Source organism: Fundulus heteroclitus, chromosome 7 (genome assembly GCF_011125445.2).
Source record: "Fundulus heteroclitus isolate FHET01 chromosome 7, MU-UCD_Fhet_4.1, whole genome shotgun sequence".
NCBI classification, from domain to species: domain Eukaryota; kingdom Metazoa; phylum Chordata; class Actinopteri; order Cyprinodontiformes; family Fundulidae; genus Fundulus; species Fundulus heteroclitus.
This window is the reverse complement of record NC_046367.1, coordinates 31770133-31914311: the sequence shown is the minus strand read 5'-3', so window position 1 is coordinate 31914311 and position 144179 is coordinate 31770133. Positions and strand designations below refer to the sequence as shown.

Genomic DNA, 144179 nt, shown 5'->3' with positions numbered 1-144179 from the left:
CCCAGTTTGACAGGCATAAAATAGTGCTTTTACACCAGGATACAAGGTTCCAAGGAGCTATTAGTCAAACACCTGGCATGTCTTGGCATCGTGCACACTATGTCCTCAAAAAGGTCAGACCAGAGGGCGCAAGTAGAAAAAAACTTTAGAGAAACAGAAAAAAAAGCACTGCAGATGTGCAGTTTTTGAAATGTATAACCTTAACAAATCAAGATCAATTCATAGCACTCAATCTGACTTTTGAAATGTTTTATTTTTTTGAAGAAGAAGAAAAAAGCCTGGGACTGCAGCTATAGATTATTTTAGTAATCAATTAGTCTATAAAAATAAATAAAATTATGTTGATCTAAAACAGGATCATTATCATACCCCCCCCCCCTTTAATCAAGAGTTTTGAACTTAAAAAAAAAATCATTACACATTTTGAATGGATTGTAAATGGCAACATAAAAAAAAAATCAATTTAATACATGCAACAAGGCAGCTTGATTACTAAATTATGTATGCATGTATGCATATACACACACACACACACACACACACACTATATATATATATATATATATATATATATATATATATATATATATATATATATATATATATATAAAGCAGTTATTTTGATAATTGAATAATCTGTTGACTATTTTCTCAATTAACAGAGTAGTATTCAATTCAGTTAACTTTATATAGCACCAATTCACAACACATGTCATCTCAAGGCACTTTACATAATCAAATTCAATAAAATCAGACAGATTGGTCAAAAGGTTTCCTAAGGAAACCCAGCAGATTGCATAGAGTATTGACAAGCAGCATTCACTGCTCCTGAAAGAGTGAAGAGCTACAGTGGACAGTCGTCTGTGTTGTAGTTGTTTTTGCAGCAATCCCTCATACTGAGCATGCATGAAGCGACAGTGGAGAGGAAAACTCCCCTTTAATGGGAAAAAAAAAAACCTCCAGCAGAACCAGGCTCAGTGTGAACGGTCATCTGCCACGACCGACTGGGGGTTAGAGAAGACGATCCAGGATCAGTGAGTGCTTCGGCAGGCAATGGGTGCTTAATAGGATTTATTTTTTATTTTTTTAACAAGGTGAAACTAAATCTATGCCACTTGAGGTGTTCTGGACGGACCCTATTTAGAGACAAAGAAGGTTTTTCATAATAAATGAAAAACTAATATGTATATAATATATAGTTCTGGTTTAACGGTAGCTCTGATTGGGTTGTTTTGTCAGCAAATGGCCTGTTTTAAAGTCTGTATACTCCAGTTAAGGATTATCAGATTACTAAATTGGATTACTTCAACAATTGGTTTCAGCCTTAAAAATATATATTTTTTAAACTTTCTTTAAAAGTATGAAATTAGAAACACAGGAACTTTTGCAAAATAAAATTGTCCTGAAAGAAAGAAAGAAAGAAAGAAAGAAAGAAAGAAAGAAAGAAAGAAAGAAAGAAAGAAAGAAAGAAAGAAAGAAAGAAAGAAAGAAAGTGGGTGGACGGGTGGATGTGTGGGTGTGTGGACGACAACATCATTTAATTTGTCCGCATTTGTATTAAATGTTAAAAGTTTCATCTAAAAAAAATTCATTAAATTAACATGAAATAAACATTTTAATCTTGGTTTGCTAAGTAATTGGTGCGGAAGTTTGAACACAGTGGAGTATTGTAACAAAGGACCAAAACTCAAACTCATGGTATCAATATTTGTCTACTATAAATATCTATTTTTTTTAAATGGGGTTCACAGAAGAAGAAAAAAAAAATCTAATTAAAAATTAGTAATCTCTTTACTGTAATTCTCTTTGCAGTAGCCTACAGACTGAAGAAAATAATCAGTCAGTAAAGTTAAAAGTCATTTAACAAAATATTACCCCATGAAAATATCTGAACATGGAGATAGGCACCAGCACCCCTCCCGGCCCCCACAAGAGAAAGGCGTGTTAGAAAATGGATGGATGGATGGAATATCTGAACATGTATTTGTTGTAGAAATCTGCAGCAGATTGATGAACAAACACATGGATAGATGCACACGCCGACCGTTTCACTACAAGGCAAGACACACATTCTCATTTCCTCTCTGGACATGAACACTGACACACTAATCTTGGATTATAATGCTGGGCTTTTCAAGGGCACAACATTATTTGCCCAGATGCACTGCGGTTCACTCAAGGCTCACACACGCGGCTCCTCTGTATGAAATGCCACAAAGGGTCACACAAACGCACAGGTGGCAAAGCAGGACAAGGTTCAACTCTTTCAGTCTTTATTTTTATATATATATTTTTTTTAAATCACATGATCGCTGGCACGTTTAAAGACGGGCGTTACGCTGCATAAAACATCTGCCGAACCGTTTCAGGACCAAACTGTTCAAATAAAATCCTGAGCAACCGTTTGTCTGCATGACACCAAAACAGAACTTTTTGGCCAGAGTAGGGCTGAACGATAATCCAATAACGATATATATCGATCGATAGATGTATATCGATATTCCAAAAAAGTAAAAAACAAAACAACTGGACTTGTTTTCCGTAGTAGAAGACGTTTCGCTTCCTCTCCAGGAAGCTTTCTCAATTCAAAAAGGGTTGTTATTGGCTTGGCTTAAAGGAACAATATTGTTCCTTTTCCTCTCTGGACATGAACACTGACACACTAATCTTGGATTATAATGCTGGTCTTAAAGGAACAATATTGTTCCTTTAAACCAAGCTAATAACAACCCTAACGACTCCTTGTTAGAGAGGAGTGGACCAGTTCCGGTCCAATCTGCTGGCTTAATGACTTTAACGACCGTCCATTACTAAGGGGTAGACCTGTTTCTATTGAATTTGCATGTTATCTAAAGTTGTTTGGCAGTAGTATAAAGCTTGTTACTCCACATTACTCCAGACTTTTTGAATTGAGAAAGCTTCCTGGAGAGGAAGCAAAACGTCTTCTACTACGGAAAACAAGTCCATTTGTTTTGTTTTTTTACTTTTTTGGAATGACCATGAACTGGATGACTGAGAATCTTCACCAGCATGTATATCGATAGAAAAAAGGGTCAATAAAAAGTTCGACAGAATGAAAGTTTTCCTTCCTTATGCATTTTGGCCATGTAGGTTAATATTGTAGTCATTACATGCTTGCAACCGATCACAAACGCAGAACCAGGAACCTCCGTCTCCAAGCTCTGCTCTCTTCAAAGGGTTCAGAGAGCACACGTTCTTTTTTTTAAAAAAACTTGTAGTGTTGGTAAAAAGTTGGTTGAATAAAGGGTTGAGTTCGAATTCAGTGTTTGTGTGTACTGTGTCTAAAATAGGTCGCTAGGCAAAAGCATAAAACAGCCAGGGCTGCATTTAAAATATATGTTTTGAATTTGCTGATAATTATCGGTATAGATGGCTTTGTTTCCTGCGTCTGTAAATCCTTATTAGACGTTCGTTTGTCTTATCCACGTCCCAAAAGTCGACTCTGTTTAACCATAACATCCTGAATGTTACGGGTGCCGCCATTTTGATTTGCTTGGTCCCGCCTTCAATTCCAGAGAGCGATAGTACCGCAGATCGCCACTAGGAGGCAAGGAGCAACCAAGGAACCGGGATAGTGTGGTGTGTAAACGGTCGTCTTGGCTTGGTTAACTGATCCAAGCTCGGACTCGGCTCAGTTAAAAAAGTGTAGTGTAAACGGGCCTATAAACATACACATGAGCGGCTCAGTTTACCAACTAGAATGCAAACGTACACCGCTCTCTTCAACTTTGAGCTTTGTTGGTAAAGAAATTGTAACCTTTTTTGCTTTCATTTCACAGTTATGCCCCACTGCATTGGTGTGTGACGCAAAATCCCAATAAGAGCGCATCGGCGTTTGCGGCTGTAACGGGACAGAATTTTTAAAAAGTTCAACAGAGTCTAAATCCTTTCTCTGCGAGGCACCGTGCTGAGATTTCAGTCCTGATATCCGTCATCTATTATTTGAAAGAGCAGAGGCTGAAAACTCAAACACTCCTCCTACTCCTTACACAAGCACTATGCTAACACTCCACCTGAAATATGCATCCACTCCATTATCAGAGCGGGATCCACTTTACCATAAATATTCACACTTCATGAATTCGGTTGTGGGATTTGCAATGGAGATCCATGCGCAGTCATCAGCTGTGGCATTAGTCTATAAACACAAAGGCTTGTCTGAAGCCACAACAGACACTTGACAGACTTATTGTATGATTTATTTATTCATCTGCGCTACGCTCTTACATGAGGCAAATCTCATTATTGTAGAACTGTAATTCTAGCGAAGAGCCCTCAGACTCCGACTTTCTACTGTAGCATCTCTGCACACAACAGTGGGAGGAACTGATCTACTTCCAGTGTAAAAATGTGAAATCTCTTTGTTTGAGTGACGTTCAGAAAACAGCAAAAATACTAGAAACTGCTGCAGGGAATTCAATCTTTATTACTTGTTTGGGAAAATTAAAATTAAAGTTCACCGTCCACACACAGATTCCAGTTTCTTTTTTTTTTTTGCAGTCAGTATCTCTTTCAGATTTTTTTGTTTGAGCACTCAAAAAATATTAGGACATAAAATGAGTACTTATCTTATATAAGTGCTATTTTGATTGTTTCAACTTGTGTGGCTGTTAAGAGGTCAGCGCAACCACTTTGCACTCCAATGCTAATTTAAATGTGGACACAAATTGCCCGTAATGACCTAAATTGTAATACAGAACACAACGCAACGCCTGAGAGCTAAAAAATATAGCACATGCCACATCAAGCTCACATTACAGTACACCAACCGAAAACAGAACACTATTTAACGGACAATCTTATTCTCATCCACACACGTTTTCCTTGTGTGAAGCGAGGCTATGGGGAGCAGCCCCTGATCCCTCTTTCAGGAGCAATCTTGCTGTGAGTCACAAATTGAACTGGCTAAGGTTGGGAGGACACCTGAGGGCAGATGGGGAACGCTAAAGTAACCAAATGACAAGCCGCCAGGTGGTAGACGAGTCAAAATCACTTTCGATTTCCACTTTTGTGTAGAAGCTCGTGAAGCTCCGGGAGCGCAGTTACTTCATTCACCTGTGGTTTGTTTAAGGTTTTCAGATTTGGCAGCATTTGTGATGTTTCCTGGTTTATTTTTAATACAGAATACTTTAGAAGATCAGACCTGTGCAGTAAAGCGGCTCCTGGATAATGCGCAAAAAGCTCTCCTGGTGGAAGTAGTCTGGTGATTCAGTAATAAAACAGCATTCAGTAGGAAATGTGAAATCCAGCTTCTGAATTTGAAAAAATTAGAAAAACCACACCAAATGTTTGATTTGTCTATTTTTGTTGAACTTTTGTTTACACTGCAAACATTGCTTGCATCTTGATTGTTGAAAATTTACTGAGCGACCATTAAATCAAGCATGTGGGCAACAATTTACCCAATCCGTAGTCAGACCGTTGAAACGTAATGATTGTGTTTTGTCAGTAATCAAGGGCATTCTCAGCATCCTGTATATTTAGACAAGAGGACTAATTTATCCTCATTTCACATAATGTAAAAGATTTTATCATCTATAGAAAATGTAAAATGTTCATGTTCACTGTGCCTTTACACTTTATTCTGAGATCACACCTATATGAATTCACCAGTTTTTAACCAGTTGGTCATGCTCTGTAAAGAAAAACAATTAGCTAACATAAGACAATGACAATACACATGGAAAAATAGAACACGTTTATATTAAGAAATCCATCTTGCCTTCTAAAACATTTCTCTGTATTCTTGATCCTTCACTGTCTATAGTATTTTTTTTATTTTATTTTATCCATTTTGTTGTCATGCGGATTCCCTTAATGCTAAAATCCCTCTTTAAATGAACTGTCACTGAACCACAAAGAGGTTTAACAACTTTGAAGATAAATATCTATCAAAATTAAAAATATTTTTATTAAGATCAAAGCAATGCAATCCATACTGAGGGGAAATCTCTCTGTACATCTGTTTGAATCTTTACTTGAGTTTGCAGGTCAGTGATGAGGTGTTTGATACTGTACCTATAATAACGTGTGCTCCGAGTCTCGCCAAGTGCCGGACCACCTCATAGCCGATTCCCCTGCCTCCTCCTGTCACTATGGCAACCTTGCCATCTTGTCTGGGCATCACTAGCGGAGTCAGAAGAGGACACAGATATCAGAGAGAATTTAATTTCATTGAAGAATTCCTTGTCATTAGCCTAAGCTGTTGACAGCCTGTAAAAACCCACCAATTCACATTATGTCAAAGCAGCTTTGCACAACAAGCAGGTCAGATTTTTATCCATTTATATAGAAACATTTTCAGCCCAAATTATTCAAGATTAATCTTGTTCCATAAATTTCAGATCGTTTCATCAATGGAGGTTACTGAAGATTCATGTTTATGCATCCATAGCAGAGCAGCACAATATCTAACAAGTAACAATCCTTATTGCAATATCAGTGTGTATGATATTGCAATCACCAAGGAGTGCTTGGATGCAATATTTTGTAGAATACTTTAATTGTCCATATAGAAAACAAACTTGGCCAGGTGGATGGACTCTATGTATAAAACATTTTAATGGCTGAGTTACTAACGCTAATGTTTAGCAATAGAATCACAATTGTGCAATTCATAGATTTTTCTGACACTGAGTGGGTCTGTTTCATAGCAGAATACATTTTTAATGAAAGGAATAACAAAACAACAACACAACAAATCATTTATCCAGAATTTGAACAAACCATTACATCAGTAGTAAAGGTAAACTCTTAAAAAAACAACAACCTGTGGCTAGCATAATGTAACAAAAAATAACGGGAAGTACCGCTTTTGTTGTTGGAAAAAATTGCAATGAATCTGCTGTACATATATTATATAAAATAGTAAAGAAATAATTGGTATTGTCCCTCAGTGGGGAAATTCGGCTGTGCCAGCAGCAAAATGAAAGGTAAATAGAAGCATGCAGATACAAACAAAGGTTAAAAAAAATTATTCAAGAAAAAATGGGTTAAAAGGGACCAACATGTGGGGTAAATTAAGAATTGAGACCAAAGGATTACTATTCCACTTTAAATTGACCACAACTGAAGGATTTCAATATGAAAAAAGAAGAACTGAAAAGCATGATATTGTCCGTTTTTTAAGTCTTCTCCATCCTCCAATAGGTTTTCTTCAAGTAATGGCTTGTAATTAGCTCCATGCATGCAGAAAGAAAAATACTGAACATTTATTAACAATGGCATGCTTAAAGTAAAGAAATGTGCAGAAGAGTGATCAACAAAATGTACAAAATGTGACTATTTAGAAGAATGAAAAATAATCTAAACACTAATTAAGCGTGTTGGGAAGCAGTGATGGTTACAAAGTCTAACAGCTCCTAGGAGGAAGGATCTGCGATAATGCGCGGATGTGCAACTAGGATGCAATAGCTCTGCAACAGTTCCATGTAGGCGGCTGGACACACTGTGCAAGAGTGATGTTACTTTTGTCCGCCCATCGCCAGCACTTGGTCGAGGGGGCATCCTGGAACATGCTTCCTTCTCAGCTGCAGATTAGCTCCATAAAACATGGCCACCAAAGAATCCAAAAGGGTCTACACTCTAAAAGATGTCAGCCAGGTGGATTCTGCTCTGTGTCTGACACTTCCTGTAAAGAGCATCACTGTTGTTTTGACTCCAGCCCAGTATATGAAAATAATTCAATTAATTCAACATTAAATATTGAGATATTTGTGCAACTCAAAGATTTGAAGCTGCAATGGTAACAGAATAACACATGCAAGTATTCACAGTACACAATTGATTAAATTTCCCCAGTAAAAAAAAAAATGCGATTATGAATTTAGAGGGGGGGAAAGGGTACAAGAGCTCCCATTAAACATAAATCCTGTAAATGAGCAAAATAAATTAATCAATGCTGAATTAAGTTAATCACTTTCTTGGATAAACGCGGGCTAGTTGCAGGGCTCGTTTCTCTACACCAAACTGCATTACAAAAAGTTACTTTTTAAACGCACATCACTATGGAACAAAAATAAACGCTTCGGAACGGAAACTTTAATGTTTCCTGTGCTTAGTGGGCCACTCGGCCAAATTCGGCTACATAAAATCCAAAGAAGGCTCTTTAGAGCTGCGTTTTTTTGCACTTTTTTTCTTAACTTAGCTAGCTTAGCTACATTAGCATCAGGAGTCAGCCCGTGACGAAATGACAAAGCTACGACTCAATGAGTTTTAAAGGGTAGAGTAACTCTCGTATTCACGTACGTACTCCCGATCACTATCACTACGTTGCTGGGGAACGACGCAAGCACACAGCCTGTCTGGGTGAAACGAACAAACTGAGAGGGGAAATGAACTAACCTGGCAGCCGTAAAGGTTTGCTTAACAGCTGAGCCAGCAGGACCTTAAAGCCTAGCAGGTACAGCTTGACAGCAGGCAGGAGACGAAACCGAAGAGCAGCCCACATCCTTGCCGGAATGTGTGCCACACACACAGCAGCAGAGAAATCAATCTACAAAGGCAGAGCGAAACGAGCCAGTGGGACACATTCCAACATGAAATTGTGCATCCTCACCTCCTTCCCGTGCTGTGTGACATGTAAAATTTGAAACCCCTGGTTAACTTTGCTTTTTATTTTCATTGAAGATTCTAAAAAAAAAAAAAGATAACTTGTCTGGACAGGTCCAAAGGTATGCCACGGATGGAGAAGCCGTTGCTTCTGTTCGATGTACCTTCTCTGTAGATCCTGCATATTGCTTCCTTCAACCCACTGACTACCTCATTAAATGCTGCCAGAGAGGTCACATACTTCAGAAGCAACAGCCATTTTCACACTCCGGTCTGATCCATAATTTCCCCAGACAGGCTTGAAGAGCGTGTGTCTGGAGCTGAAGGAGCCTCTGTCCACAGTGCTGTGTTAGGCTTTTGACTGACTGATGGTCTGGCAGTTAGCTTTTCCTCTCCTGGGATCATTTGAGACTGCCAACTGTTTTTTTTTCCTGAATGCCGGGATGATAACCGTTTTTTGTTTTGTTTGTTTGTTTGTTTGTATTTAAAAAGTCTCAGCAAGCACAGTGCCTTTGCAAAAGTATTTACCCCCTTTAAGCATTTTCCCATTTTATCACATCATAGCCACAAACTTTGTTGGACCTTTATTTAGTGGTTATTAGTGGTGGCCTAGTGGTTAGAGCACAGAGCTTCGATCCCAGAAGTTCTGAGTTCAACTCCCACAAGCTGGCATTCTGGGTCCCTGAGCAAGACCCTTAACACCTAATTGCTCCCCAGGTGCCGCACAGTGGCAGCCCACTGCTCCCCAAGGGGATGGGTTAAGATGCAGAAGTGAATTTCTCCATTGTGAGATCAATAAAGTTCAATTATTATTATTTGACAAACCCTTAATAGTGTTCAGGTGTAAAGTGTGGGGAGGGGGGGAGGGAGTCTACCTCCTGATCTGTAAGTTTAGGTGGATGGATATGCCTTTTTAGGTTTGCAGTCATGCCATGCTCTTTCCCTTTTCAGACGACAGATGTTCAAAGCTTTGGATATCGTTTAATAACCAAATGCTTCTTTAACTGTATCCACAACTTTATCCCTTCTTTGGTCTTCATGATGACGTATGTTCACAAATGCTTTCTAACAAACCTCTGAGGCGAACAGCTGTATTTATTCTGGGATAAAATTGCAACCAATGGCTCTATTACTAATGACGGGACTCATGAAGGCCATTTTTTGCACTGGGTTTTTATTTTGGGCCATCAAAGGAAAGGTGGCCGAATTCACATGAGACTCAAAAAAAAAAAGGAAATTGTATTAGTAGCGGTGTCTGTATTACAATGTAGTGGTTTGCTTGGTAGGGTTTTGGCTTGTTTTCATGGATCAAGTCGATTTTTTTTCTCTCACATTGTTTGTGTGTCTGCAATAAGCCTTATAATAATTTAACTAATAATAAAATAACTTGCAACAGTCAGCCATGTTCAAAGTATATGGTGAGAGCAGCGGAGCTACAATGAACGGCTAACACCTAACTGACCGCTAAGCTAACCAGATACATAAACTGGGGCGACCAGACGTCCCCGATTTCCAGGGACAGTCCCCGTTTTGGATGACCTGTTCCCGGCAATGTCCCCGATTTTAGTGTATTATGATGGGGTAAAAAAGTTTAGCGCAACTAGAGGTATTTACACAGTCCTACCGCTGTCCCGATGTAGTAGAATAGCTGAGCTGAACTCGCCTTCCTGTGAATTTCTCCAATGTGAGATCAATAAAGCCTATCTTATCTTATCTCATCTTATCTTATCTTATCTTATCTTATCTTATCTTATCCTATCTTATGTGAGTGAATCAAAATAATTGGCATGTGGCATAGAGGGGGGTGACTGCCTTTCGGTGCGAAGAGAGAGTTTTTACAGGCCTGCAGCTCCCACACAGATACATTTTTTATACTTCCTTTAATGTATTGACTACTTTCAGAATGGAAGGACGACGTTACCCAGTATAACAAAAAGTGTTTCTGAACAGGATTACCAATTATAGCTTTAAAAGGACACGCCTTGTTCAGAGTGGAAATCCGGGTGTATTTTAAATCACTTGTGACAAATGTGGCAAGTGTAAATTAATTAATCATACTCTCTGAAACGATGTACTTACTGTTTTATAACAACAGAAGGCAACCACTTACTTTAAATTGTTTGAAAACACATTTCCTTTAGCCAGTGTGCACAAGAGAGTCAGTGTGAATCAATGACATTTGTTTGTTTTTGCTTTTGGGAAACCCTTAAATCCTGATTGTAACTTTTGCTCTCCTTATCCAGATTTATCTTGAAAAACATGGAAATATCCTAAATGCATGTCTTTAAAAAAAATCTAATTCAATCTAGCTAAAAATGCATTGTTTCTGCTTCAACTTTAATTACAAACCTTTAATTTCAATTCTGCACAAATAAAATCGACGTTTTTTAGTAATCATTCATATGTCTTGTATTGCATTATATATATATATATATATATATATATATATATATATATATATATATATATATATAGTCCAAGAGACCAATTGAATACCTTCATATAGATGCTGATGCATCTATATTACCATTTAAATATAGAAACTGTTTGCAAAAGTTAGGTGAACATTTCTTACGATGTTTTTAATAAAACAAGGAGATGTGTGATGACCTGATTTCCAAGTGAGTTTTGCTCGTCACTTTTCCTTGTTAAGTAATAGAAAAGGAAAAGAGCAGTAAGTCATCATCCTCTTCTGCAGATCTGCTCATTTGAAAAAGCTTTTTAAAGTAATGTAAGAATCTCTCAGCCCATTTGGAGGATTTATCTCTCGCTCCCTGCACAATGTTCCCACTTCTGCAAAATGTATTTGCTATCTTGCACTGCTTTTATTAAATCTCCCCACTAGTGGTGTTAAAGTCTTTTTTACCCATCCATGGATAACATTTATAATGGTTTCCCTACGAGGTTGATTATGGTTGATGATGTGAGCTAAGGATCATTACCTTAATGTGGAAGCCATCATTTGTTCACCTTTATCCTTTTTAACAGCAATAACTTTTGTATTTAAATTCCTTCATCCTTTAAAATTCCCTGTGCCACTCTCTGCAATCCTACATCAAATAAGTTTTTTTTCTCTCTTTTCTTTGGACAACTGGTGAACAATGAAACTGATTAATTTGCAAAGTTAAGACAAATAAACTTCCAGACCAAGGCGTCTGACTATCTGGAGTAACTAAACACAGAAGGCAATGTGTCGCTTGCATCTGTTTCTGCCACTTGAATATATTTGTCACTTTTTTATATTACTATCCACTGTTATGGGCTATAATTATATTACTTTTCTGAACTCCGCCTTTGCAAAAGCCGTTTAGTCTGAAAGAAAGTACAAATAATGTCTGAAACAAAGGATAATTATATTACGGCACGTAGAGTGAATGTGCATCGTAAAGCTACATGCATTTAAATGTAACTACATTATCTTTTTACTCTGAACTGAACTAAATCAAAACACCTTTATTTCTGTCATTTTAACCTGTTCTTTGAAAAAAAAAAAACAATATCACTGTCAAAGAAGTAACTCTACTAGAAATGGAGCAACATACTGAAATGTATTGAAAAATCAAACCTTGACCTTGAGCACATTTGTTTTTAGGGGAAAAACCCATATACAACGATAACATATGTGAAATACGTATTAACTCAACAGCTTTAAAATAAATCTAACATTGCATTTTGCAGTTTATATGTGGTATTTATTTTTATTTGATCTGAGTGTCTCGGATCTGGGAATTGGCAACTATCACAGGTCACAATGAGAACACAAATGTGTTGGGAAATCAGAAAACTCTAACCGATTGTGTCTGCAAAGAAAAAAAACAATGTTCGGGATTGTTCCAGAAGGGCAACGTTTTAAAATACATTTAATACAATTATTGTGAGTTTGTTTAGTGTTACAATTGCACCACTTGCTCGCCTGTAGTGTATCAAAGTAACATGTTTGATGATAAGTCAGGCTATTTTGCTATTTGAGATGTAAAGTTTGAAACCTGGTTAATTGGTCAGAGTCAGAGTAATAACCTGCAATCCTAACTGGGCCCGTGACAAGCCAGGCTGGATGAGGGCCCACATTTATCTAACCTCCATCCACAATCGAGCAGGGTTAACTTGGATTCAGGAGGACAGTAAAAGAAAGTTTTCCCAACTTGTTATAGCGTCTCATTTTAGAGAAATCTCTGTCACGGCAATCTATTGTATAGTTTTTAGACCCATCTCACCAAGGGTTTAAACAGATGTGGAGGGTGGATAGTTCGGGAAGACGTTTTACTTTATAGCAGTCTTTTGTGTGCCTCGCAGTGACCTAACAACAACTCTTAATGTGAACAAAACCGAAACTGAACAAGCAGTCTGCTGAAGTGATCGGCCACGTTTGGCTAACAAGCAGGCGGCTAAATGATCGCTGGCATTCAATGCAGGTCAACCAAGCTCTCCCTCATTTCAATTTAATTACAATCATTTCCACTAAAGACAGGCTTGGGGCTTTCGCCGTATGAAGCGGCCTTTTGTTTTTTTGTTTTTTTTTTTCTCTCCCCCTGACAGGGAAATAATCATTATTACGATGTGTCTTGCCCACAATCCAATAGTTTGGTTTGGGGCAGAACACCATCGCTGACAAGCTGTTAGCCTCAGTTATTAAAGTCTGCTCTGGAAGGCAGATAAATAAGCAGCAACATAAAGAGAGCGTGTCATCGTGACTCCGCAGATGGAGGCTATATGTGTGCATTTAAACGTCCGCGCACGGACGTTTTAGGAGAGCAAAAGCGGGCACGTCTCTCGTTTCCTTCGTGCGCCACATGCGAGTGTTTGTTCTGCAGCCTGAGAGGTTCAGAGGGGTCAGCAAAGCGAACTGGCCCGCCATTGTTTAAAGGAAATCGCATCTCACGCATGACGGCGGGATGATTATTTAGGATGATAGGACATCAGGGAGCGCACGGACACGCGCGCGCACAGACAGGATGAAGACACATGGGAGACAAGCTGGGAACAGTACGTGACAGGAGGGTGCGTGATGTAAATAACATGTGAACACCATCAAAATAGCTTTAACCCGACAGCCACCCAGTCTTATATGACAGCTACAGGCTGACTGCAAAGCACAATTTGTCTAACTTAGAGAATCCGGGCTGACAACAGCTCAGTGGGACGTCTGGATCTGCATGTGTGTTCTGACAGTTAAAATGTAATTTTTTAACCTCATGACTCACATATTCGGCTAAGAGAACGTTTGAGAACTTTTTTTTTTAGGGACTTTTGATGTGTTGTTCTTTTTAACACAACAGCTGTCACCCAGGTGAGAAGGGAGGTGAAGTGTCATATCTGGAAGAAAGGGAATTTAGTTGGTTTGTCATGGGCAATTTGATCTTTGGAGGGTAACAGCCTGAGCGAATCAATGCCGTCTTTTCTGCCAGCTTGAGCTGCATCCTGCACAGCTTTTCCTTCTGAAGCTTCCTCCGCTTGAGAGGCAGAGAATAAAGGTTAGGCTTAAAAAGCGCAGGCTTTGACAGACAAAGATGCTCATTGTTTAGCCAATAATGATACTGTGCCTGTGCATGTGTACATGCAGGGAATACACATCCCCAGGGATTTCCTGGTTTGCAACCTTAAGTACAAAGTCCGTGTGCTTTCATGTCAGAATTTCTTATACCTAAAACAGAAACAACAGGAGGAAAGCTGTTTTTGTCAGTGATTCAGTGTTTTAAAAAATACAAAACATTCCTGATTGTATTACTGATTTTATTACATTATTACAATGTTTTCTAAAATTATTCAAACCTCTGCAACTTTTCCAAATATTTTCATGTTATGGCTGAAAACCTTAACATCATTTATTGGGATTTTATGTAATATACTAACACAAAGGAATGCATTATATTGAAACGAAAGGACGACAATACACATTGTCTTTTTCTTTTTTTCTTCTTTTTTTACAAAAACGAAAATATGAAAGGCATGATGTGTAAATGTATTCAGCCCCCTTTACTTTGACACCCCAAAACCAATTGCCTTTACTAGTCACTGGTGTGTGTGCTATTTAAGTTTAATACCAACACTGTGGCCACAGAGATTGTTAGAGAACAGCTTCAATCAGGGAGAAGTCTAAGAAGAATTAAAAAACAACAATAACCCAAGTTTTGAACCTCTCAAAGCGGATTGTGCAATCCATAATCTACAAATGAAAAGAACACAGATCAATGGTAACGGCTAGGCGCAAGTAGGGCTTTAATTTAGCCAGAGAAGAACCCAAGAACCCCAGGCTAAATCAGAACAACTACTGTCCACATGCTTTGCAAATCTCTTCCCTTCTGGAGGAGTGCTAAGAGAAAAGGTTGCCATCTTAGTTTTGATGAAAGTCAAAAGAGGGCCTGTTTAGAGTTTTCTGCAAGCCATGTGGGGGGCATAGCAAAAATATTGAAGAAGGTGCTGTGGTCAGACTAGAAAGCCTACTGATGTGTTGCAGAAAACTCACAATACACATAATCCTGAATGCAGTAGCAGCCACACAGTGAAACCTGATGGTGGCAGTAGCATGCAGGTGAAAAGCTTTACTTCAGCAGGGACAAGGAAGCAAGACAGAGTTGATCGCAAGATGGATGGAACTAAATCCGGAACAATCCTTGAAGAAATATTTATGCCAGCTGTAAATACAGCAAAAGCTATGATGGAACAATTAAGATCAAAGCATATTCATGTGTTAAAATTAGCCAGTCTGTGTCCAGACTTAGAAATGTCAGTCTGCAAAGCTGGTAGAAACATATAAAAGAGACAGCATGCGGGGTTCCCCAAGTGTCCATCCATGGTCCCCTCCTATTCAGTTTTCTCCCTCTAACTCAGATCATGAAACCAACAACATCGGTTACCATAACTATGCAGACAACTTACAGCTCTACCTCACCATGACACCAGGTGACTAAGAACCCATTCAAGCACTGAGTAAATGCTTAGAAGAAGTCAATGCATGGATGTGCCAAAAATGTCTACAGTTGAATAAAAATAAAACTGAAGTAACAGTTTTTGGACCAATGGAAGGGTGATCAAAAGTTAGCACACAGCTTCAGTTGCTTCAGCTAGCAACCACCGATCAGGCCTGAGATCCGTGTGTAGGGATGGACTCAGACCTGAACCTTCAAAGGTATCTAAACCCAATTACAGAGTCGGCCTTCTATCACCTGAAGAATGTTTCCAGGATTAAAAGACTAATGTCTCAGCAGGATCTGGAAAAACTAATCCATGTACTTTCGTCCAATCAATAACTGCAAAGTTGTTTCACATGTCTGCAAAAAAGTGGATCAGACAGCTGCAGTTTATCCAGAACGCTGCTCCCCGCGTCTTCACTAAGACTAAGAAAGTAGAGCACATCACCCCAGTTCTAAAGTCCTTACACTGGCTCCCTGGATCTCAGACAATAGACTTTAAAATACTTCTGTCAGTCTATCAGTGTATCAACCCTCCCGACCACTCAGGTCTTATGGCTCAAGTCTACTCTGCATACTCAGAACCAAGCAAGGGGAAGCAGCAGTCAGTTCTCATTCTCCACTTATCTGGAACAAACTCCCAGAAGACTTTAAAGTTCCAAGGTAAAAACCTATTTGTTTAGCGTTGTCTTTGAATGTTAATGTTGACTTTCTTCTGTAATGTTTTCTATTTCTTGTTCATGTACAGCACTTTGAATTGTCTTTACAAACAAACTTGCCTTGTCTTGGCTATAGTTCCACGATCGGCAGCTTTAATTAAACCACGTCACCGCGGTTCTCAACCCCTCACCCTGAACTCAGCTCACTCTTCCCCAGCCCTCTCATCTTTTCCACCAGTAAGCTTGCCTTGATCAATACACGTCTGCTTGTTTATTACCCAGTGTCTCATCTCCACTCCTTCTCTCCAGTTTGTTCCTGTTCGCTCCCCGGGCTCGGGCCAGCCCTTGTGGATCCATTGAATACATTGTTAAACCTTCTCCTTATCCTGAGAATTCTTCTTGCATGTGGATCAAAGGCCTTGAGATGACATGTTTCATGAATTGGCGCTATATAAATAAATTGAACACCACAAAAACAAAATGACAAATTTTGGACTTCAGGAAGGGCAGAACGGATCCGGTCCCACTCTACATCTTTGGGGATTGTATGGAAAGGCTCCACTCCATAAGATTCCTGGGCGTGCAGATATCTGATGACCTCTCCTGGACTGTAAACACCACAGCGGTGGTGAGGAAGGCTCAGCAGCGTCTCCAAATACACTAAAGTGATATTAACTGCTTCATTTCATGTTTATAATCTTTGATTTGCACCTGCACTGACTAAAAGTGCCACCGTGTACCTATCTGTAGGTACATTTTATTGTCTTTATTTTATGCTAGTGTTGCTTCTTATGCTCTTTGTATTCTGCACCAAAGGGAGTTGCACTCCAACTTCGTTGTACCCTGTACAAGGACAATAAAGGCCATTCTATTCCATCGCCGGTCTTGCACATTAACTCTTTTTCGGAAAACCAAAAACCACCTCAAGCGAACATACAAACGTTTTTCCTAAACTATGGAAGTTATTTTGAATTTTGCCGTTTCCATAAACCTTTTCTAATGCGATACTTAAAAATGTGCATAAAAAACATTGATGCAAATATCCCTATAGTACCATAATCCAAACAACAATCCATGTTGTCTTCCACTTACAGGAAGATAATGTTCTTTCATTTACATATGTTGTTACATGTGCATATTTACATGTATTTTGTGGATTATTTTATGATGAATTAAATATTGTATATAATTATAAAACTATTTTTAAACACTCTTAAAGGTGGTTTTATATAACCCATAATCAAATCTGCTTGGTTCCCTTACAATGAAAACTTTTTGTGATTATGATGGGCTGCGCTGTGGTGCAGTTGGTGGCGCTGTTGCCTTGAAGCAAGAAGGGTTTGAATTCAAACTACAGCTTGAGGTCTTTCTCCTTAGAGTTTGCATATTCTCCCTGTACATGAGTCAGTTTTCTCTGGGTACTTCCTTAGGACCAATTAACCTAACATTGCCCAAATTGCCCTTAGGTGTGTGTGTGTGTGTGTGTGTGTGTGTGTGTGTGTGTGTGTGTGTGTGTGTGTGTGTGTGTGTGTGTGTGTGTGTGTGTGTGTGTGTGTGTGTGTGTGTGTCCCATACAGATAAGAGCGTATATACAATAGATAGATGTTTGTATGATTTGATATAATTGACTTTGTCAAGTGCCTTGAGATGACGTGTGGGGAATTGGCACCATATAAATTAACTAAATTAAATCAAATAGTGTCTCAAGGGTTAAATCGACCCAAAGCAGTTCTGGTTTTATTTAGTATCTTGGCTAACACAAGGGAAGTCTATCAGAAAAGAAAAAAAAAAGTCAGAAAAGCTTAGTAAATGGAGAGATGGGTAGGAATCCCAGGAGAGGGAATCCAGGTCGAGATATCTCTGCTCCTCAGATGTCTGAGTGCTCACTGGAACACGTGGGTTGGAAAAGGCAGTGGACTCCCAGAGAGCCGATTTGGAAGGTTTTGCATCATCTGAAGCTGCTGCCTTCATAGCTTTTTCAGAGGGAGACAAGCCAAAGGCCAACTTGTAAACTCTGAAAGTGAAACGGAAATTCTCGCATGTGGGAGTCTATCAACATTTTGCTCAAATGCAGCCTTGGAACCTCCATTATACATTATACAGCACATTGTTTATAGATCAGGCTCTTTTCCCCACTCTGCTCTTTGCATTATACATGTCATAAGGTTTGTGTTGTGATTTTTCTCTTAATTTTCTCTTAGTTTTTTTTTCTTTGAAGGTACCCCTGGCCCACTGATATAGTGCCTGGTTATGTCTCTTTACTTTCACAAAGCCATTGCTGCCATAAACTGCATACTATTTATCTTTCCTTCTAAACGAAAATTCTCCATGCTTAGTGTTTCTGTGTTTAGTTGTGTCTCATTCCTTGGCAAAGGCATTGGGAGAGTTGCTGTCATTTATGATTTTCTTACCTATATAAAGTACTCCTCGGTCAATGTTTCAATATTTAGAAGTTTCTTTGCTAAAGGAAGGCATTGACAGAGATAACAGTATGACATCTTTCTATTATAGGCAAGGGAACTATTAGCTACTGATAACATCACCATTTAAACGTGTGTACTTTCCTTACCTTACTGTCCTACAGAAAGTATCCCTTGGCTAGTGCTTGAGTTTTGCAGAATTGAGGAAGTTATTTTTAATTTTGCTGACTACAGTGATGAGGTCAACAGACATCTTGCCATTAAGAAACTATTGCTAGAGCTTTAGTTGTCATTTTGTCTCTTTGTTGTTTTTGCTGTGCTTATGTGTTTAGCTGTGTCCTTCTTTGACAAAGTCATTGGTGGATCTGATGCTGCCATTAACTCTGTGTACTGTGTGCTTTTCTTTACCAGAAATAGTTATTTTGGAACAGTACTGTAGTGTTTTGCAGCATATACTTTTTTTTTCACCAGATGGAAGATGATCACTCACACTGAGCCTGCTTGTGCTAGAGCATTCTTCCTGTTAAATGGCGAGTACTTGTATAGCGCTTTATCAAGTCTGATGAGTTAGTCATTCACCCATTCATTCACACACAGCTATATTAGTAGCCACCGCTGCCTTCGGGTTGACAGAGGCCAGGCTGCCATCCAGCCGACCTCCGCCAGCAGTAAATGCGGGTAAAGTGTCTTGCCAAAGGACACAACAGCTTAGACGGTTGGAGCGGGAGATTGAACCAGCAACCTGTCAATAAAAGGACAACCTCCCCAACTTTTGCACAACTCTGGTGGCACAACAGTGAGTCTTTCTTTTCCACTGTTACCGCATGCTTGCCCAAGAGGAGGGATTGCTGCAAAGTTGATTTAATGCAGAAGACCTCCTTTTATAGAAAGGCTTTGACTGATCTGCATTAAACAATCGATTGAATTTGATTGTGCAGGAACAAAATTTGTATTGAACTAGATTCTCTGTAAATTAATCTGATGTGGGAATGAATTAATTGATCAGAATCTGATTTGGAAATAATCATAACTGGATAGGTAATGGAGCTGTTTGTCTTTTAAAGTGCCTGGAGATCTAATTTGTTGTATTTTGGCATCATATTAAAAATTTAATTGAATTTGTTTGAAACTTTCACAGATGTCAGTTGGTAGGAAGGCATTAAGACCTTTTATGCCTTTCTCTTGATAAAAAAACAAACAGGGTTGGCCTTTTTCTGTGACAATTTGTTCACTAGAATAATAATATAATATTTCTACTACTTACTAACTGGATGTTCTGAACAACTATTTTTGACATGTTTGTTTAGAAATGTTCATACCGGTATGTAACTGATAAAGATTAAATACGTTCCACCTGCCTTCAGCGGGCGTACGCTCTCTTTAAACTGTATGTTTTTCATTTCGGGTTTCAGGCTGAAAAAAAAAAAATGCTTCGGAAATGTCGGATGTATCCAAGACCTTTCCACAGTTTCTTGAAATGCGCCTGGGGCAAGGCGATTATCCATCTTCAAAGATGTCCTCAATTCATGACATATGGCTTATAAATAAAACAAAAAGCAAGATAGACACAAAAAAGAAACAAAAAACCAGGCAACACTTGTTTTAGGAGGATGGTATGTAATCTTCAGATCATCCTATGATTCTATTTTGCGTCCAAGTTGTGTATTTTCCCGTTGTTTTTGACTCTGGACATCAAAAATCTACGGGGTACTTCATTAAGCACATCCCAACACATTTCTTTTTTCTAAATGTCATCAGGGAGCGGATGTCTTTCTATTAGTAGATGTAGAATGAGGAGTAGTGGGAGGAATATTTTCTTGCACCAATTAAGTCTGTCATTAACTCAACGACACACTCGAACACACACACACATACACACATTGAAAAAGTGACGCAAAAGTGCACACACAGTATTTAACACATTTAATTTAACACTCTGTTAGTCTCTGTTTGTGTGTATGTGCGCTCCTCTTTCTGTCTGAAACCTGTTGTCATTGAGACAGGACTGTAAGAAAAATCCTTTCATCTTCTGCTCTCGTCCCTCCCGTCTCTCACTCTAGGATTAGGTGAACACTGGGAATTTATATGGCAGTGTGTTTATGGGTGAGCCTTCAGCTTCAAGGCCTTCATCTTTTTCCGTGTTTCACCCAGAAAAAACAGCTTCAGCCCAGTTGTGCAGCTTCACACACAAACACATTTTGTCAGAGTAACATTCAATCTGATTTCAAACTGCCTCGTCTGATTATTTGTAAAGTATATTAGTGCCAAACAGCTGGCTAAACTAAGATCTTTCAAAACAGTATAATTTGACTCAAACAATGACCGTTGTGCACATTTCATAGACCCCAAACACACTACTTAATGACTTTGTGGCCATTAATGTGCTTAGGCATTTTTAGCAACAAAGATGTTCCCAATAATCAGCTTTTTAACTTAGCATTAGCTTCCTTGGTTGGCCTGGCCCACAGTGTGTGTTAAAATATTTTTTGACCGATGTGGCCGAGTGCACAACCTTTATCACTACTTTCACTGTTTCACATTAAATATTTTAAGTATACTAAATAATACACATGAATTTATCTCTCTTTCTATCAGAATACAGCTGTTTTTTTATGGGTTTACACATTTTTTTTTACTTGTTGATAACAAAGGTTTTTAATTTGGTTACAGGACAAATTTTCTTAAAGTTCTGCGGTTGGCATGGAAAAAGAGCCATTTAAAGGAGCAATGAGCGATATTTCACCACTACATGGTGCTTGAGCACTGTCTGTAGACCAAAACAAAAACCCAGCCTATCCTTACCCTTCTCATGCGTCACCTCCTATGGGCATATTTGTAAAGGACAAAAACACAGTAAAACAGCATCACCTTTCAGAGGAACATTTCAAGTGAAGAAGTAAGTAACTCATAACTTTATAATGCTGTTAGCAAGAAAACATTTTGAACTGCTGGGGGTGCTCTCCACCATGTTGCTCAAACGCTCCGCTGCTCTGACTGTGGCATTTTAGGGCAGGGAGGGGCTAAGCCCTGAGTGGCAGCTGTTCATGTGCACGTACATGCACACACGCGCATGTACACGAGATGGCCCGGCTATGTAAACAACAGACTGGAGAACAACTCAGTGAGCTGCGGTGTGACATCATACCATACTCCATCTGAAATATTACCTTTAGTTCTTCACATCAGTATTTTTTATTGTTTTTTATCTAAAATATTGAAATTTAGTTTATTGCTCCTTTAAGTTATGAGGCCTGGGGAATTTCTCTAAACTTTGGGTATTCTTTAAAAAAAAAAAATTATAATAAAGGAAAAATTATTGGTGGTAACGTTTGTGTTACCACTCTGGGTCAGCTCAGTCCTATTAAAGTTTGTTTTAACCAGTGTACACCATCCTAAATTCATGCATTATATTCATTCATAGATGAAAAACTACAGGTTTGAACGGCACAACAAAATAGCTTACTCATCATTAGGGCTATATAAACTTAGCACAGTATATTTGTGTGTGTGTGATTGATTCTTTCTTGTTGTAGCAATTCATCTTTTAATACATCTTATGTTGTCATTTTTGCCTTTGTGAGTTGAGCTACAAAGTTGAATGTGTTGGTTGAGCCTTAAAAGAAATCTCGCCAGATCCTCCCGGCCAATGCCAAACAGCTTATTCTGCTATATACTCTTATTTTGGATTGGATACTTGGTTTAAAGAAGAAAGAGATGTTGGTAATTAACAGAGGTGAGTAAGAGCTAGGTTACATGAACACAGGAAATGTTTTGAACAAAATGTACTTTTAGGAGCAGTTTTACTGCACTGTACTTTTTATTTTTACTTTAGCAAAAATATGTTAAAGTAGTGCAACTCTTACTTGAGTACAATGTTTGGCTACTCCACCCACCTCTGGCAATTAAACTAATTATTCACTTAACAAACAGGGGCATCAATAGCATATGGGAGACCAACCATGGTTGTGCTGGTCGCTCTGGCATGAAAAGCAGCCTTAAGTTGATTCTACAAATGTTCAGTGAGGTTTAGATCAGGACCGCAGGGAGAACAATTCATCTTTTCCGCAGCCAACATCTGGAGTTAGACTATGATAAGCTGTGAGGTCAACAATTTAGGGGACAGAGTTCGGTTCCCTAGGGTGGAGATATGGATTTTCCACTGGTCGCAGGAACTCATGATAATTCAGATTACAAGGCTTGTTTTTCCAGTAAGGTAGATGCTGACCCACAACATAACACTGCCTCCACCAAATGCTGTGTGGTCTTGGCTGACAGGAATTGACAAGTTTTTCCTGTGCACAACCCACAAATACATAATCCGTATAAATCAAGAAGCATTTATTGGGGGAAGAAATGGTTTTCTAATACCATAACACATATTACTAAGAAGCATTGTTACTCTAAAGGAAAGAATTAACAAATACACATTTCTTTAGTTTTATTTACATTTCTAGATTAAAGTAATAAACCTAGTCTTTCTTTTTACTTCTAATGGATGCATAAGCACTTTGTCTTATTGAAAACTAGAGAATCAGATCATTCAAATACAGCACCAAATTATGTGTGGCTTCCCTATGAACTATGAATGTTCATGGGCACCTTTTCTGATGTGTATATATATATATATATATATATATATATATATATATATATATATATATATATATATATATAAAGGTGCCAATATTTTGTACCAACTATATGTCAAGTGATATCTAACAGAGGCCATTTTGTACCACCTTTAACTCGATAGCTGTTTTGGTTTGATTAGGGGTCCATAGATGTTTCACTACTTAAGAGTAAACTGGCACAAGAGAATGGTGACTTTGGTAAATTAATTTAGTTCATGTAACGCTTTTTCTGGTAATACCGACTACTAAAAATGCTTTATACAGTCGCACTCACAAACATGAGTGCACGATAAAGAGATCAAGTCAACTTGGGATTGAGTGCCTTGCCCAGGGGAACAACAACATGTGACAGGAGGAAGCTGAAATCTAACCCACGACTTTTAGATCGCAAGACAACTACTCTACCTACTGGGCCACAGCTGCCCCACAAGCAGGGATCAGAACTAAAACAAACAGAGACAGGGTATAATGCATGTTTTTAAAAAGGTTTCAGCAATTAATAGAAAATTAAATGATGAGATTTTGATGAGTATTTTTCCTCATAATTATTCAGAAAAATTGACCAAGTGTGAAAAATACAATGATACATGATGGTTTAACCATACAGGAACAAACTTGTCTGGTTACTGGGTAAACAATAGAAATGACAAAGTGTAGGTACAAAGGGCATGAACTTGAGAAGAGGCACAGTGACCTGGAGCATGGAGCTGAGAACGCGGTACAAGACATTTAAATTGAAAAAAAAAAAATGTTGAAACCGAATGTCAAATGTTGATCTTCGGACCTAATATCTATCTATCTATCTATCTATCTATCTATCTATCTATCTATCTATCTGTCTGTCTATCTATCTATCTATCTATCTATCTATCTATCTATCTATCTATCTATCTATCTATCTATCTATCTATCTATCTCTCTCTATATATATCTATATATATATATATATATATAGATATATATATCTATCTATATATATATATATATATATATATATATATATATATATATATATATATATATATATATATATATATATATATCCTAATAAGTTAAACTGAAATGCACATTTTAATCCACAATTTCATCCGCACAACCTTACAAAGGTGAGTATACCCCTACCATTTTTGTGAATATGTCATTATATATTTTTCTGGCCCAACACTGAAGGTGTGAAACTTTCACTTGGGGAGTGTATGGAGTTGTCATGTTGAAATGCAGCCGAGTTTCTAAAGGGATTGGATCGTGCTCTGATTCAACCCTAGCTAGCAGTCTGTCAAAGGTCCTAGAAAGGATTTTACTAAATAGGTTGGAGGAGTTTGTCCTGATCTCTGACACCCAATTTGTTTTATACTTAAACACGGCATAGACAGATGTTCTGCTTCAGAATGCTGGTTCCCTCAGTGAACTGTAGCTCCCCACAGCTGGCAGCACTCATGAAGGGTTAGGGTTAGGTCATAACTTTTTGTTTTTGTTTAGTTTTTTTTTTTCAGTTTCCACTTGTTTTTTTTTTCTTCTTTTTTTAATATACAGTAATTATGCCACTTTCTTGGTTCCATACTGCAGTCCTTTTAGACCCCTGAAACTCTTACAGGTTTCCACAGACACTTCAAAACTTCAAAACGTCCACTTTGAAAACCATTTCCAATAATCCCGCCGAAAAATGCTGGTTCTAGAAAGTGTGTTGACATTCGCAGAAGTCCTTGGGAAAATGTCTAAACACCCATAGGACATATTACACGCTTATATTCAAAGCTCGATACCTTAAATGTCTCTTAATCTTCGGCACATTTTATTTTTTTACCAGATGATAAAACTTTAATCGAGCAATCGTGATCATCTGCGTTTGGTGAGTAATGACAAAACGAAACTGTGCGTACAGCAGAGATAGGTTTTAGATAAAAATATCCATCACGTTGTGGTTGCAAGTCCTATGTTCCCTTTAAGTTTCCTATTGGGCTAGCTACCTGGCCAAAGGGGCTGTGGATATGATTCATGTCTAACTCAAAGTCTCCATCCCAGTCCTCCCTAATGCTTATTATGTGCAGTGTTTGGGCTGGAGGGAGTCCATTACGCTGACTGTATCACATCTTTGTCCATCGGGGGGGCCCAAACAGACACTCAGAGAGGAAGGAAGAGCAAAGACTTGAGTTGTGGCTCCCAGGCATATTCCAGGGAAGAGTGCGTGTATGGATGCGTGAGTGAGTGTGTAGCGAAACTCGGACACAGCAGACATGTGTCACCTCAGTTCTCGCGCCATCAAGCTAAACTGACATAAACAGCCCCGGGCGGCCCTATCAGAGATGGACTTTACATAACGGCTGAGTCACTCACAATCTATTTTTATGGCTTTGAGGTGTGTGTGCAGTTGTGAGTGTTGAAGAGCTTTATCTTCTTGAGCGCGTGTTTAAAGGCCCTGCGCGTGAGGACAAAACATATGTGATGCCGGGTCATCTTGACCCCGTTTCACTGCTTTCAGGGATGATACGAGCGGGGCTGCGATTCAGCGTCGGCTGCTGGTTGGAAAGAAGTGCGAGGAAGCCGCTTGTCCGCATAAGGGATATGACGGTGGGGAGGGTAAAAGACAAAGAGGTGATGCGGAACAGCGTGACCTAGCTGCGAACGCAGCCAAACACAAGAGTTTTCCAGAAATAGGAAAGGATAACAAATAAAGTGGGATTCTTCCATTTTGGAAATATAATTTCTATTTTCTTGATTCCTTGATGTTTGGGATGTTTAAGTATTTGTACCATTCAACAGTGATTCATAGAAATGAATGGCTGTAATGCAGACCTGATGCATGAATATTTGTGATCCTGAACCCTGACAATGTAGTTTTTTTGTGCGTTCATCCAAACTGTAAATATTAAAAGTCCATCATATTCCTAAATCAGTGTGCATGTTTGGGTAAAATTGTGATAAACTGGACTCATCAGTTTTTCGGTTTGTTAACATTTTAATGAAAAGAATTCCAATATATTATGTTAACTATATTCAAAAATCGCCAAGACCCATTATACAAATGTACAGTGCTGTGTAAAGGTACTATATAATAATCAAAAACTACAACGTATGTTGGCGGCTCAGATAAACAAACTCAGTTATCCATGGTTTAGAAGTGACGTAGCTAAAGTAAGGAAGCATTTAACTCAATGAATAATAAACCACAACCTTGTAGGTTTTCCAAAGATCTTTAGTGGTGTGGGGCTTTCTTTTATTGAATGACGACAAATAACCAAAAACAAACAGTCAGTGTCAAAAAAGTGAAAAATATCATAAAACTGTTTGTGTTTTTTTTCCCGTGTAGCATGTGAGCTCTGACGCGAGAGCAAAAGCAACAGCTCATCACCCCGAGAAGAAAATCCTGATCTTTGCGATCGAAATCTTAATATGTTTATATGAAACCTCTGATAATTGCCTGAAGCTGAAGCTTTAAAGTCTGCTTACATAACTTGAATGTTATTTTGGCACTAAGCTTTGTTGTTTTGCTAATGCATAAACCTACATTTAAAGACACATTCTTTTAAGAAGAATGTGTCTTACAAAAACCAACATTACTTCGATTCTCACCCATTTCTCATTACCTGTCCATAATCTCAGCAGCATGACGCAGCCACTTCCGTGCTTCACTATCAGGGTGCACCGTGGGGCATTTTATTCCAGAGTACTTCTCATTTATTGGTCTCAGGCATGGGCGTAGGTTTGTATAGGGACCATAGGGACATGTCCCTACCAATAATTCGATGTGAATAACATGTTTATAATTTACAATACATCGTTGTTACAGCAGTCGCTTATTTTCCTCTCGCAGCTCCGTCTGCCAGCCTGCGTGTCCAGTCGGTCTTTCCTGTCGCTTTAACTCAGCAGCGCACGTAACTGTGCTGTGTGCTGTTTAACTCCACTCTCATTGGTTGTTTTGCCTTAAGTCCCGCCTTCTCTCCCCCTGGTTGGTTGTTTTCTAGTGCGTGCATGTGCGTGCATGCTTGCAGCGCGAAATTTAAATTTAATTCACACTAGAATACTGCGGTTACTACAACGATTAAAAAAAATATATTATCTACGCTATAACAGGCGATAGAAGAAGCAGGAGAGAGTAGTTTTCATTTGTGGAACTTAAGAAATGTAAGTAACCAACGTAAGCATCTTAAAATAATATTTAATTCTGAAGTATAATACATTTTATCAACAAAAATATTCAGTGTCAGGCAGGAGTTCTGAAGACTGCTGGAAAAATCGACAAGCAAAGAATGTAAGCTTTCAAAAAATCCCTTTAAGGCGGTTCAGATATAAATAGCAGGTGTTATTCGTTTTATAGAGTATAACAATACGAGATGGTGCCTAAACATTGCTATTTTTTGTTTAGAAAGCATAATTAGGGTTCAACATAATAATAGTGCTATTTAATTATTTCTACTTTTGGAAATAGGATAAAGTACAAACATAGGAACACATTGGTTTGATTTTACATAGATTTCCACACAGTCCATAAGTAAATTAGTACAAATATTAGTGTCCGGTAAAAATGCTTGAATCTGGCTGTTTATTTTGGAGATTATTACATTACGGATAAGATAGTGTTATATTTTATTTTAATAATTGTTAAAAGCGATTTTATATTTGAATAAACTTAGGCTCATGCTTAGTGTTGTGATTGTAGATGATGCCACCAAAAATGAAAAGAGACATAAGGAGCTATTTTAACACTCAGACAGTAAGTATCATAGGATGATATAAAAGGTTGTGTTACATTTAATCCTTTAATACTAAAAACACACTTGTATAATAGTAACATTATATGATTATAGGAAACACAGATATCCAGTAATAATGATGCAGGGCAGCTTGGAGGTGAAGCAGCTGGCCCTTCAGTGCTTCCGGTGATGTCTAATTTATTTTAATTACAAATTAAGGAGCAGCTTTTTATTTATATACAATATATATAGTGCTTATAAAATTTGTATTAATGTAGCAAAAAAATACTGCTTTTCTCTTTAAACGAAATGTCCCCTGATGCTCATGTCAAGTATAAAAAAATAGGGGCATGCATACTGCGTAGGACCAATGACATCAAACCAATGAAACTTGAGACCAGTAGTGTCCCTACCAAAGTTGAAATCAAACCTACGCCCATGGTCTCAGGGTACTGAAATCCCAGGAAGTTTAGATTAAACTTTTAATAGCTGGTAGACCCAGATTTTAATTTTGTGCTTCGGCAACAACCGCCGGCACCATCACAGGTTTCCAGCCCCATTTCTTTTCCCAGTCAGTGGAGCTGAAATTAAAACAAAACTTTATACAGCTTTACTGTGACTTAATATGCTTTGGAATACGTTATTGGTCTATACAATTCAAATGTTTCCGTCTGGGAGTTGCGATGCAAGAAAACTGCAAATACCTTAAATTCTCTTTCCCAAGGAATGATTCCTACACGGCTGATCAATATTTTGGATAAAAGCATAAAAATGAGAATAAAACAAAATAGGATACTAGATAGAGATGTGTAAAAGTTGTAAAGTAGAATCCTGTTGCTTGCAAGGCCCTAAAAAAGTATTTAGACCTCTTGTACTTTTTCACATGTTGTCACAAATTAGTCACAAACCTAATGTTTTTGGGATTTGGATTTTTTTGTGACAGACTTGTATAAAGTAGTCCTTAGTTGTAAAGTGGAAGGAAAATATATATGGTTTTTAAAAAGTATTGTAGAGCTACTATTCACTTTAATTACAGTCACAGGTTTTAGGAGGTATGTCCCTGCCAGTTTTTTACTCCCACATATCAGTTTTAGATTGGGCCGAGAGTGCCTGGAAACAGCGACTTTCAAGTCTTGCTCCATATTCTTGTTATGATTTTTTTTGTTTACTTTGACTAGACCATTCATCCATGTGAATATACTTTGATCTAAAACCTTTCCTTTGTACGTCTGGCTGCATGTCCGAGTATTCAAGTCTTTTTTGATCTCTTGCTGATTTTTTTTTTTTCCAAATTTGCTCTACTTTAAGCACCGTCCATATTACTTTCAACCCAGCATGATGCTGCCACCACCATGTTTTCCACTGGGGATTGTGTATTTGGGGTACTGTACTGTATTAGTGTTTGGCTACATATGTATGCACATTTTCGTGTAACGCAAAAACATTTACATTTGGTCGACCAAAACACCTTCGTCCACATAGAAGTGAAAACGCACACTACACTTTTCAGATTGTGTTGTATTTTCTTTTTTACACATTGTGAACATCATGTGTCATTATCCTTCCACTATGAAGTCATGCACGGCTTTATGTCCTCATTAAATCACATATAAATTGCTGAAAACTGTCGTCGTTCAAGGTGACAATTTGTAAAATATCCGTTTTGTATAGATCACAGCGCACAAAGAGTTTAGATGCCACATATGTACTTAACGATGAATGACATTTTCAATAAACTTGATGGAATTTGATGCCGGTGTAGGTACAAATCCATGCACAATATACACACAGCTGACGCTCCTGCTGAGTCCCGCTGAGCCCTTCCTGCTCCACTTTTATCAGTAATTCTGGAGCATGTCAGTGTTTAACCTCCCTCCCACACAGTCTCACACACGCGCTGCCGTTCTTTTTTAACAAACTGAACAGCCATCTACAGTCACCCAAACAGAGCACCCCCCACCCCCACTAACCTGCCGTTTCTTAACACACTCAGACAACTGTCCAGGACACCGGATTAGACATTAACAGCTGCAGCAGTTGTCACACACCTCCCTGCTCCTGCTCCCTCATCATGTCGTTACCGAACAGGCGCACAGCGGTCACCCGTGCAGCAATGGGAATCAAGTGTGTGCCTATATATGCGTGTTGAAGGGGCGAGCCCGGCTTGTTGCATTCCCACTCAAGTGTGGCAGAAATACTGTAGTGGCCCAACCGGACTCGCTTCTCCTTGTCACCGCAGGCGAGTCCTTCTAACGTTTTACGGAGAGACTGCAGGATCTCTTTCCAGCGGCTGCAACCAGCACAGAATGGAAAGCACTCCAAAATAAGACATCTTTAAAATGTTCAAGCCAAGAACCCCCCCCCCCCCCCCCCCCCCCCCACTCCCCTGGGCACAGAAAGATGCCTGGCTGTTGCAATCCTCTCATGGGTTTGTGGCATTAACATGAAAAAAATGAAAGCAGGTTAAGTACAGTGAGCTGCAGCCAGTCATTATAACTCAGTAATTACCAGTCAAATATACGTTTCACATGGGATTGCCCCCCCCCCCCCCCCCCACAAATACCCCAAATAACCAATGTATACCCCAAGGATTCATATTCTCAGATACATTCTGACATGAATGCTTGAATTAATGTTTTTAAAAGAGAGAATGCCCTTGATTTGTCCTTGCAATCCGTACTTAGGGATGAGTAAAATTAGTTGGGTTTTCTAATGACAACAGCAGGGAAAAAAAAGAGAAACCTGCCATCCATGTCACTTTTATAAAATTTTGGGTTATGTGACACAGCTGCCGTATTTTTGGGGGTAACAGAGAAACCCTTTGATCGGTGCAGTGCGCTTGTTTGCGTGTGCAGGTGCGGGTTTCCAAAGTGAACGACTGGACACGGTGAACCGAAACCAGCTCACAGACGCCAAGTGGGAATGAATCTGCGCTATGCGTAAAAATAAAACGGGCATTAGCGGAGCATTCGCGATAAGGGCGCAAAACATGGCACAACACAGATTAGGAAGGAGACGCACATGGAACCGGGGAGGGAGATAATCCCGTTATCTCGCCGGACGTGCGATGCCAGGGTGCAGACGTCCTCAGAGACCGAGATGAGCTGAACGCGAACTAACGCTGCGGGTATGTATAAACCAAGCTGGAGGGGTGGGTGGGTGTTAGGAACACGAGGTAAACACTGTTCTTCTTGACCTTAAGGGACGTGAACGTCTTTTACCGCAATGTCACTGGCGCTCTCCGCGTACTTCTCTGAATTGTGAGCCCACACACACACAAATGCCTCCCCCTTCGTGACATTGTATCACCTTTGATTTAATTTTTTTCCTTGTCCGTTTTAACAGCGTGTCCTAACGCACAAGGCGTCGGTGATGGACGCCTGCTGTCAAGTTAAGCGGGGCGGGAATCACCGGGCGCACGCCGGTTTATCACCTTTTCACATTACGCGCGAGAGGAATGCGCGTGTGCACGTTAACACAGGCACACACACACACAAATATGTATAGACAGACAAAAATTACGCACGGTTTAAGTAATGAATACATACAAACATACACAAATAGGACAGGACAGCACTTACGGGATGAGACAGGACTCTTTGGGTTTCTCTGTGCGCCCCATTGGGGGGGTTTTCCCGTTATTTCCCCCGCTTTAACGGAATCCTCAAATTCCGTGGTCGCAGTCCACGTCCCTACAGATGTACCACAGGATCACATAGAGAATCAGCAGGATGGCGAAGATGAAGAGCGCAACTAGGATGGCTTTGGTCACCGGAGAAATGAGCGACTGCATGTCAGGAGCAGAGCCGGGCAGAGCGGCGTCCGTCCGGTCCTCAGTCTGCCGTCTCCCTCTCTCTCCCTCTTTCTGGTGGCAACTGTTGAGGACGGAGTCCGAGGGCTTTTTGAACGCACACGTGTAAGTGCACCGCGCGCGCGCGCGCGCAACCGGGTGCGAGAACGTGTATAGAAATATATATATATATATAAACCCCCGATGATCCAGGCGCGCAACGCGTGGGGGGCTTCCCTCGCTAGAGGTGGTGGAGTAGTGAGCTGTCTCTTCCCAGATCCAATCTTTCCGGCGCCTTGTCTCACATCACACCAAACGATCCAAGGAGACTGAAGTGGGAACGGCCCCACTCACGGTTCAGTCAAAAGAGAAAGGCGCCGCGGTGGTATACGGTGAAATTCCCATTTTGTTCGCGAGACGCTGGCGGGAGAGCTGTCAGTGCGTGCTGAATGGAAAAGTCCTAAGTTGCGCACCGAGCTGCCTGCTGCACTTGACGGCAAACAGGTTGATTAGTATTCCTCACAGCGCCGTCTGCGCGTGTTTTGTGTGTGAGAGAGCTGGCTGGCGTGACAGGGTATCATTTGATCACTCTACCCTCCACATCGGCTCTTTGAGTTAAGGTGTCAACCCAAGGAGAATTAGACGAGTGCTTATGAAATTCAAACACTTTACACTTGAGTGCTTTTTTTTTTCTCGAGTATTCTTATTATTGATTTGTTACGCGATTATAGCAACGCGTTTCCAGGAAACTAATTGGGAATGGCATGGATGAGGTAACCGTTAGGCTTCGAAGGCCCCCCTATTGGACCTCGAGATGTTTTGAGTCTCTATGCACACGGATTATTGAATTGCCTAAACCTGTTTTGGTCCCATAATTCAGCAAAAGTCAAGAAAATACTCAAGCTTTGGAAGAAAATAAGTCAAACAATGTCAGGTTTTATTGATAAGAGATTTAAAAGAACCTCATGTGACCAAAATCCAACTATATAATGCACTACACCGACAGCATGCCTTTCAGACATGTCAGTGTTGCTTGAATTTTTCTTACGTTAATTGTTTAATGCAGGAAAACGTTTTTAAAGGTAAAAACCTCAAAGTGTGGTATGCATTTTTATTAGGGGTGTTATTCCAACACCCCTAAATACAATCTTGTGCATCCCATTGCCCTGAGATGTCAACAATTTTCTAAATAGAATGCTCCTCTGATTTAATCGGAATGCTGCATTTCTACGGAGGCTTTGGAGTTTGTGAACAAACAGCATCGCGCTTGATGCGCACTCCCCAAATTTGGCTTTGATGGAAAAGTGCGAAGAAAACAACGCTGTTTTTGAAAGAAATGCACAAGAAGCATCATTTGCAGCTTGTAACAATCCACAGGTAACATGTGCAAGAAGGGGCTTTAAAATCAGAATTAAACCATTTTGGTTTACATGCAAAACGTATATGGAAAAAAGACAACACCATACCCAAAGCCTCCACTGTAACATGGTGATGGCAGCATCATGCTGTGGGGATGTTTTTGGGGAGGTGGTGGACTTGAATGTAGGGCAATCCTGCTTGAGGTTTAAAAAGATTTGAGAAGTGAGGCAAAAACAAAATTAAATTTACATGGAATGTTTCCAGCTTTGATTTAGGCAGAAATGTCCTGCATTCAGATGGAGAAAACATGAAAGCATTAAACTTACCTTTTAAGAACTTTACAGCCTACACACACACACGGATATTTGCTTTTAAAGGAATTTAATCATCCATCCATCTTCTAACACGCCTATCCCTCATGGGGTCGCGAGGGGTGCTGGTGCCTATCTCCAGCTGTCAATGGGTGAGAGGCGGAGTACACCATGTACAGGTCACCAGTCTATCGCAGGGCAGCAGAGACAAACAACCATTCTCACGTACACACTCACAGCAAAGGAGAATTTAGAGAGGCCAATTAACAAGTCATGTTTTTTGGACTGTGGGAGGAAGCCGGAGTACCCGGTGAGATCCCACGCATGCACAGGGAGAACATGCAAACTCCAAGACCCAGGGCAAGGGTAGGACTCAAACCCAGGACCTTCTTTCTGCATGGCAACAGCGCTGGGAATTTAATCAGCGGAACACAAATTATATTCAAACACTACACGTGTTAAGGTGTTTTATATTCCAATATTCCTACAAAGAGAGATCTGTCCTTTTGTTATTGTTTTTTCTTCTTAATTTCATGTTTGGGCTAAAACAACACTGCCACCAGAGACTCGAAATAACGGATCAGTGATCCCGTCTACGTAATTAAAACATCTGGGCAGATCAGAAAGCGGCATAATGAGTGCACCAACCATCACCCTCCACTAGATGGCGACAAACACATCCCATATCTTGTATCAAACTGGATGGCGTTAACTATTATTCCGCGCAGCCCATTGGAGTTGCGCCCTGCAGCGATGACAAATAAACGGCCTTAACGCGCACAGGTAAATAGAAACACCGCTCATCTAAAGCCGGCGTGTCGTTTAGGAGCCCTTTGGCATTTAGAGAAAGCCTGCTGGTCGTCTGTCGTAGTGGCGAGCTAAGCAGAGCGGTGGAGATGCCCAGCTCTGCTCATTAGTTTTTAGGCAGAGGATTCAACCAATGTGTCGCACACCGACAGCTGGACTCTATAAGAAATAGCACACGTGCGAGGCGAGGGCGCTATTGGCATTAGGACAATTATTTTGAAGTTAGGCTTTAAAATGTATAGACCGCTTGCGGTGCTAGAGGCTAGTTGCCTAGCCTCAGACGGGCCAGAGAGAAGATGTTGTCAAGCCGTTCAACGCAAAGGCGCGTCTTCCTGTGACGTCGTTCAGATTAAAAGACGCGTCTCGGTGCGATTTCACGTCGATCTTATCAACAGCATTTATTAAAGTGGAAATATCCGGTAGAATGCGTGCGCTGTGACAACTTTGGACTAATTAGACAAATCTTTATGTCATGTTCTCGGCTTTTACCATTCATCCATTTCTGCACATCCATCCATCCGTACAGAAACAAACAAACAAACAAACATACATAAATAAAATACATAAAACATGTGCAGGAACCTTGTGTGTTAATTATATGTATGCCATTGTATTTCTAGACTGCTGTGGTCAATGTATGTTTTTTCCCCCCCCTATTTATTTCTTAAAGCTCCGTATTAACTCAACATTTTACTATCATCGTATTCTTTTGAAAACCTCCATGGGTCACTTGTAATATATAATTGTATGCACATGTCAAAACTATCTTGTGTACCAAAAAGAAGCACTCAATAAAATAAACTCACAATTCAAACAAATCTCCACTTTGGATATTTTGCACAATAACATGAGCTTAACCAAAGATGCTATAAATAAGGACAAACACAGAAGCCAGACTCTTTTTAGCCAGCTGAATTGGTTTATTTGTAATGAAAGTGTCCTATTAATTATTTTGTTAGCATTTATGGTGTAAAGATAAGTATTTCTCCATTCAGTTCCCACTGTACACATTACCTCCTTTTAGCTGACATAGTCTGACGCTTCGGTTTTTAATATATTGTCTGTATTCTTAGAGTCCTTGTTAGTTTCTTTGCTATAAGGTAAGATATGTGAGAGAAGGTTTTTTTTAAGGCTTTACAAGTTATCTCAGGCCTGTATTAGGCTTAATTACATATTTCACATCCATTACAAACACTGCGGTATTTGGGGAGCTTTTAGGAATCTGCACTTAGCAACCAGTGATTTTATAACGATTTTAAAGAGATTTTTTGTCTAAACTTAAGCTTTCCCCCACATTACAAATGATCAGTTTCTCTTCAAAATATTTATTTTTCTTTCTCCCGACAGATCCCTAAAAGAGGTTTACAACTGATCAAACATTTATTTTTTAAACTTTTTTTTCAGATCTCATTCAGGTGTCTAAAAGCCTATAGTTTGGACCAAATCTCTCAGGTGTCCAAATGTTAAAAGCACGTCGACTTTTAAAATAAGAAACGTCTGCAACTCCCAGGAGACGGCGGTGAAGGTGCTTTTATTCTGAAGTGACCGTCGCCCTCTCTTCCTGTTTCCGCCGCAGGTCGAGACCGACGCAATGTAGCGGATTGATGAGCGCGGCGAGCTAGTCGGCTAACCGGGGGTCTCAGGCCGTTTTAGCCGAGTGACACAGTGAGTCTGTTTACATTGACGGCTGTCGGGGGCTTTCTCGTCGTCTCGGCAGAAATGTCCTCCCGGGCCCGTGTTTAATTTCCTGTGATCCAGTAACATAAAACAATTAATAAACGTTGACAAATGCTACGCTAGCTAGCTTGGCCGAGGCTGAACACAAGCCGATGCTAACGGCTAACTGTCATCCTTTACATGAGACCTTGTGTTGAAACGCAAGCTGCTCAGTCAGATGTGTCCTTGTCAGTCTTTTAGCAACGTCAACCCATTTATATATCGATCGGTATTTTGCTGCATTTGATCCGATGTATTGTAGCTAAAGTATGTTTGCTATCTTAACCAACCAGCCATCGTTGTGTTTCTGCATATCAAGTTGGTAAACTCTCTTCTTTTAAAGCTGCCTGTGGTGCTTTTCAGACGCCTGCACCGTAGATTTATCAGTTTTTAAGATGTGATTAGAGAAGGAATAGCTGACCTGGTTACAAAAGTTGACACTTTTCCTGGAAACAAGACATTGTTGACGTTAGGTATCCAACTCCGTGCGATCATAACAACTATTGGAAATATTTGAAATTAGAGCAACACGCATCATTCCCGAGCAGCTACCTGTCTGTTGTATCTCCACTACAGACAGATTATACTTTATTGCCCCCATAAGGGGAAATTGTCTTGGACTACATGTGCTAAAAATATCAAATGCAATAAAAAGGGCCTCCATAAAATACAATGAATAATCAAGTACAGGATCATGTGCCATCACTTTGCATTTAAATGTAATATAATCGTAACAATATGACTAATTGCTCATTTTTGCACACTTTAGGCGTACTCGATGTAAGATGAACACTGAGGACAAGTTGGACGGGATGCTGCTGAAGTGCAGCAGCGGAGGAATCGACGCGGGGGGCAGGATCTGCCTGGGCGCCGGAGGACTGGTGGTGATGACCCTCGGGGAGCGATCGCTGGCGAACCAGCCCCTGCTCGCCGAGGACGACGACGACGACGAAGACGACGAGGACTTGACCGGGAGCTCGCTGGTCACTCACGACCTGGTCCCTCCGCAGCAGCTGATGATGCAGGAGGAAGTGACGAAGAACGGGGCAGACGGATTAGAAGAGGAAGGAGGAGGCGGCGACGTTGGAGTGCATTTCCCCCTAAAACTCACCAATAAGTTTCCCTACTCGCTTCATATGCCCGTGAGTTCGCTTTTTCAGTGGGTCTGTGTGTGGAGATCCTCTTTTGAGATCCTGTCGGTGCAGTAATCAAAGTCCTGACAGGTCAAAGTGAAGTTGCCTGTACACTGCAGGAACCACAGCGTTACCCCAAAAGGGTGGAGTTTTAGGGATGAGGGGGGTGTTAAACATTCCTTCTTGGTTGAATATTTCCAAATTTTTCTTCAATTGCCTCCTAGTACAAACTCTTTCACAGTTCATATGCTCATAACTAAGTTATACACAAAAGGTTTTGTAGTATTTTAGTTTGCAAACTCAGTATTTAAACTAGGGCTGCACGATATTAGGAAAAGTTGAGATCTGCGATAATATTAGTTAGGGCTGGGCAATGCGGCCTATAATCAATATCGCGATATATTGAGCTGTTTACCATGGTAACGATAAATGGACGATAATACAACCAGGGACCTATTTATAGATAGACACAAACGCTGATTTCAAACTCAACCCTTTATTCAACCAACTTTTTACTAAAACTGCAAGTTTGTAAAAAAAAGAAAAAGGCACATGTGCTCTCTGAGCTCTTTGAAGGGGGCGGAGCTTGATGATGCATCGTTCCTGGGTCGGCGCTTGTGATTGGTTGGGAGGATTAATGACTGTAGTATTGACCTAAATGCCTAGAATGCAAAACGAAGAAAAACTTTTATTCTTTTGAACATTTTACTGACCCTGTTTTTTTTCTATTATCAATATACGTCTATAGATCAATATATATATTGTTATTGAATTATCGTCCAGCCCTACTACGCTATACTCTACTTGGCTTTAAAAACAAGCAGATTTCTGTACAAATTTGACACCTTTACGCCATCCATTACCTTTGCTATGTGATAATTGTGACAGAACCAACGGTTAGAGTTTTACTGCTGATTATTTCTGCAGCGGGGAGCCTTTATTTCCTCTTTAGCACCCCCCACTTGCTTGAACAACATGACGCTTCATGGAAAATCCTTCATAGCTACACTCTTCCACAACATTTAGAGTTCACTCTCTTATCTTTTAAACCACAGCTGGCTCGAAATAATCTGAGATCAATCCTGTAATGAGCGGTTTCGTACGCAGTCGTTTTTACCAACACAGGTATTGCTTCCGTTTCCACTTGTCGGAGGATTTCAGTGTCTAAGCAGCCTGGCTTTGGACTCCACAGTGGAAACGAGCACAAAAGACAGCCGGTGTAAAACAGAGGGCTCTGGGAAATGAAGTTCTTCTTTCACTTAATGTGCTTTACTCCGATGGAAGGAAACAGGAGGTCAAACCTGCTGTGGTGAATATGAACGACTTGAGAATGTCGTTTGACCTCTTAAAGCTCTCCCTTTTATCTGCTGCCCTGGAATCTCAGAAGATAACAAAAATCTAAAATATTCTGCAGAGGCTCAGAAACCGACACGAGCCCTTCGCCGACTTGTGACACGTATTCAGCCGCTCAGAGAATATGCAGATATCCTGGGAGGCCAGCCGTGGTGTCGTTTCTCAGCATGACTCCAGGTCGCCCTCTAGACCGCAGACAGGGGCCCGAGGCATCCTCATACCGAGGTGTCCTCCTCCTCGTTTTGCCCACTTCCACCTGCCAGACCTGTATAAGCCGGCAGCTCGCCCGCCATCTCATAAAGTAGGTCATCTGCCATATTAAATGTCCTGACTACCAATGGTCCCTGCTTTCACAGCTGAGCATCAAGCAGGAGCTGAAGCTGTCTGACCCCGCGGCCCATCTGAAGAAGGACAAAAAGGCAATTAAGGACCTGGCCGTGTACCCCAAGAAAAAGAAGAGGAAGCAGCGCTCGCCCGCAAAGGTACGCATTCCGTTTATGGCAGCGATCCGTTTTCTTGTCTTTTAGCTTGGACCGCATAGATGAAAAGAACGTCCCCGTCTTCTCCTCGCTGCCGTTTCAGATCCTCGGCATGAATGACGACGGCTCTGTGGCCGTACCCAACCCAAAGTGTCACGTCTGTGTCCACTGCAATGCTGCGTTCAGAACGAACTACCACCTGCAGAGACATGTCTTCATTCACACGGGTACAAATGACTGCCAATTAATCTTTCTCTGAAATGTCATGTGTTTTTGTTGTTTTTTTATATCCATCTTATTCCTGAAAATTGTTACTAACTTCTGATATGATAGCAGCAGCTGCCACGAAGCAGCTTGTTCTGGCATTTTGTTTTTTTTTGTGACTGGTTAGCAGTTTAGCTAAGTTTCTTCTTTTTTTTTTTTTGTCTTTTACGGCAGCCTCACGTTTACGACCATGTCCTTTCTAAGGTCGAACGTCTAGTCTGTCCTGCGTGTACTTTAATCAGACAGCGGAGCAGATCCTGCGTGAACTGAGGCTTCAGAAATAACGAGCGAAGTCGTTGCCTCCCTTTATGACCTGTGATAATTTATCATCGCATTACATGTCGGTCTTGTCCTCCGCTGCGGCGTTCTCTGTCTAAAACGGACAACTAAGACTGAACAGCGGTGAAACCAGTGGCACGCGGTTCAGCTACTAATGAATAAAGGCCAGGAATGCCACCAAACCTTCAGGGAAAAAATGAGTAAAATCAGTTAAACTCAAAACTAAGCAGCTCTCTGTGATTTTTAAAGCATAGAGAATGGCAAATCCACATAAAGATGGATAGATGTCACATAAAGTTTGAAGTCTGCGTCATTCATGGTGTTTCCATTGTTGTCCTTAAATCTGTAGGCGAGAAGCCCTTTCAGTGCAGCCAGTGTGACATGCGCTTCATTCAGAAGTATCTCCTGCAGAGACACGAGAAGATCCACACCGGTGAGCGGCGGGGTTATTGGAATAGACACGGATGGGGATTATTTTCTCATTTTGGTCGTCATCTTTTTTGTTTGTGTGTGTGTGTGTTTTCCCTCAGGTGAGAAGCCTTTTCGCTGCGATGAGTGCGGGATGAGGTTTATCCAGAAGTATCACATGGAGAGACATAAGAGAACTCACAGTGGAGAGAAGCCCTACCAGTGTGACTACTGTCACCAGGTACGATGCAATTAAAACAAAAGAGCAAAGTTTTATATTCAGGATCAAAACTAGATCATCAAAGCTGGAGTTTAGTTCTTATCAGGGTTCCTGTGGGTCTTTTTACATATTTTTGTTTCATAATTTTGGATGAAATAAGAAAGTCTTTTGGGTTTGCAGACTCCTTTATTCCATTATCTCAAAGATAAGTATTTGAATTTCTTATTCAATTCTTTATATATATATTGAAATAATATCCTTGATCTTTAATTTGCCCAAATTTAAACTTTTGTCCAACTTATTTATTATTTAGGCATTTGAGTTGCCGATAGAACGGCCAAATGAACACAGGGTCATTCAGAAATTAAAATCGGGTCGTTTGGTTTCGCTTCTGGCCTCTAGACCCGCTTAGATTGGTGTTTTAAAACTGGACCTGTTGCTCTTAAACTTGGTCTGGGTTAGACGCCATACAAACTATTTTATTTAATATTCTATTAAAAATTGGTATTACCTGATGATTTTATAACTGTAACTGTATTTATTGGTGAGTAATCCAGTACAGGTTTGGCAAGTCTATATATAGTAGGTTTGAAAAATCCTCAAGATTTTCAATTTAATTCAATATTATTTATATAACGCCAATTCATGATACATGTCATCTTAAGGCACTTTCAAATGGTTAAAAAGTCCCCTATCTTAAGAAAACCTAGCAGATTGCATCAAGTCTAGCATTCACTCCTCCTGAAAGAGCGTAGAGCTACAGGGAGAGTCGTCTGCATTGCTGATGGCTTTGCAGCAATCCCTCATACTGAGCAAGCATGAAGTGACAGTGGAGAGAAAAACTCCCCATTAACAGGAAGGAAAAACCTCCAGGAGAACCAGGCTCAGTATGAACGGTCATCTGCCTCGACCGACTGGGGGTTAGAGAAGACAGAGCAGAGACACAACAAGAGAGACAAACACGCACAGAAGCACACGTTGATCCAGGCATCTTTTCTACGTTATAGAAAATCTTAGCCAAAAAAAGCAGGAAATTGCTCTTGATCGGATTTTCTTCAGTCTTACCAAGTTATTGGTAAATCAGTGATGTGGTGATGTTGCACAGGTTTATCATGATATGTTTGGGGAAAATCAAATTTTAGTGACATCAACATTGTTTTCACTGCAGTGAGTTGATTTTGTGCTACAGTACAAATAGGCCAAATAATCAATTAGTTGTTTTTGAATCAACCCAACAACATACAAGGCCTGACCGACTGGCATCTGTCAGTCAAATTCACATCCAGCTGCTGTAGCTAAACTCTGCGCTATAGTTCAGTTAGCTTTCCCACTATCCTGTTTATACTCCCAGGCACTTTTCCCCCATTTTTGTCATGTTACTATGACCATCTGACCATTATCTTTGGTTGACTGTTTTTTTTTTTTTGTTTTTTGTTTTTTTTATCCACCAGTATTTCCCAGTTTTCAGCACCATCCATCTTTCCGTCCAGGTTCCCTGTCTCTGTCTTACCCAGGATAACTATCACATTAGCATGAATATCATCACCACTATGTTTCACCATGGGGTGTGGAGCATGAATTTTTCCCACCACACAACATTTTGCATGTAGAAAATAGTAAAATGTTTGCCTTTTCAGCCCAAAACACGTTCTTCCACATGTTTGCTGTGTTCCCTTCAATATGATGTTTTATGTTTTTTTTTTTGTTTTTTTTTCAACAACAGTGACTTTCTTTTGTCAGTTTTTACTGGTTTCAATATAAACAGGGCTGGATACAATGAATGCCGCACTTTTCAGATTTTTATTATGGGGGGGGGGGGAGAATAGAATCCTGCATCCTTTTCCTTCCTCTTCACAATTAACGGCTACTTTCAGTTGGTCTGTCGCATAAAAGCTAAGACAAAGTCTGTGGTAGTAATTTGATAAAATGTGGAAAAGGTGTGAGGATGTTGAGCAGTTTTGGTAAAGCTGTTTATCTGATTGGTTTTAACTCACAGGCGTTAAACTTTGGCCCCCAGGATAAATCCAAACCTCTACTAGAGGTGGCCAATCAGGATACAGCGCTTCCTTCCACTGCTGATACAACCCATAATGCACTGCTGGGGCTTACAAGCCCCTTCACTCCTATGTTGACATTCAATAGAATTTTTTATTATTATAAGGACATTAATTTGAATTATTATTTTAAAAACCTACTATTGAAATTTAGCTTAGATGTGTCTTGGATTTGACATTTGATTTCACATCTGATTATAATATGAAAAGGTTTATTGTTACGTGGATAATTAATCTTCCTGATTGAAACAACACATGCTTTTTATTAAAACATCAGTTAGTCCTCATTTTATTCTTCTCTAAAATGTTTGACTGGCACAGTTTGGCATATTTATAAAGCATTTTTTTGGACTGCAAAAAAAAGAGTTCAAATTCATGTTTTTTTTCCGTCCACAGTACTTCTCCAGAACGGACCGGGTTTTGAAGCACAGGCGAATGTGTCACGAAAACAGAGAGAGGAAGGCGAACAAGGCCGCTGGCAAAGCGGGGCCTTTGTGCGACGCCGATTCCTCGGGCTCTCCCTTCCTTCCCAAAGAGTGCTGCCTGCCCAAGAAGAAGCGGCAGAAGTGCGCGGAGAAGAGCGCCGGCTCCTGCGGCGCCGTCCTGACGGAGGCGTTCGCCGCGGACGACGGCGAAGAGAAGGAGGGCCAGAGCCGGGACAAGATGGAAACGCCGTGCTTGTTCGCCGTGTCGTCCAAGGTGAAACACGAGTACGTGATCCCCGACTACTCGGTGGAGCTTCCCGAGGAGACGGCCAGCCAGCACGAAGAAGACGGAGACGCGTCGTCGGAGGACGCGACGCCGCCAAAGATCGTCCTGAAGAAAGTCGCCAAGAGGAGCCTTAAAGAGCCCAGCGAGCAAACGCCGCCCTGCCTGTCTTCCTCCCTGTCCTCCTACGAGGAGCCCGACAAGGTCGCCCAGTACACCTTCGAGATCGTGGACAAGCAGGGCCTTCTGGACGCGGCGGCCAACGCCGACCTGGAAGCGGTCGAGACCCTTCAGGGGGCGGCGGCCAAACCGGCCGCCAGCAGCACGAACTACGACGACGCCATGCAGTTCCTGAAAAAGAAGCGCTACCTCCACGCCGCGATGGCCAACAGCGGCCGGGACTACGGCGTCGCCCCGCAGCCGTCCGTCGCGCCGACCGCGGTGTCGACGGCGATCGACGAGACCGTGCCCGCCACCATCCTGGAGCCCCAGCCCATCGGCGGCGAGATCAAGGCGACGCACGAGAAAAGCGTGCTGCCCGACGAGGTGCTCCAGACGCTGCTGGAGCACTACTCCAACAAGTCCAACGGGCAGTCCGACATCTCCTTCACCGTGGCCGACGCCGAGGTGACGTCGAGCATATCCATAAACTCCTCCGACGTCTCGGACGGCAGCCCCGTGGAGAGCGTCGGCTCCTCGGGCGCCCAGGCCCCGCCGCCGGCGGAGAAGGTCAGCCTCCTGCAGGAGTACTCTAAGTTCCTCCAGCAGGCTCTGGAGCGGACCAGCCAGAACGACAGCTACCTGACCAGCCAGAGCCTCAGCCTGGTGTCCGAAAACGCCACGCTCGCCGGACAGCCGCTGTTCTCCAACGAGAAACAGTTCTCCTCCCCCAGCAGGTTCAAATCAGGGATGAGCTCTCCGCTGAGGTCCGCTCTGGAGAAGCCTCACTTCGGGCTGCTGGTGGGAGACTCCCAGCACTCGTTTTCCTTCTCGGGCGACGAGACCACGCCGCCCTCGGCCGTGTCGCCGGCCGACGAGGACTTCCTGGGGCAGGTGTCGCCCTCCAAGAAGGCCGACTCGGCGCCGGGCATGCTGCAGACTTTCCAGATCGGCCCCTTCGATCAGAACTTCAAGTCTCATTTCCAGGCGGCGAGATCGGCGCCGTCCTCGCAGTTCGTCGCCGTCGCCGCCGCCAACGGACAGGCGGGCGTCCGGGGCCACGGCGCCGACTTCTCAGAGTTCCCTTTAGTCCGAGTCACTGAGGCCAGGGTTCAGTTGAACTCGTCCCCCGACGTTTCAACCAGCGAGTCGTTCGGCTGAAGGGAAGCGCGGGGGAGAGGAGGACTCATCTGTTCGTTTTAGCAGCACTTTATTTCATTCGTCTTTTTTTTTTTTCTTCTTTTTGCCAAAACTATTCACAACGCAATCATGTTTTCTTTTCTTTTTTGTTTAAAGTGGTTTGAAAAATCTTCCTTTCTGTTTGGGTTCTACTCGAGCCCCTCATGACGTATGAACAGTAACTCATGAGCTCGTACTGTGTAAAGCATTTCTATCCGAATCGAAGCAGTTTTCTGGAATGTACACTAGGAGGTTAAGTGACCAAAGTGTAATTATTCTCCTGTTTTTTTGTTTTTTTTCGCCGCCAGAGAGTTTACGTTTAACGTGGGTGTCGGTTTGCCTTGCTCGAACAATAATCAACTCTTGCTGCTTAATGCAATATTGCCACTTTTTTATGCATCAGTCAGCCAGTTAAGTTATGACTTTCAGAAAAGTAGATCTTTAAGCTCCATTGATTGTTGTTTTGTTTTTTTTGTTTTTTCGGTGCTTTGCTGGATGTCTGGGGGGGTTAAGAGGCTAAGCGGACGTCTTGTGCCGTTTGGGTGTTAAGTGACATACAGGAGCATCTCAGTACTTTGAAATTGCACTGAAAAGTTCACTGGTGTCAATGATTATGGCTCATTAAACCGCGTAAATTTACTGGATTATTACGTATAACTGGTTTAAAAAAAGGATTTTTAATGAAGGAATTTCAGCCTTTTTTGAAAGTACGGTACATGCACCCGACACTTGCTCACTACACTTTTTGGCCCCCCGCTCTACACCAATCAGCCAATTATATTTTACCTGAAGCAGTTCTATGATATAATATTAATAAAATAATAAATATGGTCACAACAGTGGCATTTGTAGCATTCGTGTCCTGGATATTTCAGCGTGTTAACCCCCACCCCGAGTCTTGGACAGGCTTTTCTTTACCATCTTTCCAAAGCCTCATTGTAAACCTTTTTTTGTTTTTTTAATCACATTTTTTCCTTCCACTCAACTTTCCGTTAGTATGGTTGGTTTACTCTTCTTGTGGAGGATGTCAGGTCAGCAGTCTTCCCCAGAGTTTACAACATGGCCACGACATCTCTGTATTAAAAATCCTTTGCATTGGTCTTGCATGAGATTCTGATTATAACCCATAATCACCTAAATTAAAAGAAATGAAAGCATTAAATACATTCATAAAGAGCTTCTCTTTTGGAGCTGATTAATTAAAATTAACTTTTTTTTTTTTGGTCATTTTCTAATTTACTGAGATGCACCTGTATTTTACTGTAAGGATTTATGGTTTCTCTCTCGTTTTAGCTGTCGGGGGTTCATAATATCACGGCTGATGGTTTGTACGCCTCTTTCTTTGCCTACCTCCCCTTGATGCTTATGTAAAAACAAAAAAATCATTTATTCTACGCTAGCTCTTAAAATACTCTTTATGTTGAAGTCACTTTATTCTCACCAAGCATGGATGGATGTGTGTAACTAACGACGCAGGACTGACCGTATGCAGTTGGCCATCTTCACTTCCTGTTTAACATTAAGTCCCAATTTGGCGCGTTTGACGGCCAAATGTAAAAATTCTGGTTTTTAAAATCAAAATTTTCCCCAAAAGACTTATAAGGAAGCTAGTCTGTGCTAAAAAGTTTGATTTAAAAACAAGTTTTTGTCTCACTTTATTCAACGATCTGGGCCTCGTGGAGCTGCACACGTGAAAAATGGCTGCAGGATAATTCTCATTTTGCTTTGAAACTGGGCTTTGGGTCACTTTAGGGTCGCGCTCCGTTTGCACATTCTTTCTACAGGGAGTGTAGGATGAACAGTCACAGTCGACAGCTACCTTTCTCAGACCTAATGAAAACCGGGAGTTCATTTGACACTCTTTGCCTCACCTAAGAGGTCGCAGGTATTTTTATTTTATATATATTTTTGCGTTACGTCGCCTGCAGCCGTTTTATTTGCGTTAACGCCGTCGTGTTTGTGCAGCACAAGCAGAGATGAGGAGGTTGGTGAATGGTTTAGTAAATTATTGCTTTTGTGCCTTTTCTGTTTCGTCTTTTCAGCACTTCATTTAACTCATTCCTGCTAATCTTTTTTTTTTTTTTTTTGGTGGCGTTTTTACTCAATCTGTGCTATGTTCCTCTCGCGCAATTGTCACAATAACATAAGCTATCGACTTTTTTTTTTAGTTTTTTTTTTGTTTGTTTTTTCAGCTGTATCCTGATGAACTTAGAGCTTTATTTAATTTTGCCTTTCATGTTTTGTTGTTTGTTGAAAGAAAAATGAATTCGGTGTCTCAAACTATTGAAAGGAAACGGCATTTTATTCACCGTTTCTTGGCTTTTATCGGCTCCACACATTTAGCTAAAGAAAAGAAAAGGGGGATATCTTTCGGGTCCTATCGAGAAACCATGCAATTAGAAATGGGTGACTTATGAGTTTGGTCCCCGGTGCACTCAGTCCCGCTGTTGATTGTACATAAATGTGCGTCTTTATGAGTTGCGTGCGCACCATCCTCCCTCTTGTTGCGTCTCCACCGACAATCAGGGACAGCCGGCGCCGCGTTAATCGTCCGATTCTTTTGCTTTTTCCGCGATAGTTTTGATTTTCCTCAAGAATGTATAGAAAATATCCTGCTGTAAATATGTTGTGTATATTTTTTATGTTCTATAAAGTACTGTTTTATCTTACACACACAAAAGAGAGAGAGAGAGAGAGAGGAAAAAAAGGTGCGTGCAAGCGACGCTTCTTGTCAGTGGAAGGCCTTTTCCAAGCATTTCATGGATGTCACAATGAGACGGATGCACTGCCAGACAAAGACGCGGCTTTTTGAGAGTTTTGTACATACGCCAGTTGTTTTTTTTTTAAAAGGAGATCCGAATCATCGACGAAGGTGTTTGAGTCGTGGACGACTAAAATAATTCTGACAGGAGCGGAGGATGACTTGGCCTCAGCAGCAGACTTTTTCTTTCTTAAATTAAAGTAGATTTAGGCCGGATTATGACTGAAAGTTAAGGCGGTTTCTAGTTCTTCGGAAGGCGGCCTGATGAATTGTAGGCAACCTTTTTAAAAAGCACAGTGCAGACGGGTTTTGTAATTTGAATCCTGTTCTGCTTTTGGGAAACTCCCCAAGCGTAAAACAGTCGCTCATTTCCTATATCAGCAGCTCTAAAGTTTGTTTTCCTTTCTCTTTTTTTGTCTACCTATGTCCGTCTTCTGGCCATAAGTGTCCTTGTATAAGCTAGAAAGAAGAAGAAAAGAAAAAAAAAACGTGTTTTGTGTAAAAAGATCTGTATTATAAATTTTTTTTATAAATAATATTTTTTGAAACACGTCATTTAAAGCACTGATACGTCAATCACACAGATGCATACTTGCTACCGTCGGTTATGTCTTTATTAGCTCCTGTTGAGCCCTTTTCATTTTACGCAACGGGAATCCAAACTCCGAAAAGTTTTCTACCTTTTTAAAAAAAAAAAAGAATTTGGACAAGGAAGCGTCCTGCTTCACCCTTTTTTGAGGTCAACGAGACATTAGCCTATTTTGCATGGTCCGCTGACTTGTTGGGTCGGATGAACTTTTGTTTTTCATATAATGTGCAGCTTTAATTGTAACTGATTAATCAGTCAAGTTAACCCCGTCTAATTAGAGCTTTGCTAAATATTATGATTTGTAGGCAAACTGAATTGTTTTGATCGTTGTGTGTACTGTCCTTATGAATAAATTTATTCACAGAATGGGAGCTTGAAGAGTTGCTTAATGTCGCTGCTGTTGTCAAAATGTTTGTTTTTTCACCAGGAACTCATTCATCTAATTATGTTGTTTTTTTGTGAAACCCTGACACAGAAATCCAAATTTCATAACATTAGTTTAAAAATATGCACCACTGATATCTTTAAATGAAATAAACTTAAGGGGTTTTCAGGCTTTTAATCATCAATCAACCTTGTACTGCTGGGCTTAATGCCAAGACTAACACGGGAACCTTGTACACATGCTACCAACACACCCTGCAAAGGTAAGCAGGGGCCCCTTAAGGCACTACCTGCAGTCCGGCTGACATTTTCACACACGCTGTCACACACACACACACACACACACTGGCTGGATTCATCACTCAGGATTACTAATTTGGCTTTTTATGAGCGCCATGCGAAATAGAAATGCGAAAGGTAAGATTTGGCTGGACTATATCTAGAAAAGCGGCGGTCTAGTCAGCTTAAGGTGAGTTTAAGCGCAGGTAAAACAATTAGGAACGATACATGTACGTGAGGAAATTAGGTCAGAATATGTTTTTTTTTTTAGCATGTCTTACACAATAGTTAATTATTTTAAAACCTTAACGTTTTGGTGTGTCCTTTGTTTAACTTTGACGCTAAGACGTGCAGCCAAAGTGTCGCTCTTCGCTGAATTTTCAGGTGAAGCTGTGACGTCAGAGCGCACGCCCAGACGCATCCGGGAGACCTCCTGCTGCACCTGTTGCCGTTTCACGGGGAAAGGCTGCGGCGGCACCGGTGGCCTCCTGGCAGCTCCCACGCACAGAGTCGAGTTATTTTCTCGGTTGTCCGTATGTTTGGATAAGAACAACAACAAAAAATCGGCAAAGGATTTCGTTTCATGTCGACCAGGGAGCTTTTCTGGTGGCAATGGAGACCCTGCCGGTCGGCTGGCATGTGCACACCTGGGGCCAGGAGGGAGATGGGACCAAGCTGCTGAAGGAGGGATCCGCTGACATCAACACAAACACACATGTTCACGATCTGTTCCATGAAGATGCGCAGGTATGAAATTTTATTTTTAAAATCAGCTCAAGACCTATTATTCCACAAACTGCAGTGTTTTATTGGCGTTTTATGTTGCCAGAACAATTAGTGCGTAACTGTGACGTGGAAGTTTTTTTTTTTTTTTTGGTGTCTGTGTGTTTGTCTATTCCTTTATTTATTATCTGAAGATTGTAATATGCATTTGAATCAGGGTGCCTGGCTCATTATAGTTTGCTTAATCATCTTTCTTTGGTGTTTTCTTCCAGCTTTGCACATTTTTTTTTTAATCAGGGGTAATTCTTTGCTAAATAGATTCAGTTTAATCAAGGTTGAGACCATTTGTGAAAATCTATTTTTAAGACTTGCCACAGTTGAAGGCCTGCACTTTGGCCCACTCCAACACACGAGTATGGATTGATTTAAATCATTCTGCTGGATCTCTTGCTTAATTTTTATGGTTGTTCTGCTGGAAAGGCGAACCTCCAATTCACTCCTAATTTCTTTGCAACTAATAAGAGGTTTTTCTCTCAATGTTTCTCTGTATTTAGCACAATCCATTTCCTGAGCACCTCTGACCAACTTCCCTGACCAATAAATGCATCCCCACGGCATTATGCTGCCACCACGGAAGTGGCCTAACTTGTGTTGATGTGCAGTTAAAATCTCCCACCACAAATAGCATCTTGCAAAAGTAAAACTCAAACAAAAAAAGGATTTTATTGGAACAGAGTACCTGCTTCTACAAGCTGCTGTCTTCTTGCCACTCTGTCATAAAGGCCAGATTTGTTGAGTGCATTATTATTAGTCCTCAACAACAGCCAGGTCTTGATAGATTTTTCATCCTGCTCAGTAGAAATCCATGCCACACCTTAAAGATTTTTACTATAATTCTTTTTTAAAACTGTGTTGTTTACTTCCATATTACAAGGATCGGTATTGGTCTGTCGCAAAACTGACAATAAATAAGACAATAAGACATAATTTTGGTCAGCAAAGCAAATGTTTTAGAAGATGGACGGATGTTTCCTCAATAATCGCATCTAAACTATATTTTATGTGCAGGGTTTCCACCAGCCTAGCCAGCCATGGTGGAGAATCAAGCTGTTTGTGTGGGAGCCGGTACTTTTTGGGACCTGGGACGGTGTTTTCACCACCTGCATGATCAACATCTTTGGGGTGGTTCTGTTCCTGCGCACCGGATACCTGGTGGTAAGTGCGCAAAGGTTGCAGAATCATTAGGATGAAACTTGTATGCATATAGCAGCTTTAAAAACAACAATGTTGACCATGATGATTTTTTTCCCCAAGATAATTGAAAACAATAGTAGAAAAGGTACAATAAAATAGAACATTGAAATCGACAAGAAGGATAAAATTGTCAAAACTTTTAAAAATTTAAATGGTAGAAGAATTATCTTACAGTCAATGCAAAGAAGTCAAGACAGCCAGTGTTAATCTGCTAATCTGTGACAGGATCTTACAGTTTAATACCCGTTAAAAGACACGCTGCAGTATTTTGGACTAACTATAAGTAATGTAGAGCTGGGCACATATCTCCAGCGGTCCTTGTGTGAGAGACAGGGTACAGTACATCCTGGACAGGTCCCTGTGGAGTCCCTCAAGGTTGACTTCTGGTCCCTTTCGTCTTTTCATTGTATCTTCTATCGGCTACTTTTGTGAAATCATGGCATTTCTTCTCACTGTTGTGCAGATGACAGCCATGTTTATTTCCCTTTAAAGCCCAGCAATCTATGTTTCATCCAACCTCTTCTAAAGTGCCTTGACAACATCCAATCATGAATGGCCAGGAAATGCTGATAGGTTCCAGCATTCAATTTCCTGAAGACAGAGGGGATTTTAGTCTGCCTTAACAATAATTCACAAACCACTCTTCCAAGCCCTTATACTGGGATCAGTAGGGCTTCTTTTTCATGCCTACATTTCATTCATAATGGTGCAGCTCGTCTTTTACCTGGTACACGCAAACAAGCACACATCTACCAGAGGACCAAAACCCTTCTTTTGGGTTTAAATGCTTTAATGGTCTTGCTTCTCTGTTTCACCGTGGGCCCTCAGATCAGCTGACCAGCCTGTGTTGGTTTTACCAAAAACCAGACTGAAGCTCTAAGTTGATTGGGCCTTTTCAGCCATGGCTGAAAAATCATGCAGTAAGCGGAGATAAGACAAAATTCTTCTCTTAAAAGACACCAAGTGTGTCTTTTAAAAACACACTTGGTGCCTTTTTTTGAAACGCTATGAGTTGGTTTGTTTTTATTTTAATCAACTTAGTCTTTGTAGTAGTTTCTTTTTTTTTTTCTTCTTACTGTTCTGTGTGTAGTACTGTAGAACACTTTGGTTATTTTTTTATGTGTTTTATAAACAGAATAGATTTGAATTGAATATCCCAATCTATTACATTCTGTAGACAGTTAAAAATAAGCCACTGTGAGACAGAAACAGCCCTTATACAAGTGAAATTAATTTAGGTGTTGTTGACATATTAATAAAAGGAAATAGTGCTTGTCCCCCCCAAAAAATTATGCATGAAACAAGAGTAGGACCAAAAATAGACCCTTGGGGTACACCACAACAAATAGGAACTAAAGAAGAGGAGCATTTCCCAGTGGATACAGAAAAAACACCTCCCTGACAGACTTAAGCTAAGCTAGGGCTACACCTTCTGGACCAGCAATTATGTATTCAATTGTGTCAAAAGCTGCAGTCAACAGTTAAAACAATGATGGAAAAACCTTTTAAAGTTGATTTTAAAAAACTTTTCATATCTTTGGGCACAGAAAGTTTCGATATAAGCCTCTATGTGGAAAAAATATTTGGATTAATCTTTCTCATCATGTCTAAAAGCAGCTGGTGTACAGCTGGCCCGCCAGCAAGCACTTTGTAACAATGATGTTACCACTTATGAGAGATTTTACAGCTGACAATTTCAAAGATTACTGTTTAAACATGTTTAGCGATTAGATGCAGCTACAACAACACATCGATATTAACAGCTACATGGCCGAAGATCTTCCATGACAGCTCAGACGCAGTTTCCCAACTAGAAGACAGGGTTTTTTATTCAGAGTGGCACGCGTCTTATCAATTAGAAATGACACGGCTGTTTGCGTTTTAATGGGAAACAGTGTAGCTAAGCGTGACTGATGGCTCTACACCTGCTCACCATGTCCTGTCTGCAGTTTGCTTTATATTAGAGCTGCAGATATGCGTCATAATCTGAAGCTAAGATAGGAGGAATGTGAGCATCTTTAAAAAAAAAAAAAAACTGGGGACATTAATTAACTTTTTCATTCATTCCGGCCCCAGTTACATTTCTGCTGATAAACTGCACCATGCATGTTTTTAAATAAGTTATTTGCTAAATTTGATCAACAACATTACAATATACATTGCATAAAGTGTTTATTAGTTAGGGAGCAGATGTTTTGTACATGTTTATATATGTCATCATTTCCCCATCAGGGTAACACTGGCGTGCTGTTGGGGTTGCTCCTCGTCTCCATGGTGGTTTTAGTCGCTCTAGTGACGGTGATGTCTGGGATCGGAGTGTGTGAGCACTGTGGTGTTGGGAGCGGAGGAATCTACTCCATGATCTCCACCGTCTTGGGAGGCAGGGTGGGGGGTACCGTTGGCCTCCTCTACGTGTTCGGACAGGTAAGTTGTTACCGTAGTCACGCTTGTAAGTAAAGGATTCTTTGGAAGGGGGTAACTGCTCTCCGTCCGCCTCCTTCTCCGCAGTGCGTTGCCGGGGCCATGTACATCACGGGCTTCTCCGAGTCGGTGGCCGAGCTGTTGGGCCTGCAGAGCCAGTGGGCGGTGCGCTGCATGTCGGCAGCTGTCCTGCTGGCGTTGCTTGGAATCAACCTGGCAGGTGTGAAGTGGATCGTCAGACTCCAGCTGCTGCTGCTGGCCGTGCTGGCAGTCTCCACGCTGGACTTTGTTATTGGCACCTTCACTCACCTCGACCCAAGTAAGGCCCATTAGGCGCGACTGTTTGCTCTGACTCATTCATTTAAAAAAATTTTTTTTTAAAGTGAAAGTGAAAAAAACAAAATATCCATAACCGTCCGTCCGTCTCCGTCCGTTGTCTTCCGCTTATCCGGGGTCGGGTCGCGGGGGTAGCAGCTTCAGTAGGGAGGCCCAGACATCCCTCTCCCCGGCCACTTGGGGAATCCCAAGGCGTTCCCAGGCCAGCCGGGAGACATAGTCCCTCCAGCGTGTCCTGGGTCTTCCCCTGGGCCTCCTCCCGGTGGGACGTGCCCGGAACACCTCTCCAGGGAGGCGTCCAGGAGGCATCCTGACCAGATGCCCGAGCCACCTCAACTGGCTCCTCTCGACGTGGAGGAGCAGCGGCTCTACTCTGAGTCCTCCCCGGATGACTGAGCTCCTCACCCTATCTCTAAGGGAGAGCCCAGACACACTACAGAGAAAACTCATTTCAGCCGCTTGTATCCGGGATCTCGTTCTTTCGGTCACGACCCAAAGCTCGTGACCATAGATGAGGGTAGGAACATAGATCGACCGGTAAATCGAGAGCTTCGCCATAACCGTTTTATTATACTTTGATATGTTACAACCACAAATATTATGGGAGTTTATAGCTTTTTTATGCAATAGACCAACACAAAGTAGCTGCAAGAAAAATAGTAATATGCATTTTTGTTCACCCTCCTCCACTTGTCTCTAGAAGTCACCAAAAGTATAAAGTTTGTGTATCTGTATAAATCCAGCTGGTCTGTGAGGGCCTCCGAACTTTGAAGTATTTTAGTGAACACACAGCATCTTTTGGACCAAGGGATACACCAACCACATTAGGTTTAAGAGGTTTAAAGCAGGGCTAGGTTATAAAACAAAAGCCCAAGCTTTAATTCAATTCAACTGTATTTATATAGCGCCAATTCCCAACATTTCATCTCATGGCACTTTACAAACTCCATTCAATCAAATCATACAGATTGGTTAAAAAGTTTTCTGTCTAAGGAAACCCAGCAGATTGCATCAAGTTTTTTGACAAGCAGCATTCACTCCTCCTGAAAGAGCGTAGAGCCACAGCGGACAGTCGTCTGCATTGCTGATGGCTTTGCAGCAATCCCTCATACCAAGTGTGCATGTAGCGATGGTAGAGTGGAAAACTCTCCTTTAACAGGAAGAAAAGACCTCCAGCAGAACCAGGCTCAGTGTGAACGGTCATCTGTCACGACCGACTCAGGGTTTGAGAAGACAGAGCAGAGACACAAAAATAACACACAAGTACCGATCCAGGAATATTTTAAGCATCTCAAAAAACATGGTTCAGTAACAGATAACAGAAACCCCTGAGAAGTCCCTGGTTCAGTTTGCCCTAATCCACCTAGGGGTGACTGCAAACGTGGCAAAAGCGGTTCTGGTGAGATGTTCTACGTCCAAATGCTATGTATGGTGGAAAACGAACACTACATGTGATTCTGAATCTCCGCTTTTAAACACGATGGTGGCAGGGTCACGATGCATTTGTCATTAGAAACGGGGAAGATGGGAAGATGACCATAAACACAGGGAGGAAAAACCTACTAGTGGCCTCAGAAGTCTCTAGATTGGCGTGAAGCTTCACCTTCCAGCAGAATAGCTACTAGACATTCAGCCAGAGATGCAATGAAATTATTTCGGTCAACGCATATTCATATGTTTGAATGGTTCAATCAAAGTTCACTTGTAAAACAATTCGGATGGTCTTTGGCTTTTTTATTTGTAAGGAAAATGAAAACCATTTATCCTTTTCTGTTTATACCTCATAAATATGCATTACTCTGTTTCTGTATTACATGGAACTTCCACCTAAAGAAATTACATTAATGCCAACATGGAATTGAATAGAAATAGAAAGGGCCTGAAGCAGGATTCAGAGTGACTGCAAATATTTCTACCAGTTTCTTGGCCTTTGCAAGTCAAGTGAGGATGAACAAAATGCAACACTTTCTACTATTAATGTTCACACATTGAACATATGTTTTAATTTGTGACTATGCCAATGGTAAACTTGTTTTTCGCACGTGGGAGCCACTGACTGAGCGTTTCAGTTCGCAAGTAATGCTTGAAATCACGATCTTAATCCAGAAATGGTCAAAGAAAACTTTTCCCTAACAGAAAGCGGGACCAAAGTGACGAGCAGAGAAGGGAGATTGCTGTTTTATCTCTGTTTCTGACAGTGTCGTTTATACATGACAGCATTAATTGTGAGGAATCTGGTCTCCCCAGGTTGATATTCATAAAATAAAATTAACAGAATACAAACACAAGGAACGCTTTTCGTCAAATGTGTTGCTGCATTTTCAGAGATAACAAATTTAAATTGAATTTGTCGTTTTAAAAATTAACATGATGTACAAGCAGAATCATACGAATAAATTGATGTTGTATGCAATATTTTAGCAGAATGATTACTAGTTGTTAAAACGTAAACTTATTTGCACCTTTGAGTCTGGAGGATAGGGATTTTTTTTTTTTTTTTTTTTTTTTTTTTTTTTTTTTTTTTTGCTTTCTAGGAGAAAAAAACCCAAAAGTTTGGAACCCTTTGTATCACTAGGTTCACTTTATACACGAGTCTCTGTTCTTTCCAGACCAGTAGGTGGTGCTGCAGTGTCATTTGTGCAGTTAAATTGAAATAAGCTTACTTGCACCCAAGGGTTGTTTTTCTTCTTTAGTGATAAACTTTCTTTCTGTCTTTTAGCCCCTCTGTAATAACAATGTAAAGCCTTTCTTTTTTTTTACTTTTATTAATTTTTTTAGTGCAGTTGGAGATTGTATTGTGTGGGTTAGGAGTTTTCTTTAGTTGAATAGATTGTATCCTTTTGTTGTACTGCAGGAAGTCCTTCCCTACATTTCCTGTTCTCAGTGCTTATCAACTTCCTGTGCAGTGGGAAGAGAAACGTGTTCCAGGATTCAGGCCAGTCAATGAGGAACGCTTTTCCCACACACCTAAACATAAACTTATGACTATGTGATCAGGAACGGGTCAGATCACACAAAGCCCACCTTTTATCTCAGGTGCCAATAAAACCTGGTACTTGTTTGTCACGTCTGTTGATCGCAACCTTCTAACCCTGTAGTTTGTTTTATAAAGACAGTCGGTAGAGACACACATTGCAGCTGTGAGGAACCGTGGGAGAAGCAGCCACAACAACTACTCCAGGTTTTTCCAATTAAAAAGCTGCTTTGTGTGTTGTGGGGATGATTTCATTATTGGCAGAGGACCAACAGGTCCCCCTAATAAAGTGAGACGGCCCAGATTAGACTAAACTCACTGAGCGCCGGCGCACATCCTAAAGGAAATGGGAGCCACCGCCAAAACGATGTGGTCATGGTTTGATAACATGTCCGCTTGGCGAGTGCCGCTGTTTAAGGTAGTTTGACGAATCTGCCCAAGCCGCCACCTTCCAGGAGGCAGGTCATGTCAGCAGAGTAATGTCCTAAGCAAAAGTCAAACGTTTTAAATCAGAGTGGGATTTACACTGACAAGATAAAAATAAGTTGGTAGATCGTACGCAACTATGGTGCTTTGCAAAAGTATTCGCACCCCTGAAATTGTTCTGCATTTTGTCATGTTACAGCAACCAAAACAGGCGCATAATCGAACAGTGGAAAGAAAATGACGCATGGTTTTTAAAATGTTTTATTTATTTATTTATTTTTTACAAATAAAAATCCTAAAAGTGTGGCATGCATTTGTATTTAACACTAATTCCGCTGATACTCTAAATAAACTCCATTTCAACCATTTAGTACAAGTATCTGTACAAAGGGGGTTAATGCGAATGCATGGCGCACTGTTCCGATTTTTTTTATTTGTGAAAACTTTGAAAACCATGTACCCTTTTCCTTTTGCTTTACAAGGCTATGCTATTTTGTGTTGCTGTATCGCTTAAGATCTCAATACAGTCCATTGCAGTTTGTGTTTGTAAGGTAAAGAAATGGCGTAATACCTTCATACATCATCTTTTTCTGTTTTAATGATAAACCTCTGTCTAAATAGCACAAAATGTTGAATTGTTTCAGTTGGAGTTGATTTTAAATATTTTTTTACCATTGACGTTTTTGTTTTTAAATTGTGAATATTTAATATAAACTGAATTTAATGTTGTCTATTATTGCGCTGCATCTATGGTCATTTACCAAGTCAAACCTTACAGGTAGAGTTGGACCTAGGGTTTATGCTATAATTATTCTGTCATAAAAGAGATTGTGGGAGAATCCACTTCCCTCTTTAAGTGCACTAAATGACTTGTGTTTGGTAAATAAAGCTGCCAGCGTATTGTCTCCGCGACCACTCAGTTCAACCACAAACTCCTCTGACTGCGATCCAGAGATGAATTACAGCTCAGCACGCCTCACCCTGTCCCAGTTGAAGCCTTGTTCCCCCTACAGTGCAGGAAGCTGTAATGGGCTCCTTGGGTCTGGGGTTTTGGGTGTTAACCAGACTCACCCACATTTTTGGAAGATGAGAAACGGAGATGGACGGAGCAGAGATCTAAAGCGTCTGTTCACTCAAGAGACCGCCACATCATTTTTTTTTTTTCTTTATTATTGTTTTGCGGTCCAAACCGTAATATATAGTTTTCGGTCGTCCCACTGGGACCTGCTCCACCTCGGTAAAAATCACAGCCTGCTGTGTACTCTGCGCAGTCCAGACTTGTCAGGGTGGGATGGTAGGAAGGTCAGCTCAGCAGAGGGAGAGGCCTTGGATGCTCGTGTAATCCGACTACACATTCCAGCGTGCATCCGAGGAATGCTGCACCCGGTGATGAACCCCTCACACATGCTCGACACAGAAGAAGTGCGACTATCTCATCAGATTTGACCTGAAAATATGCTTCATAATTTCACACTAAAATAAGGTATCTTTTCTCGTCTGTCTGAAATCTGTTAAACTCAGCAGAAAAACAAAACAAATCAAGACCTGTCAATAAAAGCTTGGGATTTAGTCAGTGGTAGAGAGCTGAACACACTGAAGGAAATAAGGTGGTAAACCTTTACGGTGTGAGAGAACCCCCCTTTTTTTTTTAGTTAACTGAGGCTAATGTAACCTTCAAAGCGCCACCTACAGGGTTTGGTTTTCATGGGCTGTTTTCTGAGGAAACCAATACAGGTACATTGAAATAAATAAATAATTTCTTTAGAAAAAAGTTACATTTTTTGCCACTCGCCACACAAAGTGAAACTATACATGGAGTGACAGAATTCAAGCCTTTATTTGTTTTATTTTGATGACTATGGCGCAAAGATAATGACAACCCAATGATCCGTGTCTCAGAAATCTAGAATATCGTGAAAAAGTATTGGAAACTGGTGGCGTCACATCAGCTAACCCGAAACACCTGCAAAGGTTTCCTGAGCCTCTAAATCAGGGGCCTGCAACCTTTACAGTCTAAATAGCCATTTTGCCTACAGTCCCCTTGAATTAAACTCGTTTAGAGCCACAAATGTTGCCTGGCCTTTTGAAAAAAAACAAATAATTTTTGATAAAGATCTACTGTAAGAAAAATTTGTCATTGTTAAAGAAACGCCCATTTATGTCTAGTTTGAGTTTTTTTTAAAAAAAGGATGGAAGTAATGTTGATATTTGTGGATAATGATGTAAAAAAAAATTGGAAGATTCCATTTTCCAACATAATGAAAGAATATTGATTTAAAATTAAATATTACTGGCACTTTTAGCATCATTCTGTTGTGAAGACATGCTACAAAAAGCAATTAACACACCATAATCAAAATATAATTTGCAGTGAAAGTTATTAAAAGCCACCGTGGAAGGTAGAAAGAGCCACAGGTTGCAGACCCCTGCTCTAAATGGTCCCTCAGTCTGGGTCAGTAGGCGACACCATCGTGGGGAGGACTGCTGACTGGACAGGTGTCCAGAAGACAGACATCGACACGCTTCACAAGGAGGGGAAGCCACAAAGATTGTTCACGTTTGCTTCTTGTCCTTTTTAAATGTTTCAAGAAGTTGGGCCGTTGTCTAAAAGTGTACTCAAGTTATGCCTGGGGGATCGATTTAACCTGTTTTAGTCTCTTAGTCTCACTTTTGATTACCTTGAAACAGAAACTGAGCCTTTTTTTTTGTCACCACAAATTTCCCCAGCTTGAGCAGATATGAATAGTTAAAAACACTATCCAGTGGTGTATTTTTCACCAAAAGAAAGACTTCAAAGCATATTCTGAAGCTCCATTTGCACAGAGTCCAAACGGTTGTAACCCAACGTGTTTGAGGCAGAGTTTGAATACTGATTTTGTCTTAAACTTTTCCCTCTAATTTGCCTCTCATAAAATGAGAGAAACTGGTTTTTCAGCCGTAATAAATACAAGCAAACTTCTTCAAAGGGCATTTTGGTTTTAAAAAGTGTTAATAAGGTGGCAAAATAACATGAAATATACTCCAATCAGTTACCTTGTGCCTCATGGGATGTTAGTAGCTTTGATTATTTCTTCTTCTTCTGATGCTATTGTTGTTTTTTTTCTGGCATGCTTCAGAGTTAAAGATAAAATTCGGACCAACACCTGGCCTGACGGTATATATAAGCTTTCTGTGTTTGAGGTTAGAGAGTTTGAACACGTAAACGCCCTTTCAAAGAGCCTTCGGTAGCCAGAGCAGGCGGTCGCGGACTCTCTTGGATGTTGGAGTGGGATGTTGTAATATGGGTGGGGAGCTGTTGTTGTGGACACGGACACACTGGACTTGTTAGGTCCTGGTTGTTTAGGCAGAGTGTGAACTCAGTGGGTCACAGAGTGAGCCAGAGTTTACAGCTTGTTAAAGCTCATCGAGATCATAAATCCGTAAAACAAAGACATTTTCTAAAAAAAGAAAAGAAGAAAGCATGCTCACTCCCCTCTCTCGCTAACTTTGATTCTCTCCCCAAAACCTGGAAGCTGCTAAGCTTCTGAAAAGGGTGGCGACTTCCTTTCGGATAAACATGTCATTAATCTGAGAGAACACATTCTTTCCCATCGCAAGATAACCATAGGGGGAAACGTCCGGTGTTGTAACACAGGCAGGTTCTTCAGGCTGTGTGGATTTAACGGAGCCCCCCCCCCCCCCCCCCCCCCCCTCCTCCTACGCAGAACGACCTCCAGTCACTCGTTTGATGGTCCGGTCCAGACTGAACGGGCCCGCCCTGCTTGGAAAGAGCTGCACTACCTGTTGTTGCCATTTATTTTGACCTCTCCTGGTTCACTTGTGTCGCAACAGATCGAATGGCCGAAGATGTGACGCAAACATCTGGATGTTTAAGCGGTGGTTTATCAAAATAACCTCTCTATATTTGCAATGTCAAACACGGTATCTGTCAAAAAAAAAAAACAGAATGTGATGTTTACTTCACACGTTTTTTAGATTTTTTTTTTTTTGAAAAAGGACAGAATAGTAATAGTTTATCGTGCAAAATCTTTTTACTTTAGTGTATTTTTATTTTAATCTTTTAGTTAAGATACAAACTCAGAAACGTGTCATGAAATTAAACAAACTTCTCAAGTTAAAAACATTTCTTCATCAAGATACTGTTAAATATATATATATATATATATATATATATATATATATATATAGCTAAGGGACAAATCTTTTAAAACCTGTACCACACTATGTGAGAAAATAACTGGTTTTACCATTGTTTGAGACCACAACTTGTATCAGGCCTGGGAAAATAGCCAGCAGTAACTTTTATACATTGTTGTGGGGACATTTTTGCCCACTCTTCTTTGTAGAATGGTTTCCATTCAGGCACACTGGGTTTCAAACATGAATTGCCTGTTTAAGTTCTCAATTGGATTTAAGGCTGGACTTTGACTAGGCCGTGCTAAAACCTTCATTTTGTTTTAGTTATTATTATTATTTTGTGTGTGTGTGTGATTCAGAGGTGGAAGTGCTGGTGTGGTTTGGATCAACGCTTCCCAACCATGTCCTGCATGTTTTAGATGTGTCTATGTTCCAGCTCACCTGATTCAAATGACTGCGGGACCTTCTCTGCACGCCATCTTGAAGACCAGGGTTGGGAACCACCAGTTTAGATGATTGTCCTGATTTTTAACCTAATTGTGCTTTAGGACTTTGTCCATTGCCCGAAGGAGCACCTGATCATCACACTGCCACCACCATGTTTGACTGTCTGCATAATCCTCTTTTTCTGGCATGCTGTTAGTTTTATGGCAGATTTAATAAGACTCCTACCTTCCAAATATTTCCACTTTGGTCCTGTCAGTTCATATAATTTCTTTTCTCAAAAATCTCGGGGGTCATCAGGATGTCTTCTGGCGAGTATGTGCCGGGGTTCCTTGTGTTCTTTTTGGTGAGCGGTGGTTTCTGCTCCACTATTAATGCTATTTTCATTCAGTCAAATGTTGCTCTGGGTACCTCGACTCATTTTGACAGGCCCGCCACTCCTGGGAAGATTCACCTTCTTTCCATATCTTCTCTGTTTGCCTATCATTGGCTCTTTTTGTGGTTCACTGGAGTCACAAAGCCTCAGAGATTATCATCTCTTCTTGAATTTATTTAAATGTGTTGATCTAGGAGCTATAGTGACATTTTTAATTTTGAATTAATCATTGTTTGGCAAAGCTTGACTCAGATTTCCAAAATTTGGTTTATCACAATTAATTATTGTTTTAAAAAATGGGGACTTTTTTTCCCCCCTACAAAGGGCAAGGTTTGTCAGGGACAGTTAATTTCCCTTAATAAATGGCTGTAAATGTGTTGTAAGTTTAGATGTTCACAATTTTGTTATTGGATCTTTATATCTTTATGGGATCATTGTAAAAGGTTTACAAGGAAATTAATAATTTTTTTGTAGACTCTGTGATAGAATTTAACACAGGAAATTAATTTTAAAACGAATTGCTGCAGGCTGGATTTAAGAAACACCTTTGCCGTCTACTCAGATCTTAGTTTGGATATTGGTCACTCATTCATTCTCAAACTGACTTCCCAAGGAACAGGGGAGGATTTAAGCTAATTGTGAATAAAGCGTTTGGATCTTCTGTCTCTTGTCAGAAGAATTTAAACGTTTTTTGCTAGAGCCGCTGAAGATGTGCATCTGGCACCAAGATCCTTTTGAGTCCTGTAAGCTGCAGGGTGTGGCCTCCACTAATCTGACTTGGTTCTGCAGCGTATCCCTCAGATGCTCAGTCAGAGGTGAATTTCGAGGCAAAGTCAACACCTGGAAGCCATTGTTGCGCTCCTCACACAAATTCAGCATTCATTTTTACTTTGTAGCAGGGAGCGTCGTCCTGCTGAAAGAGGCATCAGGGACAGGTTTTACGCTGCCTACAGTAATGATTACATAGGTTACGCGTGTAAAAGTAATGTCTGCACGGCTGTCATTCGGTCAGAACAAGCTTCATTTTCTTCTGAAGTCTAATCCACAGTAGGTTGTTGGGTTTTTTTGTGTTGTGTGGGTTTGTAAGGTTACTTGTTCATCATAAAATGGAATATTATTTTCCTTTTTCAAGTCAATGCAGCAGTCTCTTAGCCGGATTCACTCTTTTCTAAGTAGCCAGACAGCTGTTTGCTCTTCAGCTCAGTTTGGTCTGTGCATTAGATAAACCTTTGCTTTATTTGTGCCGTACGATGTTGAATTATTTCTGAATATTAGGATCTGTGCTGCATCCGTAGGCTGGATCTCGGCCTGACAAGCCTGATAAGCCTCTTTAGTGACACATTTTTGTTTGTTGCTTCTTTCAGAGCATGGCTTTGTCGGCTACTCAGCCGAGCTTCTCGTCAGTAACACCGTACCGGATTACAGCCCCGGAGAAAACTTCTTCACGGTGTTTGGGGTCTTCTTCCCTGCTGCTACAGGTGCGTGCTCCACCGACCCGCATTGAGTATACCCGCATTCGGTGTTGTTTATTTGGCGAACATTTATGGTGTGCGTTGTGTGTTCCTGCTCAGGGGTCATGGCAGGATTCAACATGAGCTCAGACCTGCAGCGGCCCGAGCAAAACATCCCCGTGGGAACCCTGGCAGCGGTTTGCACTTCGTACGGCAGCGACCGAATGAACCCTGCCGAAAATTTAACATGCACATAAACACAGTTCACTTATGCTTTAATTGTCCATGTGCCCAAATAGGTTAGGATATCATTAAAAAAGTGGGTGTGGTTCAGTAATGAAATCTTAAAAGTGAATCTTTTACAGATTCATGACACACAGAGTGACATATTTCAGGTGTTAATTTTGAAGATGATGGTTTACAGCTAATGGAAACCCAGAATTAGGCTTTTCAGAAAGTTACATAAGATCAGTGAAAAGTTTGATATGCAGAAATGTTATAGCCATGCTAAGTTCAGCAAAAAATGGAGAAGACGGCCAACTGAAGAGCATTAAGTACAGCTAATGGATGATGAAGTCAGAAGCATCTTATTTGGGCTGATGGGCCGTAGGTCAGTGGTCCATCGTCTTTGTTTCACTCTATTTAGCTTTTCGCTTTTAAATCAACCTGCCAGAACTTGGAGGAGTGGAAAGGCTCAGAATCCAAATTTTAACAGCTAGTGAAGACTTGGAGAGCCGTCTCTCCTGCTGGTATTGTTCCGCATTGATGGTCACAGTCAAAGCAGCCGTCTACTTGGGAGTTTTAGAGCACCCCATGCTTGATTTTTGCTGACCAGCTTCATAGAGATGCTGATTTAATTTTCTAGCGGGACCTGGCACCGGCCAACGCTGTTAAAGGTAGCAGCACCTGCTTTGATGGCAGCGGTGTCACTGTCTGGCCTGACCTAAAACCCACAGAGGATCCATGCAGTCTGGTCAAGACGAAGATCAGAGCCAACATTTGACATGATCTGAAGGCCGATATGAAAGCAACCAGGGCTTCCTAAACATTTCAGTTGTGCCACTGGTTGATCGCCTCCATGCTACTTCCTGTCGACGCTGTAATTTCTGCTAAAGACCAACAATTAGTTCTATTCTGTAATACATTTCTGAGCATTGGGATATTAGTTTTAAGCCATAACCATCAAAATGAACATGAATTATTGTTTTAAATGCATTACTCTCCGTGTGAAGAACCTTTACTGTGACTTTTTAAATTAAATTCCTGAGATAAATTGGCTTTGCAATCACATTCTAGTTTATTATGATATATATGTAGGATATACATGATGTATAATAGTGGTATATGTTGTCCACTGGGGGAATCTCCAGAAATTTCCCCAATGTGGTGTCAAACCTTTCCTGTTTCAGTGGAGAGATTCTTAGCTCTAACCTATGAGATACACGCTAGCCGCTTTGTTCAGGCTGACTTTTTGTATTAATAAAGAGAGAGAGGAGCTGTTTATGATTCGGTACGGTGTACTGTCTGTGACCTGCAGGTGGTTCCTGTATCTGGTCTTTGTCTTCCTCCTGGGGGCCATCTGCACCAGAGAAGCTCTGCGCTATGACTTCTTGATAGCAGAGAAGGTAAACCCCGCTCTGTTTCCATGCAGCCGTGCGAGCGAGGCGTTCCAGCAGAGGAGGCACGGGCTGGGGGGGGGGGGGTCACACCATGGCTCTCTTTCATTTGTTGTGGTCGGTTCAGCCCCCAACTGTGTGTACTTTCAAAACGGGTAAAGCTTTTGAAAAACTTTTTCCATTTCTCTGATTGGCAAATGTTCCTTTTTGACCATTATCTGTGTTTTCGTTTATTTAATTTTTTTTGAGTGGTTTCTCTCTAAATGGTGGCGTTGAGAGACTTATATGAGTTGTAACACCCAGCAAATTCACAAGCTACCTCTGTATTCTCTAAATGACTCCAGATGTGTTTGATTAATTCTTAGAATAAATAAAACTGTTCTGTAACGGTTTGTTAGATAACAGTAGCGAGCCAACAGCATCACAGAGACCAAGGACCACAGCAGACAGTTCAGAAATACCGCTGATATGTTTAAACCAGGGTTTAGTTAAAAAAAAAAGAAGAAAAAACATCCCTGAAGCTTTGAATATTTCAGAGGGCTCTGTTCAAGCTATCAGCTGCAAATTATGGAGGAAATTCAAAAAGAAAGCCATTGCTGATTTCAGTTTGTAACAAGTAATATAGGAAATGAGGCCAACCTGTGGAAAAAAAATGGCTGTGGTGAGATCAAAACTGAACTTTTTAGTCCACCTGCAAAATGCCTTTTGTGGTGGAAAGGTAACGGTGCTCGTCACCCTGAACACACCACCCCCACTGTGAAACGTGGGGAAGCTTTCCCACAGCTTTTGTTCAGCAGAAGCAGGAAATGTAAAAAGGAGAACCTGAGGTTCAGCCATTTGGGAAAGAAGAACGGGCAACATGTTCAGCGTCTAGACCAGGAAAGCTGCAAGTTGCATTAACAGGGTTCCCTACCACTTGTTGATTCAATGGGGTTTATTTATATGCGTGACACACTTTTCACATTTTTATTTCTAAAAGTATTTTTAAAAACTCTTAATGCTTTTCCTTCAGTTTCACGGTGCCACGCTGCCGTGTTGGTCTGTCACGTGAAATTCCAATAAAACACATATAGCATTGTGTTTGTAACATGACAAGGTTAGAACACTTGCAGAGCAAAATACGACCGATTTGAAAACAAAGACATAAACTTCTCATTTCAAAGACGGCAAAACGTCTTTGATTTGACGCGAACAAAGTGCCGAAGGCCTCGACTTCTCCATCAGTGATCGGCTCCCATTGTTTTTGCAAGAGGCCGACTGCAGCGGAACTGACTTGGGCGTAGCTTTCATGAGATCTCAACCCCACCTCATCCTTTTTCACCCTGTGTTTGTTTTCTGTCTTCCTCCAGGTCTCCTTGGTGGGTTTCCTCTTTCTGCTGGGCCTTTACATCTCCTCCCTGGCTTCCTGCATGGGCGGCTTGTACGGGGCACCCAGGATCCTCCAGTGCATCGCCCAGGAGAGGGTCATCCCCTCCCTCGCCTTCCTAGGAAGAGGGGTGGGTGGTTAGAAGGTTAAATGAAAGACATAAAAAAAAAAAGCTACAATCAGGCTGGCATCAGTTAAGATCATCTAGTGCAAATGCATGTTTTATACACAAGTGAGTTGACTGCTGTGCACAAAATGTGAATATTTTGCACACAAAACGAAGAGGAAAATCACTGGTGTGTCATCAGTGGTTAATTTGTTTACCTGAAATCTGATTGTAATTAAAGAAGCACAACCTATAAAGTATCTAGTATGTTTAGAGAGCTTAATTTGCTGATTGGAGTTTGTAAAGCAACACTTGCCTTACAGCCTATTTTTAGAAATCTTATTTTCCTTACAATATAACCCTATTAATGCTCATTTTATCAACTTGGTGTGCTGATGGAGCAGTTACTTTAATCTACAATTGACTTTTATAGTTTTATAAGAGCTTCACTGTTTATGTAAACTTTAAAGGCAGGTGGAATTCATGTTTAACATTATTATTATTATTATTATTATTATTATTATTATTATTAAATCTTTATTTTACGAGGAAGATCCCACTATGGTTAAAAACCTCTCTTCTTTTAAGGGAATCCTGGCCAAGACGGGCAGCACCAGTACAATTACCTTGCATAGTTACACACAACACCCTTAAAAATCATAGGAATATGAAACACATACACAGAAATAAGAGAAATGTACATATGGTGGAATTGAGCTGGGATTAATTTAAAAGCTCAAAGACCCTTTAATTTCCAGTCATTATACAACATGTTCCATGCAGAAGGTTGTTTCTTTAAGATTAGTAATCAGGTTGTGGCAACTTTACTTTTTTGTAATTTCTCTTTAACCTTTTTAATATTTTCAGTTAAAGCTAAAAGGTAAAAACAGTTAGAAAATGAGTTATGATCATTTTTTTTAGCATCAATCAAACCTGACAAATTGACTGTGTGTACACTTTTGAGACCCACCTATGTCTGTTTAAAGTGACGATCTTCTGTCATTTAGAACTGTTCACAAGACTTTATATGATGAGGTGGAAAAAAAGGTTAAATCTGTAATATATGAAATAAATTCAAACTTTAGTGCCTATTTTTTCTCTTTATTGAAGAAAGATCCTTTTTGCAGTCGTTTTGCCACAGAAAGGAATAATTAAAAAAAATACATTTATTTTGATGATCTTCAAATACCTCATGTTACCATGTCTGTACTATATTTATTCGTTAACAACATTAGTCCCATTGTTTATTGACCTCTAAAAGTGTGCATGCACTCTTTGGCTCTATGCCCAATTAAAGGAAACACCTTACATTAAATATTGTATGGACTCAACTTAGAAGGTGAGTTCATCTTGCCACAACATGGATTTAAATATGAAAAGCAAGTTGTTGCCAAAAGGAACTGTACAGTGACAATGAAAACTTTAATATGAGGTTATAATAGATTTATTTCTAGGTGCAGTCGTCCACCAGGGAAATAAAAACGTGCGAAATCATTAAGGCTTTAAACTAAACCTGGTTTTGCAAGTAGTCCGTATCATTACAGTTTCACACAAATGTAAATTCAACTTTCAACAACAGCCATTGACCGTGTTACCTGCAGTGAATGGCATATAGTAACTTAAGTGGGTAGCCTGGATGTATGGGAGGGGGTGTGGTACTCAGACTCAGCAGGAAACGGCTCCAGAGCTGCCTAATTATAGAGTTCGGGCTCCATAAAGTAGAAGTGAGTGGACTGACCTCAGCAGCGCAGCGTTGCAACACGCCGCCGACGCTGCCGCAGCTGCACACTCGGCGGCCGGTCACGTTGACGTCGTGACCTCTCTGACCCCGGGCTTCCCTGAATGGCAGCGCCGCTCGACCTCTCTCAGCAGGCTGGAATGAGGCCTGAGACATCTTGGCCCAAATCAAAGCCTCAGAACAAACGCAGGAAGGGCGACGGGCAGAACCCAGCTCTGCTGTGTGCTCTGGAGGCCCGCCAGGCGCATAACAGTCCTCCTGTAACTGTGCAACAAGACAAGGGGGGGGGGGGGAGTTCACGCCAGAGGTTGCTGCTTGGAGATAGATTTAGTCCTGCACAATTAAATAGTTTGAGCTGCCTGGTTGGCTTTTTCTTCAAAGTTAAAGTGGAAGTAAAACCCAAATTTAGACAACACCATAAATGTGTTGTTTATTTTTCTGACTCCGCTCTGGGCGTCCCTTTGAATACAAATCAGTCAGATTAGCCAAGGAGAAAGGCAAAACGAAGTAATTTGAGATTTATGCAATGCATTATTGTTATTTAGCAATAGTCCACAGAGTAAACAGCAGTTGGTTGTAACTGCAGCGTATTTTAACACAATTTTAACTTTAGTTTGGTTATATTTGTAGATCTGAGGAAAACGGTTAAAAAAACCCTCTAAGGACCGGCATTTAAAACGTAAATCACTACAGAATGGCATTTTTTGTATTACCTGATGATATTTTAATGCCACATTCTATTAGATCAATACTTTCTTTGGACTGGTTTCTTTACATTTATAAATGGTATAATTTTGCGTAAAGTCTTAGAAAGCATAGGCCTGTTTACTGCTTAAATTTAAAACCTAGATATCTAAAAAAAATAAAATAATCTATAGCAATTTACAAGATATTGATAAAAAGTCTCCATCTTCCCATACTGTTTTATATACTAAAACACATGTTTCTCTGGGTTATTTCAGTTTAATTCAATTAAATTTAATTCAAAGATACTTCCAAAAGCAAATTAATAAAGTAATATATTCAAATTAACAAGCCAAATTAACTGGCTTGTTTGCCAACTTGACATATCGAACTCTTGGTTTTTTTGTCTTTTTTGTTAACCAGTTCACAACAAAAAAAAAAGTTTATTTTTACCCTGGGTTTAGAGTTATGGAAGCCTATTTCCGCCACTCTGTTAAAAAAATAAATAAAAATTATCTCATTATAATGAGATAGTATCTCAAAATAATGAGATACTATCTCAAATAGTAAAAGGGTTTAGCGTTATCTGACTTACTGTTTCATTTACACTTTTCACCGTTTAGTAAACACCCCTGGGGCTAATCCAGAGGGTTTGAAGTGATCGGTTGTTGAGTATAACTAACCACACGGCCTCATTTCGTCTCGTTGGCAGAAAGGCCCAAACCGGACCCCCGTGGCGGCCATCTGTCTAACCAGCTTTCTGACCATGGCCTTCATTTTCATTGGTCAGGTCAACGTGCTGGCGCCAATCGTCACCATCAACTTCATGCTCACCTACAGCTTCATTGACTACTCCTACTTCTGCGTGGCCATGACCTTCCTGCTCCAGACGAAGCAGAAAGCGAAGACCTCGGATTCGGGGAGGAGCAGGCGCCGGTCGACCAGGCACAGCTCCAGGCCTCTGATTGAATCCCCGCTCCCCAACTACGGCAGCGGAGGCGAGAGTCCGCGGGGAAAGGGCACTCTGCTGGAGTTCAACAGGGACATGGACCAGATCTTCCCCCCTGTCTCCAACCCTGATCCCTCACCAGAGAAAATGCTCCTGAGACAAGAACTGTGCAGCAGATCTCAGGGTAGGAAGGCTACAGCTAAGCGGAGGCTGATGGACAGCTTTGGTCTGGACCTGAACAGCAACGTGTTCTCAGACGAGAACGATGGGGAGCAAAGCTCAGCTCCAGAAGGAGACGGAAACAAGGAGCAGAGCGGGGAGGAAGACTCCAGGTCCGGAGAGCAACCTGAAGTCATCCGTCACACAAGAATGGGTTGCGCACAGCAAGATTCCTCCGCAGAAAGTCACGATCACAGTGCAGGTGACTAATACAGAGAGTACGTTTGAACACTGAAGTGAGTTTTATTGTCTTTTTTTTATTGACCCTTAAAAAAATCTTTCCGGTAATGGAGAAAATCCAGAGCAGCAGCACGTTGAAATCCAACCTATGAGGGACGCCTTCTACACAAAGATGTGTAACCACTGGATTGCTCTCATTGGGGTAAATTACGCAACGCATGCAGCTAATCACGGCTTCCCTCTTCCCATGGCTTGTTTTCAGATGCCTTTATGGTTAATGAGGAATAATCTGAACATATTTGTTTTCTTTTTCAGGCAGTGAGTTCCATATTGATTATGTTTATCATCCAGTGGGTGTATGCTTTAGCCAGCATCCTGGTTGCATTTCTGATCTTCTTCTACATTGGAAGAGCTAGTCCTGGTCTACCTCTAGGTAATTTACCTCATTTACTTGTAGAAACAATTAAGATTTAAAGTCATATTTAATGAACTACAATATTATGAAAAAGTACATTTGTTTCAGAAACCCAATTAATTAACGTAAGCACATTATATAGATTAATTATTCACAGATGAATGTTTTAACGCCCTCATTTGTATTAATAATTTATATTTTTTGCTGATAAATAATGAAAACACTACTTTTAAGATTAGTAATATTACATGAAACCGATAAAAAATATTTCAATACTGAAATGTGATCTAAATAAAAAGTATGTTTAATACCTGCTTAAAGGTTGTTATTTTCAAACGGTACTTTTTTTCCTTAATTTATTGAATATGACTGTATGCGTGACTTTGTCATTTGGTAACACTGCTCTGTAGGTATGTAACGCGTCTCGTAAAAATGTGCAATCAGCTTTAAAGGTGCCATGACATCACTGTATAAACCAGCTGATGTAGTTGATATTGCTGCACATGTAAATTTCATAAACATTGCATCAGCTTGTTGTTTTATCAGGCCAACGATCCCTCCTCAGTAAAAGGGTTGGTTGTGGTAATGATAGAGGGCTCTACCTAGTTGATTTCACTCTGATTGGCTGCAACCATATCTTGATGGTTGTAGCCAATCCAGATACGGATTAGCGCCCCACACCACTTTCCCCTTTATCTACACTTCCCTTCTCGGGGCAACACTTTGTTAAAAATCATTTTTACAGCTGGTTAAGAGTTTGTGTTGCTGGATATCCGACAGGAGAGGCTAAAGCTGACAGCCAAGCTGACCAAAGGCGCAATTCAACACGGTGGAACCGAATAACTAAGCCACATAGACCACGGTGCGGCGGGGAGCTGGCTACCGCAGCACTTATTCAGCGGGGAGCCACTTCCACCGTGGTACTGTAGCGGAGAGCTCGCTGCCAGCACAGCTGAGACACATGTTAAAAAAAATTCAAACAAATGAAATGTACATGTTAATTTGAGATATAGCAATTTAACTTTAGGCACTGTGTGGCTAAAAACATTTGTTTTTCAAGGTTATTTGAACATATCGTGATATATATCGTGTATTGTGATATAGCCCGAAGATATCGTGATATTAGATTTTGTTCATATCGCCCACCCCTAGTTACAAACATACCTTCCTTACATTTGGCAGCATTTAGAAATGAAATAAGCTTACGGGCAATGACAGCGCTGTCATCGCCACCTTCTGTGTTGGTACAGAAGCACTTCAGTCACTCTTCTGTGCTTCGGGAGTGAGCGGAGCCTTCATGCATTTTGAGCACCCTCGGACATATCAGCGCTCCTGTTTAGGAACCGCGGTGAAGTTAGTTTTAGGTTGAATATTGGATATTCGCGCTCCACAGCTTCTGCAGTGACTGCCTCCTGTTTGAGCCGATACAAGGAGGCTGATCCGGGGCTTCCGGTCCTCCGCCTTCCTCCTCTCCAGTGGTGCAGTCAGACATGCTTATGCTGGTGAAGATTCTCAGTCATCAAGGTCATGGTCATTCCAAAAAAAGTAAAAAACAAAGCAACTGGACTTGTTTTTTCCGTAGTTGAAGACGTTTCGCTTCAAGTCATGTCTGACTTGAAGCAAAACGTCTGACATGACTTGTCAGACATGCTAGCGCGACTTACACCCACTGCCTCAGTTGAGGGGATGGGGGGAGGCTAGTTGCTCGATGGTGGGCTCTGATTGGACAACACGAATTACGTAGAATTCAAAACGGTTTACTGATCTGACCGATTTTGAGCAAAGCAGCAAAGCTGCCCGCCCCTGAGCAGATCCTTTTGGTATTCACTTTTGACATTCACGCTGCCTGATCAGTGCAGATCAGATCATAATAAACCCCCAAAACCTCAGAGAAAGGAAATTTGTTGTCATGGCTCTTTTAAAGTAAATAAATCTTTTATTGCTGTGGTACCCTTACACAGAAAAACCTGCACCTTTTAATTTGGTACATTTATTCCTTTTTTTTTTAACAAAAGCACCATACCCTAGTCTTCACTGTGTTTACGGTCAAGATAAATATGGGTTCTCTTTCATAACTTCTGTTTAACATTATTTTTTATTACCCAAGAAGACATAAAAGGCATGTTTTCATAATGAGGTTTCCTATAAACTGATCAGGTGGAAAATGTAAAGCATGAACATCACTAAAGTGCCTCACTTGAAGATTTTAGACAATAATTGTTTTTTTTAACATGGAATAATTTTTTTATTTTCAAAACTGTAATTGATGTTCTCAAATTAAAGGTTAGATGTTCCTAAAATGAGAGATTCCACTCTTGCTATTAAAGATTAATTAAATTTTTGTGTTTTTTACACATATTTTAGTTGGGGTGCCATTCCTTTGGTAGACTGAGAAATTTCAGATAAGCCATTTGGTTTGACTTGACCTAAAATCATTTCTCTTTCCTTTTTTTGATATGTTGCTTGAAATTAGAAATGCATGTAACGTGAATCTCTAAACACATTTTTCGCTTGAGAAAAACTGGAAGCCTTTAAATGCGGTTATTCTGTGTTCAGTGAATATTTATCTATAGTCATAGCCTCTGTTTTTAGGTTTCCCCTGCACTCTCCCCACACCAGCAGCCTTGCAGCTGTTGTGGCTTAGGATTTCTCACATATCTGCATCTGTGCAGGACGACACATGCGGGCTCACTGACTCCACACAATCCCGAGCTCCAGTGTCAAGATTTTTCCCACAGGTGGATGATGAAACCGCGCTGGCCTCCGAGCTGTACCAGCAGTCTGGAGTTCAGTAAATATTAGAACTGTGTTTCCCTGAAGCAGAAGTTGAGCCATTCTTATTTTTGATTTATTTGCAGGAATTGCAGCTCAGTTCAGCTTTTTCAGATGGCTGAAGTCAATTCTTGGTACCCTATGGAGGTATTGTATAGTTTCATTGTTTGTTTGCAAATGTTTACTCCTATATTTATGGGAAGGTAAAACTGAATTAAAGCAGATGGTATTTGTTTTGAGTTATATAGAGGATTTCAGCAATATAGTATGTTTTTAGCCAAACTTATCACTGATTTGTTTAAGGAAAGTCTCTTTTGGCTCATAAACCATTTGATATTTTAGATGTTACTACAGGTTTTATAACCAAAATAAAATGACATCTTAAATCTTTCAATGTAGTGGATACTGTTGCATATTCTTAGATTTAGCTTTTTGTTTAAATTCACATTTGATTGCAGGTTTATTAAAGTAAAGCCTTTTTTATACAGCCTTGGTTTTCAGTGAGTTAAATTTAGTTGATAAATTGCTAATAATTGTTTCATAAACAGGAGTGGGCTATTCTTTTGAACTTTTCTATCAAGCCTTACGCTGCTTCCACATTTATTGGTACCTCAAGAAAGTAGTGTAAAATAGTCCTTAGATAATTGTACCTTTTGGTGCAGTACCTCCCAGCCGTCCATCCACCCTCCCACCTCATTCTGATGGATCCCAAAGTGTTCCCAGACCAAAAGGGACATTTGATCCCTTGAACCTGTTCCGGGTCTGGCCTGGGTCTCCTGCCTTTGGGATGTGCCTGGGATGTCTTGAAGGGGAGGAGCCCAGGAGTCATCCTGTTCAGATTCCTGGCCCACATAACTAACTCCTTTCGATGGAGAGGACCACCAGCTCTACTCCAAGCTCTCAGCTCCTTGCCCTATTTCCCAACCTGCGTATTGGTAACCTACGGATGCTGATTTCAGCTGTTGATCTTTGTAGTTTGTTTTTTTTTACACTGGATCATTTTCTTTCACTTCTGATTCATAACTTATGCACAAGGGTGATGATTTTAATGTAGACCTGCCTGTGAAGTAAGATTGTTACTTTTTGGTAGGGATCTGGTCCAATCTTCCAGCACAATTGGTCCTCCTGGTATCCGAGGTTTAACAATCAATCAGAGTCTATTTTGCAAGAGAAGTGAGATTCCTTGATCCTTGAAACACAATCCCCAGTTCCCTTTCTTCTGCCAGATTGGTACCACCACTTCAATCTGCAAATGTTGTCCCGTCCATCCATTTCACATTAAAGCAAAGCATAAACTCCCCTATGTTAGGAAGTTATCTGTGCCACAAATATTCATACCCCCAAGAAAGACAAGAGAACATGCCTTTTTAAGTATAATTCAGGAAATTGTCATTTATGCCCACCTTGTCACTCCATGGTAAAACGCAGATTTTCAGCAACACTTTGAAATTTGATTATGAGATTACAGAGATTGGACTGCAAAGTCGGTTGTGCCCAAAAAGCACATCAGTACTGCTCTTGTATGGATCTGAGACATGCCAAGTGATCAACACCATAACTAAGAAGGTGACCTAAGAAGAAATCGACTTGTAGACGAGAACAAACCAAATACCAGTTTATTTGTGGGCTTTTTAAACAGATTTGCAAGAAGTGTAAAAGGAAGCTGCATATCAGATATTATATCAACGAATACTAAAGATATTAGTGGTTTTACTTATTGCTTTCTTCCAGAATCCTTTCAAGTTTGTGAATCTGTCTCGTATTTCTCCTGATCTTCCAGGAAGAGAGGCTCTCCCCGGGATGAGATGGTAGTGACTCCGTCTCTGTCAGGAATCGGGCTCAAAACCAAGCAACTGACGGAGGAAAACACCGACTTTGCCTCTCGCCACCGTTTTCACCAGTCTTCGTTCATCCAGGCCGACACGATGGTGCAGCCGCCGTGCCAGTGACACACTTGAACTCTGGCTTAGTTCCATGTCACGCCTGAAAACCTCAAGGCACGAATCGTGCCTCATGCTGCTGCGTTCTGCACGCGTTTCCTATGCAGCGAAGACTGTTCAGTGGCTCGCGTCGTTTCTGGGTTAGGCATCAAGGAGAGCTGAGCTTTTCTTAGAGTTGCACAAAAAGGTGAGCGTTTGTATGTGGGAGCAGGAGATAATTAGGGGCTCAATGTAGCATTTGTTCATTTGATTTGACATTAAGTTAATATAGAAACTTATTTTGTCAGAATTTGTGTTATTTCACCATGATAGTTTTTGTGGCATTACAAACAAATGTGTTACAAAAGTTTGATTAAATATATACACTCGCTTTTTGGATCATGACTCATTTTGTTTCTGAAAATCCACATGGTTTTTCATACTGCACCGTTTTACATACTGCAAAAATAGAACTAAAAATACGAAATTATTTCTTGAAATTAGAGTATTTTTCTTTGGTTTGAGCGGGTAAATAAGATTATTTGCCAATGGAATAAGATTTTTACACTTAAAATAGGAACAATTAATCTCCGTCATCTTATTTCAATTGCTGTATATCTAATTATCTTATTTTAGGGGTAAAAATACTCATTCCATTGGTGGATAATCTTATTTACCTGCTCAAATCAAGGAGAAATACATTAATTTTAAGAAAATTGTACTTATTTTTAGTTCTCTTTTTGCAGTGCAAGGAGCACAAAAATCTTACTGAGAGACCACTAATTACTTATAAAAATGAAAAAATCTGCACCAAAACACCTTAATTTACCCAGGGCACATGGATTAGTGTGTAACATTTACATGAATAAATTCCAAATCACAACCGGCAGCTTTTGTTTACACGTTATAAGCACACACAATGGCAGACATGCTTAGTTCTTAGATGATATTCCACTTTTCTGCTCACGATGCAGATGTGGTAAAGGTAGACGGTGAGCTGCAGAGGGATATTACATCACCTCTTCCTTCTTCCTGTCACATTCGGTCTCAACTGCAGCAGCCGCATGATGATCTGTAAGCACAATGACACCTGATGATCTGATATCTGGAGAGTAAATGTTTGCTTCCTGTACTTCTGAGCTGTACTTCTGCTTGTTGCTGCAGCTTCCTGCTAGGATCACTGCAGCACAGCGGCGTTGCAGCTGAGGCGCTGTCTCTTTCTGACACCTCGGTTCTGCACACCTTTAAACCACATCGTGTTTTGGCCTCTATGTGTCAGATAACGTCTCTGTTGCTTTTCTGCCTGAAAAGGGGTAGGAAACTAATATTCTTGACACTTTTAACCAGAAACACCTGACACACTGTCAGGACCCTGTCGCCTTTAAGTGTGGGAAACACAGGACTGTAGGGTGTCTATTTTATATTTGTTATTCTCCTTAGAGCCTATTCCTGATTACAAACCTTTTTTTTTTTTCTCATTTTGTCACAATTTAACCACAACGTTCAGTGCAGTTTGAGGATTTCATGTGACAGGGCGACACAAAGAGTGGCATAATTGTTAAGTAGAGGGAAAAATATATATATAATCTGACAAGTGCGGCATGTATTTGTATTCAGGTTAACACTTTTGCTACAATTGCAGCTGCAAGACTTTTTGTGTGTCTCTCGCCATGCTTTGCACATGTAGAAACTGACACAGAGTGGATGAATAGAGCCTCTCCAAAGACTGGTGATTAGATCTACGCCTGGATTTTGACATGTTCAAACACGTCAATATGCTTGTAAGTGGGGCTGCACAATTAATTGCATTTGCAATATAATCACAACTTAAAAAACACAATTTACAAATCGCAGAGGTCTGCAATTTTTGGCCATGTAACTATTAGTGAATCAGACACGTCCTTTAGGTGTCATTAATATGTTTAAAGTGGGTCTGCCTCCACATGGAAGGGAAGACAGTTGCAACAGTGAGATAATCTAATTTTATTACTTGTTTTAGATTTTATATAATCATACTGTTTTACCAGAAACTTTCAGGAATCTCACCACAGCATTAAGTACAGGTCAATCAGTTTAATACATAGATTGCTTGTTGGTTGCACTTTGGACTTTATGTTCAACAAGGATTGATGTCCAAATCAATTAAAAGCTGTTCTCTTGAATGATATTCTGATTAATAAAAACATGAAAAGTCCTTGTTTTAAATAGTGCTTGTTTACAAACATATTTATCTAGAGGCCATTTTAGTTGCCTGTGGTTCATGCAGAGTCTAAGTCAAAGTCTAAATCAAATTGCAATTTTGGTTAAAATTTATTGTAGGCAGAACGCAATCATTTCCATTCTGAGTTGTGACGCAGTGGCTCTTTTAGCACCTAATCTGCACAGCAATGAAACAGATTGATTTGTTGTTTGTATATGTTTAAAAAGACATGATAAATTAAACAGAGAAAAAATATTGCATTAAATCGCAATATTAAGATAAAAAAAAATTGCAATTAGATCACAATTTTCCAAAATCATTCAGCCCTACTTGTAAGCTATAACATTGCAGCTCTGGTTGTTTATTTAGAGTCGGGCTGTTCTAACATATAATAATGTTTACATTAAAATATACTGATGCTACTACTACATGTTTACGATCATTATCCTGCTTCACCCCATCTTCAAGTCCTTTGAAGCCTGCAGCATGTTTTCTTCCTAGGTTACTCTGTATTTAGCTCATCCCTCCCATCAACTCTGACCAGCCTCTCAGACCTTGGTGAAGAAACTCATGCCCACAGCATGATACTGCCAACAACATGTTTTACTGTAAGGGTGGTCCCTTTGGGGTAATTTTTAGTATTCATGTTTAATGCAGTTGTGAAAAGCTAAAACACAATAGTGTACACACAGTTTTCATTATAAACAGAGAACTAACTGCTATATTTATCAAACTAGACAGTTCTCCTAGCCCAGGGGTCTGCAACCTTTACAGTCTAAAGAGCCATTTTGCCTACAGTCCACTTGAATTAAACTCGTTTAGAGCCACATATGTTGCCTGGCCTTTTGAAAAAAGACAAATTATAATTTTTGATAAAGATCTACTGTAGGAAATATGTTGTCATTGTTAAAGAGACACCCTTTATGTCTATTTTGAGGGGTTTTTTTAAAAAAAGAGGATGGATTGGATGTTGATATTTGTGGATAGTGATGTAAGACAAAAAAGTCATAGTTTCCGACATAATGAAAAAATATTGATTTAAAATTAAATATTCCTGGCACTTTTAGCATCATTCTGTTGTGAAAATTAAAAGCAAAAAAAACCCAAAACTGCTAAAACCTGCATTCATTATTATTACATTTAAATACCATAATAAAGATATAATTTGTAGCCAAAGTTATTAAGAGCCACTGCGGAAGGTCCAAAGAGCCACTTGCAGCACCAGAGTCACAAGTTGCAGACCCCTGACCTAGAGATGGCCTAAAGAGAATGCACAGATCCAAGATTTCGCAGCATCCTGAGTGGAGTTCATTCAACCTCTAATTTCCTTGCTTAATTTCCGCTCTAAACAAGCCGTCACATTTAAGAATGAACATATATTTAGTGATCAGAGTCACGACTGATGCAAAAAGTTGAATACCTTGGCTCATTAAGCATGTGAGGTGAAGGCATTTCAGGGAACCCTCATCATCCTCCTTCCAGAAAATGTAAACATTTAAAGACTCTTGAAGGCAATTGATTTCGCTGGATTTTACTTTGTGCTATTGTGTAAAACCCTCTAAAATAAACGGATGCTTGTGGTTGTAATATGAAAAATGTCAAGGTACTTTAAAACACACTTGGATGGATGGAAATATTAAGAACATGTGCATCTAGATGACATATTTTGTCTACACTAGTCAGTTTTGCTGGGCCAAAGTTTTTCGGGCTTTAAGCCAGCATGGCAAGATATGTAAAATAGAATTTAAAAGGGTGTTGATTTTTAATTACATTTTTGTTTTTAGTTTAGCCATTACCAAGGAAGTAGCAGCCACAACACTTTTTTGTTGGGTTTTAGACGACTTCATGCAGGAAAGGCTGGAGTAATTTTAACACAGTTCTTAACTTTGGTTCGCTGTTAGCTTTAGCCACCAGGTCCAACTTAATCTGGTTTAGTGCTAAAAGATGACGCCAGGGAAAGCTGCCCTATGCAGGTAGGCAGGGGCGGATTTACCATTAGGCGAAACTAGGCAGTTCCTGGGGGCCCCCAAGTTCCTGGGGCCCCCAATTATCCAGCCAGACTTTGATAATGATGTAGTTCCACCAGACTGAGAGAGTCCAGCATCATCCACTCTGCTGGTAAGCAGTCAGCACAGTGTACAGTACTTCCTGAAGATGACCCAGCTCTGGCCAATCAGCTGTCTGATCGTGCACGCTGCTCAATAGTACTGCGAGGACCGCTCCAGGTGAAGAACGGGATCTTGCCAAGAAATGGAGACGGGCGCAGATTTACTTCCAGCTATTATTTCATTCAAATGAAAAATGGAGAACAGATAAGCAGATCATGGCTTGTCTACTAGAAAAATTAACAAAAGAAAACATAGAGGAAAACAACAAGAAAAGGGATAAGAGAGGGACACAGCGTAGAAAAAAATAATGTGTCTATTCTATTAAAATTTCTGTATCTGTATAAAGGGTATGTTTTATGTGTTGTCTTCACAATTCAGAGGGCCATGCCTTTCTTTGCCTAGGGCCCCAAATTTCCTAAATCCGTCCTTGAGGTAGGATAGTAACTGCTTATAAGGTTCTTACAGAACCCCACTATCCCTTTACAGCTTGAAAACTGGGATGCTTTAATTTAATTTAATTTTTTTTTTTTTACATTTTATCTTAAATATAACATCCAGATACAGTTTTAACTCTTAATCTTTGTCTGGAAGACACGTCCATCACTTCTAAGGAGGCATTTTGAAGGCATTACTTCTGACACCTGCAGGCAGCTCAGTCATCAGACTTCACATAAAGCTGTTGGTGTGTATGTGGAGGAGGAGGAGGAGGAGGAGGAGAAGGAGAGGAGGAGGAGGAGGAGCCCGGGCTCCTCCGCCGTGATAACAGGCTGCCGCCTCGGCTCTGTTATCTTCCGCTGCCCGCCAGCCGAGCCGCGGATCTCCTCCTCCGCACCTCCACCAGGAGTCACCCGTCTCTCCAGCCGAGCTCCACGCAGCAAGCAGGAGCGCTTTGTCTCATGGTGTCCCCGGCGGAGGACTCCCGGGCATCCACGCGCGTTTGCGGAATCGATCTGCGGCCAACTGTTGCGGGGGTCTCGAACAAGTCATGGAAACGTGCTTTCTGAATCTGCTGCTGCTGGGTCTGGGTCTGCCGGGGCCCCTCTGGGCAGGGACCCCCGGCTACAACCGCACCAACCCGGCGCCGGACGGGTTTTACTATCGTTCAGCGGGCACGGATGGACCCAGCAGCTCGGACGTCGGCGAAAGTTCAACTTCATACTCCAGCGAGAGTTTGTCCCCATCACAGAGGGACCTCCTGCTCACGCACACGGCTGAGACGCACGGCGCCACCACCGGGGCCCCCGGTAAGACCGCTGAACGAGAGGCCTGGTGGATGGGAGAAAACTTGCCCTGCAGAAAAACTGGGTGCAAAACCAAAAACAAAAAAAAAAAAAAAATTAAAAAAAATAGGGTTTTATTGTTTGGGGTTTAAATGATCCAAAGCTTGGAGATGCGGGAGCAGACCTTAATTCCAGGCTGATGCTTTAGTTGGACGTTACAATGAAGTTGTTTTACGCATTTAAACAAGTACAAAGGAAGAGTCGTGGCTTTTCACGAATGAAAGACAAACAAATGCGTTTAAAACTGCCTTTTATGCAGAAAACAGCACTAACCACGTCAAAGTTCTTCCAGATTTATTCACTGTTTTGTGAAATAAAACTAAAACAGAGGGAATGTTATTGATAGCATTTGATACTAAACTTATACTGTTTAGCCAGGAATTATTTGTAGGCTTCATTAATTTTTAGTTACAAATAGGAAAAACAAAAATAATATTCTGTTACACAGTTGATTATGACTTAGAATAGATTAAAATAAAAATGTCCTTTATTGTCCCACAGTGAGGGTATTTAGACAAAAGTAAGTATAAATGTACAGCATATGAAAAATAATCCTATGAAGTTATTAAAATAGGAAAACCTTTTATAACACAGTAAACAGCCACGTCCTTAATCTCAACTGAGGATAATCAGGATGAAGATTTGACAATTGATTCCCATTGAATCTTTTTTAGCTCTTCTGCACTGAAAAAATGGGACTTTTAGATGCTATTACATACTAGCCATCAAAGATTATTTACATTTTTACGCAAGTATATTGGGTCACCGATATATTGTTTATAAGTGGTTAAGCGAGCGGCATTATTTGAATAAATCCTACATGATCATCTTGATCAGAATTTAACTGGATTTTGTTGTTTTAGTCGCCCGTTATTGTCAATGGACGCGTGCGGCTGATACGTCTGCGTTGTTTTATGAAGCAAAACATCAAATGGGTCAAAAGGATTTGTGGCTGAGAGCATTTCTGTCTCAGTTTGGATCCAGGTTTACCCAATTTAGCAGCAGCACTGGGGTCAAAGCTGCAAGCAAGCTGGGGTTCTTCACCCTGAGGCTGCTGCTGGCACTGATCGGCACCTTTGGCTTTTGTTAGGGAGCATTTCTTGTCTTAAATATATTGGAAAAATTTCATCTTTCAGCAACTTCAAAACCAAAACTCATTCTTCTTTTATGTTTTTACTTAGTAAGGCGAGGAAAATTATCTTAAAAGAGTGGTTAGAATGCATTTCACATTACAAAAAAAAGTGTAATTTAAGCTATAAAAGTAAAATATATGCAAACTCTTAGCAATTTTATCCGTTAAAAGCTATAAGTTTGCTTTTCAGTGTACGGTAACAGAGAGCCGACAGATGACATTATGTATATTTATTAAACTAGACCCATTCAGGTAATTTAAATATCCTTAATGCAGTTTTCCCAACACATTTAAAACACAGATAGAGATTAAACTCAGTTATGACATCAGGCATCCTCAGATGACCCCACTCTGGGCAGCATCTTCTTTCTTCCTGCGGTTGATGTGCTTTGTTTGTCAGCAGAGACACGGCTCAGAACACGCTGGTGTGTAGTTTTGCTTTATAAAGGTCCATGAAGTGTAGTCGTATCACAGTTTAGATGCTTTGGAGGGAACTGGGGACACATTTCCTTCATGAAAAAAACCCAGGGACTCTTAGTCTGCTATCCTCCAGTTCACAGTAATAAAACTTTTTTTCTGGTCAGCTGGTTTTAGGAGACTCCGTGTAATCGTCACAAAACTGTTTAGGTTTATTACTTCTTTGGAGAATGAATTTATCTCATTTATTTATTTATTTATTTTTCCCCCCCAGTGTCCTGTCTGGCAATGTGGCAATAAAAATTGATTTCTTAATGCCAAATAGAGCTCGACGGATTTTGCTTTCACAAGTGGAGCTTTCGCCATAGTGCTCCGCTTGATTTATGCATGTAAATAGCTTTATTGTGATTCCTGTAGGGATAATTTCAAATTATATGGACACTACAATGGGAAAGTAGGAGAGGAAAGGAAGAACAAGAAGAGAAAAAAAGAAAGAGAAGAGGTGAAAGAAAGAAGAGATAAAAGGGAGAGAATGATAAAATGTATCTCATTTAGAGATAAAATCTGCAATTCTACTGTGAAGAAGAAAGGGGGCCTTAAATTTAAATATATGCAGGGAATCAATGTAAATATTCACAATGCTCGTCAATATGGGAGCAATAGAATATTTTCCTGCTTTAGTTCAGCTAGGAGTACCAAATTTATTTCATTTTCCTAAATGCTAGAAGAATAGCACCTTATTTTGTAACTGTCTTCGGATGCAGAGAGATTATTTTGCCGTTAAACGATTTGGGAAAGTCCGCGTAATGTCGCCACGTCTTTGTAAACGTCTGGTGGATCGATTCGAGGCATCTGAGTTAAAGGGAGGCGCACTTGTGGATGCGTTTCACGGCACGCCGCGTTCTCTGTGACATCATTTGGAAAAATCAAAGGAAACCAGTGAAAGTCCACGACTCTGAAGGAGCCACGTCCATCTGTTCAAACGAGCATAAGCAGCAAGGGGAAGGGTCCGGCCGTCATAGGGCTCTGTGTCTTAGAGATGAATTTGTTTTGGTACGGAATGTGCAAAAGACCTTGGGAAGATGCTGAAGTTGGTTAGAGAGAGTCATCCACAGTGAAAGGTCACCGCTGTTACGTTCGGAGAAAAAGAGAGTGTCTTGCAAGTTGCCAAACAAGATCGAATGTGTTAACCGCGGGGTCGGCAGCATCGTGTTGTCATGGTGCTTTGGTGCAAGAGGGACGGGGGCGCGTTACAAAACGGATGTCTTCACAAGAAAAGACAGTATGTGGATCAATGCTGAAGCAACATGTCAAGATACCAGCCAGGAAGTTACAGTTTAGGCACAAATGGATCTTACATGACTGATGAGCTAAAACATGTAGCAGTAAATTAGTTAAAAGACTCAACGTTTCAGAGTGGTCCTCCGTGTTCTCTGGTCTGTGGAGAATTTGCGGGCGCAGGAGAAAAAGACGTGCGAGGAAGGCGGCCTGCAGGCCTGAGTCAGGTTGGTACGCCTGTTCTGTCCCGGAGGAATGAGCCAGACTTCCAGCGAACTGCTGCTAGCAGCTTGTGGAGGGACGCACAAAATGTTTGACTCAAGTCTTACAGCCTTCTGCCAAATACTGCAAAAAACACCTCACTTTGAGAAAACTTTAAAAAAAACATCTCCCTCATCCCTCTGCAAATCGAAATTAGTTTGATAATTCCCAACTAAGCTAAAACAGGTAATGTTTTGTTCCATTTAAAGTTAGAGAGATTCATCTGGATCCCAAACTACATAAAAAAGTGGCTTCTCTACTGTGGATGTATTATATTTAAATATATTTTTTTTAATGGCACCAGTGGCACAATATATCTGTCCAGTCAGATAGACTTTGCAGGCCCCTTATATCCACAGCTACTGTTAAAGTTTCAGTGATGGGGACATAATGATGATGAAGGGCAGAAATATGGCTTAACCACAACCACAACTCTCATCATCATCGGCGTATTCAGCTATACTGCGATTCCATGTTATTCTGACATGTTATCCCAAGGAGCAAAACCATCTACCTGGTTGTGCAACAAAAAATCTGAATGTGTTCCAGTTTCCTGGTATTGGATTTTGGATGATGTCTCTCAATAGGATCTTTATTTTACAGCAGTTTTGGAGAATATTTGGGCTCGTGGTGGAAAAGATTATCGGGATGATGTCTTTTTGGTTTTATTTACCCAGTGTCGGTTTTGGCTCCATATTTCCGACATTCCCACCAACACCCTGTTTGATTCATGCAGTTCCACGCGGTCCAAGTGGGAGCCGTCCCAAACAGTTTCATAACACAGATGCCCTCATCCGAGCTGTGCTTGAAGGCCTAGATGCTGCAGGCAAGCTTAAGACTATGACTAACAAGTAGCTTTAAGGTCATGATCTTATTACAGAAAACCATTAGATTAAAAAAACAAAAACAAAAAAACAGCTTTCTGCTCACAACTAAACTACCTGGCAACAAAATGTCTGCTTAAGTTAGATATCCTTGTTCATTAGCAGCAGTTTTGAAGTGTGGTTGAAGAAGATGGATTTGCTAAACCCGAGTGGACCACAGTTTCTGAAACATATATCTCATGCGAAGAGACATTTACTGACAACTCTGTTAACAGCTCAGAGATAAACAGCAGAATCATCTGGGAGTGTCCATCACTTTCTGCCGGCACCTCGTTCCAGTGTGGGGGTTTGCAGCCTTGAATGGATCCAGAGAGACAAAAAAAAAGACAAAACGTCAATTACTAAGAGTGACACATGAAGAGGAATAAAAGTAGAAAAAAAAAACAGTCTTGTCGCCCCTGTGTCCTCCCCATAGACTCCCGTTAGACAGACTGTTGTGCTGCTGAAGGGTCCGTTTCTATGAGCTTTGGATGCAGACTGATTAAATGTATGTGGCAGCAGTGCTAACTGCATCAGTGCCGTCGTCCCGGTCCTGGAGAGAGGCCAGATAAAAGGCTGTTAGACCATGCAAGACCTGAGAGATAAACAGAGGAAGACTCGCACTCAGACCAGAAAACTAACCATGTTTTAAGTATGAGTTATATAAATCCTCTTTATACATTACAATTTGGTTTTAGTTCCTAAACAGTCAAGTCACCATCCTGCTCGCTGTGATTGGTGATAAGATAAACTTGTTTTCCACCACCTAATCCATCTAATCTAATCATATATTAATTGCTTTGATTGCAGATATGGACAGGTTTAGGCAAGTTTGCCAATTAATGAAGGTAAACCTGACCTACACCTGAATGCTATGTTCTCTTGTCTCTCCCATTTTAAAGAGTGGCTAATTAAAACGGGGCCCCGTGTCACATCACAAAAAAAGGAGGTGTCAGATTACTAACTAAACGTTAAACATTCCTCTGATTGACCTAAAAAAGTAAAATAGGAAATAAAAACAGGTTGTAAATGATTCAGTAACAAAACCACTAATTATAGCACCAGTAATTAGTCGGGGATCTAAGCATATTCAAATTAATGGTTTGAAATATGCAGGAGCAATAAAATGTCAATTTAATTTAAGGATTGTTACACATCTTTATCAGAGGGGGCAATCATTGAGAAACATTTGGGAGACATTTTAAAAAATGTGACATTCAACTAATTAAAAACCAGAGTACAATTAAGTAATTACATATCCATAACAAAAAATAGGTGTGCAGCTCATTTTCCAAACTTTTCCTTATGTGCGGCAAAATTGTCAATTCTAAAGTATTCAAAGGCCAAAAAATTATTAAAAAGGATAAAAACTAACCAACATAATACTGTGAATTTTTATTACCTGGTCAATGAAATATGATCCATTTTAATTAAACAAATTAGTCAGATTTTATGTAGGAAAGGGATGTCTAAATCATTGCAGATTAAAAAAGGGGTTTGCTCATTTGCTTTGTTAAAAGATAGTCATCCACGTTGCAAATTATTGTGGGCTTGATTAAAAAGACAAATTATTTTTGTTCTATAAGAACAGGGTTTGGATTCATCTTTCTTTGAAAACGCTTGCTGCATTTAGCTAATTTTATTAAATGGATTCAAAACAGGGTTTAGTTCACTAAAGTCAGCATTGAGTAAAAGTCATTGGATAGCTGTGATCCTATTTAATACGAAAATAAAGAGAATGGGAAAAGTTTGGTTATTAAAAGACGAATCCTTTTGCGTTGCAGCTAACATTTTAACCTGTCTGTAACACCATTGCCATTATTAAAAGTTAAAAAGGTTTCCATCTGCATCAGTCACAGGTGGGCAAAACATTTCCCAGTAGAAGAAAACTTCAGCAACACTTGAAGGTTCAGGGGCAGACGTTGTTGACAGACCTTGTGTCCTTCCTCAGGAATGACCCTGAAGAAGGACACAAGGCGAAACGCGTCGGTCTGTCAACAACGTCTATTCAATTCAATTCAATTCAATTTTATGTATATAGCACCAATTCATGAAACATGTCATCTCAAGGCACTTTTAAAAGTCAAATTCAATCAGATTATACAGATTGGAATATACAGATTGGTCAAAAATTTCCTATATAAGGGAACCCAGTTGATTGCAAGTCTTGGCAAGCAGCATTACTCCTGAAGAAGCGTAGAGCCACAGGGAGAGTCGTCTGCATTGTCCATGGCTTTGCAGCAATCCCTCATACTGAGCAAGCATGAAGCGACAGTGGAAAGAAAGACTCCCCATTAACGGGAAGGAAAACCCTCCAGCAGAACCAGGCTCAGTATGAACGGTCATCTGCCTCGACCGACTGGAGGTTAGAGAAGACAGAACAGAGACACAACAAGAGAGACAAACGAGCATTGCTGAAGTTTTCGTCTACCAGTTCATTTACCCTCTTCGTCCACCTTGAAAGTTGGTGAAGTTGTGCCAGAAACGTTTGGATCTCGCCAAAATATTTCTTAAAATTCAGTTGGGGAGGGCCACACAAAATCAACACGGGGGCCGAGAAATGGGCCCCCAGGCGGCACTTTGGACACGCCTGTTCTAAACAAGCAAAGTCACAATACACTGCATGCCCCTACGCTGTAAACACCATAATGTCAGGGTGTATTATGAGGGGAATGCTAGGAGCCGTGTAATTTAACAGCATGGAACAATGCTTCTAGGTGGGGACCTTGGCCGCATATCATTCCTCTTCATTCCGCCCCTGACTCTCAGCTGTCAAATGCAAAAAAAAAAAAAAAAAAAAATGCCACAAAAATGTCTGCAGATCAGCAATGCTGTCTTAACGGCCTCATTCTTTTCATTTCTGGTAGAGCTCAGGGAGTTTATGTGTGACCGAGCCATTTTCTAACCAGGCTAAAAGAGAGCGAGCTTTGGACAATGAATCCACGCCCAGATCCATGCTCTGCCGTTTTCTGCCAATCGCCCTGTGCTCACTCAGCTTTAGGAAGGAAATGGCAGATTCCCAGCAGAGACAGTCACTTCCATATTTAGGACTTCAAGCCATTGTTAGGAGCAGACAAACTGGCTGCCAGTGGCTCTCCACCCAAAAAGTCCTGCCCATACAGCCAGCTTTGTTCACCCTGACAGCATCTTCTCACTGTCTGCAGCCCCTCACAGGTTCTGGGCTGCAGGGGTTAGCGCCCTCTACTGGGCACTGCAAAGTGCTTGTCGAGTCAGTAATTTCTATCAATTAATTTCAGTGTGTTTATGTTTCTTGAAAAGTGGAGAATGTAAAAGTGGGAAATGTAGGATGGAAAAAATATAGTCTTAGTCTTCATGACAATGAGATCGTTATCTGAATCCCCCCCCCCCCCCAAAAAAAAAATGTTGCTCCAATCAAACCACTTTTAAATTTCGTATATGGGTTTATTTGTCTTACTCTACATGCATTACTGATGAAATTGTCCATTTATCTATCCATTCATTCAACATCCATGTGACCACTCCAGTCATCCGTCTATCAGTCCGTCCATTAATTCCTCCATCTTGTCAGTCTGTCCATCTCCGATCATCCCATCTTTCCACTTTGTCACCAGTCCATCTGTCATTTCATATGTGCATTAATGCATCCATGCAGCCATCCATCCATTGTCGTTTATGAGCTTTAATTTCAATTTAATCATCTCATTTCTGAAAGTGCTTACCTGACCAATGAAAAGAAAACATTTTATTTTCCGTAGGCTGCCTTCTAAATCACTCTGATCCAACCTGTGCAACTTCTCAGTTATCCAGATCGTCGCTACAGCAAACAGGCTTAAATCGGAGGCAACCGAACACGTTTTTCTGAAAACTGAGCAAAACTGACCCTCTAACGTCCTAGGACAGTGACTTGTGGGTCACTGATTTGCATCTTACTTAGAATGCACCCAGGCGGATGGGCCTCCATGTCCTTAAAAACAGCAACACAGCAGCGCACCAACTGCAGAACCGACAAAGACTCCTGGATAGGAAAAATCGAGCGGAAGTCCGCTGGCCTCCGAATTAAGCCCGTTTGCTCTTACTCTGATTATCAAACCCTTATGTGTGGATGTCCTACTGTTTCAACAGGCAGACTTTGAAACAGAAGTAATACAAGTGGAGAGTAAATTAAACTGTGGTCTTTACATTTTTTTTCCCCCCTTTGTATTTGCAGAACCGGAGCAGAGAGACATTTTCACAGAAACAAGCAGCCGGTTTCCAGAGGCCACAAATATGTCCACAGAGCCGCTTACCTCCTCCTTAATAACCACCACAGATGTCAGTAGTAGCAGCAACGACAACATCAGCAGCAGCGACTACATGAGCAGCAGCAGCATCAGGGACAACATGAGCAGCAGCAGCAGGAGAAGCGACTACATGAGCAGCAGCAGCATCAGGGACATGAGCAGCAGCAGCAGCAGCATCAGCAGCAGCAGCAGCATCAGCAGCAGCAGCAGCAGCAGAAGCGACTACATGAGCAGCAGCATCAGGGACAACATGAGCAGCAGCATCAGCAGCATCAGCAGCGACAGCAGCAGCAGCAGCAGCGACGGCAGCAGTAGCTTTACAAACACAAACCAGATGCCACTCCTGTCCTCCGCGTCCACGGAGGACAAGCCCTTGCTGTTTCCAGAGAACCAAACCCTGCCCCAGGACAGCCCAGGCACCACGCTCCGTTTCGGGGACGGCACGTCTTCGGCGTCGCGGAGCGGCACGCTCGCCGGGAGCACCTACACAACGATCGTCAGCCGCGCCGGGGAGAGGACCCTGCTCTCCGTGACCTCCTCCAACAACAGCACCTCATCGGCCTTCACCGAGGACTCCAGCTCCCCTCAGCCTCCGTCCACCTGGGGCATCCCTCCCAGGCCCGCCGAGACCGAGGCTTATACTCAAAGCGCCCCAGCGACGAGGACTAATGGGGGGAAAACCACAGAGCAGCAGGCGACCGGGGCTTTTTCAGAGACTGGAGGGCCAGCAGGGGCCAGCGGAACCCCGGGATTAACCGGACGACCCAATGCCACCAAGCCTCAGCTTTCTGTGACGTCTGAGGAGATCACAGAGTCCACACCATCTCTCCGGGTGACAGAGCCCGGCACGGGTCAGTCAGAAACACCCGTGTCCTCCACTCCTCCTCTCACTCCTCCTGCGGGGGGTCCCGTAAACGCCTCTGGGACAGAGCAGGATTCTGGCAGCAGTGTCGGATCCTCCACAGAGATGACGACCGGAACCCAAAGCCTCAGCACTCAGAACCAGGAGGGCACCAAGGGGCTCCCGTCCCAAACCAGCGAGGAGAGCGCGAGTTTAGGGCTGACCACAGTGTCCTCCACAGTCAGCAGTTCATCCCAAATGAATCGGTCCCCGACACACATGCCAGGGACGGTTACCGGAGTCTTCCTCACCACGACGGCAGGCACCGTCACAGAGAGGTAAACATGCAGCCATTGGCTATTGTAAGAGACCAGATTTAAAAAAAGGACACATTTTTTTTAAAAATTAGAAAAACTTCAAATATTGATATAAACGGGTAACAAAAGGGTCGAACTTCAACTCACAATAACTTCAATAAAAATCAGCATGGATTTGGGCCCAACTCAACTAAACAGTAACAAACGGACCTCCAGACAAAGAACAGAGGCGGCTTAAATAGGGGTGGAGTAACCTAAACTTTCCACATGAGGGAGGCACAACATAACAGAGGAACACCCATCCATCCATCCATCCATCCATTTTTTGACCCGCTTAATCCCTCATGGGGTAACAGGGGGTGCTGGTGCCGATCTCCAGCGTTCACTGGGCGAGAGTCTGGCTTCCGCCTCCAGCTGATTTGTATTTGCAGGACATCAAAAAAAAAAAAAAAAAAAAAAAAAAGAACAAGTGTAAGTAAACCATTCAGACAGATATTAACTAAAGTGTGCACCCATTAGAAAATATATTTCTAAATAAAATAATTTGAGCTTAATTTATGTATAGTGTAATCTGGAATCCTCGATAGCGCTCCACCCTTTACCTCTCACATCAATAAAATCACCCATTCTGCCTGTTCTCATCTATATTAATCACCTTCGTCCCTCCCTTTCAACCCACTCTGCAGCAGTTCTTGTCCTTAGCCCTGTCACCTCCCACATGAGCTACTTCTAACTAACTCTCTTCTCTTTGGCTTTCCTCATAATTTCCTCCACAAAAGCTACAAGTGGCGCCGAATTCAGCTTCTTCTTATTTACCTGCTAAAATCAAGGACAAATGCACCAATTTCAAGAAGATTTGACTTATTTTTAGTTTTGTTTTTGCAGTGTGAAAATTGTTTTATTGTGATTCCTGCGGGGAGAATTTCAAATTAAGTGGACACTACAATGGGAAAGTAGGAGAGTAGAGGAAGAACAAGAAGAGAAAAAAAAGAAAGAGAAGAGGTGAAAGAAAGAAGAGATAAAAGGGAGAGAATGATAAAACGTCTTCCGTCTGCTTCATCACCTGGAAAGAGAGATGTAAAAAGAACAGCACAACCAACAGACATAAAGCAACAGATACAATCGAGTAACACCTTGATACCATTGCTAAATCATATGTATTATTATTTAAGATGACAAGTGTAAAGTGATACCTGAGAAAAGAAAGTGAGAAAAAATAAATAAATAAATTACTGGAAATTACGGGATTAAGCTGGAAGAAACACACCCCTAAAGGCTTGCAGCGAAAGTTTGTTCTAACACGCATTGACTCAAGAGCTAATGACAAAACGCATGCCACAGCTTTTAGACCTTTATGTGGAAAAACGTTTGTAAACCACAAACATATATTCTTCCTTTGACTTGATAAGTATCCACTTTTCTTCTTCTGCTGAGCCGTCACGTCAAGTCCCCATAAACCATTCTGAAAGGTGTGCTTGTAATGTGGCAAAGAGTGGAAAAGTTTGCTAGACACTGTATGTATTTACAGATGTCCAATTAATCCAGAGATAAACTAGCAAATAAGCAAAAGAAATAATAACAATTTGGAGATTTAATCAATTTCCTCTTCATATTCAACAGGTCACAGACCACAGAGGAAAACACCTTTGCATCAACTGCTTCTCCAGCCTCCACCACGACCCCCGCTGGACTCCCCCTAACAGCGTCGCCGGCGACAACGGCGAGCGGCGCCTCCAGTAGCTATACGTCGGCGTCCACCACGGCGGCCCCCCTCACATCCGCTTCACCCTCCTCCACGGTCCACACCCCGCCTCCGCAGACCGCCGCTGCGCTCCCCACGGTCCACGCGTCGCCCAGCCGAACGCAGGGGCCTCCGACTAAAACGCTCGTCCCCACAGAAGCAGCGACCGTGCAGACAGAGACGAGCGCGGGGACCCAAAGGCTCGCCACCACACCGGCTCAGCACATCAAAACCACCTACAGTCACAGCACTCCGGCCAGGAGCACCGAGGCTGTGCCCCCCACCAGAAGACAGACAGAGAGAGGAGCCACGGAGATGGTCACCACAACGCCGCCCATCGAGATCCAAACCGCCAGAGCGCCAAAGAGTGAGTTGGTGACCCGTTTCACTTTTAGGTTCCCGTTTGGGACTTTTCCCCCCTGCGTGTCTGTATGTTCTTCTCCTCATAGGCTGAAGGGAAAAATCCGGCATTGTTGTCCCAGACGGGGTCACATCAAAACTGTAAATATCCCACATAAAAAAACAAAACAAAAAAAACAAAACAGTTTTTCAAAGTGCCTGGTGACGGATACGTTTATATTTTCTAGGGATGTGACAAACTAGGTAAAACTTTCCCTCAAGAATAATCGTCTTGTATCATTTAGTTTTAATAGTTTATATATTATGTAAATGCAGTGAGATAAGATATATATATATTTTTTAAGTCTTAACTTTGATAAATCCAATCAGATTTCAGATTTAATTAACTTAGTGATTCATTTTTCACCTATTGACTGGTTGATTTTGTGAGACTTTAGTGACCCCTTGTGGTGAATGCACACATTGCAGCCAATTTGGCTCAGTATTGGGAAATTGGGCAGCTGCGCCAAATATTGCATTTCTGGAGTACTTTTTTTTAGGTCATGGTATTTAAGTGTTACACAGGACACACTGTAATTCTATAACTCTGTATAACAAACCACAACTAAAGCAAGGTTTTAAAACCATACTTTTAAACACAACTGTTCTTAAATAAAATCTAGGCTTCTCATTATTTACTGAACTTTCCAACAGTTTCTGGGGGGAAAAAATAGGCAAACAAAACCTATTCACGTTGAGAGCTTAAAACTTTTACTTATCATGAGAATATTTATTTGCTTTTTATTTTTAACCGTTTTGCAAGAATGCAACCACTGCTTAATTTCGCAAAGACCCCAATATTTAGCAAGCTGCCTTCATAGATTTGATGGACATGGTCACAGACAAGTCAACAAGCAACCCAGACACAATTGTTTAAAAACTCTAATTATTTCAATCAGACGGGTGTCTGGTGGTGAAAGACAATGTTTTGAGTTGTGTGCAGAGGCGGTTGCGTTGATAAGTTGCGCTGCTGTGTATAAATGTTCTGGTTGGTTGCATTAGTGCTTTACTGAAAAGTCCACACAAAGGCCAGTCAGACAAGGCACATATCTGTAAAGCACGGGACGTGCGTGAAAGTTTACAGGAAAATAAACACATTAATTGCACAGAAAAACAAGCATCAAAAGAAAAGTTGTGAATTTGAGCATCACAATGAAAGAAAGAAACTTGAAATGCTAATTGAGAACAAATAGAAGACTTAGACTTGAAAGGAACTGATAAAACCAACTCTGACCTGTGTGGAATAGTCACAGTAAGCAATAACGTTTTCAGTCCAGATTTAGGAGCCAGCATGTCTCAGGTTTTCAACTTTTTATGGAAATCCTAAAAACAAACAAACTAAACTGTACCTCCTTTATTGCTGAGTGATGAGGACTCTACATGGTTCATCCCTGACTGACATCAACGAGACGTTCAATTCTATTCTTCTACATCATTTCTCCTTTCATGAAACATTTCTTGGTCTTGGCCGGGACCCTGGCTACAGGATTTGGGATGATCTCCGGCTGACTGACTGAATATTTTTTATTTTTTGTAATAAATTATTTTCAGTCCTTGGGACACATTTCTGGACATGGGGAATGTATATCAGAACAAACATAAAACTTTAAAATGTCCAACAAACAGCATAGGAGAAACAAACAAACAAAAAGTTAACCTGATTTAGTACCAGAATTAAAACCAACTAGGTGGGCTTGGTCTCCCAATTTTTGAGCATTGACAAACCCCCATGTGTATTTATTTCTTTTTGTCAGATGATGCAGAGTAGCTTCAATCTCCCAAATAAGATCTGAACCAGATTAACACGCTGCCAGGCAATCGTACCCAAATATTGGACTCTTGCTGTACCAGAGAAGTAGAACTGGAGAAACTGCTTGGAAGACTGCATCTGTATTAGAAATGTCCTGAAAATCAAACTGGTAGCTTTTGTGTCATCTTGCAGACAGTCTAACACAGGGCTGTCAAGCTCATTTCTATATGGGGCCACTTTGGCATCATGAAGTCATTAAAAGGGCCGGTTGCACGTGTATAGAGGATATTTTTCATTTCATAATTTCATTCCAGTTGACATAGAAGTATAAAAAAATGCACAGTAACATAAAAGTAGCAGTTTATAAAGTTTATCTGCAAAACAAAGTTGATATTGGAAGGGTTTCACTTTAAATTCATCATTCTGCGTCACCTTTTCTCCTTTTGGACATTTCTTGTTTTAATGTGTTGTGGGGAAGCTGACATCTTGTGGCAGGATACTGTTACTACACAGTTAAAAAAAATAAACATTCACCACAGGAGGTACAGTTTTAGCCACTTTATACACTTTAAAAGGATATATGCCTCTACTTTATGACATGATATGCCTTTTTTTGGCTCTTGAGGGCCGGATAATTTACCTTGACGGGCCGGATTTGGCCCACGGGCCTTGAGTTTGACACCTGTGGTCTAATAGATAACCGACCAAACATTTTTTTTTTTGATGCCAAAACACCTTACGGCCTCTCTGAATTCCAGGAAACCCCTGCGTGTCGAACCCCTGCGTGAACGGAGGGATGTGCGTGAGCTACAAGGGACCCGAGTACACCTGTCAGTGTCAGAAGGCCTGGACAGGACCGACCTGCGACCAGGGTGAGCTCGCGCTCCCGTGAAGAAAACGACCGACAGTCGGAGATCCGACGAAGTGCCTATTCATGTTGTGTTCTCTCGTAACCGCTTGCGTTCAGATCTGGATGAGTGTGAGCAGGACCCCTGCCCGACGGGCTCCACGTGCGTCAACACCAAGGGCTCCTTCAGCTGCGAGTGTCCGCTCGGCTACGACCTGGAGGACGGACGCACGTGCACAAGAGGTGACGCTGGAACCCGAGCGAGCGCTGTTCACTGTTCCCCTTAACGCCTCTTTGGTTTGCTCACTGCTGACCTTTCTTTCACAGCAAAGACATTCCTGGGGACTTTCACTCTTAACAGACACGATCGTATAAAAAGCTCGGCCATGCACGAGATTCAGAGGGAGATCGTAAAGCTGGTGAGCCTCACTCTGCAACGCCTCGTAGCGCGACAGCATCATGCGGCAAAAAGATATTTGAAGGGTTTAGATGCAGTTTTTTGCGAGGCGCTGGGCGTTAACACACAGCATCGCTGCTTATATCTTCATATGTTTGATGTTTAATGCACGTTGTGCGCGTGTCATGTTCTTCCCTGCAGCTCAATGTGTCGTTGTCGGTCCTCCAAGGTTACAGCCGCTCAACCCTGAGTAGGAAGTAAGTCTGCGGCATCCCGTAACTTTTACATTTCCATTCTTTTAAAGCTTCTTATTTAGAGTTTTAATTATCTTGTTCATTTGTCACTGATTTTAACAAATCAATAATGTTTTCCGCAGGGAGCAGGGCGGCGTTCGCATCCTGGCTGTCAACATGTTTTCCGTCTCCACCGATGTGACGACTGCTGAAGTGTACAACAGCATCCAGATGTCTCTAAGCAACTGCAGCTCCTCGCTGACCCACTGCAGGATGGTGTTGCAGCATCAGCTCTCCTACCACAGTAGGTTCATTAGCCAGCATCAACATGATCGTCAGCAGACTTCTCTTTCTCCCCTATGTCTGTGTCTGATCGGTGTATTTTGAATTTCCCTCTGGGCCGTTTAGCAAATGATGCTGTGTGTTTATGTGTAGCCACAAGGGGGCAGTTTATCCACATCTTTTGCTCTAATCCAGAGGTTTCCAAAGTGCAGTGGGTCGTTTGGAATAACTCTGTGTGGCTCCCCGACTGCATTGCAAGAATGGTTCAAGTGTGACCCTGCAGCAAATAGAGCTGATGCTGACGGACACTTTGGTCCACGGTATATTTTAGACACATCTTCAGAAATGAAATACATTTGGTACAACGGAACATATTTTTCTGATATTAGTGGTGTTTTTATTGCTCGCGTTTTCAATAGTGATTAGGGCCAAACCCATAGAGCCACTTTTTACTGAAAAGCAGACTTGGGCCGCACCCAAGCACCAACCTTGGCTAAATGCAGCACAGGCTTCTCAGAAAGTTCTCATTTATTGCTAGGAATAAACTAAAACGATTTTCTAGACCAGGGGTCCTCAATCTTTTCATGGCCAGGGACCCCTTAGCAGCGGTAAAACTTTTCTAAGGATCCCTTGATTTAGATTACTCATGCTGATAGTATTTTTAAACAGCCTTGTGTACTGTTAAGTACATTAGGAATTACATATGTTTTTAAAAATATATATAAATACACCTAATATTAGTAGTTGGTTTTCGTCCTGGCCGTGGAACACTGGACCAGCTCTATACCCTCAGCAGGATTCTGGAGGGGGCATGGGAGTTTGCCCAACCAGTCTACATGTGCTTTGTGGATCTGGAGAAGGCATTCGACCGTGTCCCCCGAGGGATCCTGTGGGGGGTACTCCGGGAGTATGGAGTACCGGACCCTTTAATAAGGGCTGTCAGGTCTCTGTACGACCGGTGTCAGAGTCTGGTCCGCATTGCCTGCAGTAAGTCGGACTCGTTTCCGGTGAGAGTTGGACTCCGCCAAGGCTGCCCTTTGTCACCGATTCTGTTCATAACTTTTATGGACAGAATTTCTAGGCGCAGCCAAGGTGTTGAGGGGATCCGTTTTGGTGGCCTTAGGATTGCGTCTCTGCTATTCGCAGACGACGTGGTCCTATTGGCTTCATCAGGACGTGATCTACAGCTCTCACTGGAGCGGTTCACAGCCGAGTGCGAAGCGGCCAGGATGAAAATCAGTGCCTCCAAATCCGAGACCATGGTCTTGAACCGGAAAAGGATAGAGTGCCTTCTCCGGGTTGGGGAGGATGTGCTGCCCCTAGTGGAGGAGTTCAAGTATCTTGGGGTCTTGTTCACGAATGAGGGGAAGATGGAGCGGGAGATCGACAGGCGGATTGGTGCAGCGTCTGCTGTGAAGCGGGCGCTGTACCGATCCGTTGTGGTGAAGACAGAGCTGAGCCAAAAGGCGAAGCTCTCGATTTACCGGTCGATCTACGTTCCTACCCTCATCTATGGTCATGAACTTTGGGTCGTGACCAAAAGAACGAGATCCCGGATACAAGCGGCTGAAATGAGTGTTCTCCGTAGTGTGTCTGGGCTCTCCCTTAGAGATAGGGTGAGGAGCTCAGTCATCCGGGGAGGACTCAGAGTAGAGCCGCTGCTCCTCCACGTTGAGAGGAGCCAGTTGAGTTGGCCCGGGCATCTGGTTAGGATGCCTCCTGGACGCCTCCCTGGTGAGGTGTTCCGGGCACGTCCCACCGGGAGGAGGCCAAGGGGAAGACCCAGGACACGCTGGAGGGACTATGTCTCCCGGCTGGCCTGGGAACGCCTTGGGATTCCTCCTGAGGAGCTGGCCCAAGTGGCTGGGGAGAGGGACGTCTGGGCCTCCCTACTGAAGCTGCTACCCCCGCGACCCGACCCCGGATAAGCGGAAGAAGACGGACGGACGGACGGACGGACGGACGGACACCTAATATTAGATCCTCATTCTCGATAAAGCCAAACTCGATGTAATTTTAGCAATTTTAGCTGATTTGGCTTTGACTTTACTTGATGTAGTGGACGGAGTTAACTGTTTGTCCATTGTGTTACTTAGCTCAACCCCGACACATCCTTAGCGGTGCCTCCTCAAGCCCGACAACATGCGTTTCATGGACCCCCAACCCGTGGTTCGCGGACCCCCAGTGGTCCGGGGGACCTCTGTTTGAGGGCCGCTGCCATCGAGGCTCAATGCTTATCACAATCTTTCCAGATACTAAACGACATTGTCACCGTCCACAGTGAAGTGAGTTTAGCATTAACCTGGACCTACAGGATGCTGACCAAGAATGAAGAACCCGCTTCAAAATCTGCATCTTAAAGCATGATTATAGTTTGCAGCTGCTATTCTGGGGCGAGCCAGATTCCTCCTGGAGAAAGGTTTTATGATCACACACAGCAGACATTAAGCTATTTGACCACAAAGGCAAGAAGAAAGCTTAACACGTTAACCACTTTAATGTAAACTTCTCACCAGCACAGCAGTCTTCGCGGTTGGTGTCGTGAGACTGCTGTAGACGCTTAAAAGAAGGAGCAACAATGGTTTTCAGGAGATATTTCATTTAATTCAAAGTTTATGCAAAGTTCTTTCAAGTGTTTTTAGCATTTTCTTTTTTTTCCAGTGTCCTGTCTAGCAATGTGGCCATAAGAATTGTTGTCTTATTGCCAAATAAAGCTTGACAGATTTTGCTTTCACAAGTGGAGCACTCAGCTTTTGACATAGTACTCCGCTTTATTCATGCATGTAAATAGTTTTATTATGATTCATGTGGGAGGTAATGACATTGTGTGGACAATGGGAAAGTAGAAGAGTAAAGGGAGAACAAGTAGAGAAAAAAAGAGAAGAGATAAAAGGGAGAGAGTCATAAAGTTTTTAGCATTTTCAACAGACGGCATTCAGAGCGCCTCCTGAAACAAATACATTCCAAAAAAGTTACTTTTAACACTAAAATATCCATTACAGGCATAAAGGATTTAGACAGACACTTTTTTAAGTTGAAATTTCCAATCACTCCTGATTGTGTTTCAGTGGAGAGCCTATGTGAAGCCCAGAAAACGCCGTGCGATGCCGAGCGCTCATCCTGCACTGACACCAGCGGCACGGCCTACTGCCAGTGTCTCCAGGGATATTACAAGCACAACCCAGAGGACTTGTCCTGCCTGGGTAAGCTCTTTTTTCTTATCGCAGAATAATGACGGATCAATGGCTTGCTCACTCGAAGAAGGAAAAACAGAAGCTCGCCGTTGGATTCTAATCCTGTTCTGTCTTATTTCAGAATGCAGGGATGGATACAAGCTGGAAAATGGCACGTGTGTCCCGTGAGTCAAACCTCTGTTTATTTGCACTGTCAAATCAGTAAAATTCAAGTTAAGAGTCGCTAATAGTCTTTGTTTGTGCTTCTCAGGTGCACGTTTGGATTTGGAGGATTCAATTGTTCCAATTGTAAGCAGTGCTAACCGATCACTATTATTCAGCCTGCACGATTTTCATGCTTATAACACAGTTATATGTGTTTATTTGTTTGGTAACTGCAATGTTTTTTTTCTCTATCTAACATCACAGTTTACAAGCTGATCGCAGTGGTGGTGTCACCTGCAGGAGGCGCTCTCCTCCTCATCCTCGTCATCGCTCTCGTTGTCACTTGCCGCAAGTAAGATGGCTCTCTTTGTCAGAGGATCTAAAGTGTTTCTAAGTTTAATTTCAGGTTTATTCCGGTTAATGTTGTTGATAAAAAAAAGTGCCCTGCCAGCTTCATATTTGCAGTATTCACCCTTTCAGGAAAAACAAAAATGACATCAACAAGATCATCTTCAAGAGTGGAGACATGCAGATGTCGCCGTACGCCGACTTCCTCAAGAGCAACCGCATATCCATGGAGTGCGGCAGGGAGACCATAGAGATGCAGGAGAACGGCAGCACCAAAAACCTGCTGCAGATGACTGACATTTACTATTCTGTAAGTAGACCTTTTCATGTTCGTTTTTGCGGCGTTAAAAGATTTTCTGCAGCTACCTGGTCTCTCCTTTGATCACCTACGAATTATGTGTTGACCTTTGTTCAAGAAGCGGGAATATAGCCTAAAACAGAGCAGTGCACACAAATGAGAAAGAATGGGGGGAAAAAATCAGGCAAAATGGGAGAAAATCTATACAGACACAATAAAGGAAGCTAGGTTTGCTAAAATAATTAACAGGTGTGTTTTTTTAATAGCATCTCTAAGAGAAGACGAATAGAGAAATCTAGTTTTGCAAAAACATTTTTTTTTCATACCTAAGGCACGAGGAACCATAATTTGAACTGCTTTGCTACCTTAAGCCTGGAATTCATTGTATTGTTTTACAGATCTACAGGGTCAACGCTTAAAGTGCCTTGCAAAAGTATTCACCCAGTTGGCGTTTTTCCATGTTTTTTGTTGCCTCACAACCTGGAAGAGTTTGCACAAATTCAGTTACAGAACATGTCTGCAACTTTGAAGATGTATTATTACTAATATTGTGAAGCAAAGAAAGTTTGGCCAGAATAACTGAAGCCTTCGGCGTCCTTAACTATTCACCCCTCTACAGTCAGTACTTTGTAGAGCCACCTTTTGCAGCAATTCTAGCTGCAAGTGGCTTCACTGCAAAAACGGATCTAAAAATAAGTAAAATGTTCTTAAAATTAGTGTATTTGTCCTTGATTTGAGCAGGTAAACAAGATTATTTGCCAATGGAATGAGTATTTTGACTCCTAAAATAAGATAATTAGACATCCTGCACTTGAAATAAGATGATGGAGATGAGTTGTTCCTATTTTAAGTGCAAAAATCCTATTCCATTGGCAAATCCTCTTATTTACCTGCTCAAATCAAGGACAAATACACTAATTTTAAGCATATTTTACTTATTTTAAGTTCCATTTTTGCAGTGATGGATCTGTCTCTACAAAACACACTTCTGGATCCCCAGGGAGTTGCCATAAGTAATCACACCCCTGGTTATCCTGACACAATGACTATTGTTGTACAGATCCTACACATAAAAAAAATAAAATTAAAAACATTTACAGTACAGGTTGAATTGTAAGAAAATAGGTAAAAAGAAAAAGCCAAGGGGGGTTGAATACTTTTGAACGCTTGCTTATTGTTTGTGTGTTTGTTTATTAATGCGGTCAGAACGTCCAAAACATGTTTTCTATTTTTTGCAGTTGATAATTGAAACCAGATCGATCATCTAAAGCATTTTCCTGTGTCGTTTCCCGCAGGCTGCTTTGCGTAACTCGGACCTGGACAGAAATGGCCTGTATCCGTTCACCGGTCTGCCCGGATCGCGCCACTCGTGCATCTACCCCGCGCAGCTGAACCCCTCTTTCATAAGCGACGATTCCCGGAGGAGAGACTACTTTTGAGCGCCTGACTCTCACTGTTGCACTGCGCCACGATGGCTTTATTGTCACCATGGGGGCGTCAACCAGTACGGTCCTCTGGCCATCTGAAATCAGGGCTGAGCCCAGAAGCCTGTAAATGACTGCGTGTGGCTGCATTTTAATTACAAAGATTTTTGCAAGGTAAATCTGTTTCCCTGTGACCATTTCGGATGTTTTTGCATGTTATGAATCATTTAGCTCAACTCCAACAGGCCTGGAGGGCTTTTTCTTTCTTTCTTTTTTTTTTTTTACTGTAAATGGAGCGTTTTGTTCTTTGTTTTAATGCAAAGGCTAATGGTCCATTGCATTTTGGGTGTCCTGGCCGCCACTTGTGTTGTCAGTTATTGCCGCCTGGCAACAAAGCGCTGCGTTGATGCACAGGGAAATATAAGACCAGAGGTAACCTATTCACTGCAAAAACGGAACTAAAAATAAGTAATATTTTCTTAAAATTAGTGTATCTATCCTTGATTTGAGCAGCTAAATAAGATGATCTGCCAATGGAATAGAATTTTTGCACTTAAAATAGGAAGAACTGGTCTCTATCATCTTATTTCAGGTACAGTTTATCTAATTATCTTATTTTAGGGGTCAAAATACTAATTCCACTGGCAGATAATCTTATGTACCTGCTCAAATCAAGGACAAAAACCCAAATTTTAAGAACATTTTACTTATTTTTAGGTCTGTTTTTGCAGTGTTGAAATTGTGCTTCCTAGGAATTTTGACAAAAACTTTGGTTGGACAGGCAGCAGCAAGATAGTCCAAAAACATCTAATACAGGAAAAGCGCTGCACCTACACACGTTAAATATAGGCTCTCACCACTGCTGTAACAGGCTGTCTGTTTTGATACGTCTTAAAGAGAAGACATTTTTGGAGCTTAACAAGTAACTACAACGTGTCCAAAGTGCGGATTTAAGCTGACAGTGACTAAATAATGACTTTGTAACCGGATGCTAGCTGTTATTTATTCCAGGGATGCCCAAGTTGTCCACATGTAGCATGCTGGATATCTCTATAGTACACACTGGCTGATTTCTAAGGGATACACCTGTGGCTTTAAGTGTGTGAAACAGGTTGTTTGTGCAAAAAAAAAAATGAAGGTGAGATGGTGTGTGTGTGTGTGTCTGTGTGTGTGTGCGCGTGCAAAATAATAATTACCAGAAATTTTATAACGCATATGTGTTTGAATGTAGAGATGTATCATAATTAACTGTTCCTGCCATGGATTATTATTTGTATGTATGTGTGTTTTTGTTTAGTTTGTCTTGTATGTTTATATGATGTGTTAATGCTGGCGTTTTAGTCAGAACTGTCTATTTAAATAAAAACAGTCAAAAATATATATATTTTTTTTGCCCGTGTTTTATTCCTAATTTTAGTTAAAACACTTGAAGTGACTTTTACACTGGAGCTAAATGTAAATGTGTTTTCTTGCGTGTTTACGAAAGGTAAACTTAAATTCCACCATCGTAATCTTTGATGCTTATCTTTCGAAAAAAGAAAACAAAAAGGAAATTGCTGTATTCTGTGATTAAAACCTCGTCGATGTGTGAAGCATAGAGGCAGTACTATCATGATTTGGGTCCATTTTGCCTCATGTGAAATAGCCAGCCTTTGTGACGATTGCAAATTCCGACGTAAAATATCAGGACATCTGTGTACACTTCTAAACATCAGCAAAAAAAAGGCTGATCTAGTGACGCCCCTGCACATTCCCCCTAAAGTACGGTGGCCCTGAGGTGCAAAGCGCTACAACAATAAGGAAAGCGCTACAACATTTAGGAAAGCGCTACAACATTAACGAAAGCACTCCAACAATAACGAAAGCGCTGCAACATTTAGGAAAGCGCTACAACATTAACAAACCGGAAGAGGTACGTCCCAGGGGGAGACCTAAGAAATCGCTGATTGGACTACAGCTCGTTTTTACTTTTGAACCGAAAGTTATTCTGGCTTTACTGTGTTTTTAAAAACCATGAATGTTCTCGGTGATCCAAACCGTAAGATGCAGTCTAAAACGCCACTTAGTCTGTTTATAAGTTTCGCTTTTATTAATTATGCTTTTTTTTTTTACTACGTGCGCTGTGTTTCTGTACCTCAACGCTCTGGTCTGCTCCTCTCCCCTCCCTCCCCTCGGACCCAGGGGCTTTTATCAGCGGCAGCCTTATCACTACGTTTAATGTCTTTCCACTCCTACCAAAATGTCCTAATTAAAATCAATAGGAGAGTCCGTAGCTGTGTTTAATGCTATTTTCTTTTTAACGACACAGAACCAGAGGCGCTTCGGTGGGCGTGCTGCCTTGGCTTGAAATCAGGTGCGCAAAATTACGTTACATATAATTTAGGTGTGCACTTTTAAGGGTCATTTCAACAAGCTTGTAACATCGGAGCTTCAGTTCAGACCCAATATTCATTCTCTTCCCTCTAAAGGAGCCCTATACAGTCTTTATTTATGCTTTTCCCCCACTGTTATCCCTCGCGCGCAGCGCACCAGGGTAAAATAGAGCAGCTGCGGATCATGCGTAAAGACGCAGCGTGAACGACGCAGCCCTGCATGCTTTAAGGGTTACAGCTGAGGGTAAAATGTTGGACCTTTTAGGCTTGATCAAACTCCGCCTCATTCACAAATGAGACCAACATGGATAGATTAATGATAAGCTGTAGTTTCATTATCAACTACGATAACATACAATCTGCTTCTGGGGGGGGGGGGGGGGGGGGGGGGGGGGGGGTTGTTGGGCGTCTTTACGCATGATTCGCAGCTGCTCTATTTTACCCTGGTGCGCTGCGCGCGAGGGATAACAGTGGGGGAAAAGCATAAATAAAGACTGTATAGGGCTCCTTTAGAGGGAAGAGAATGAATATTGGGTCTGAACTGAAGCTCCGATGTTACAAGCTTGTTGAAATGACCCTTAAAAGTGCACACCTAAATTATATGTAACGTAATTTTGCGCACCTGAATTCAAGCCAAGGCAGTACGCCCACCGAAGCGCCACTGGTTCTGTGTCGTTAAAAAGAAAATAGCATGAAACACAGCTACGGACTCTCCTATTGATTTTAATTAGGACATTTTGGTAGGAGTGGAAAGACATTAAACGTAGTGATAAGGCTGCCGCTGATAAAAGCCCCTGGGTCCGAGGGGAGGGAGGGGAGAGGAGCAGACCAGAGCGTTGAGGTACAGAAACACAGCGCAAGTAGTAAAAAAAAAAAAGCATAATTAATAAAAGCGAAACTTATAAACAGACTAAGTGGCGTTTTATACTGCATCTTACGGTTTGGATCACCGAGAACATTCATGGTTTTTAAAAACACATTAAAGCCAGAATAACTTTCGGTTCAAAAGTAAAAACGAGCTGTAGTCCAATCAGCGATTTCTTAGGTCTCCCACTGGGACGTACCTCTTCCGGTTTGTTAATGTTGTAGCGCTTTCCTAAATGTTGTAGCGCTTTCCTAAATGTTGCAGCGCTTTCCTAAATGTTGTAGCGCTTTCGTTAATGTTGAAGTGCTTTTGTTAATGTTGAAGTGATTTTGTTAATGTTGTAATATTTTTGTTAATGTTGGAGTGCTTTCCTTAAAGTTGGAGTGCTTTCCTTATTGTTGTAGCGCTTTCATTAATGTTGGAGTGCTTTCTTTAAAGTTGTAGCGGTTTGCACCTCAGGGCCACCGTACTAAAGTGCTTTCCTGCAGCATCATTCCTGATCGTTTATTGTGCAACGTGTACAATGCTTTACCTGGAAGCCTATGATGAAAGAAGTAAAGTATTTTTAAATAAATATGTGTTAAATTGGGGGAAATTAATATTATATTGGTAATTTTTTTAAATCGAAAATCTACATTTGTCGACACATGACATGCAAGGGTGAGAACAAGGACAATGCAACGAAAGTCATGGAAATGTCGAAGATGACACTCTTTTTCACAGCTAATTTCAAACTGATGTGCCTAATTTTCATAATCTGTTTGCATGATATGTAAATGTTAGAGAAAGTTTCCACTGCACAGCATGAACTGCAGTCCACAGGAGCGGGTCTCTTCACAGAGAAGACGACAGAAACCTTCCACTCGGACGCAGAAGAAACACGTACCAGAACGACGATGGACTACCTGAGCTGGGCCCTCATCAACGGGCCACTCAGTATAATCTGCTTCATCATTAACGTGTTTTACATCTTCTGCATGGTGCGGCCGCTCCACGGAGAAAGCATCAAGCAACCTCTGAAGCTTCTTCTGAGCTCCCTGATTGGCAGCACTGTCGTTTATATCTTCGCGGTTTGCGGAGTGTTTTTCAGTCAGGCATACAACGAACAGAACGGCGTCGCCGAGCTCTCTCTTTACGTCTCGCTCGGCTGTCTGTCCATCAGCGTTTCCTCCTCGGTCTGGCTGAACTTTTTCTACTACACCCAGATCGTTCCGGCACGCGGAGGCCTCTTCGTCTGGATCAAGAGGAACGTCAAACCGGTCGTCTTCGTCGTTCTGCTCGGCGAAAGCATTTGCACCTTGCTGGATTTCAGCCTGTCGGTCGTAGTTTTGAATCTTAACGACTACGAGCTCAACGCGACTTCTACTGCGGAAAATGCATCCCTTTATGACCCTCCGGGGGGAGATTTTCAGAACCAGCGTGTGGACATAACTGTCATTAAGGTCACCCTGCAGAGGTCTCGTTTTTACATCTCTTTCGTTGTGATGATGGCGTCTAGTGGCGCCACCGTGCTCTACCTGAGCAGGCACATTCGCCACATGCTTGTGAATGGCCTGTCCCTTTCCAGCGCAGGGCTCAGTAGCCAGGTGAGGGTCACCGTCACTGGCATCCTTCAGTGTCTCCTCTATTTTTCCTTTGCTGTGTGGCGGGAGTACGCGTTTGCTGCTGAGCATGACATGACGACTTTCATAAGTCCTTACGTGCGATCGACAGCCGTCAGCCTCTACATGTTAGGCACTACGCTGAACCTGGGAGCCGGTCAGTCTGTCTTCAGGCAGAGGGCAGCAGATGTGTGGGGCAGAGCGGGCCAGTGGTGCAGAAGCTTGCAGCAGGGATAAGGTGTACCTGCAGGAAAATTGCACATTTAGAGGAATTATATTTAACAATCATGGCAGTGTTTTTTAATTTTAATGTATAGCTATTTATTTTCCATCAGGTGTTTTTTATGTAATCAAATGAATTAAATTCTTACTTTGATGGTTTTCTGTTCAAATGCTCATGATTCATTTGCAATATTTAACTTCTCACAGCTTGCAATTTGTTTTTATCTTTGATGCAAGCACATGTTCAGTAATCGAAGATGTCACCTAATGTATCTAAAACTGCCTGTTTAGTGGTTGGAACTCCTTTTTCTTTACTTTCCAAACCGAAACTTGAACTCACCGTAGAGCAAAATTCTGTTGATCAAAAACAAGAGGCTAAACTTTTGGGAGTGATAATTGACAAGGCAAGGCAAGGCAAGGCAAATTTATTTATATAGCACAATTCAGTACAGGGACAATGCAAAGTGCTTTACGTGATTAAAATATAGCAAATTAAAACAGAATAAAAGCAAGTAGGAATAAAATGTAGATAGAAATTAGAACAAAGAAGTGGTGATTCAGTTAACTAGAACAGTTGAAGGCAATCCTAAACAAATATGTTTTTAAACTTGATTTAAAGGAACTCATGTCTATCCCAACACAATCTATTGACAATAGATTGTGGTGGGATAGACATGTTCAGAACTTGTGAACTAAAATAGTTTATCGGTTATTAAAAGGTGTTCAAAATATTTTACACCGCAGATTGTTACACAAGTACTTAATGCTTTGTTTTTTTCACACCTTGATTATTGCTCAGTGGTTTGGTCAAATACTTCATCAATTAATATAAACAAACTACAAGTAATTCAGAATAATGCTGCATGTGTTGCTCTTTCATGTGGGTTTAGATCAAATGTGGACAAAATGCATGATAGCCTTTTATGGTTAAAAGATTAAAAATACATTTGTGTATTCAGTAATGGTATTTCTATATAATGTTATAACAAATTAAAGCGCCTTTCATTTTATATACAAAACTATCCTTTAGTACTGATACACATTATTATCCAACGAGACATGCAGTAGGAGGTAGTTTTATTTTACCTAGAGTTAAAACAAAATCAATTCAACGTTCAGTTAGGTACAGGGCAATGTGTGAATGGAATTCACTCCCAAAGACTATCATACAACAAAACACTCTCTATGGTTTCAAAACTTCACTTAAGAAATATTACCTTCAAAGATATTTGGATAGTTAATGTTAATTTAATTAAGGAGATACTGTGTAGGGTTCTTGTTAGCTAGTTCTTTGATATAGATCTATCTGGAGTAGCAAAATTTTATGTTAATGATGTTTATTATTTATTTATTTTACTTTTTAGTGATAAATGGCGTTAAATGTAAATATGTATTAAATTTTGTGTAAATGTCTTGTATATATAGTGTGTAATGTGATGTAATACATTGTATTGTCAAATGGAAGACTATAGGACCCCAGGAAGAATAGCTTTTAGCTGATGCTGAAGCTAATGGGGATCCAAATAAAACAAACAAACAAACAAACAAACAAACCTTTAATGTCACCTGGAAATATCAGAAATTCTATCCCAAAAGGATACATGGGCAAAGCATATTCAAACTTGTCGCATTCTGTTAAACCTTGTGTAAGCAATTACTGCTGTACCAGAAATATTTCACTGTATAATTTTATTGTTTATCCACTAAGGTTCACATTATGATGCTAACGAGAAAAAAATGTCTTAAGTGTCTGTGTGAAATAAACGAAATAAAAATAAAGTTTTTTTTTCTTTTTATATCTATATCTATCTATCTATCTATCTATCTATCTATCTATCTATCTATCTATCTATCTATCTATCTATCTATCTATCTATCTATCTATCTATCTATATATATATATATATATATATATATATATATATATATATATATATATATATTTGGATTTTGTCAATGTTGCACCATAAGTAAGAACATGTCTTTTATCTCATAAACATACATGTAAAAATACATGCCATTTTAAATGTAAAATATTATAAGAAAGTGCTTCTTCTTCTTCATCATCATGATAACTTTGCTTTAATCGTTACAATTTAATAAAGGTAAATTTGTCGTTGAACACAATAAAGTAACGTTCAGGCTATTTATATGCTCTACAGATCCCTTACAGTGAACTCTGGCTGTTCCGCTTCATTCTTTACCCTTTGATGAAAAAAAAATATTAGTATTGATGGTGTCTTGTGCTTTTCTCTTCTAATTTACTGTATGTATTGGATTGGCTATTGTCTGTTTTAACATATTATCGTGTATGATTGGTGAGAACGTTTAAAAAAATCTCTCAGTGAATTTTGGCTGTTTAAACAAAAGAGGGCGCAAAATACTTTTGCTACTGCTGCTACTGTCCCAAATAGGCTAACAAAAACAAGAATATCACACTTTATAAATAAACTAGTAAATACGTCAGTAGCCTATTTGCTTGCATTTGGTGTTGATTACTGCTAACATAACACACACACACACACACACACGGATGCTGTTTATTGTAAGAAGATAAAAGTGATCCATCCACTCCTAAAATGAGTGTCCCATTTCTTGGTCCAGTATTTCAAACCTCAAATGAACAACCAGTTAACAAATTAAATTGGCATATATCAAAGTGGGACGTCTCTTTTGTTTTCGCTCCAACCTGTCCATTCAATCTTTTTTATTTATTTATTTATTTATTTATTTATTTATTTATTTATTTATTTATTTATATACATCCTACTTTTTTTGTTAACCGAAACAATACTACCAGAGAATACTACCAAGAGTCGCGGTCAGTACTGTCAGTTCCGAGCTTTAGGACAGACCGTGAAGGCAGCAGAGGTCTGACGCAGCCCCCCCTTCATCTCCCAGATCAGAATCCTGCCTCGGTCGGCAGTTGGTGAGAGGAGATCCCAGAAGCGGATGCTGAAAGGAGGGAGGAGGGAGGAGGGCGGGACAGATCTCTTCAAGGGTGGAAAAAAAAAACGTTATTTTTTTTTTATGCTATTCCAAAAAGACAGACCTTTTTAGCAGGACACGCCGGACAGACTGCCGCGTTTTGATTCACAAACGCTACGGGAATCTTCAGCTGTGTAGACCCCGAAACATGCCATGTCCGATCAGCGGTCAGGTGAGCAGCCGAACACTTTAACCGCACTTTGAGAAGTTAGAACTGTTGGCCGAGATGCGTGGGTCCGTGGATCAGATGGGACGTTCTGCGTGTGTTTATTGACTGTGGAATCTCCAGTAACGCTCGGTCTGATCGCTTCGGGGGTTGAAACGTCTTCCAACGTCTAATGTCAGCAGCAGTTAGACCGTCAGTTTGAGGGGAAGAGTCACGCAGCGTGAAGGAAAGGGAGAGATTTACTGATGTCCCAGTTAGAAATAGGAAACAAATAGCACGAACGAAACAGGGTGCAGAAAAAAAAAAAACATGTTTAATTCGTTTTTTTTCCTCAAGTTGTCTTAGGATAAATGTTCCGTAACCGTTAACCACCGTAGACGACTTTTACTGCAGTTTATCTACGTTGTTTGGTTGCCATTGGATCCTGGGCAGGGGCGTGCAGACAACTTAAAGGGACAGGTGCTATGGGGGGGACAACCTTTTAAAAGATGGTACACAAACACAGGTGCATCGTAATAACTTTGGATAACACTGAAAAGTTAAAAGGAGTCATAACCCGGTATTTTACATATACTACCCTTCTTAAAATGTCTTTAAATTTGTCTTTAGTTGCTTTTAGGAGAAAAAAGGTTTAAATTGAGCTCTTTCTGACCATTTTTCATACCCTTTTTTTATTACTCACGAGTGTAGTGCACGAGAATTTGACTTGCGTGTGCGCACGTTCATGTGCCATGGTTTGTTCACCATGGTTTCCCAATGTCGCTGCTGCCATGAGTGTCTCTCTCTCTTTCTCTTTCTCTCTCTCTCTCTCTCTCTCTCTCTCTCTCTCTCTCTCTCTCTCTCTCTCTCTCTCTCTCTCTCTCTCTCTCTCTCTCTCGCTCTATCTGACACACACAGACTCAGAGACACTGCCCACACACACAAAAAAGTCACTTTCAAACTCCTGGTTTTCTGTAACATTTTAACTGAGGACCAAAACCAACATGAAACATGAAAACGTCCGATATCCAGGTGATGACTCCTTTAATTAGTTTCTGTAACTCAATTCAAAAACTAAAACTCATATGTTGCATTGAATCATTACAATTCAATTCAATTTTATTTATATAGCGCCAATTCATGAAACATGTCATCTCAAGGCACTTTACAAAGTCAAGTTCAATCATATTATACAGATTGGTCAAAAATTTTCCTATATAAGGGAACCAGTTGATTGCATCAAAGTCCCGACAAGCAGCATTCACTGCTGGAGAAGCGTTGAGCCACAGGGAGAGTCGTCTGCATTGTACATGGCTTTGCAGCAATCCCTCATACTGAGCAAGCATGAAGCGACAGTGGGAAGGAAAACCTCTGGCAGAACCGGGCTCAGTATGAATGGTCATCTGCCTCGACCGACTGGGGGTTAAAGAAGACAGAGCAGAGACACAACAAGAGAGACAAAAAAGCACAGAAGCACACATTGATCCAGTAATCTGTTCTACATTGAACACACTGATATTTGATAGATTTCAAGGGTTTATTATGGTCAGTTTTGATTATTATGGCTCACACGTAATAAAAAAAACACAGTTTCTTAGAAAGTAAAAGCATTACAAAAGACCAAATAAAAAAGGATAATTAAAGGTATATAGCCACGTAATATGCTTATTAAAAAGACAAAAAGCCGTTTGATCATGATAAAATAGGGTTATATACACCAAGCCTCCATCTTGCTGGTGTTTTGATGGTCCTTTGTGAGCTGAAAAATAATTTGCTCTTGGGCACGATTAACAAATATAAACAGATGTGGCGACATCTAGTGACAGTATTGCAAAACTATCGTAATGCCAGTTTGCTTAATATATATATAAATTGTAAATAATGTCAGACTGAGCCTGACCCTCTGCAATGCCTCGCAGTAAAGGGGCAGCTCAGCGTAATCGAAGACCCAATCGTTATTAATTAAATACACTTATCTACAGCAACTTTAAGAGCCTCACATCAGCCTCAGATCTGAGCCTCGGCAGGTTTAGCGTCTGCTTCAGTGATCACCAACGGTCATACTGTATTCCCAGCGACATTCCAGTTTTTTTCCCTCATGAAATCATATATTTTTTTTTTTTAGCTTTTTTCATTGGATCTTGGACCTTTCTTCATTGTATCGCTGAGAGATGCTAATAGCCGTTAGCCGCTTCCTTGTTTTAGCTCCTGCCGCGCGCATGCTCAATGTTGTACTTTCATTAATATCAAAAATAAACACGGAAGGCTTTATTTACTAACAAATTGAGCAAACACAGAGCATAAAACTCCAAAGTAACAACTAATACACCAGCAGGACACGATCATCTTTAATAAAAACTTTGTATGCAACCAGAGCGAGCTACTGACATATAAATAAAATAAAAGTCAAATAACGTGGCTATGCACCTTTAATACAGGAACTTTATGTCCAAGCTATTGTTTACAAAGTTTGCTAATTTGACATTTGACCGGTAGACCCAGTAATGGAGACCAGCTGAATGTAGCTATTAAATCACCCTGATGTTCCTTCACACCTCGGCAGTATCAAAGACTGATCACCTCAATCAATGCCACGCTCTACCGATGCAGTTATTCAAGCAAAAGGAGCCTCGCCCAGATGTTGCATGCATGTAGTACATGGACATACTTGTCTGTAGATTGGCATTTCTTTCAAATGTTGGTCTTATGTAATATTCTAAATTTCTGAGAAACATAATTTGGGGATTTCTTTAGCTTTAATCCATCGTCATCATTTAACTCAAATAGCTGTGTATTGAAGTATTGAAATTATATATATAACTTATTTTCTTTGATGACATTGCAGTTTATTAACACATAGCTGGATGATTGCTTGAATAAACCGCTACAATATGTCCGTGGTAACTTGCAGGCAGATTTGGGATACAGAAGGTTGCTAAATTTGTTTAGTAACTACAATGGAAAAAAAACAAACTACTTGTAAAAGTAGTCTGTTGGTGAAGTTGCCTGTTAAAGTTGTGTCTGAGAAGGGGAATTTACTTGTGAGTAGGGCTGGACGATGTAGAGAGAAAAAAAGCATATAGATCAAATGGAAATCATATTTATCTATATCGATATTTATGAAAAGATTTTACACCTTTGTTTTTTTAAGTGCAGCTTTGGCCTTTTTATGCTGTTGCTTAATGACCTATATTTATATAACTCACAACCATTGAATTCAAGCACAAACCTTTAGTCTGCCAACGTTTTACCAAAACTGTATGTTTTTACAAAAAAAAACCAAAATAACCCGTGCTCTCTGAACTCTTTGAAGGGGGCGGAGCTCGATGATGGAGCGTTCCTGGGTCTGCGTTTCTGATTGGTTGGGAGGAGGTAACGACTGTAGTATTAACCTACATGATAGGCTGGAATGCAAAAGGAAGTAAAACTGTGATTCTGTTGAACTTCTTTTGACCTTTTTTTCCCCCCTATCGCACCGCATGTCTATCCATCGATATATTTCGTTATTGAATTATCGTCCAGCCCTATGTGTGCGTACAGAGTTTGAGAAAAACGTTCAGCAAGATGAGAAAAAAACAACATTTGATTATTTTGACTCATCAGCTCGCTTCCTAATGGTCCTAACCGCAGGCTTAGAGGTTTCCAGTTGTCGCCTGTAAGTTAGAATGAGACGAGGCGAACGGTGATCAGAGAGACCCCGAGTTTCATGGGGAGTCCTCTATTAAGACTGTGTACCAGGGGTCCAGGCTGTTTGTGTCTTCGTTGGGGCACTGTAGGTACTGTTTCTATTTTGGTAGTCAATCTGACAGGTCTGAACAGTTAAAATCCCTAAAAACAATGATTAGAGATTGTTGGGTGTTTTTATTTTCTCCATCTCTGTTATCGCCTCAGCGATCTGTTTTCCCAGCGTCTGATGTGCAGTTCTGTGGTGGGGATGTAAAACGGGTTTACAGATCAAAGACTACATGCCTTCTGTGATACTGTGACATCAGTACTGCCACCTTCACATCTGTACGTTATTTAAAAAAAAAAAAAGAAAATCCAGAAATAAAACAGTTTCATTTGAAAGTGCTTTGAATCCCTGCTTATTACCAGCGGTTTAGCTTTACTGAGTCTGCTGTAAAACTGTGACAAGATCTCCTTTTTGCCCAGAATGCTTTGTTCATTAATGTGCGACGTTAACGACGGGTGCGTTCTCCTCCGTCAGATGCCGTAGGGCGCGCCCCGTGAAGCCTGCTTGCCTACCCTCGGACAAAGGGCATGGCCCCGGCCCTGACCAGGATCCTGCGAAATGACCACGGCATCCACCTCTCCTCTCCGCCTTCCTCCGTCAGAGTGGACCCTGATGCCGGCGCAGTCACGTCCGCCGTTGAGCTCGAGCCGCCCGGGAGATCCACCGACGGCGGGGACCTGCAGAAGATCAGCTTGAATCTGTGCTCGCTCGGCTACCTGTACCCCGTGGACCGCCCCGTGCATCCTGAGCCTCTCGCACGTGGCCCTGCCCCTGGCGGTCGGGGTGAGATGCTGGCCCGGCCGGCCCCAGGCTCCCTCGTCGGCCTCCCCCGCTTCAGTAAGTGCCAGGGAGAGTCTCGTCAAGTGGCCACGGTCTTCCCAGGTGCGACAGGCATGTTTGTGATTGCTCTTCCAGAGCACAATAGCCAAGAGGCAATCCTGCTGCATGGACCGAGTGCTCGGCACCAATGCGGGCCAGATGGCGGTGACGTGCGCCCCTCCTCTCTTATCCTTCCCAGTGTGCGTCCCTCCTATTCCCAAGGCGAGACAGCATTTCCGAATCTCTCGTCCATGTATGCAACCCAGCCCACTGTGATGTACGAGGAGTGGGAGAGGACCCTCGGCCCTCCTGCATGTTCGAGGCAGCCCGGGACCGGCTTCGCGAACCCCGACCGGCTGCAGCCGGGGCGCCCGCTGGAGGACGCGGCCGGGGAGCAGCTCTCCAGGCACGAGGCGCTTCAAGGCAGAGCCTGTAGGCTGCAGAGGAGACTCCGAGCCCTGCTGGGCGAGCACGCTTTGAAGCACTGCAGCCAGCAGCTGGAGGGGCTGAGGAACCATTTTCAGCCCGAAGATGTGGCCCTCGAGTCCAGCCTGGACTCGGTTACGCCCCCGCAGACCTGCAGCGGCTCCTGTTTTTCTTGGGACGAGTCGATCACGGCCTCGCCCTTCTTCGCCGAGGTGGCGGATTTCTGCGAGTCCAGCCAGATGGTGCTCAGGGGGCTGCAGGAGGCCTTGGACTCAGAGGCCACAGGCAGCAGCAGCTCCGATGACGAGTCAGAGGAGGACACGCTTTTACCCTCGTAAGTACCAGCATGTAGAGCTCATTTATTAAGTTAGCATATATTATTGTTAATAAGGTCCTGATTTGCAATGCTGCTGGGTGGTGACGGACTACAGCTTACATGCTTTGGTCATCGACAGGAACGTCCTGGGCTTCGAATGATTCAATTGAACTGTTCTTTTTTTTTTCCAGGCGGGGATGATTGTACAACACTGCTACGGATTTTAAAAACAAGTTTGAATTTACTGTGACTTTTCTTTATTCCACACAGGATCAAAATCATAGATACAGGCTCAGCCACAGTAAGATTCGGTGAAATGTCCCGTAACAGGTCAAGCACTAGTCAAGAAATCCCAAAACTACCTTTGATGTGTGTTTGTGTTCGAGTTTCGACCATTTAGCTTAGCGGTGTGCAACCTGTGGGTCTGGAGCTGCATGGGGCTCTTAAGCCCCCCCCCCCCTCGTCAGCTTCTGTTAACGTAAATGTTACACGCCAGAACAGAACAGTGCTACTAAGCATAAGACAATAAAAGTGTGTTATGTGGATGCATAAATGTGTTTTTTTTTTTTGCAACATCTACCTCATATTTTTACAACGGAATCAATGAGATTGAATTTTTCTTTTGTCATCAGGCCGCAAACTACACGCTTTCCCCCCATGAACTTATTATGAATATGAAACTTTGTAATCAGTAATTTGTATTTGCTTTTGTTGTTGAAAACGTCTAAAATTCTTGCTTGTTCTGAAAGCTAAAGATAGAAATAGCAGCGTGATTATTCAACCATTAAGCAAGTATAGGTTTGACTCTCTTTTCCAAGGTGTCAGGTAGGTTTGACGTTTTCTTCGAGACAGATTTTGTTCGGCAGGAGCGTCAGCGGTAATGCCACTTGGGACTGTGGAGGTTGCTCAGTCCTGGACTAGCTGTGGATTTGAGGTGAACATTTCAGAGGAAGTCCTCCTTCTCCATTAATCCTTCCTGTTTTGTGCAGCAGAGCAGTGCCGGTGGCAGTGACACAGTCAGCAACCTGACTTGTCGTTGGTTATACGTAAACTTCTGACCAGCAGAGCATGTCAAAAAAAGCATGGCGTTTCAAGGGAGGAACAGACTTTCCAGGGAAAGGACGACACCCTCTGGGTAGAGCTCCGTCCTGTGGAAAAGCGCCACTGCGAGCATCTTGCTTGTGCAGCTGGTCCGTACGGCTAAACAAAACCAGCTTGAGACCCGAGACGCTGGAAACCCTTTGAGGCGTAAAATTAGATCATTTCAGTGTCAGATGTGAAGCTAACTAGTCGTGCTGAAGAAGGTTGGCGGTGCTGGGTGTGGGGGGGGTGGGGGGGGGGCTTTTAATTCCTATGCTTCCAGCTCAGACTAGTGGAAAGTACACATCGGTGGTGTCTCACTTGATTTGAGGCGGTGGACGGCAGCCAGCGAGTAAAGGATGTGAAGCGGAGTTTGTTTAGGGGAAACGCTGAAACGCGCACAGCTATGGAGGCTGACACAAATCCGGCCTTATTTTGCTGTCATAGTAAATGTTTTGGAGATGTGTGCTGCAGCCTGCATGCATGTTTAGCTTGGCCCTCGGTGACATTTACACGGTGGCTGTCATAAGTACAAGTTTTGTGCTCTCCGCTGTGGTGGGTGTTCTGACGTTTTTTTTTTTTTTTTTAGCAAGGCGTTCACACATAGTTGTTTCTTTCCACGCGGCAGTCATAACAGATCCGTCTGACGAGCCAGCTCCCTCTCTACCCACAGGGTAGGAAAAAAACAGGGGGGCTTGCCAGCGGGCCAGCCGTGGTCCGCCCAGGCTATGCCATCACGTCTAAGCTCTCCCCCTTTTCTCTGGCTGAGAATGTGCATGTCTGTGTTTGGTTTGATTTGCCAGAGGCGCTGTTATTACTTAGTCCCTGTGAAAACTTGACATCCTGTATGTCCTGTATACCACAGGTTGATTAAAAACGTGGCAGAACTGGATTTGAATTGGAGTTATGCTTACATTTTTGAGATTATTAAGATTTTTTTTTAGCTGTCTCGTGCTGGATTTGCTTTTCCTCCTCCCTGACTGGAGTTAGCCTGACAGCCTTTCCTATTAGTTTATTTATAGACAATCAGTAAAGGGTATAGTTGAAACCACTTTTACATACACTGTGTAAAAAGATAAAACCATTTCTTTCTCACAGTCTGGCATTAACTTAAATCAGACTGAAAATTTTCTTGTTTGAGGTCAGTCAATATTACCAAAATTGTTTTTTATTTATTTTTTGCTTAAGGCCAGAATAATGATGGGATTTTTTTTTTAAACTTTCCTAATATTCAGAAGTTTGTATACATTTCTTTAGTTTGCGGTAGAGTTTCTTTTCAAACTTTTCGGACTTACGGTGCGCTCCCTTTGTCCTCGGTTAGTCGGAAATTTCAACTGGAACGGCCACTTTAAGTCAGAATCACAAGTCGGTGCAACAAGATCATACCCGACCTACACATCTATGATGCCTTCTACTCGTAGCGACATTGAGTAAAACTTCGTTGACTGTTTTTGGCAGTTCTCTATTATTTATGCGACATTTAGTCAGTCGTACATGTACATACTACTTTTCAGTGCTCATAAGACAGGATGCTTCAGTGCTGTTTATTTGCACAAAAACGTGGATTAAACAGTGTTATTTCCATGCTTATTGTTTTCACAATAGTAGCTATAGAGGCTAAGCGAGCAATGAACAATCGGCACCTATTATTGTTTAACGTTTTATGTTCAATGGAACAGCCTAGCGCGGCTTAAAAAAAGCGATGAAGAGGGACCTCAAAACACATTTTGAGACTCAAGTTGGGTGTATTTATACACGTGACAATGTTTTTTTTGCGAGCATCCATGTTTTTTTCCTACTGTCAAAAAGGAGGAAGTGCGGTAATCTGCGACTGCGATTGACACTCCTAACAACCAATCAGAGCCAGGAGGAATGTGTGGTTGTGATTGGTTGTTTCTGACCAGGAGCAGTGTATTTCTGCTTGTTCTGAGGAGCCTGAATTTATTTAATTTTTTCACAGATTATCCGTTCTTATATTTTACTGCCAGGACATAGTGACAGTTTTACCAAATATGTAAAACATTCACTTTTTACAAAAGCTACCTGCTGCAGCTTTAAGCAATTGCTCATATATTTAATGTTGAACCTCAAGATGTCACTTTTTCCTAAACCATCGACTTTGTAGATTTTTAAAAATCATTTTCCTGATCATCCACCCTGCTGTGTGTTGTGGTGGTATAGTTGCCCAGCCTTCTTCGTCAGATTGCAATTGTACTCTGACCTTATATTCAGGTACATTTAGGCAAATGAGAACTTTTCTTGCAGCTAATGTCTGACCTTAATGCATATCTGTCCTTTTTGAAAGGCGTGTGTTCCTATCTTTCCCATTTTAGAGAGTTGCTCAGTGAAACTGGCCTCTGCCATGTTATATTTGTAGCCCAGGGAAAAAGAAAGCCATAGACTGAGACATGCTGACTCTCACTATTTAAAATGCTATAAACCAAATAGACCTCCGTTGCATTTATTTTGTATTAGAGATGCTCTGATGTTGGTTTTGTGGCCTATTTCCAATCTCCGCTTTTCGTAAAGTAACTTCAGAAATGAACCGCTTTCCTCATGTTTTCCCAAGTGTGTGCAGAGCTCACACCCAACGTGGAGTTTTGGTAGTGAAAACAAGTATTTTTTTTTTTTCGGTTTGTGACTTGGGCTGTGGGTGTGTGTTTCTGTTTTCTTTTGTTTTTGTCGAGCTTCAAAGCGTTAAGCCAGTCCCTTTCTTCCCACAGCTTTGTCCCGTACCGAGCAATTCCCTGTGATTCCGCAGCAAACCTCCGCTGGACAGATTTTAAAGCTTGATTCCCCCATCTAAGCGGTTTGCTTATTGCTTGTAAGGAAGTGGGTCATTACAGTCCTTTTAAAAAATGTGGAAACACTTAACTCTCTGCATTCACGGTGCAAACAGCTGAGGCAGTGAAGGGATTGAGCTTTAAAAGTGTCATTGGTCATATTCTGCACTAGTAGCTGTGGCTTAATGACTGTTTTGCAGTAGTATTTATACTTCTTGAACATTTTTTGTATATTTTGTCACCTTTCAGCCATAAATTTTGATTTTATGTGACAGACCAACACAAATTATTTAGATTCATCTATCTTCCCATCAACTCTGAACATTCTCCTGTCCTTGCTGAAGAAAAGCATCCCAGCAGCACGACGCTGCCTCCACCATGTGTCACCGTGGATAAAGTGTCTTCAGGTGGACTTGCACTTTTAGTGTTTTCACCAGACATAGCATGTCAACGCTAGCCGTTATTAGCTTGGCGAAGAGCCCTCTCAACCGACACAACACACCAGCACCAGCGTTGTTAAACTGAAACAAAAAGATTCCTGATGGCATGAGGGAAATTTCTCATATATTGCCTTAAACAATGGTTTTCTTCTTGCCCCTGATCCGTTAAGGTCGTATCTGTGGACTAAAGCTGTCCTCCGGATCTCGTACTGTACGCGCTGTAGGGTTAGAAGGCAAGGCTAATTTATTTGTATAGCACATTTCAGTACAAAGACAATGCAAAGTGCTTTACATGATTAAAATATAGGAAAATAAAACAGAATAAAAGCAAGTAGGAATAAAATGTAGAAACAAAATAGAACATGGGAGAATAGAAACTAAAAGCAGACATTAAAAACAGTTGGACTACAAAGTTGAACTAATGATGTTTCAGTAAAACAGTCAAAGGGAATTCTAAACAAATGTGTTTTTAATTTTGATTTAAAGGAATTCAGGCTTTCAGCACTTTTACAGTTTTCTGGAAGTTTGTTCCAGATAAGTGGAGCATAGGAACTAAATGCTGCTTCTCCTTGTTTAGTTCTGGTTCTAGGTATGCGGAGTAGGCTGGAGCCAGAAGACCTTAGTGGTCTGGAGGGTTTATACGCTGAAAACAAGTCTGTGATGTATTTAGGTGCTAAGCCATTCAGGGATTTATAGACTGACAGACGTATTCTAAAGTCTATTCTCTGAGATACAGGGAGCCAGTGGAAGGACTTTAGAACTGGGGTGATGTGCTCTACTTTCTTAGTCTTAGTGAGGACGCGGGCAGCAGCGTTCTGGATCAGCTGCAGCTGTCTGATCCACTTTTTAGGCAAACCTGTGAAAACACCGTTGCAGTAATCAATTCTACTAAATATAAACGCATGGATTAGTTTTTCCAGATCCTGCTGAGACATCAATCCTTTAATCCTGGAAATGTTCCTTCAGCTGATTGAAGGTTGACCTTATAATTATCTTTAGATGCTTTTGGAGGTTCAAGTCTGAGTCCATCACTAGTCCCAGATTTCAGACCTGATCAGTGGTTTCTAGCTGAAGCAGCTGAAGCTCTGTGCTAACTTTTGATCGCTCCTCTATTGGTCCGAAAATTATTACTAGAAGATTCTTTGACAATCTTTCTTTTTGAATGCAGCATGAAACCCCACATTGCAGTCGCGTGCGCCAAGACAATCAAATTACACAGAGCCTTTTTGATGCAGGTTGATGTTTACGTCACTAAACTTCAGCTGTGAGAGCCCTTAACGTTCTCTCGCTGACTATTCACAGAATGCTAACTAATATTTTACATGGTCTCGCTGTCACCGTGATAAATGCAGGCTACAGTTCTGGGAACATCCACAGCAAGAGGAGCCATGAAGTCATTCCTCCTTTGTTCGCTCCTCTCCTGCTGCAGCCAGTGCTTGGCAAAAAATTCCTGGAATTTCCTCATTACTCAGATGGAAAGAGTAAAAGGGCAAGACTGGGCATTGTCTGTGTTTGGGAAAGGGCAATTAACTGCCTAACGAACAAGACTTCACTGACACACAGCTGACAGGCCGGCTGTGACTGATATTTTCTTTTCTCTTTATGACTTAATCTCAGCGAGTGTAAATGTGTTAGGCATTTAAACAAACTGAGTTTAACTTAACTAAAAATTATCTGCCCTCTGATATCAAAGGGGACGGGGGAGTGTGCAGTCTGTAGCTTTTCACTGAGGGACCTAACCTTTCCCTGTCGGACTGTTTGAAGTGGGGGAGTCCCTGCAAGCCAAGGTCTAAGAGCACTGTCATGGCAACCGTTGAGCTGTTGTACTCAGCCACACACACACGCACACACCCACATTCTTGTTTAATGTACATAGTGAGGGCCATAGACTTCCATTCACCTTCAAGCCTTTCTATGGCCTAACCGTGACCCTAGCCCTAACCTTTACAGATTTATACCTTAACCTTAACATAATTGACATCATAATGTTAAACCTAACCCAGAATAAAAGTAAGGACTGACAACAGGTCCCCACTTTACATCAGAGTCCTCACTTTACGAGTAAAATGAACAAAGCATGTACTCGCTCCGCTGCACAAACAAGAACACACACACACTCGTGCTCCCATCGTCAGTTTTATTGCACACACTCTGTGTTGGCTGGTTGCTTTTACACGTGAAGCTGATGTTAATCCGACACACTGGGAAATGAGATTAATGTACCTGTCTATGTCTCGCCTTGTGTCAGCGGTAGCAGCAGCGGTAAGATGCAGTGGCTGGAGGAGAGGGCGGAGCTAAGCAGCAGGTGGATCTGGCTGCAGCTCCGCGTGTCCGAACTGGATGGGAGAATAGAGCAACTGGTGGAGCTCCACAAGCACATACGCTCGACCAAGGTATGACTGAAAGCAGAGATGCACAGAGCAATCGGGCGGGGAACAGAACTGGAGTAAGAACCTCAGAAATCTGACCCTTTTCCCTACAGCTAACCTATGCGTTACAGTGTTTCCCCCAGAAATGTTGTGTTGGGGGGGGGGGGCTCTATCATGTATCTTTATATAAATGGTTATATTTTGATGGCTATCTGCTTCCTTCCTACTTCTTGACTGAATGAAAATCTCTTTAAATCTAAATCTGCCAGAGTTTTGAATATTTTTGTAAGTGTAACTTTGTGCAATTGTAATTTTATCACATCTGGGGTCTGCTTCTGATCCATTCATGGGGTCTATCTAGAAACACAAATACTTTTTCCAAGAATAAAGCAGCCGTCCTATTTCATAGATGGACACAGGAAGGTGGATTTTTGTTACACGCAGACAGACGTTTGATGATGTGAGAGAATCAAAGCAAATGGTATTTTTGTAGGAACGTCTAATGACCTTAGAGTCGTTTACTTGTTGAGAATGTGCTATATTGAGCTTTAATTTTTATAATAATCAAGCTTAAACCGACGTGATCATTTGCATATTTGTATTAGGCAAATGTTCTCGGTATATTGAAGTAATCAGGGCTCCACGTGTTGTAGCACAACAGAAAAGGACATTTATGCTAAAGCACTCTATTCGTTTGGCTTTCTTTCTTTTTTTTAATCGCAAACCGTGTTTTACAGAAATTTCTTTCACACAGTGTGACATCTCCCCTTAAGTAGTGATCATTCAAGGCAGGAAAGTTAAAAAAAAAAACTTGAACGCTGCTCTTATATCCTTTAACATTATTGTTTTTGGAGAGAAATGCGAATAACTGGAGTTGAATTTAGCCGGTCGAAGCTTTACTAAAACAGAAAGTGGCCATAAAAGTTCAATCTTTGCATCTCTACTGACTTGAGTACAAATTCTGTGGAGTGTTTGCAGAAAAATAAAGGGAATTTAAATAAGTTAAGTAAAAAAACACAGATCTCTTTGTGTCTATACGTTTCTCGGGGTGCATTTTAGGGCACGGTGGTGCTTGCGCAATCCCAGCCTCTGACCGACATGCAGATCCAGCAGACCCTGATGAGAGAAATGGCCGGCCTGTCCTGCACGGCCTCGGACGCAGATGCAGACGGAGAGCCCTGCAGTCCCACGCGCCTCCTGTACAACATAGAGAGACAGGTAGGACGGTGGAACTCAACAGACGCACAGAGAGCAAAAGGATTCGTCCGTTCCTTCTTTTGCTGAGTAGCACTGAAGCTTTCTTGTCTGCCATGTTATGTTCTAGTGTCAGGCTGAGAGGATTCGACTCATCGGTTACAAAGTGCTTGCTGTTGCAGCCGTGTTCTGTTACGGTAGATTAGAAGCTGCAGGTGGAGGGGAATAAATTGGTTCTGCTTGATGGTGTCAGGTGGTTCTAATTATCTCAGGAGGGGGAAAGCGTGTATTAATTGTTACAGCGGTTGAGGCTGGTGTAGAACGGCATGTTAATATGACACGGTATGAATCCCCAGCCTTAACGGAAGCAGTTCAATGTAACTTCATTGTTAAACGTTCTCTAAAATGGAATATCTATATTTATGGACACATTAAAATAAGAGTGATTCCGTATTTCCTTTGGCATCAATTGTGTTACGGCAGCCTGATCCGAATGTGCACAGCCTGTCAAAGCGAAATGTGGGATACGGGTTTGCATGCAGTTGAATGAAACCCCGGTTTCATTTTGCCTGTGGGTTAAATGCTCGACTTTGGTGTTTCCTTCCCTGCAGAGTGCCCAGCTCAGCCAGATTGTAAACAGCCTGATGCCTCCTCTGAGCCTTTCGCCTCTCTCTAAGCAGCCTTCAAATGGAAGACCGACCTTCACAAGGTGTGTACGAGTGCGTCTTGAACACTTTAAGGAAACGTGTCTGTTCCTGGCAGCTGAACATTCAGCCTGCTTCAGCCTCATGCCAGGGGTCTAGGTCAACAAGACAGAAGTTATGTGTTTTGTACAAACAATAAGAGTATGGAAAGCGATGTCAGACTGTTACAGCGGTATAACATATCAGGAGAAAACTTTAGAGCTCCACAGGGAAGTAACTAGGAGCTTCAGTTGCAACAGGAAGGCTAAAGGAACAAAAAAATTGAGCTTTCTGGACCAATAGGACCATCAAGTATAGTTAATCTCTGCTTACTATATAAAAATACATAGACTGTTAGACGCTAACTGCACTAAAGCCGCTAATCGATAATAAATGTTGTTTAAAACAGTGTAAAAATGTCATCATTATATATTTTTGACTGTGTTTAACTAAAAAAGTCCACTTCTATTGTACTTTTTTTTACAACTTATCCTTTCGGTTTCTCATACACACACACACACACACAGTGTAATGTCTCTACACAAATAATTACTGATCGTTCCCAGCGGAAAGATGTCATGGCTTTTCTGACCATTTTATGTAAGTGATAGAGTTAAGTTTAATAACTCTTTGATTCTGGAAAGAAAGCCAACACAAACAAGTTTTTTAGACTCTTCTCAAAGAGACAGAGGGCAGAAGAGCCAGAAACGTGAGGCCGTTTTCATCACAGTCTCGGCTCTATCTGCGCTGGTTACCTCTGTCCATTTGCCTTTATTATCAGACATCAAAGAAGTGGCAGGCGGAGTCAGGGGTTCACAACATGGGGGTAAGAAACAAAACAAAAGGCAAGGGGGGTTTTACAACATGGTGTAAGATTAACATATATAGCAAGAGACTCTTGGTCTAGGAGAACCATCTGTTTCTCCTGTGTGAAGTTAAAACAGTAGAACAGTCCTTAATAAAAAGATAAAAAGAAAATGATTACATTCACATTTCTTCTAACATTCCCTCCTTTTAATCATTTTTTATTTACAATTGGAGCTTAACGTAACCTTATTCAACTACTCATTTCTTGCGTTCTGCATTTTTAATGAGACTGTCATTTTGTTAAGCATTTAACAAGGGAAAAGTTAAACTACGGGGTGAACTTCTTCAAGAGGGATTTGTGAAAGCATTTGATATCGAAACATTACATTTCCCATAGTCTTAGCAATCATAGACTTTAGGCATGGTATTACACAAGCAGTAAAAACACAAAGAATAATAAAAACAATAATAATGGGTGTCATTATTTTCAGTAAAAGGTGCCACCACGATCCTGAAAAGAACCAGGGGAGGAAGTCCACACTTAGAGGAACAGCATCCCGGGACATTGCTTGTTGCAGATTCTTTAAAGCAGACATAGCTTCAGTAATATGAGTTTCATTTGCATCAGAAATGTACGTACAGCAGGAAATTCCAATCATTACACATACGCCACCTTGGCTAGCAGTTTACATGTCCAAAACCATTCTGTTTTGCAGTACCATTAAACGCATTACCAGGTGCAAACACAGGTACGAGGACAGTCCTCAGGAAACACGTTCCGTCTCCTGCCGACATGCTCTTAGCATACAGGGTGGATTTGGGCATCACTGAGCATACATAGAAGTTACTCATGTTCTTCTCCTCAGCCAAGACCGTCACATTTATCTGCCACAAGTTCTCTGGGTGATGGTCTGGGGGATTTCCCAGCCAAATCTTCATGGCAGTGGAGTGGATGAACCTCTTTCCTCTCTCACTCAGCGGATCTGGACTCAAACAGAGTCCAGCAAACATTTTTGCTAGGTTAACAGAGATGTTAATTTTACCCAGGACTCTAAAGAACAGGGATCAGTTGATTTCTTCACCGACGTTGAGACGAGTGGCCCTAAAAAAACCAAACCCCTTTGAAGTCGGACTTCACCACAGTTCCAACCTTAAGGCACTTAACACTCTCTGTAACTTACAGTGGCTGGGGTGAATTTAGGATGGTCTTTCAGCAATCTTCACAGCTGTTGGCATGGTCAGGAGCACTTGGTATGGTCCTTCCATCCTTGGGCTTGCTCAGTTTTTCCTTCTGATGACTTTGACGAACACCCAGTCTCCTGGTCTCACTGTTTGTGGATCCTGTGGAGAAAAAGATTCTCCTGGCAGTAAATTTGCATTGGACACTTCTTTAGACTGCAACATTTCTCTCATGTAGTCTGCTAGAGTTTTTTTATTTTTATTTTATTTTTTTTTTCTTCCTGTATCTTTTAACCTTCTTCTAAGATAACAGGGCTTGTAACTGTACTTGTTTCTGCACCCACTGAGCATGGTCTAATTATTCCTGCATCCTCCATCTATTTCTTTTTTTTTTTTTTTATTTGGGCTGAAAGCCCCCTCGGTCGCTAGGACTGCCCCTGCCTCCTCGGAAACCTCCTCAACGCCGTTGAAGGGTCCGGTGGCTTGGAAAGCAAATATTTCTTCTGAATCACACGTAGGATCTGCCCAGAAAATGTGTGTCTCCCCTCCAGATGCACCAACTCCCTTTTTTGCGTGTTTCTCTTTTTTGACGCACATATTTCATAACTGTGGTTACATTAGACGTTCCCAGTGTAACTAAATGTTTTTTAACCCATGCATAGATATATGGCTGGAAACCTCCCATCAACATGTTTTTTAGCTGTTGCTGATATGGTGTTTCATCTCCGTCAGCGGGAGGGATGCCGCTGTGAAACCTATATTCTTTTTCAAAACGTATTTTGAACTTGTCTACGTCTTCCCCTATTTTTTGTTTCATGGACACCAAGTGTCCATAATCTGCTCTTTTGTGGAAAACTGCTCGTGCTGCTTTTGCTAGAGCTGTCCATTTCTGCCTTTGTTCGATCCCCATTTGTGCTTGATGTTCAAATATTCCGCCTCGTGGGGTTCTGCCTGTATGATTCGCTCTTGCTTTTTCCCAATGTTTTCCCACTGACGACTGTAAGGCTTGTTCGAACTCATTTCCATTTAAACCATATGAGCTATGAATTTCCTCCATGTCTTGGGTCCATCTTTCTGGATCTTCCTGTGGAGAAATGACACCTTCTACAGCCTTTCTGGTTTCCTCTAACGACCACAGGCGGAAAACTGGGATTGTTTGAGGTTGCTGAGCTCCTACATTAGCATTTGTGACCTGCACCATAGGACACAATCCTTTGGACTGGTCTGTAGATAACGAATGATCTGATTTACTCAGTCCATCCAGGTCTGGGTACAGATTTGAAACATCCTCGGGGGAGTTTGAGAGATTATACGGTGGTGGTCTGTTTTCTTCAGTTGCCACCATAGTTTGCGTTACTGAAGTAGTGTTCTGGCGGGTTCTTTTTTGTTTAGAGCCTAAACTTGCAGGAGGCCACATAGGTGATGAAGTCGGGCTTTGACGCACCGCTCCATTGGCCACCCCACTCCCTCCTTCTGGTCGGGACTGTCTCTGCCTACGGTCTGCTTTATTTTTTGCTCGTGCAACCTGCCTTTTTTGTGCTTGATTTAACCAACAGCGTGCAATTTCAAGCTCTTTTATTTTTTCCTGTTGTTGTTTTCCTGTTTTTGCACTAGCGCTTGTTTCTAGCCGACACACAACGTTTTCCCATTTAGTCACTTTCAACACACCATTTACATTATACTTTTTCTTCCACTTCCCCAAGTATTTTAAATTAAGTGGATCAATCTGATTCATAAACTTTTCATCCCCTTTTGGATTTCCCTTTGTACTTTGTCTGGAACCCATCCTATTTTACTTTTGCGTTGTGTTTATATCATTTCCAGGACCTTAATCCTGTTTTTTTTTTTTTTTTTTTTATATATATACCTTTCAGGACTTTAACCTGGATTTCCTTTTTTTTTCTCTAATTTTCAGGACTTTAACCTGGATTTCCTTTTTTAACCTACCTTTCAGGACTTTAACCTGGATTTCTTTTTTTTCCCTACCTTTCAGGACTTTAACCTGGATTTCTTTTTTTTTCCCTACCTTTCAGGACTTTAACCTGGATTTCTTTTTTTTCCCTACCTTTCAGGACTTTAACCTGGATTTCCTTTTTTAATCAAATTTTCAGGACTTTAACCTGGATTTCCTTTTTTTAATCTAATTTTCAGGACTTTAACCTGGATTTCTTTTTTTTTCCCTACCTTTCAGGACTTTAACCTGGATTTCCTTTTTTAATCTAATTTTCAGGACTTTAACCTGGATTTCCTTTTTTTAATCTAATTTTCAGGACTTTAACCTGGATTTCCTTTTTTAATCTACCTTTCAGGACTTTAACCTGGTTTTCCTTAACTTCTGCGACGGACTCAAACCGGCAGCTTCGAGAGACTCAAACTCTCGATTAACTTTTCGGGGATTTTTTAATCACCCGTAACCCTGAACGATGGACTTTAACCGATCGCTTTAAAACTTACTTGATTTGTTTGGCTTTCTCCCCGGTCGGAATCCCGTCAATCTTCTCGTTGCCGAAAGGAGACGCTGGTCCCAGCGAGGAAATTACCTCCCGGGACTTTCACCAGGTCCTTGCCACAGACCTGCAGTGGTTTACAGCGTGTTGCTCCTGTCGTCAGCGAGTCGATATGTTGGGATCCGCGTCACGGCGCCAGCTGATAGAGTTAAGTTTAATAACTCTTTGATTCTGGAAAGAAAGCCAACACAAACAAGTTTTTTAGACTCTTCTCAAAGAGACAGAGGGCAGAAGAGCCAGAAACGTGAGGCCGTTTTCATCACAGTCTCGGCTCTATCTGCGCTGGTTACCTCTGTCCATTTGCCTTTATTATCAGACATCAAAGAAGTGGCAGGCGGAGTCAGGGGTTCACAACATGGGGGTAAGAAACAAAACAAAAGGCAAGGGGGGTTTTACAACATGGTGTAAGATTAACATATATAGCAAGAGACTCTTGGTCTAGGAGAACCATCTGTTTCTCCTGTGTGAAGTTAAAACAGTAGAACAGTCCTTAATAAAAAGATAAAAAGAAAATGATTACATTCACATTTCTTCTAACAGTAAGAGTGAAGCTACAGAGTTGACAATAGAAGCTTTTTTTTTTCTTTTTTTTTTTTTTTTACAGGTTTGAGGTCTGTTGTGCCCCACAAGTCCCCTTTATGTCTCAGTTCTGATGCTGACAACAATATAAATACAGCTATAAAAGCGTGACTCAGTGGCTTATTGTTTAGCTAGCAATCATCTAAAAATAAGTACAGTTGAAGCTATGGGAACAATTTCCAGCTGTATAGCTGACTATCAGATTTTATTTCAGATTTGCCTGTGCAGCATCAGGACAATTACAACACTAAATGTTTCAGTAAAGGCTTTCTAGTTAAAAATAAATATCAGCATGCACAGTATGTGAATAAGACTATTGGAGCCGATTAAAAACAAAGTTCACTTTACTCATCAGGACACAAGTTTGAGAAAAAGTTTCATTCAGTAGCTACAACCTCGTATTAAAAACAACTCGTCATGTTTCACTACTGTACATTTGTCACTTATTTAAAACCAAACAAACAGCAAATGGTTGAAAAACCACTTTTCTTTTTACTTTTCACGATTTCTCTGACTTTTCTTTGAACTTCCAGGCCCGACCCCTCCTAAACGGATTGGCAGCTGCGCTGTTTTCCACTTGTGAATCATCGTTCTCTCTCTGGAAGAATATAAACCAGGCAGTTTGGAAATGGCTTTATAAACCAGACTAATTGCCACCGACGACAGCATCTAATGGCTTCCCTGCTCGATGCATTATTGCACACCTTAATGTTTCAAAGCTGTACACTGCCAAAGCTTCTGTCTTCATAAATATGTCCACCTGTTAGTGATTAGTGAATCATTGCCACAGATCAGCAGCTACGTCTTAGCTCTTTATGGGCTTACTTTCCAAAATAAACAGTGAAAAAGGGTGTATCTTGTATAGTATTCTATGATAAAATGCGGGAAGAATCAAATAAGCATTGTGATAAATCAAAGCTTTTTTGAAGTTATCCTTTTTTTTCCTTTTTTTTTTTTTTACCTTAGACACACAAACAACGACTCAGAAGCCAAATTTGCACTGAAACCCAGAATATTTAAGACAATCCTAGCACAGAGGGTCTGAACCCTGACGATATTAAGTGACGATGTTAAATGGAGAAAAATGTTAACGATGACAGAGGCAAGTACGAGACACATAGCATGTCTAAGCTGTGGCGAGCGGTGGTGGAAACAGAAGGTGAGGCACCATGTGGCTGCAGAGTCAGGATTTTAAGACGTAATCTAACTGTCTGTTGCAGATCAAAGATTTTAATCACTCAACCTGAAATCCACCTTAATTTGCTGACACCAGCGGGGCTGTGGTGGGGTTTTTAATCCCTAGCTCAATATATCTTTTGTGACTCGGTCAAGAGAAACATTTCAAATGTTAATTTGTGCTTGTATTTTACTATTTAAGACCTGGGCTATAACTTTGTTTTAAGGAAAGCTCTTTTTTCCTCTAGCCTGACGTGAATAATCTCTTCTGGTCCTTCTGTCCTCTTACCTCTCATTCATAGCGAGGGTAAAAGGCACGGGTGAACTGAACAGCACCGATTGTTTTTTTTTTTTTTAGATAACAACAGAGGATCAGCCATTTTAATTTGTAAGAAACACTTCAAATTAAATCTTTTTTATTTAGGTCTTGAGTTATAACTTAACCTTAATAGAATAGCGGCAACATGGTTGAACTAATAAGATAACGGCAAAAGAATCCCCACCGCAGTGTGCAAGATGCCAGGCAGGGCAATGTGGTAGAAGGTGCTGTGATCCAGCAAGCCCACCATTGAAGTTGTGGGTCTACAGACCTTCTCTACGATAAAACATGGTTGAGGCAGTGCCATGTGATTGGGATGCTACTCCTCAGCAGTACCAGACCTGCTGGTGAATGTTGACGGAGAGATAAATAGTGGTCTTATAGGGCCGTCCTGGATGAAAAGCTGTTAGAGGCTGCAAAGAAATTACATTGCAGCTGAGGTTAACCTCCCCGTATGGCCATAGCCCTAATATGCAGTGGAATCAGATAGATGACGGCAAATTCATGGGCCAGTTAAAAGTCCAGACCTAAATCCAAGACTTGGAGACTGCTGTTCAGAAATGCTCTCCATTCAGTCGGACTGAGCTTGAGCAATTTGACTCAGAAGAAGGGACTGACAGTTAGAGATAAGAAAAGGTGGTGGTTCCTGGCTGTAGCTGCACCGAATGCTGGTTCTAAAAAGTATCTGCGCACTTTACAGCTTTGCATTTCTCAACATTAAAACAAATTGCCGGCAGCGTCTTTCCATTTACCAGTAAAGCACTCTTAATGTTGCGATTGTGAGGTGACAAAATGTGGAAAGAGTTCAGGGAAAGGAATTTTCCCTGTTGCTAGGCTTAGTCAGGATGTGTGAATCACACGTTGCACAACAAAGACTTTTATCAGTGAGGTTCAGATGTACGGCATTTTGCTAATACTTACTTTAAAATCTTGCAAATATGCAAAATGTTTATTGTGTGCTGATGTTCTAATACTTAGGATCTGGGTTCTATCTTCCTATGATAAAATAAATCACACGGCGTTGTTCTTTGTCTAGTCTGACAGCCCGGTTGGCTTTTTTTTCCACCTCACTGTCAGGGAAGACAAAAACCTCATGTTAATGAAATTGCAATATTGTTGCTTATTCAATAGGAAGTAACGAAAGGCTAAACGCAGGCATCATTTGCTCATGTTTTTATTGGTGCGACACATCTGTTTGACCAGCACCTTGAAGCAAGAGCCTTTTCTTAGTGCATGAGTCATAACCGCGGCATCTTCATGATCTCATCTGATCTCATTCCCGCAGTACTCATGGAGGAGATGATGTTTTTCTAGCCGGGACCTCAAAGGGGAGGAGACTGAAAAGCAGAAGGCTCTTCAGAGTTGATGCGTCGTGCGTGTGCGCCCGCACCCGTCCCATGGTCGCGTGCCACAAACGCAAGTTGTTCTCCTTGACCTCCTGCGCCACCGCCAGTTCGCCGGTAGGCTTAGCGCAGGCTCCTCCTTTTCTTAGTTTTGCTTGTTGAAAATATACAGCATACCGTCATATTCAATAGTTTAGAATATTATTGAAAAGCTCATTTAAATCAGTAACTCAATTCACTAAGGGTTTGTGAATCTGTATAATGCATTATAGAGATCAACACACACTGATGATGTTTTAAAGCCTTTGTTTCTGTCAATTCAGATTTTTTCCCCCACCTTCAGCTAATAAAAAAGAATTTAAGATTAGAATATTGCATCAGACCCATAAAAGCAACATTTTTCATGCAGGTATTGGGGCTTATTGAAGGTACATTTAATCTGACAAGCAAGCCTCGTAGAAATTCATATTCTAATTTATGTATAAGTTCTAAAGTTCACATGTACATTGATTTGTTCGTGCTTGTATAAGACAAAGAAACGAAACGATATCGCTGCAAATGCTCTGTTTTTTTTTTTTTTTTGTTTGTTTCGTCATGTTTTGACTCGGCTATGAAGTTAGAATATCTAATCTGAATGTGAAAGCTAACTATTTGAAGAATCTTGGTGTTCCCACTGCTCTAGTGACCATCTGATATGAGAAGGTAAAATGTACTCCCCCCCCCCTTCTTTCTTTGTTCTTTTGTTCCAGAAATCAAGAAATTCCAAATTTACTCTCTTCTCCACTTGTAGCTCTTGTGATTCTGTTTGTTTGTGCTCTGAACATGACTGCAGCTACCGGTCGAGACTTCGGCCTACTGTGCCTCTTTCCTCTGGTAAGATTTGACCTTCTTTCATATCAGAATTATTCTCTTTTCTGTTCATTTTACCAGCCACCTGTTGTATAAGGTTGTCTTCATGTGATATTGGTCGCTACTCTAAGTGTCTGATCCACACGTAGCCAAATATATGGGAAAACAGATAATTTTTTATACATTTTAGCCTTTCATCCACACCAAAACTCTTTCTCGCATCACTGAAAAACGGATATTTCTGAAAACGTCGGCCAAAGTGTAGATGTCTAAAACGTCTGTTTTTCTGTCAAAAGTGAGTTTTGGGTTCCCACGAATCACAGTCTGCAACAAATAATGCGGCGCTGAGCTCACATGTGCGACCATTGTTATAGAATTGGCCATGCAGTAGAGGAAAAATTAATGCGGTCAGAGAGATGCTGATTTCCACTTTGGTGTTGTGGTTGAATGTTTACATTGTGCCTAATCAATGTTAAACCGGACAAATTCACTGCTAAGAAATCAATGGCATCTCTGATGTTTTATTTTCAATTGATGTTACCTTGGCAACCACACTGCATGTCCGGTGTTTGCCTCAGTATTGAGACTCAAAGGCCCCGTTCCCACTGCGGGCAAATGTGGCCCAAATCAGATTGTTTTGAAGGTCAAGTGACCAGGTCAGACGTTTTAGAACCAGAGGGAACACTCAGAATTGGGCCAAATCTGATATTTTCAAATCACCGATATTTGAGCCACTTCCATATGTCGTCCTGTGACTCTAGTGGGATATAATGTGTCATAACCTTGCCTGCAAGATGATTTCGCCCTGTATTTGCGCGTTCACAAACACACGAGAATCCATCTTGTAACGCTCCGGCTTCAACCGTTTGTGTCCGAACCAAAAAAAACGATGTGGGCCAATCGCATTGCAGTATTGCGGTTTAAGGTGGGACATACCGGTGCGATGAAAGCAAAAGCTGAAAAACCCACAGCTAAACCAACATAAATGTGGCAGCGCAGGAGGAAGTACATGTAGCTGCTGCCATCACATCTGTTTGGTAAGAATCCATGATTTAATCTTTGAAAGAAGAAGAGCAAGAAGTGCCTACCTACTTGGGTTTGCCTTATGTTTTAATTTCATACCGTCATTGGCTAAAACCAGCCTTTGGTAGGTGGGACTAGGTGTCAGTTCGCCCAACCAGTTTGGAGAGTTCTGCTGAATATCTTTCCTTTTCCCAAACACATTCGATAGGAGCAGTCCCAGATTGATAATGTGCAGAACGATGAGTGCTACACAATATTAATCTGCCTGGCCAGGTTAGTAGAATCATTCATCCTGTCCATAAGGTCTATAATAACTTGGCTTAGCTGGAGATCGGATGATAAAAGCTACAGTGTCAGATTCATCAGTAGACAACGGTAGAGCGTTATTTATCTAAGCCTGCGTGTCTTCAAACAGGGCCGAAGAGCGAGGCAAAAGTTGAAACAGCATGATTCAGTCTCGGGCTAATTTTAGCCTCTTGTTCGAACTGTGACCTGTTAGATGTCTAACACAGTGTAAAACATTCGCATCATGGTGCGCTTGTCCTTTAAGGTTGTTGCTTCTCTCCATGTGAGATGGCGAGGTATTTTAAGGTCATAGGAGCTGACTTAGAGAGAATATACAGAATGTATTTGTGATCTAGTGTAAATCTGAAGTGTTAATAAAAACGGATTCATTAAAATGCAGAATGAATGGTTCTACGTTTGTTCAAAAAATGTATTCCTTTAATCAGCATATTGAAAGTGAATTAGTAACCTATCAAAGATTTTGCTTCCCGTGACTGTATTATTTCCAAGTTGTTAGAGGTTGTATCTTTTCTCTCCAGGCAATACTACAAGCCATCATTTTCAGAAGATTGTTGGCAGAGAAGAATGGGTTCAGAGACCTTTAATCATCAAATCTAAACTGTCCTGTTCACCAAACTATGGGAGAAACAGCTCCACACCAAGGCACAACAGTAAGGTCTTTCTGGAGGAAACGCTTTCAAATCTCAGTTTGTTCCCTCTTCTTTCTTTCTGCAGAGCTGTTCTTTTACTCTACTTTACTTTGACTTGGAACCAAATCAGGACATCTCAGATCTTAGAATTAGACACTTAAAGTAAAGAACAACTTACGTACCTATTCACTTTGAGATGGCACAACCTACTACACTTATGTGCACCTGTAACAGCTCTTTTGAAACAAAAGAAATAGCAGATTGGCTGTGTTCTTCTTTGTTGTAATGTTTATCTCTAAAGAAAAATGTGCAACCATCATTGCTTTGCTTTAACATGCCTCTATCACACCTGGAAAAATAATAAATAACAATTTACCAATTCAGTTTATCTAAATTGTACATATTCAAAACAAATGTGTTGCATTACTTGACAAAACAAACAGATCAAAGGGAATTACATAGATTTAAATTTGACCCTAGTAATACAACACTGTTGTCAAGTTTAATCCTGGAGAGTGAGCAGAGTTGTGCCGTTACGCCACGGTTCAGTCTTCTGAGGTGGTTTGCAGTTTATTGGCAAAAAAAGCATTGATTTGGGGGTGAGTTATCCTTCTAGAGCCTGTGTTCAATTCTCAAAAGAAAAAAACATGCTTAAAAAACATTAGAAACTTAAGTAATGTTTTTTACTTGTTCTTGAAGGTCTGTTGTTAGCTCAGATACTGAAGTTCCTGTAATTATGCCACAGTTCTGACGTACCTAGTTGTATATATCAACTATTTAGACAAAATGTCTGTATGGTTTAACAAATCCAATTCAAAGGTCTGAACTGTCTCCAGATAATAATGATTGCATAACAGTAATAACTTGACAGTTCCCCTCAGATCTCTACGTATTTTAGAGAAAATAGTAAATGCTCAAGAGTCTCCAACTCCACACTGGTTGCCTTTCAAGTCAGGTGTCCCACTGGACCTGCATGAGGGATCCAAATGAGCTGCGAACTGACATGAAATTGTTGGGGCAGATTACCAGCGTCAGGATGTGTGTTTGTGTGCTCTTCTACAATCTGTAAATTAGCATCATATGTCTACATTTACATCCTAACATCACCGTGGGATTTTAATACCGACGTGGCTGATTCCAGTGTATAGCAGAGGAAGAAAGACAGGAAAAATCAGAGATGAAAGACTGCAACAAGTAGGCACAAAGGAAGCTGATTGAACATAGATGAAAACGTCACATGCACAGCTCTCGTGTCACTTTTAATGATTTTATTCTGTTGTCAATAGCAGCGGAAGGCAGTCAGTGGTTAATTACCCAGAATTACTGCCTAATATTAATATGCTGTTATTGTAGCTAAAGTTGAATAGGATAATTTGAACTTCCGATCAATTCCGACACATCATTATGGACTATTGGCTCAAACAATCTTGACTAAATACACATAAACCTATAGAATAAAGAGTAAAAGTATCCAAAATAGGAACCAACTGCACTGGGATTTGCATTTAGATTTGTTTTAGAACCATCTAAATGAAGACCTCAGTAGGTTTGTTTATTTTCAAAAAAAGTCTCTGTTGGAGTTTTTATGCAAGACTAGCATGAAGCTTTCTGATTAGACATTAATCTGTTATAGCCAATTTGGAATGGATCATTTAGTTTACAAGCTGTTCATAAACACGGCATCCAGGCCTCTCCCACTCTACAGCCACAGGAAGATCGTTCAGAGCACAAACAACAATCATACTGCCTGAAACGCAGAGATACTGAAGAATTAAACTGAAAAGAAGACAAAAACCGCAGCTTTTTACGCCATTATCACTTTATGAGCTCCAGCAATTACCTCGTTGTCACAAGATAACAACTTTTGCTACCACGAGGTAATTAGAAAATGATCCCGTCATCTGGAGCCAACAGCTGAAAAATATTTCTAGCTGGGACGGCCGCTGCTCTCCCGTTCCAACTCAGCTGGAAGTTAAATATGTGAGCTAAGCTATAAAAACATGCATCCTGAGAGAACATGGATTTTAAGATTGTCAGTTTATCGATTAAAAACAAGATTAAACCCTCGTGAATTTGGTGTTGTGATAAAAATAAAAAAAGCAAAGATAAAAATGGATTCATTGCTGGTTTAAAAAGGTATCAGGAGAGAAGCAGGGAAACCACAATATGAGTCTAATTTATGCCCTGTGTGTGTACTTCTAGGCAGGAAATGCAAGCAGCATGCGCGACAGCGTAATAAAAGGGAAGTTTTGGGTCTGTCACCAATCAGGTCGCCAGGATCTGCCTGGAGTCAGCGCAGGCGGTCCAATCAGAGGAAAAGGAAGCGAGGACGGCTCTGCAGACTGACTAAAGGTATGTTTCCAGGTATGTAAGGTATGTTTTATGCTCACTCCATGTCTGAATACAGCATGGGCTGAAATGAAGTCCTCCCTGGGAGATAGAATTCAGTAAAAAGTAATCCCACAACATTATATCATTGAAACCAAAAATTATAACAATTATTCCCAGTTCTGTTATAACAATATAATGCATAAGGCGATACCTGGACCCTACAGAGGTTGCACATGCAGCCTGCCATTGCCTGAAGGATTGCTGTATCTCTCAGCACTGTCTTAAGCATACAAGCATGTGGGGGGCATACAAACTGAGGACTAGTTTGAGTTGCTGCAATGACATTTCAGCAAATTGGATCAGCCTGCCTTGTCAGTTCTTCACTTTCACTCTCTCCATGACTTTAGATTAAGCCCTCTGTGAGTTGATCGTTTACGTCAAGTGATGAGGCTCCATTGTGTTCCCAACACATTACCCATATCAGTTTGATTATCCGGCATGATTATTTTTTTCACAGTTGAGATCTGAGGTGCTTTAAAGGGTTCCTTTAATTTTTTGAGCAGTGTAAATCTAAGTCTAGAAGTCATTCTACTGTCCAGACTATTACACCTTTTAGTGGTTTTGCTTTTTTCTAGACAAGTATAACAAACTGCTATTAGCTGGTTTATCAGTTGGCTATACTAGGCACAGATAGTTGGCGGCGTAATAGACATGCCTCTTGCAGCTTACCAGCTGTAGTTTCACAAACAACAATTTTTTAAAAAGAGTAATCGGTGGCCCTTCCTGAGTTTCCACACCCCGACTGTTCATGTTTTCCATGACTAGAAATATTTCTAAACAGCTGGTTTTGTCTTTCTTGTACACAAGAACAAAGTGAAACACAGTGAGTGTGCGCACCAACAGGTGGGGGAGGGGAGATGCTATGGTATTCTATGCTCTATCCAGCCACAGAAAAATCAGGTCACACTTTCTCTGGCATCTTATTATCATGATGCTTAAACTGCAGGAGTGTTTTCATGGCCATCTAGGTATATCTTGATACTGTTAACAAGCATATGCCCAAGTATATAGAATTTATATAGTATTTTGTTATTGACTATTTGTTTTAATCATATTTCTGTCATCTTTTTTTAACTTAAGTGAAACACCCTTATCAGCAGATGTAGCCTCAGTTCTAGAGAGTTTGGTATGTGTTTGTGTCTAGATGATGAGGATGTCCTGTACCAGCTCTGTGATCTTGGAGACGGTTCAGATGACATCCTGGAGGAGAACTTCAGTCAGTTCACGCTCAGCCAGGTCTCACAGGTACCTGCTCAGCCTCGTTTGATTTTTTGTCAATCCCATAAATAAATCAGCGTGACTTGTGTCTAATTATAGACTACCAGAGGATAGGAGGTGTCGTGCCATTAGGCACGGTTTTAAGTTATTTAATTTTTAATAAATAACTCTCTGTTAGGTATTGTTTGGTGAATATCAGCCCAAAGAGCTGATATAGGACAATAGTTGAAAGGGTCATTTGAGCACTGGCATTATTTTAACAGCAAACTCTGCACACATATAGAATAAAGGAGTGACAACTTCTCTCCAGGTTCAAGAATTTATTAACAGAAATCAAATGAACATCCAGAGAAACCACTATATAATGCTGTTTATCTGAATTAACACTATATTTCAATGAACAAATATACTCATCTCTACTAGGCAAGTGAAACTTAACAAAACTACTAAGCAAAATTAAGATAAAAAAGAACCTAAGGAAAGAAAACAAACATACAAATAAAAATTGTTGAAAACAATCACAAGAATAATTCAGTGAATCTTGGTTTCACTGCAGGTCCAAGTTAGCGAGTCAAAGTTAATCTTAAAGAACGTGAAATGAGATCAAATTATCTTAACTAATTTAGAACATTTGGTGTGTTCAATCCATTCACAATGCAAATCTTGAGTTAAACAAAACATTATTTGAGAAAATAACATTTCAACGAATGATTTGCTCAGTAAAATCAATACCTTTAGGACGCTTGATTTCTACTAATGTAATTATTTGGAAATATTTAAGACTCAAATTGGTAACTTAGGGAGCTACAGGGCGTTGTAGTGATCGGGCATTAGCTTGATGTAAAAGTTACATAAAACACCTTTAAATCAACAATAATTCTACCTATTAATTATGTACTAATGCTCGTAGCACTATCGAACAGTGGCGGAGCGAAAGGAACCGTAGTTGCGTTTACTAGGGCCGTAGCACTAATGTTTTCCGGAAGCTAATAGCGCTATGCTAACAGACAATCAGCACTAATTAAAAAAGTATTTTAAGCTCTATTTGGTTTTAATGAGCGGACCGGAAAACACAAACATTAATTTCCCATCGATGTATAAAACCCTTATGGAAATAAAGTTTGTTATAACGATAAATCACACCCAACCACATGAGCAAAGCCTTGTTTTGAGAATGCTAATGGGAGCTAACTAGCTAGCGAGCTAGGCTAGTGCTTAGCCTAGCTCGCTCAAACCTTAAAACGAAACACTAAAAACACATTGCACATAAACCATGTTAAACTTTGCCTGCCAAACTCTGCCAAACCTCCGCCGCTGTGTCTGTTTGGTTGACTTTGGGCATCCAGTTGGAAGCAGGGTGAAGCTGGTTCTTTAATAGACCCCTTGCACCTGACGTCACAGTCACATGATCGGGGTGCGCGCCTCCATCTTGGTGGGCACGCTAGCGTGACAGCCCACCACTGCACTGGCACAGTTAGCTTATTACTCGCATGGCCGGCGGAGCGATTGTTCAATATGGTGTAAACCTGTTGCATTGTTGGTTGCAGGAATCGTGCTGGGAGGGACAAAAAGTTGTTCTATAGGTTGCCTACCATAATAGACTGGCAGTGTGCTAACAACGGAACCGCGGGGTTTAAAAAGTTCACCGCTCAAGATCTGTGCGGCGCGACCGGACTGTACACACTGTACATCGTGCCCCCTCTGGGACCGCTCGCTGTGGTGGCAGAGGCAGGGGAGCGACGGTGGGTGAACAGGGAACCAGAGCAGGGGGTCGAGCCCAGCTCACGCACCGCACCGGCGGCCGCGCGGCACGGCAGGTCGCCCGGCCCGCCCCGATAGCGGGGGCGTGCCGAAACAGGCGGCCAGCGCGTCGCGCGGACCGCAGCGCTTGCCCTTTACAACCCCTCCGCGAGCCGACCGATGTTCGGGCCCCGCGGGTCCCGGGCTGGGGACGGAGAGGAGCGGAGGTCGCCCCCTCGTAGCTCTGCTTCAACAGCAGGATGCGCTCACGAAAAACTCACGACGGCCGACTGAACAATATTAAACTCACCCTTCCACGGACAACTGCTACATCATTCACGTAACAAACAGACAGTTCACGTATCCATCCGGCAGTGAACTGTTTGTGCGCTTCCAAACTCTTGTACGCCTTCATCTGATCGCCACTGTACGTTGGGGTGGGTGACAACACAAGGTAGTTCACCAGATCCGCATAGCAAATGGCCAACGGCAATGGCCAATCATCGGGATTGCTAGAAAAATCCATATCAGGAAGAGCCAAAGGGTCCGCATTACCGATCCTTGTACATTTAGCATAGTAAAATGCCTTATCAGAAGGCTGTAACTCATCCACATAAGGCTTGGATTGCATGTTGGTAAGGGTGGCTGCCAACCAATATGGCCGCCACGCAAGGGGTTCTGGGTAACGGAGTCACGTGGTTGCAAGGGGTCTATTGTGGCAACAGGGCAGGCAGGGTGAAAGCAGTTCAGGCCGGCTGGTCTGTGAATCCCGGGCTAGGATCTCCGTTTGAAAACTTTTCAAGCTGGCGGCGAGGAAGCTCGCTGCTGCAGGGGTCCATGTTCGTTCTCTGGAGGCTGCAGCGCACTCAGCTCAATCTCAAACCATCTGATAAAAATCCCAAAGCTGGTTTCGGTATAGACAGATTCTTTACTCCGTTGTCTGATTACGCAGAAGACAGACTGCAGACTTAGCTCCAATCCAGTCCCGTTAGTGGGTATTCTGACCCCTTGCGGACCCACAGCTTGTCTTCCCAGTGTAGAACTCCTCTCTCTCCTTGAAGGTTCACAGGCAAAGAGAGAGAGAAATCCTGGGGCTTGGTACAAAGCCATGTTGGCGCCCCCTGCTGTGATGGACAGTCCCCTAGGGGCCTGTGAAAGTCTCAAATTTTAGTGGCTTTAAACTTGCAGTCTGATTTTATCCTCGATGGCTGATTTTACAACAGCGGAAAACAAAAGTCATGCTAAATATATAAAACCAGATGTCTGTGTTGACTTTATCAGCATTTCTTTGTATATCACTGTTGTGCTAACTCCTGAGCTGGTGAAAGGGTGACTTAATACTTAATGATAACTGATACTTTACATAAATCACTGTAGAAAAATTAATAGTACTTTGTTGTTCTTAAGGCATCTTTGGTTTCAAAACTCAAAATTACTATTAAATAAAAGATACCGAAAACAAACAATAACACTGAAACATTTTAGCAAGAAAACTGGAAGTAGAAAGAAATATAAACTCCCTCACATAGCCCATTGACACTATTGTTATTATTATTATTATTAATCATTATACGACATAATTACCATTTCCTCTTTAATTCTGGTTCATTAAAGTCTGATCAAACTGTTTATTTTATTACCTAAAAAATGTGATAATAGGACTATTATTACCATAGTTTTATTATTACACACCTAACAAACCCATTTATGGTTTAAAACTCCCCAACCTCAGCCCTAACAGGTAAAAATGAGCCAAATATATTTATATATAAGTTATCAGGTGTGTACGGTTTGTTCAGTGGAACTCTCTAATGAATAATTGTCCTCTTATAAAGAACACAGGTTAATTTTGGACTAAATACTTGTAAATGTTCTCTACTTATGCTTACAAAAGATCAAATAGAAATGTTATCAATGTGTAACATGTGAACCTTTGTAAATGTTTGCTGTAGCATTAATTCTGCATAGACGCTAACATACTTGGTTTCTTTTTAGGGCTTTCTTGGCAGGCACCCTAGGGGCCGTGTGTACAACATTGACGACATTGTCATTCCCGTGTCACTGTCTAAGGTGGAGAAGCTGCCGTACAAAGACATCCTGACACCCAGGTATTCAACATGAACGCTGTCAAAGGAGTCTTTGTTCACCAGTTTGTTCAAATTCATTCTAAATGTAATATTAGTATTATTTTTTTTCACCCACCATGTTATGATTGCATTGACTTGAATTGTTTGAAGAGACAAATATAGGGTTTCTGGTGCTCTCTCAAAGGGATTTAGAAATAAGACAATCACATCAATTGCAACAATAATGAACAGCATCTGTCTTTTATTTAGCTGGCGGGTGGTCGACATCCAGGGTTTGACGGCTACAAAGGCAGGAGACGATAAGAAAGTAAAGCTCACTCTTGGCGCGAGCATATTGATGTCACTCTTGGATAAACTGTCGGCCTCATCTTTTAGCGTGTTCCGTGTCGTGTTCAGATCGAGGATCTCGGCGACGAAGTGTTCGCTCGGCGGCACCGGGCTTTGGAGCAGAGGGAGAAGCGGCGCTGGTCGTCCTGGGAAAAGAGGAAGCGCTGCAGGCCTTCTACAAGGTGGGCTGCACGCAGATGTAGGACTGAAAACATGCCGAAAGGACGATGCTGCCTTTTATGCTTTGTTTTGTTCATCTTTATACAAAAACAACGTATCTGAAAGCCGAGGGTAGAGAAATGTTCTCATGGAGGTCCATGGGGATTGTTTTTTTTCTTTTTTCTCTTCTCCTCCTCTCCAGATCTGGCAGCAGGCTATCAAGCAGTGGGGGCGGGATGTGCACATCAGGCGAGGAGAGCTCTGTGGAGTGGAGTTGTGCTCAGCTGGATTCTGATGAGCAGCCGCGGTCGGAGGAGTGGCTGGTATGATCTCAAAGTCTGTTCCTGAAACGCTAAATCTTCCAGACAAACTGAGAATGTGATAGTAAACCAGTGAGAAAGCACAAACCTCACACCGAATCCTCCCAATCCTTTTTTTTTCTATTGATTGATACACCAACCCGTTTCCTTTCTGTCACTAATATGTAGTTTAGTCATTCTTCCAGTTAAATTGATAAAGGATCAGTGTATTCGTACGAGTTTTTATCAGTAGGACACCAACAAATCTGTTCCACTGTTAGCCAAACAAGTTGGGATTGTTTTAAATAACCACAATCCGTTTGCTTTTAAACTCCTAATCCTCTCCTGAATGGTTAACACTGCTTGAAATGTGTTGTCTGTAATATCCCTTTCAATGATAACATGCCATTTATCCGTTTGCACGGGAAAAAGAATATAAATGAGGAGTAATGACTCTAATATCCTCATGCTTTTCCAGTGAGGCTTAGGCGAGCTGTAAAGCCTCCATGGGTTCTTGAGCGTCTGCGCAGATACTTGTCTCCACTTGTTTCCCCCTGATCCTGCTTTGATTGTAGGACTCTCTGCTCCTTTGCTGTGATTGGAGAGGGAACAAGCTGCTACTTATCCAGGCTTTTTTTTCTTCTTAATCAGCTTTCTCATCACCACAGATATGCTTTGCGCCGTGGCTTTCCAATCCTCAAGCACTTCAGCACCCGAACAAAGCACGATGAACGAAACAGACGTCAAAGAATGAATTAAGCGAACGGCCCAGTCCGGAGAAAGCGTTGAGCAGATTTATTTTAAGGCGGAAAGAGTTTCATATGCTGTTTGGTTTTCCATTTTGTTTAATGAATTGTGTAAAAAGGTTAGTAGTTGTCAGTGAACAGAGAACAGAAAAAGAAAAACACACACTGTTTGCTCTGTATTTCCTATAGCCTCGGGCACCTTGGGAATCCCGAGTCTTTCCTCTGGATGAGCACGAGGAAGCCGCTCTGCTCTCTGACGAAGAGAAAATCCCGTCTGGATGGACAGAATCCAGCTGTATGTCTTTCTCATCAAAGTCCTCCATCTCCCATTCGTCCCCAACTCAGTCAGCCTGCACTCCACTGCCCTCTTCAGGACAAAATACGACCTGCACGTCCAGTGGCAGCTGAGCTTACCTCTTTACAGGCAAGTGAGGCGGTGTTTTAGGTTATTATTCATTAGTACTTTAATCGAATCTCAGCAGTAAGGTCTTTTATTTGACATTAACATATTGCAATTGGTTCTAAGTCACGTAATCTAAGTTTTTAAAAAGACAAAGTTTGAATCAATGTTGGAAAGTCAACACACGTGAAACCATATGCATGTCGACCAGTCCAGTTATCAGGTGTATCTTTGTTTTACAGCTCTCCTTACTTCAGGGACCACCAGCCAAAAAGGAAGTCCACAGGAAGACTGGATACAGCCAATGATCATTTTTTTCATTTAATATAACAAGCTCAATACTTTGATGGAAATGTAAACATTTTGTATTGTGAGATGTGCCCCGGTGGTTTTACCTGATGTTTGTGGCTCCATCTGCAGTTTAAGGTTTTAATGTAAATACGGGGCTGTCGGTAATATCGGATTTTTATTTAGTTTGCCGTTGTCACTATTTATTCTTAAACTTGTCTCTTGAAAATGTACAGATTTAAAAACCTAAGTAGACACATTTCTTTATCTAGATTTTGATTGTTTTCATGTGTGCTTTTTAATTTTTATATGACCTGTAATTTTTTTTTGCCTGATTTAAAAAAAAAAAAATTAATTAAACAGTAAATGTTGTCATTTTTTGATTTTATGCTTTACCACATGATTCATGTGCCTGCCGTTTTGAGTGTTTCTTTCAGGTTCTCAGATGTAACTCATACCTCGCAGGACAGGAGATGCAGTTTGTATAAATGTCACAATAATAATAAAATCTCACTGGTGTTAATGACGGTATGGAAATGGTTTGAAATTTGGCTTAAGCATTTTCCAGGTTTAAATTAGGTGTGGAAAGATATAGAGTATATATACTTACTCCCTGACGGTTGTCAACATGTTAAATATCTGAATTTCTAAGAACAAGTTGCTTTTTATGTTTTTTTTATTAAAAGATGCACACCGAGCATCCATCTGTCCAATAATCCATCCATTAGGTAATCCGTCCAAATTGCGGCTGATTGTTAAATGTTTGTCAGAGTAACAGCATGGGTCAAGAAACTGTCTCTGCAGCATTCTGGTTTTAGTAAATAGTGCTCTGTAGCGCCAACCTGAAAGTAAAAGTAAATAGTTTGTGTGACTTGTAATCTTGTAATCTGTAGACATCCTGTAACGAGTAGATCCAAATATCCGCATTTCACTGTAACTGGAAATGCCCTTTAAAAAAAATAGAAGACAAAACATTTTTTATCAGCTAAAGTTTAAGGCAAACTGGTCAGATTGTTATGCATCCAATGAATGCTAAAGTCAACATACCTTTAATTTTATGTATAAAAGTTAATACTAACATCAGCTACTGAGAGCTCATGTCAGAGTTAGGTACATAAGTGAAAAGTTTCAAAGTCA

The 144179-nt window shown here is 41.2% G+C and overlaps 6 protein-coding genes across 13 annotated transcripts in view; 5 read left to right on the top strand and 1 right to left on the bottom strand.

Annotated features, from left to right (window-relative positions):
- LOC105923129 (dehydrogenase/reductase SDR family member on chromosome X) overlaps positions 1-32194 on the bottom strand; it is a 58725-nt gene extending 26531 nt beyond the window's left edge. The window contains exons 1-2 of one of the 3 annotated variants that reach the window (XM_036139505.1): positions 31462-32194; positions 6040-6147 (exon numbers count right to left, since the gene is read on the bottom strand). In XM_036139505.1, the coding sequence (XP_035995398.1) occupies positions 6040-6145 (106 nt within the window). In that variant the 5' untranslated portion in view covers positions 6146-6147; positions 31462-32194. Of the gene's footprint in view, positions 1-6039; positions 6148-8364; positions 8555-31461 lie in introns of those variants that run through there. The other 2 variants (XM_036139504.1, XM_036139503.1) reach the window with 2 other exon arrangements.
- On the top strand, positions 30845-45571 carry znf148 (zinc finger protein 148). 2 transcript variants are annotated; one of them, XM_036139502.1, is made up of 8 exons: positions 30845-31007; positions 35724-35812; positions 36633-37005; positions 38706-38831; positions 38932-39055; positions 39721-39804; positions 39902-40020; positions 42450-45571. In XM_036139502.1, exons 3-8 carry the CDS (start codon positions 36649-36651, stop codon positions 44079-44081), a joined length of 2442 nt encoding a protein of 813 aa, XP_035995395.1. In that variant the 5' UTR covers positions 30845-31007; positions 35724-35812; positions 36633-36648; the 3' UTR covers positions 44082-45571. The 2 variants fall into 2 exon arrangements, with proteins under 2 accessions (XP_035995395.1, XP_012733681.2); XM_012878227.3 differs by lacking the exon at positions 30845-31007 and adding an exon at positions 34036-34123.
- A 2868-nt stretch (positions 45572-48439) lies between these two features.
- On the top strand, positions 48440-75003 carry slc12a8 (solute carrier family 12 member 8). 4 transcript variants are annotated; one of them, XM_036139499.1, is made up of 14 exons: positions 48440-48859; positions 49904-50050; positions 52322-52513; positions 52598-52829; positions 62568-62681; positions 62775-62862; positions 64192-64279; positions 65620-65766; positions 68877-69534; positions 69626-69714; positions 69828-69945; positions 72520-72665; positions 72786-72846; positions 74480-74601. In XM_036139499.1, exons 1-13 carry the CDS (start codon positions 48725-48727, stop codon positions 72819-72821), a joined length of 2190 nt encoding a protein of 729 aa, XP_035995392.1. In that variant the 5' UTR covers positions 48440-48724; the 3' UTR covers positions 72822-72846; positions 74480-74601. The 4 variants fall into 4 exon arrangements, with proteins under 4 accessions (XP_035995392.1, XP_035995394.1, XP_035995393.1 ...); XM_036139501.1 differs by lacking the exon at positions 74480-74601 and having other exon boundaries at positions 48442-48859; positions 72600-72665; positions 72786-72847; XM_036139500.1 differs by lacking the exon at positions 72520-72665 and having other exon boundaries at positions 48444-48859; positions 68955-69534; positions 74480-75003.
- Positions 75004-79705: 4702 nt separating this feature from the next.
- heg1 (heart development protein with EGF-like domains 1) lies at positions 79706-100654 on the top strand. Its single transcript, XM_036139761.1, has 15 exons — positions 79706-80170; positions 88347-88541; positions 88635-89598; positions 91198-91685; positions 94226-94339; positions 94435-94557; positions 94642-94733; positions 94913-94968; positions 95088-95248; positions 98295-98429; positions 98542-98584; positions 98671-98708; positions 98829-98916; positions 99045-99222; positions 100506-100654. Exons 1-15 carry the CDS (start codon positions 79912-79914, stop codon positions 100647-100649), a joined length of 3078 nt encoding a protein of 1025 aa, XP_035995654.1. The 5' UTR covers positions 79706-79911; the 3' UTR covers positions 100650-100654.
- A 4113-nt stretch (positions 100655-104767) lies between these two features.
- On the top strand, positions 104768-105709 carry LOC105937081 (taste receptor type 2 member 1-like). Its single transcript, XM_012878220.3, has one exon. It carries the CDS (start codon positions 104768-104770, stop codon positions 105707-105709), a length of 942 nt encoding a protein of 313 aa, XP_012733674.2.
- Positions 105710-108616: 2907 nt separating this feature from the next.
- Positions 108617-143565, top strand: kansl1l (KAT8 regulatory NSL complex subunit 1-like). 2 transcript variants are annotated; one of them, XM_036139496.1, is made up of 16 exons: positions 108617-108854; positions 113035-114139; positions 120673-120817; positions 121853-122011; positions 122599-122696; positions 130523-130697; positions 131330-131453; positions 133277-133408; positions 135590-135739; positions 136923-137023; positions 140732-140844; positions 141073-141130; positions 141199-141332; positions 141512-141632; positions 142544-142778; positions 142997-143565. In XM_036139496.1, the coding sequence occupies exons 2-15, from the start codon at positions 113088-113090 to the stop codon at positions 142760-142762; spliced, it is 2781 nt and encodes a 926-aa protein (XP_035995389.1). In that variant the 5' UTR covers positions 108617-108854; positions 113035-113087; the 3' UTR covers positions 142763-142778; positions 142997-143565. The 2 variants fall into 2 exon arrangements, with proteins under 2 accessions (XP_035995389.1, XP_035995390.1); XM_036139497.1 differs by having other exon boundaries at positions 108618-108854; positions 141220-141332.
- The last annotated feature ends 614 nt before the right edge of the window (positions 143566-144179 follow it).

What these genes read in the sequence shown, in the direction of transcription:
- znf148 (XM_036139502.1), top strand. Translation starts at nt 36,649, where the DNA reads ATGAACACTGAGGACAAGTTGGACGGGATGCTGCTGAAGTGCAGCAGC. An exon ending in AGCAGCGCTCGCCCGCAAAG is followed by an intron (nt 38,832 to 38,931) that starts GTACGCATTCCG and finishes CTGCCGTTTCAG; the next exon opens with ATCCTCGGCATGAATGACGA. An exon ending in ACACGAGAAGATCCACACCG is followed by an intron (nt 39,805 to 39,901) that starts GTGAGCGGCGGG and finishes GTTTTCCCTCAG; the next exon opens with GTGAGAAGCCTTTTCGCTGC.
- heg1 (XM_036139761.1), top strand. Translation starts at nt 79,912, where the DNA reads ATGGAAACGTGCTTTCTGAATCTGCTGCTGCTGGGTCTGGGTCTGCCG. An exon ending in AACCGCCAGAGCGCCAAAGA is followed by an intron (nt 91,686 to 94,225) that starts GTGAGTTGGTGA and finishes TCTGAATTCCAG; the next exon opens with GAAACCCCTGCGTGTCGAAC. An exon ending in AGAGGGAGATCGTAAAGCTG is followed by an intron (nt 94,734 to 94,912) that starts GTGAGCCTCACT and finishes TCTTCCCTGCAG; the next exon opens with CTCAATGTGTCGTTGTCGGT.
- slc12a8 (XM_036139498.1), top strand. Translation starts at nt 48,725, where the DNA reads ATGGAGACCCTGCCGGTCGGCTGGCATGTGCACACCTGGGGCCAGGAG. An exon ending in TGTTCCATGAAGATGCGCAG is followed by an intron (nt 48,860 to 49,903) that starts GTATGAAATTTT and finishes TTTTATGTGCAG; the next exon opens with GGTTTCCACCAGCCTAGCCA. An exon ending in ATTCTTGGTACCCTATGGAG is followed by an intron (nt 72,847 to 74,479) that starts GTATTGTATAGT and finishes CTGATCTTCCAG; the next exon opens with GAAGAGAGGCTCTCCCCGGG.
- kansl1l (XM_036139496.1), top strand. Translation starts at nt 113,088, where the DNA reads ATGGCCCCGGCCCTGACCAGGATCCTGCGAAATGACCACGGCATCCAC. An exon ending in TGTACAACATAGAGAGACAG is followed by an intron (nt 122,012 to 122,598) that starts GTAGGACGGTGG and finishes CCTTCCCTGCAG; the next exon opens with AGTGCCCAGCTCAGCCAGAT. An exon ending in GGAAGACCGACCTTCACAAG is followed by an intron (nt 122,697 to 130,522) that starts GTGTGTACGAGT and finishes TCATTCCCGCAG; the next exon opens with TACTCATGGAGGAGATGATG.
- LOC105937081 (XM_012878220.3), top strand. Translation starts at nt 104,768, where the DNA reads ATGGACTACCTGAGCTGGGCCCTCATCAACGGGCCACTCAGTATAATC.